This window comes from Vipera ursinii, assembly GCF_947247035.1.
Source record: "Vipera ursinii genome assembly, chromosome: 1".
NCBI classification, from domain to species: Eukaryota; Metazoa; Chordata; class Lepidosauria; order Squamata; family Viperidae; genus Vipera; species Vipera ursinii.
The window spans coordinates 343031573-343153468 of record NC_139512.1 but is presented as its reverse complement, the minus strand read 5'-3'; the positions used below and the strand labels follow the sequence as shown (position 1 = coordinate 343153468).

The following is a 121896-nucleotide window of genomic DNA, read 5'->3' as shown; positions in this document are numbered from 1 at the left end:
CTATTTTTTCCCAACAGTAATAGCTTAAAGCACTCAATTTGTTCCAGCAACACAAAGGTACACTTCTGAAAAAGGTGATTTTTGCAAAATGTCAGTACTATGATACAGAAATATTACTGTAAAAAAAAAAGCTCAGGGTTGTTTATACCTGCACCAAACAATTATTTCCTTAACTATGCTTGTTGAATTATAATTGGCTGAGATCTCACATCACACAAAGCCATAAACTGTTTGACATATGGTAACAGCTGAGTTTGTATGAGTTAAGCCAATGTAACTGTAAGATATCCAAAGTCAGTTGGGAATAAGTAGCATTAATACTTGTTAAATTAATAATAAAGTTTAAAAAATATTCAATGATTTGATATGGTATATGAACACATGAAACATAAAGGGAGCTTTTAATATTCATTTGGAAGAGGAGTACAATTACCCCAAATATATGTTTCCTCCTTTTATTTCTATAGCTCCTTTCATCTTTTATTGTTGGACATGCCAATGGAATTTCAACATCTAGAAGGCCTTATAGTGCCCATCTAAAATTGAAACCATATTGTCTTAAAATATTCCAATCTTACTGAAGTTGATATTTACAATTATTTTGTTAAATTTACAGTCCACCTTTTCTAATTCCTCTCCATTTTCCCAGTAAGAATTCTGTGATATACAATTAATTTTAATTTCATTATGGGGCGGGAGGGAACTTGTAAGTTTCAGAAGAATCCCACACTATCTGGAAGGCACTAGATTGAGGATGTGCTAAACCAACCAGAGGTAGAACTATCCCATCACTTATTAGCTTTGTATAAGAGAATAGCTAGATGTGTTGGGAGTAGTATCTTAACAATTCACTGTTAAACTATATAATGGCTTTACACTTTGTAACATGGCCTGAATCTGAGTTATAGCTATGACTGGCTGAGAATTTTCTTGGCTCAATTGAAATAGGATTTTAACCACTTGTAAAGCTATTGTTCTAGAGAAAGTAAACTGCATACTGTATAAATCTTTATATTCTGCATAGGCTGAAAAGGCTTTGCAGGTTTTTATAGTTTTTTCCCCAACTTGCGTTCTGTCAAAAAACAGGTATTTTAATATTTGGATCTTTATAGTATTTTATTTATATCATATACAGGCTTTGTATAGTTTTATCTTTTTAATACTGTAAGCCACCCAGAGTTACCCTGTGGTAAAATGGGCAGCGAATAGATTTTAAAATAAATTAAATAATATTTTAATATTACTCATCAGAAAAATTCTAGCGGTAGAAAATGGAAAAAACTGCATTTGTTCAGAGATGCTTTGCTCTTTCGTTTCCAAAAATACTCATTAGGGAAAACGAAGTTGGATTGTTGCAGTTGTCTTGTAATCCTTAAAAATGTAAAATACAACGGTGAAAAAGAAAAATGCCACAAACGCCAAGACAGAGGCTTATATTAATTATGCTGATCTTAATAAAAATCCTCAGAAGCACTCTCGCTAAAGTTCTTAAGTCTTCGTTCTGCTTAAGGAAAAAAAAGATAAAGAAAATTCAGCACGTGCTCAAAAAAAATGATTTTGTCCTGAGAAAAAAATAATCCCGTTTCATTGAGCATGGTGAAGTCCGTGTATGCTTAAATATACTTTGCCTTCGGCTTCTAACAGTTGCAAGATTTAGAAAACGGCGTTAGAGCCATTGAAAAGAAAAGAAAAATAAAAAGGAAACCTAAGAGGAGTAGCAGCCCGCTAAATACACGACGCCTTCTCGGGTCGGCAGACAGTTGACTCTGGCTGCGCCGAACGTTTGACGCCTTCATTCCTTGGCCGCCGCCGCCGGCGCCACTCCGCCCACAAGCTCAGATATCGCGAGAGCTCTGTCCGAGAAACGGCGGAGGCCAACATGGCGGAAGGTAAGCAAGGTGGGGGAAGCGGCAGTAGCTGCAACTTGAGAGGGAGAGTGGCTTTGCCCTGAGGCGATGCTATTACGGGGTGGAGCGATTCCTTCGGGGTCTGGCGAGAAAAGACCGAAAAAGAAGGGGAAGGGCTGAACGCGCCTTATCGACAGGGGTCACCTGTATTTTTGTGTGAACCAGGGGGCGTTACCTGGCAGGGAAAGAGAATCGGGTAACCTTTCCCACCCTGGACTTAAGGCTGGTCGGACTACAACTCCCATCGCTCGTAATTAACGTCATCTTTTGGCTTTCCCGGCGGAGGAAGATGAGAGGTGTGGTATAACGCCGCCAGGCTAGAAAAGCCTGGACTAAAGAGGGACGGTAGTGGAGAAGAGGAAAGGTTGGGAGAGAGGAGGCGTAAAGAAATCAGGGTATCTTTCTGAAATAAGATGTTTTTAACACACCTTGCTTCTCTGTGTGGTGCTGCCAGGTTGGATTCTAGCTCCCCTGCTGCCCAGCCTTATCTGGAAGTGGGCTGTGCCTGCAATTGTACTGAAAGATCTGTCGATTTTTTTTGCAGCCCACTAAGGAACTTAATTTGCTTCATTTAACTCCCGTGATTGATTAGGGATTATTGGCTGGCAGTGATGTGTTGAATTTTAGAATTTCTATCAGAGAGAGGGTGCCTTAGAGTCGGTTTTTGACTTCTAGCTACGGTTTTCTTGGCAAGGTCCAGTAATTTGGCATTGCCCGTTTCTTAGGGCTAAGAATGAGTGACTGGCCCAAGGTCATCAAGTTGGCTTTGTATGTAAGGTGGGACTTGAACTTGGGGTCGTGCAATTTCTAAAGTGATACCTTAACCACTGCACCAAACTGCCTCTGATATTGAGAGAATGCAGAACTAATTTTTTTTGCTAGGGAAGCCCTTACCTAAGAAAACTGTTTAACGGTGATCCAGACTCTTAGTATGTTTAGCTCAGGTTTGCTTGAATTGACTGACACAAATGCCCTTTAGTTTCTCTGGTTTCTTTCCCATTATCTTTTACCTAATTATTAAAAGTGGCACTGCCAGGAATTTTACCTAAACCTAGGACTTCCTCTAAGCCAGGGGTCAGCAACCTAAAACAGTGAAAGAGCCACTCGGAACCGGTTCCCTCACAAAAGGAAAAACTGGGAGCCGCAAAAAATGTGCACATGCGCGTACATGCGTGCATGCGCAGAACAGGGTTTGACTGAAGAGTGGAGCCAAGGCAAGATATGCACCTACCCTGCATATTTGAATTGATTGGTTGAACTTTTTTAGTCCCACTTTTTTTTTGGACTGCACATGGCAGAGGACTGGGAGCCGCAGGAGACGGCTGAAAGAGCCGCATGCGGCTCCGGAGCCACGGGTTGCAGACCTGTGCTCTAAGCTATATGGAGGGAATAGTAGTCAGAGATTAATCCAACAATATCTGGGAACCCATAGATTTCTCATTCCTTATTTTCAGTGGTGGACTATGGGTCACCAGTGTCCCAAACAAGCCATGTTTTTCCTGGTTTTGCCTGAAATTATTGGGGATTAAATATGAACTTTCTGCTTATAAAATGATGACCTTACTGTTTGGCTTACCTTACTGTTAGTTACATGGATTCTCCATAGCTGCAGGCAGAAACCTTTCCCTTGATCTCAACCATTATATCAGTGATCTCACATTTATACATGTTTTAGATTCCACTGTAGTCTATGAAGCAGCAAAGGTTATGAAACTTTCATCTTTTTCTAATGCTTGTTGTATGATTATTGTTTCCTCTTTGAAATCCCTAAAAGGATAGGCTGATGATGGAATTTCAAGATCCAAGGTTTTAAATGGTTATACAGCATTCACAGTAGGCTGAATTCATATATCACATTATATCATGGTTTCTGTGTTATGCTATGTCACAGTTTTAATTAAAATTTGTTGAACAAGTAGTGGCCAGATTCAGCTGCATAAGCCTAAATCACAATTTACAAGCCACATTTTAAGCTAAAATAAAAATAACCAGGTGTGAATCTAGTGAATCTAGTTACCTACGAAAGAAGCAGTAAGGGTTTGTTGGCCTAAAGCAGGGGTAGGCAACCTTGGCTTTTTTATGACTCGTGGACTTCAGCTCCCAGAATTCCTGATCTAGCATGGCTGGATCAGGAATTCTGGGAGTTGAAGTCCACAAGTCATAAAAAAGCCAAGGTTGCCTACCCCTGGCCTAAAGGTTATATGTTATATTATATATTATATTAAATTACATTATATTATATTATTATATTATATTTATTAATTTAATTTCTATACCACCCTTCTCCCGAAGGACTCAGGGCAGTATAGAATTATTATTATTATTATTATTATTATTATTATTATTATTATTATTATTATTATTATTATTATTATTATTATTATTATTATTATTATTATTATTAGATTTCCCTGTCAGTCATGTCTTGGTGCTCAGCTCCATTTCTTGACCGAGGGAGCCAGCCAAGATGCTTAAACCTAAATCCAGGTTAATAAAATAGTTATCAAATTCACATAACATGAATGCCCAGCCCAATAAAATATTTGGCTTAATGTGATTGCTTGATACTTCTTAACCACAATACAGAAATTGCACCTTTATGCTCATTTCCTGTTGGTTAATTTGAGCTGTAAGAAAGTATTTTGGGCAAGATAAGTGAAAAGGTTTCTAAATTTGAATTAATTATCCCACATTGGTTCTTGATTGCCCTAATTCTGAGTAAGATGGGATACTAAAAAGTAATTGGTCTCTTTAGAATGTATATTCTTAATGGATTCTGCCCATTACAAAATTATTGTAATGATCTATTTGAAAATCAGTTATGATGTCATGCTTTAATCCATTCTCAATAAACTTTGACTCATTGCTCATTTTGCCCATCTTACTTTACAGAGTTATAAATGTAACTTCCATGTTGAAAGAACATACAGAAATAAACACACGATAGTTTAGAATAGAATAAATATATTATTTAACTTTTAAAGTGGAGATAAAATTTTATTCTAGTCAATTCTATAAAGGTATGTTTTTATATAGGAAACATTACTAATTTAAAATACGGTACTTATGGTCCATCTTCCTGAAGCAAATGTGAAAACAGTACAGAAGCAGTTGTCAATTGGTTGATGATTTTGCAGATTTTGACTTCCTCCTCTTGCCAGAATCCTGTGTTCTCTGTTTTTCTTTGTAAGAAAGCATTGTTAGAGGAAAGGAAGAATTCTAGAATTTCACTGGAAGACGACCAACTTGTTCAGACTTCTTTTCCTCTTCTGCATTTCTTTGTAGTGCCTTTGTTTCCTGTACTGAAGTTTGGTAGCATAGCACAGCAGAAATGTTACTGTAGGGGAGGTTTTGTAAAATCTTTAATTCTCTGGGGAATGGTTTTACAACAAGTTCTGTTATATTTTCTTAAATTATTTGTTTTTATTTTATCAGATCTAAATAAAATTGCAGTAAATAAACAATTACAAAGTAAAAGTATATGCAGCTTATCTTTAAATAATATGCATGTCATCATCTTAGAAAAGGCATCTCCTATGAATTCAGTTAACGGGAATGCGTCATTAAAAAATAAACTACCGGCAGTTATTGAAAGAAGTTATATGAAAAATAAGGCTTCAGAGTTCAGCCAGTCAATTAAACACATGTTTGATTAACCACTAGAAGGATAATAGTATTTCATTGTGTAGAACTACTTGTGCTTTCCAAACAGCAGCTGTTGAATATTGAATATGTCTGTGTGGCTGTAGAATAATTAAATGCTGTCATTTTTGGCAGATAAATCTAGGCTTGGTAAATTGCAGCTTTCTGGGCATCTAGAAATGTACTGGATTCCTAAATGAAGATTTAAGACAAATACTGTGCGCCGTATAAAACTAATAATTGCCATTATATATATATATGTGTGTGTCTCTGTGTGTGTGTGTGTGTGTGTGTATGTATATGTTGTATGTGTGTGTATATGTATATGTGTGTGTGTGTATATGTGTATATATGTGTATTATTATATTATATTATATTTCAAGCTGGATCTTGTCTTTGGGGTTTCTTAAGATGTTGGCTATTTTTGGTCGGTGCTGAAGGCTGTCTTGATATTGTGTTTGTGGACAATTTTGCTGGTTGATTGATTTTGGTTAGGGAGGCTTCAACTTCGCATATGATGTTTTCAGTGGGGATGTGTTTGGGGGCGACTGCAAAGTTGAATCCTTTGGAAAGGACATTAGTTTCTGCTATGGTGAGGGTCCTGTCTGGTACGTTATGTACCAACATCTTAAGAAACCCCAAAGACAAGATCCAGCTTGAAAACCAAGGAGTCTATGAAATACCATGCAAAATCTGCCCAGCCACATACATTGGACAAACTAATAGGAGAATAAATGCAAGCATCGCAGAACACAAGAACGCAGTCAGAAAAGAAGAAAAAACTTCCTCCCTTTTCAAGCACCTTAAAGCAACAGGACATGAAATTGACTTTGAAGGAACGAAATTAATCTCCAAAACTGAACACTACAACAAGAGAATAATTATGGAAGCCATCAAAATAGAAAAACACCCCCACAACATGAATAAACGTGACAATACCTCCCGCCTACCAGACATCTGGAAACTAGCCCTAGTCAACAAACGAGTCCCAGCCACAAAAACCGACACCGGACCCACAACAACACAGGATGCCATCACCAATCATCCTCACCAGACTCAAACCCAAACCCAAACCCATAGACGAAATGCAACCACCATCCAGAAGCCAAACCATGGCGGCATCTCCAGCTGCTGCACCCCCCCGACCCCCACAGAAAGCAAACTGACACATGCCATGAACACAAATCCAGACCGAAAACTCGAAGCCAAACCAAAGCCCGGGATGTTACACCACAGCCTTCTGCTCAAAACAGTACATGACAGAACTAAGGAGGTTACAATGCTAAAGCTCGGGATGTCACAACACAGCCATTCACCCAGGATGTTGCAGCAGAGAACTCAGGATATCAATACACAAGAGCTCAGGATGTCATCACACAGCCCATTATCCAGGTCGTTACAACACAAAAGACTAATGGGCACACAGCCAACACCTCAGCCACACAGGATGTTACAAAACAGCCGACTAATCCACAAACAATAACCCCATCAACCAATCAACATGTAACTACACAGCCAACCAACCCGCTTACAGCAACAAAGCCATCACCCCCCACCCCCCCACCAATATTTATAGAGATACGGCAGCTCTATAAATAGTTTAATTGGATTTCTATACCGCCCTTCTCCCTAGGGACTCAGGGCGGTTCACAGGGCATATATAAATAAGTATACAAAAATTAAAAAAGAATTAAACTATGCCCAATTAAAATACAGGAATAAAAATAATAAAACCAGTTAAAAAACCCATATTCCCCTTCAGGCCAGACCAGCTAACTCGAACAAGTGGGTCTTCAACCCGCGACGGAAGGATCGGAGGTCCGATGCCATCCGGAGCTCAACCGGCAGTTGGTTCCATAGTGCTGGGGCACCCACAGAGAAGGCCCTCCCCCTGGGGGCCACCAGTCGACATTCCCTGACTGGAGGCACCCTGAGGAGGCCCTCTCTGTGGGCACGCACAGGGCGGAGGGGAGTTGACGCCGGCAGCAGGTGGTCCTCGAGGTATCTCGGACCCATGCCATGTAAGGACTTAAAGATCATAACCAAGACCTTGAACCTCACCCGGAAGACAACTGGTAACCAATGCAGCTTGCGGAGCAAAGGTGTAACATGGGAGTACCGGGAAACTCCCAAGACAACTCTCGCGGCTGCATTCTGTACCAGTTGGAGCCTCTGAGTGGTCTTCAAGGGAAGCCCCATGTAGAGAGCATTACAGTAGTCTAGGCGAGAGGTCACGAGCGCATGAGTGACCGTACACAGGGCATCCCGGTCCAGATAGGGCCGCAACTGGCGCACCAGGCGAACCTGGGCGAAAGCCCCCCTAGTCACGGCTACTATATGGTCTTCCAGGGTAAGTCGTGAATCTAGGAGGACTCCCAAGTTGCGAGCCCTATCCACGGGGGGTAAGAGCTCACCCCCCATAGAAAGAGATGGAACATTTGGAATGTCCCGGGATGCCGGAATGTACAGCCACTCAGTCTTGTCAGGGTTGAGTTGAAGTCTGTTCCTCCCCATCCAGACCCGTAGCGCCTCCAGGCAACGGGACATCACAGCGAGGGCATCACTGGGGTGGTTTGGGGTCGAAATGAAAAGTTGGGTATCATCAGCATATTGATGATACCCAACTCCAAAACCACGAATGATCTCACCCAGCGGTTTCATGTAGATGTTGAACAGGAGAGGCGAGAGAACCGACCCCTGAGGAACTCCACAAACGAGAGACCTAGGGGCCGATCTCTGCCCCCCTGCCAACACCGACTGCGAGCGTCCCAGGAGATAGGAGGAGAACCACTGAAGAACTGTGCCTCCCACTCCCAATCCCCTGAGACGCCGCAGCAAGATACCATGGTCGATGGTATCGAAAGCCGCTGAGAGGTCTAATAGGACTAGGACAGAGGAATATCCCCTATCCCGAGCCCTCCAGAGATCATTTATCATTTATGTAAATGAAGTAATTTATGTAAATGAGTAGTAACTGATAAATTTCTCCTAACCTTTCTCCAATGAATTTAGGTCTTTGTGTGGTATAATGTTTTTCAGCTTGTTAGAAAACTATGTCAGAGGAACAGAAAAATATTGTTTTGTAGGGCTACACCAAGTCTCTGCACTTCCCTACCCCAGGACTCCTGTCTGACCTCATTAGGAAGCCATTCAATTTGTAATTTGAATCAACAACTTTAATTTTAATTGGTCATTATTTAAAAATTGTATTTAGATTACTGTTGCCTTGTGATTTTATTTTGCTCATAAATTTTCTATTGTAAATTGGAAGAGTATTTTTTTGCAAGCCCACTTGAAACTCCTAGAGATAAGCATAGTATAAATCTTAAAGGTAAAGGTTCCCCCGCACATGCTTCCGACTCTAGGGGCTGGCGCTCATCTCCGTTTCAAAGCCGAAGAGCCAGCGCTTGTCCGAGGACGTCTCCGTGGTCATGTGGCCGGCATGACTAGACGCCAAAGACGCACGGAACGTTGTTACCTACCCACCGTAGTGGTCCCTATTTTTCTACTTGCTTTTTTACGTGCTTTCAAATTGCTAGGTTGGCAGAAGCTGGAACGAGTAAATAAGTGTAAAATAGCTCTTTTAGCATTTTTTTCAGGATAGGGTGGGAATTTAGGGGATGCATACTCGATACAATAAATGTGGACTGATTTGGGAGAAAGCCAGGGAGCTTAAAATATGGAATTGCAGTCAGCTGAATTTACTTTATTTGTTCCTTAAAAGCTTGAATAAGCAGGCTTATTCTCCTTTGTAGCTGGATCAAAGAGATTATGCAGATAAAGGTATTAAATGTAAAGCTAATTCATTCAGTAAAAGTTATCTGATCATTACTGGAACCTTTAGTATCTGAAGGAAGGGAACTTAATTTTCTCACAGATTTCCCGGCTGTGTTAGCAGGATGTCAGTTTGAAAATTTTGGCAATTAATAACATTTTGCTTCAGAGGCATAGCTGATTTTTCCACCCCTTTCTGTCACCCAGACAGGAAATCTTGCTCTTGTTGCATTTGTAAGAATGTCAGTATTGTTTAAGTTGAAATGTTTGTAAGAATTCCAGCCTTGCTAGAAGAAAGTGTTTCTGCTTGATCATTGTGATTTTATAGATGTCTAGGAAATGTTTTGATATTTTTATTGTCTGTTGATCAAATCTCATGTTGAGTATTATGTTAAGAAGGATTCAGGCAAACTGGAGCAGATACAAAAAAAGACACAGAAATGATAATCAGGGAACTGAAAACAAGACAATATTGAGACAATTGGGCATATTTAACTTCGAGGAAAACAGAGTTGTTTTCCTCACCATAGGATTCTTCAAGTACCTAAACAAATGTTAGACAGAAAAAGACTAAGTTCTATTGTCTATTATTTTTGAGTGCTGAATATAAGTGATTTAGGCAGATTGTAGTTGAATATTAAGAAAAAAAATCCTAACAGTAAGAGCAGTTATGGCTATTATCAAAAGAGAAGGAAAGCTTTCCTAGACTTGATGTGTTCAGGCAGACGTTAAATTTTGAGGACGCTTTAAACTGAGCATGGAGCTGAACTCAGTGACTTCTCTGGCCTCTTCTTATTCATAAATTACTGTTGAACATATATGCCATTCAGAGATCACTAAGGAAGAAAGCTTTCTAAAATAATGTTTTATTTTTTCATTTGTTTTTTGCCTTTATTATTTTTATAAATAACTCAAAAGGCAGTAAACAATATTCCTTTCTCCTCCTATTTTCCCTACAGCAACAACCCTGTGAGATGAGATGGGCTGAGAGAGAGTAAGTGGCCCAAAGTCATCCAGCTTTGATGCCTAAAACAGGACTAGAAGTTGTCCTGTCCTGGCTTCTAGCCTGGTGCCTTAACCCACTTAATCTTTTCTTCACCCCCTGGGAATACCTTTTGTGGCCACAAACCATAGCTCCGGATCCCCGAGTTGTAAGATTTAAATCATAACATTTCTTCAAGCCTTCGCAGAACTCTCATGACAACATTGTGACACCACCACTACCCCACCACCCCCGGGGTCTATGGACCACAGGTTGAGAACCACTGGATCAAACTGACTTACCTCCTGTTATTTATTTTTATTTATTACATATTTATGCCATCCATCTCCCCTACAAGGTAACTCTGGGCGGCTTACCATTTTTAAGGTAAGGATGTTAGAACTAGGTTAGTTTTCAAACTTTTGTTTTTTTGCTCTCATAAATTCTGCTTACCACTTCAATATTTCACAGAAGCAAAACCAGGAAAGGAAAAATCTACTGCTGACTGGCTTCAAATCACATGCTGAACCTGTGGTTTATTGAATATGTCAATATTAAGCTTTGTTTTGCAATATCTTATAGCAATCTTCTTTAAATATTGCTGACCCCTTATATAAACTGCAGTAGAGGATTTAACCAAAACACAGGACTAAGACTAATTCACATTGTCACTTAGTATGATAGGTACAATCCATTGAAATTGGTATGTTTGGCTATGGTTTGGTTACAACATAAACTGGTATTCCAGTTATTGCTAAATAACTTTATTTAACAACTAATGGTGAACATAGAATGCACTAAGTATGAAATTCTTATTTATTAAGTTTTATTGTAGGGTTGTCTTCTTGGAGCTGGCTCTTTTTATCAAAGGTCCTATTGCATCCTCCCCCCACTTTCCTACTCCAAATTTAATCTCAAAAGTGGGTAACAGTGTGAGGCCACGTATTTCATTCAGATTCCTGACCACATTGGAAACAAGCTGCTGCTACCCCCACTAATCTTTGCAACAAGTTAGTGTATTGGACATTATCCTCATTGTACTGATTGACCTTGATCTTTACCCTACTGAGTAATTTAGAAATAACATTTAAAAATGAAAGAATTGGCCTAGAAAGGTTTTGGAGCTGTTTTTATACAATGTAGATTTTCTAATACTAGAATTTAGAAACTTACTTAATGTGATTCAATTTTTCTTTGCTTATGTAAAAGGATTTTATATATACTGATAGTTTTTATATTACTGATGTAAAAATCATAAAGGAAATCATCTGTGTTTTCCCAATTTTTGGTGCATTGCATCAAAATGCAGTTATTTATTTATTTATTTATTTATTTATTTATTTATTTATTTATTTATTTATTTATTTATTTAATTTATATCCCGCCCTTCTCCGAAGACTCAGGGTGGCTTACAAGCTTAGCAGTAGCCTTCATTCTATGTATATGCCTGCTTGTTAGGGCTTTCACACACACCCCAAGCGGCATTATTACAAAGTCAGCTTATTGCCCCCAACAATCTGGGTCCTCATTATAATATTATAATTAATTAATTAATTAATATATCTGTGATTTTTTAAAAAGAAAATCTTGCTGTGGCTAGGGCTTGATAGAAATGGTTATTGTTGTTGGGTTTTATAAGAGAAAATTGCTAAAGGGTAGAGTGATGTCTCTTTACCACCATAAGATACTGCAAATTGATTCAGTAACTGAGCACCCTGACTAAACTGCCCTCACACATGGTTGGTATGCTGAATAGTTGGCTGAATTTTTATGCAGAACTCTCCCACCATCTATATTATTGGGCCAATACATATAGATCCAGAAGGCCTCTTCCTTTGGAATGATTCTTAAGCTTAATATTTGGGGGGGGGCATTTTGAAAGGTAGCAAGTACATATTTTCCTAGATTTTCTGCAAGTAAGAGCATTACAGAATCGGGCCAAAGACCCATGGAGTCCAACATTCAGTGTCAAAACTGGATTCATTCTGAAAATTCACAGACACGGATGTGAGAAAGATAGCCGCCCATCTCTGTCACTTCACAGAAACTAGTACTTAAGATATGCATTCTAAGAGGTAGTAGATACCCATTCACATTAGTTATTGTTGCTAAAGTGAACCTTGCATGAATTTGCCTTAGTCCCCTTTTACAACTAACTTTATACAACACTGGATAGCTCAAGGTTGAGGGGTTTTTTATATTATGAAGGAAAAATTCCCTTTATTGGTCTAGAATCCCAACATACATAAGTTCGGTGATCCTGAATTTGAACATGAGAGTAGGGAAAAATATAATTCTGCTCATATATTCATTTTCATGGCATGCTGTAGTTTGTAGCATAAAAACTCCACATGGTGTAGTCTTTTCTCATAGGGAAGATGATTGTTTTATTAGGGATACATTTTTTTAAAGTACTGGAAGTACATGTAAAATTTGCTACATTGGAATTGTAAGAATTGCACTGTTAACATATTCAGATAGCCCGAGATTGGGAGAAATTGCAGTAGAAATTCAGTCCTGGTTTTTACTTCTTTAACTAGCAATGTTCTGCCCTGGAGTCTTCTACCAATATAGTACATATGGAACATCCTTAATTTAAATTTTGTCATTGATTTGACAGGAAGCAGGTCTCCGGAATATCAGATATATAGGGTTTCCTGCCTTAACAGGGGGTTGGACTAGATAACCTCCAAGGTCCCTTCCAACTACTACTACTACTACTACTACTACTACTACTACTACTACTAATTATTATTATTATTATTATTATTATTATTATTATTATTATTATTATTATTATTATTTTATTATTAAGATAGGAATCTCCAGAAATCTTGAATTATCCTTACTTGATATATTGGTTTCAAAATTCTTAATTTTGAGGGTTGACAATTTGAAGATTTGCAAATTAATAGCCTTGCATTCATAGAACAGACCTATAGAATTCACTCAATTTTTTTCTGTTTAGGCATTTGATGGTCCTACTTCACCATAAGCTAGGTTCATGCATTTTGCTGATGGAGTAGACCTAATAACCTTTATGTTTTCAGAATTGGCTGAGAATAAGAATAAGAATCAGCCATTTCTTTTTATCACTAATGCTTGGTATATTGTAGGTATAATAAGAGGCCAGTTTGGTGTAGTGGTAAAGGTGCTTGTCAAGGAATTGTACAGCAGCTGTCCAAATGAAGTCAAAGACACTGATACAAACTAGTAATTTTACATAAATAAATATATTTTACATTTATAGCAGACAAGATAGTCAGGAACACAGGAACGTCATGAGTTAAATCAAACAGCATACAGAGCACACAGAAGAAAAAGGCGGGAAAAAGGGAAACTCCCCCTTTACACCCACAGCAACCAATCATGGTGTAGATTGCCTCATGCGTGAGCCCGCACTTTGTAACCTATTAACTACAACTGTGTGCTCTGGCCCGCTGTACAATTTTTTTGTTCTAAATTTAATATCGTAACAATGCTGGTCTAGAAACCAGGAGATTGTGGGTTTTAGGTTTCCTTTTGGCATGAAAACTGACTGGGTGACTTTGGGCCAGTTACAGCCTAACCCAATTCACAGGGTTGTTATTGTGTGGAAAATAGGAGGCAGGAGTATTGGATTTTTGCTGCCATGAGTTATATGTAGAAAGCTGAGAAGTAACAATAATCATTGTTAAAGGGATACAATTCCGGAACATCTGAAGTATCACTTGAGCAATGTTGGAATTGATAAAATCATCCTTAGCTAACGGCAAAAGGCAGTTTTACTTGGAACAGCTTACATCCTGCAATGACATCTTTTAATATTATTAAACACAACATCTGCCTATCCTAGGTCCTTGGAAAGGACTTAATCCAATCTAAACATCTGGCTGAGTACATGATCAACAATGATAATATAACCTGATATTCAGAGTCACTCTGACAGACTGCAGTCTGTACAGACCAGAGACTTCATAGTTGAAACATTTGGTTTAAGGCGGAAACATTTCTTCCTTTTTTCATAACATGTAATCTGAATGTCAAAGGATTGTTGGACTTCCATGATCTTTGGAATCATTTGGGTCAGTCCTAAAAATGGCAGTGCCAGGCAATGAATGTTGACTGTTTTTTCCAATGGATAATCATGACTATCTTAGTTTGCATGTACCTTGCTAGTACTGTCTACCTTTCAATGGTCTTGGTAGAGAAAAATCTAGCTGTTAAACTTGTTCAAGCAAGTCATGTGTTGTACCATTTAATATGGTGTTTTTTTGTTTTTTGTTTGCTTATTTTTGCAGAAGAGGTGGCAAAACTGGAAAAACATTTGATGCTTCTTCGTCAGGAATATGTCAAACTGCAGAAAAAACTGACAGAAACAGAGAGAAAATGTACCCTCCTAGCTGCTCAGTCAAACAAAGAGAATGCCAGTGACTCTTTCATCAGTCGACTGCTTACCATTGTGGCAGAATTGTATGAGCAGGAGCAATATAGGTAAGAGATTCCCTAAAAATGGTAGAAAGACCATAGGTTAGGGGTGTCAAACTTTCAACGTCACGTGTCATGTCACAACGTATCGCAACTTTTTCTCCATTGCCGGCAATGGGGTGGGCACGCTTTTAGCCCAAGATTCAAATTTTGTATCTTATTCACTTGTCCATATATTGTAACACACTAAGAGCCATTTGTTTCTCAGTAGGTGAAGCAATATTGTAATCGTGATTGTAATAAGCTACAGGTAGTTTTCATCTTACAACCATTCATTTAGCAACTCTTTGAAGTTACAGTGGCACTCAAAAAAGCGAGTTACACACAACCAGTCCTCACACTTGTGATCATTGCAGCAGCCCCATAATCAAGTCAGTATTTGGCAACTGGCATGTGTTTAGGGTAGTTGCAGCATCCCAGGGTCCTGTGATCACCATTTCTGACCTTCCCACCTAACTTCCAATAATCAAAGTCAATGGAGAAAGCTGGATTTGCTTAACAATCACATGATTCATATAACAGCTGTGATGATTCACTTAACTGCCGTGATAAAAAAGTCATAAAATCACACATGATTCAATTAACAACTGCCTTGCTTAATAACAGAAATTTTGGTCCCAATTGTGGTTGCAAGTTGAGGACTATAATCTAGTTTGAAGGTCTTTGCTTTTGGATATATCCCTCTGAATCTCATAAGCATATTGGCTGCATTCATATCACATGCTTAATCTTTTTATGAAATTACCCCATTTTTCATGTTCACTCATTAAACTATAACCAAATACACAAAACTTCATCCCTTTAGTTAGGATATCACTAACTAAGCTTTGGATTTTTTGTGAATTTATCTGCCAGGTATTTAATTATATACAAACACAGCCATTGTTCATTATGGTTTATCAGTTGATTAGAAGTTTTGTTAATTGATTCTGAATGTTAATGATCAAATTCATGTGATTAAGCTCCATGGACTAATTTTTAAACTTTACAGTACTGACCATCTCTAGTCCTCATTGACATTTAAATGTCCAGAGTTTCTTAGTTTTAGCTTTTAATTAACATAATTGCCAACTATGGTCTTCTAACTGTCTTTTTCTTTTTACTGGGTGTGGTTAGGGAAAAATAATGAATAATCATTTTTCCTCTCTGTTTATGAGTGTACTCTTCCTTTAGAAGACCATAGAGGAACTAGATTAAATAGAGACCTACTAATAAATGCAACTTGAAGGAGGAGCTGCATAAAAATGTATTATCTGAATAGAATTTCTAAATTAGATACAAATACACAAGAACTAGGTTGCTTTTGTGCATTAGATGTAGTTTCAAGATGTGGAATGAAATTCAAGCTATATTGTCAAAAGACTGAGACTTATCCTTTAGCAAGCTGTTCTGAACATGATTTTGGTGTATTTGCTTGAGGGATGCATTTTTGAAAATGAATTCCACACATGAGAATGAGCAGAATCGAGGATTAATGGCAAGGCCAGCTTGCTGTAATTCTGTTTCATAACTAGTGGGTCGTGTAAAAATAATGGCTGGACAGGAAGTATTTTCAGTCTGTTAGAAACATTTTGTGGGTTAAACTAAACTAAACAGTGGGTGTGACACTTTCTTAATTTTCCTGGAACAGCTTCTCTCTTTCCCCCCCAAGAAACTGCAGGGTAATGACAGATAGCTCTAAACACACCTTTTCCATGAGACATACATTTTGAAGAAAATTTGAGTTTTATGAAATTAGTCTGAGGGCCATAGCTCTGCGGCAGTAAATGCTGTTCTTAAATTACAATTACAATTACAAACTTAATACATGAATGCAGCATATATGGCTATTGTCTTAATGCTGAGCCAGGCAGATGTACTTTGTTTTGCTGGTTAAAATATTTTGAATTAAATATTTGTTGTGATTGACTTAATCCTTTTGGTGTGCAAATCTTTTTTGCTCTTCAAAACTAGAAGCTCCATTTTATATTGGTGTGTTTTTGTTGTGTACGTTTTCAGCATTTTTATGTCATATAAAATATCTGTCCAAATTGGGGGATCTTTTTCATTGATTTTAGTTTTAAATGGTGTGCTAACTAGACAATTAACTGTTGTCACCCTCACTTCTCTTCCATGTTAAATGATAAATTTCTTTATAAATTGCACATCCTTCTTTTCAATATCTTCTTTCTTCCCATCTTTAATTATGAGCTATTTTTTGGAATGTTAATTGAGTACCAACCTGAGCTTAAGACAAGATATTTGACTGACAGCTTCTCTCCAATTACTTCTACCTTCTCCAATGGGAGTGAGAGGAAAAGCATACTCTAGGTCTTGTTGTTTAAGAATGGCATGTAGAAAGTAGACTTTTCCTATTGCAGTGTCTGCCTTTTGAAACACCATATCACCCAGGCCCATTGGTTTTCAAAAAACTCTTAAGATCTGGTTGTTTAACCTAAGCATGGATACTGCTGGGTTAGGTAATTCCATGAGATTTCTTAATTTATGGTTGACTTATCACTGGATGGTCTGTCTGCCATTTTATGCTGTTTATTATTGCTTTTTGTTATTACTATTATATGATTTTACATTGGTGATTTTAAGCTGGATTAGTAACTGCTGTGGAATGGGTGGACATATTAATAAAATGAAATACATATAGTCTTCACTTAGTGATCACAATTGGAACAGAGAAGTCAGACACTAAGTGCCACAGTCGCTAAGCAAAACATCATGTGACCATAACTTACGATATTACTTCCACCTTCTCTGCTAACTCTGCAAGCCAGTTACAAAATGTCCAAAAGGCAGTCATAGGACTATAGGATGCTGCAACAATCATAAATGCAAAGATTGGTCACAATATTTTTTTTCCATCATTGTAAGTTTGAATTATCACTAAATGAAGCAGTTGGTAAGTGAGGACTCCTTGTAATAAATAAAAGACAGAGGCTGATAATTAAAAAAAATTTCCCCACATGAGCATTAGAGCATGTTTAACAATATGATGATAATCCAAGAATGTGCCAGAATTTGTAGCCACTGGAGGGGAAAATTTGGTAGGATTACTATATCTGTATTGCAGAGATTCAGGTGAACAGTGGATGGTAAGGAGCTGTGATGGTGCAGTGGTTAGTATGCAATATTGCATACTAACTCTGCCCACTGCCAGGAGTTTGATCCTGACCAGCTCAGCCTTCCATCCTTTCCAGTAAAATGAGGATCCAGATTGTTAGGGGCAATATGCTGAAACTGTAAACCGCTTAGAGAGGGCTGTAAAGGACTAATGAGGCAGTATATAAGACTAAGTGCTATTGTTAGGGTAGTAAAGTTATTGAAAATGCTTGCCACTTTTGGAGCTGTCACTTTTGGCCAGAAATGTAGAAATATTGTGCCACTGAAAAGCTTAAGACTTGCTGCTGAAATTTGACGGCATACGTGAGAGGTGCTTAGAAAACTGTGTGTGTTTTGTGGGGGGGGGAGAGAATCAAGACTATCTTTGTTTTAAAAGATGTGATGATTTACAGTTATTCTCATTGCTATCATCTTGTTATTTTAAGATTTGCAAACAAATAAAAATAGCCAGAATTAACTGGAGATGCAGCCTTTTAAAAATATTTTTTTTTCTCAATAGAGAAGGGGATTTTACTTGACTTCCCAATGTTTTTCTTATGTGGGGGTGGCTTAGCCCTTATTTTTGTGCTTACAAATAATAAGCAATGAGAAGCATTACCTTAGTTACCATCCCTTTTTCTTTTTCTTTTTTTTTTGCTTGTCTACATTTTTTTGTCAGTCTGAAAGAAGAGGTTGCTTTAAGGTTCTCAGGCATTATAAAGATCTGAAAACTAGGTCAAAGTACATGAAAATCACCCATATTTTACTATGTCCCCACTGTGACTCATCTGATTTCTTCCAAATTGATGTTTTAGTTAGCAGAATACCAGCTCATCTAATCCAAAGTTATGTTTGTTCTGTTCCGTCAGTGACCTGAAGATCAAGGTGGGAGACAGGTACATCAGCGCTCACAAATTTGTATTGGCAGCCCGGAGTGAGGCTTGGAGTCTGGCCAACTTAGTGTCAACAAATGAGCTAGATCTGTCAGGTTAGTTCTGTGTGTGAGTGAGAGATTGGAGGAGTATTCACTGCCTTGGGAAGATTAATAAAAACATAAAATGCCTTTGGGAAAAGAGGTTACATTGTTATCCTTCAAGAGGAGATGCTCAGCTTGCAAAAATGGTACTCAATCTTCTAATTATGAAGCATTTGTCTTTCAAACATGCTAAGTGTTTAGTTACAGTTAAATTGGGAGCTTACACCTCTTTAATTTTAATGACATGAGTGTTAGGTATGGTTGTCTGTTTCATCTTATTAAACAGTCTCTGAAACAGCAAAGAAATCAAGTTGTTGAAGATGATTGATTATTATTACGTTGGTCTTCACAATTGCTTTTTGAAAGCATCAATGTCTATTCTGTAAGGCAACTATTGCAACTCCAGCATTTTTCTCTTTCGAAACTTAAGTTAGGTACTTGGCCACTTCTCTGTTTCGTTTTGTTTTTTTCCTCCCTGATTGAGAAGCTTGTCAAAAATTCATGACTCTTCCCTAAAAGCTAGATTCTGGGATGAGGCTACTGTTCAAGAGAAATGCTCTGAACTGACATTTAAATGAGGTAAATAGAACTGCTGAGATATATGCTATAAAATAAGTAATTTTAAAACACCTTAGGATATGTCAGCCTTCATACTGGATAGTAGCTTAATATTTTCCTAGCCAACATATCGAATTATGCTATCTCTCTCCATTCAGGGCATAAATGTTTCAGACTGTTTTTTTCTCCCTACCTTTTTAATTTCTGTGCTTTTATGTTTATTAATTTTTAGTGTATTGTAATTTTATTTATATATCTAATGATTTGTATATACCACTTGAAAAGGAGTGCATGAGAAGCAGTATAAAAACAAGCAATAAATAAATACATAAATAAATAAAACCATTTATTATAATGTGGAAAATATCTTGGGAGACTGGGCAAAGAGACGCTACCAAGGGAATGGTCAAATAAGAGACAGCGTAGCCTTCAGCTGGATAGTGGTTGGGGCAGGAGGCTCAGAAGAGACTGTTCTGAACCAGCCCTCTTCTAACAAACCCCTTATCAGAAAGAAGAGACTGGAGAGCGTCCAAGGCTAAAAGGCTTCTGCCAAGATTTAATTACGCAGTTAACAAAAACACTAGAGCTTGTCTTCTCAAGCGGAAAAGTTGCTTTCAGCAACCAGCCCCTCCCCAAACACTCCTTTTATAGAGAGCTCAGGGCGTGGTCTCCCTGTGCCTCCTCCCGAGGAGTCCCATAGCCTTTCTTTGTTTGTTCCTGCTCGACTGCCTCCTGCGTCGGGCGTCCTTGAACAGGGCCAGCTGTGGGTCATCATCCTCCGCACTCTCGGGCTCACGCAGCTGAGAAGAGGTCCCCGGCTGAGGACTCTGCAAAGCCTCCAAACCATCATCAGCCGGTTCGTCTCCCTCCTCCCCCTCATCTGAGTCCTCCGATACGTCGGAGCCGGCTGTCGGACCCACAGGCTGGCCCTGAGTCACAACACTATCCCGCACCGCAGGGCCCTTCCCCCGGGTCTGCCGATCCGGATGCGGTCGGGATGGGAACTGTTCGTGAAAAGCAGTCACCAACGCAGGGGCATGAACGGCGGTCGCGTCTTCCCATGTGAAGTCCTCCGGCCCGTACCCTTTCCACTCGATCAGGTACTGGAAGCGACCTTTCAGCCAGCGGGAATCCCTGATGCTGGCGACCTCGTACTCGGGGGTGCTGCCTCCATCACGAGTTCCTGATGGGGGAGGTTCCGCTTGGCGAAGTGGACAGGCCGGTTGTTCGGGGACCAACAAGGACCGATGGAAGACGGGGTGCACGCGCAGGGAACGTGGCAGAGTTAAACGATAGGCGACCGGATTGATGACGGCCTCGACTGGGAACGGTCCAAGGTAACGGTGGTCCAGCTTCCTCGCCGGCCGAGTGGATGGTAGGTTCCTGGTGGACAGCCAGACCCGATCCCCCACCGATAGTGGAGGCGTATCCCTTCTCGACCGATCGGCGAACCTCTTGTAGTCGGCCTTGGCCTTCTCCAGCTGCCGTCGCACCAACCGATGGATCGCCTGTAACTCCGTCATAAATTCGTTCGCTGCCGGCTCCGATGAGTCCACGGGAGAAAGGGGGAAAAACCGGGGGTGATAACCCATGTTGGCCAAGAACGGTGTCATCTGCGTGGAGGTGTGCTGCGAGTTGTTAAAGGCAAACTCGGCTATGGCCAAATAGTCCACCCAATTGTCCTGCTGCAGGTTAACGTAGCAGCGCAGATACTGCTCTAAGATGCCGATGACCTTCTCGGTACCCCCGTCGGTTTGTGGATGATGCGCGGACGAGAGGCAAACCTTAATGTCCAACGCCCGCATCAACTCCTGCCAGAAGCGGGCTGTAAACTGGGCCCCCCTATCGGAGACGACTCTATCGGGAAGGCCGTGCAGCCGGAACACCTGTTGGATGAACATGCGACTAGTGGCGCGAGCTGACGGTAAGCCGCGACAAGGGATGAAGTGCGCCATCTTGGTCAGCATGTCCACCACCACAAACACTGTCGTGAAGCCGGAGGATGGGGGTAGATCCGTCAGAAAGTCCATGGACACAGCCCCCCAGGGTCTCTTGGGTGTTGGCAAGGGCTGCAGTAAACCAGGCGGGGCCCCTGTCGCTGACTTGGCCTGCCTGCAAGGAATGCAGGAGGTGACATAAGACTGGACATCGTGTCGGACTCGGGGCCACCAAAAAGTACGGGAGACCAAGTTCAGAGTCTTGAACAGGCCAAAATGCCCCGCAGCCGGGTTATCATGACACTGGCTGAGGACGAGTCCCCTGAGTGGCCCTCCTGGAACATAGAGCCGGTCACGATAATACAGGAGTCCATCCGCGACCGACCAAGGCGAATCTGGCCCCACCTCTTCCTTCCGCTGAGCCACCCACGCCTCCTGCTGCTGCGCCTCCCGGATCCGAGCCCGTATATCCACCGGCTCCCGCACCGCAGCAAAAGACTCGACGGGGATCACTGTCCTGGGCGGAAGCTTGTCTTCCGCTCGGGTGTATTCGGGCTTTCTGGACAGAGCATCCGCTCTCTGGTTGTGCCCGCTTGGTATGTACCGCACCCGGAAGTCAAACCTCGCAAAGAAGAGGGACCACCGGATCTGGCGTTGATTCAAATTCCGAGCGGTCTGCAGGCTTTCCAGATTCTTGTGGTCCGTCCGGACCTCGATCTGATGCCGCGCCCCCTCCAGATGATGCCTCCAAGCCTCGAACGCCGCCTTGATGGCCAGCAGCTCCTTCTCCCAGATGGTATAGTTGCGCTCCGAGGGGTTCAATTTCCGAGAGTGATACGCGCAAGGGAAAAGGGTACCGCTGGGCGTCGTCGCCTGGAGTAACACGGCCCCAATGGCAATGTCGGAGGCGTCCGCCTCCACGACAAACGGCCATTGCGGGTCGGGATGTTTCAAGATGGGCTCCTTCATGAAGGCGTCCTTCAAAGCCTGGAACGCCTGTTGTTCGGGGGCGTTCCACTGGAACCGAGTCTTCTTCTGCAGGAGCCGGGTGAGGGGGGCTGTCAAGGCAGCAAAGCCAGGGATGAATGTCCGATAGTAGTTGGCAAATCCAAGGAGTCGCTGAACGTCCTTCACGCGACGCGGGGGTTGCCAACTCTGCAACGACTCGACTTTACTCGGCTCCATGGCGATGCCCTCAGGAGAAATGCGGTGACCCAGGAAATCGATGGTCACCTGGTAGAACTGGCACTTCTCCAACTTGGCAAACAGCCGATGTTCCCGGAGGCGCTGCAGGACCTGACGGAGATGCTGATGATGCGCTTCACGCGACGGGGAGTAAATCAGGATGTCGTCCAGGTAAATCACGACAAACTGGTCCAACAGATCCCGAAAGATATCGTTCATAAAATGCTGAAACACAGCGGGGGCGTTGGTCAAGCCAAACGGCATCACCGTGTACTCGAAATGTCCATAGCGAGTACCAAACGCCGTCTTCCACTCATCACCCGGCCGAACCCTGACGAGGTTGTAAGCTCCACGCAGGTCCAGTTTCGTGAAGATCTTAGCCTCCCGGAGTCGGTCCAAGAGCTCGGGGATGAGGGGCAGCGGGTAGCGGTTACGCACCGTGATGGCGTTGAGTTTCCGGTAGTCACAGCAAAGCCGTAACTCGCCCGACTTCTTTTTGACGAAGAGCACGGGCGCAGACACTGGCGATGACGAGGGCTGGATGAAACCACGAGCCAAATTCTTTGTCAGGAATTCCCGCAATGCAGCCAACTCGGGCTCCGACATGGAGTACAAACGCCCCACTGGGAGAGGCGCATCAGGGACTAGGTCAATGGAGCAGTCGTAGGGCCTGTGCGGGGGTAATTGGTCCGCCTCTGACTCGCTGAACACGTCAGCAAAGTCGGACAGTTCGGGAGGCAAGGAAACCCCTGGGGAACCCTCCACCTGGCCGGCACAGATATGGCGGGTGTGGTCCACGCACTGCAAACTTGGGAAGGTGACCAAGTTCTGAGACCAATAGATCTGTGGATCATGCGCCCGGAGCCACGCCAGTCCCAAGACCACGGGGAAGTGCAGATCCGAAGTGACGTAGAACTGAATGGCCTCCACATGGGTACTGATGGCCATACACACGGGTTGCGTGGCGGCCGTAATAGGCCCGGACAGGAGCACTCGACCATCGATGGTCTCCACAAGCATGGGCGGATCCACTGGACACTGGGGAACAGCCCATTTGGCCACAAAGGCCGAATCCATAAAGTTAGTGGTAGCCCCAGAGTCAATTAAGGCATGGACCGGAATCCCCTCTGGCTTGCCAGGAAGGATCAGACGTGCCTCCAGAATCAAATGCCATGGAGGTTCACAGTCACCGTCGGAACGGCGTCGCTCGGCGTGGTCATTGTGGGTCGCCCGATCTTTCACACCGTCTAGATCGGGCTCGGGCCGTTTCCCGACAGCAAAGCAGGGGACTTTCTCGGGGCAGGCTTGATCACTGACGCCCGCTGACGCTTCTTCGGGCAAGAAGCAGCCAAATGTCCAGGGTCCCCACAGTAAAAACACAACCCCCCCGATCGTCGTCTGTCCATTTCCGTCTCCGATAGACGGGACCTGGCGGCACCCAGCTCCATTGGCTCCTCCCTCTGGACTGGGGGCTCACGCACAACAGGAGCGGCAGGGGTCTGTGGGGTGGCACGGCGACTCTTTCGCTGCTGCAGCCGGGCATCGATCCGCAGACAAAGATGGATCAGCCCATTCAGGTCTGAGGGAATGTCCACGCGGGCCAGCTCATCCAACATCTCCTCCGACAAGCCATCCTGGAAGGCATCCACGAGCGCAGCCTCATTCCAGGCGGAATCCTGGCTAAGCAGCCGGAAATCGCTGATGTAGGCCTGTAGGGGGCGCTGACCCTGCCTCAAAGCTTTCAGGCGTCGGGTGGCCGTCTGCGCCTTAATTGGGTCCTCATACATGAGGCGCATATGGTCACAAAACCCCCCAAAGTTATCCAACAAAGGGCTAGGCTGTGCCAGCAGAGGCGTGCCCCAACGAGCTGCATCTCCCGACAGAAGGCTCAACACGAAACCCACCTTATCTCGGTCAGTGGGGAAATCAGCTGCTCTCACGCTGATAAAAAGCTGGCATTGTCCCAGGAAGGCAGGAAACAGTTCTGGATTGCCAGCAAATTTATCCGGCATAGCTATCTGACATTTCCTCCTGGGTGGGGGTGCAGCATGTACCTGGGCTTGTAGTTGCCCCACTTGAGCTGCCAGCAAAGTGAGTTGCTGGGTGAGCTGAGCATTCTCGGCAAGAAGCTGCTCCATCGTAGTTGTAAGGGGTGGGAGGCTGAAAGCAAACTGTTCTGAACCAGCCCTCTTCTAACAAACCCCTTATCAGAAAGAAGAGACTGGAGAGCGTCCAAGGCTAAAAGGCTTCTGCCAAGATTTAATTACGCAGTTAACAAAAACACTAGAGCTTGTCTTCTCAAGCGGAAAAGTTGCTTTCAGCAACCAGCCCCTCCCCAAACACTCCTTTTATAGAGAGCTCAGGGCGTGGTCTCCCTGTGCCTCCTCCCGAGGAGTCCCATAGCCTTTCTTTGTTTGTTCCTGCTCGACTGCCTCCTGCGTCGGGCGTCCTTGAACAGGGCCAGCTGTGGGTCATCATCCTCCGCACTCTCGGGCTCACGCAGCTGAGAAGAGGTCCCCGGCTGAGGACTCTGCAAAGCCTCCAAACCATCATCAGCCGGTTCGTCTCCCTCCTCCCCCTCATCTGAGTCCTCCGATACGTCGGAGCCGGCTGTCGGACCCACAGGCTGGCCCTGAGTCACAACAGAGACACTCCTAGTTTCTCAGGCTGTATAGGAGAAGGGGAGATAATTGTACTTTCAGACTTGCAAGATTTTGTCAATGTAATTTTAATATAAAGTAAAATCAGCTCATCTAGTTGTGATTTCTATCTGGTTTATCTTGTAAGGCTGACATTAATGTACAGGTAGTCCCAGACTTACAACCTTTTATTTAGTGACCATTTAAAGTTACCATGACTTTGAAAAAAATTTATTTATGACCGATTTTCATACTGTTACAGCATCCCCATGGTCATACGATCAGAATTCATGCCCTTAGCAACTGGCATATATTTATGGAAACTGCACTGTCCTGGGATTGTTTGATCACCTGTTGTAACCTTCCCAGCCGGCTTCCAATAAGCAAAGTCAGTGAGGAAAGCTGGCTTTGCTTAATGATTGCATGATTCATTTAACAACTGGAGTGATTTGTTTAGCTGAAGCAAATAGGTTATCAAATGAGACAAACCTCACTTAACAGTTATGGTTGTACGTTGAGGACTATCTGTTTCATTCTTTAACACACTGTGTTAAAAAGAGTTTTGTTGCTTGAAAATAACTGATCTATAATGAGAAACATTCCAGAAGACTTTTTTCCATTTCTTTTTTTTTCTTAGGAATGTAAATCTCTGTATCTTAAAATGCATTGGGTTCCACAACACTAATCTCATAAAGAATGAATACACTACCAATCAGATTGAAGTTATCCTAAGTAATTGGTAGATTCAGGTAGGCAGTTTTATAGGTTTACATGTACATTCCCCAAAATAACACAATCATTAACATCTAGAAGCAAACAAAGTTATAACTAGTAGTCAGCACGGATTTGTTAAAAACAGATCATGCCAAACCAATCTTATTTCATTCTTTGATAAAGTGACTAAATTAATAGACTAGCGAAATGCCGTTGACGTAGTATACTTAGATTTCAGTAAGGTATTTCACAAAGTAGACCCCTCCTACTTCTTGGTAAGCTACAAACAGGCGGAATAGACAACATCACCACCAGATGGATTTGTAGCTGGCTGACAAACTACTCAACGAGTAGTCCTCAATGGCACTACATCCACATGGAGAGAAGTAAGCAGTGTGGTACCACAAGGCTCCGTCTTTGGCCTAGTACTCTTCAATATCTTCATCAATGACTTAGATGAGGGAACAGAAGGGAAACTCATCAAATTTGCAGATGACACTAAACTGTCAGGAATAGCCAACATCTCAGAAGACTAGCTCAGGATCCAAAAAGATCTTGACAAACTTGAATAATGGGCACTATCCAACAAAATGAACTTTAATGTGGAGAAAAGCAAAATTTTACATGTAGGCAGGAAAAATCAAAGGTATAAATACAGATAAGGTGAGACCTGGCTCAAAAACAGTAACTGTGAGAGGGACCTTGGAGTCTTAGTGGATGATCACTTGACTGTGAATCAGCAGTGTGCAGCAGCAGCTAAAAAAACTAATACAATCCTGGGTTGTATAAACAGAGGCATGGAATCAAGATCATACAAAGTATTAGTACCGCTTCATAAAACCCTAGTAAGACCACACCTGGAATACTGCTGCCAATTTTGGTCACCATATCACAAAAAAGGTGTTGAGAGCTTGGAAAGAATTCAGAGAAGAGCAACTGATGATCAAAGGCCTGGAGACTAAAACATATGAAGAACGGCTGCAGGAATTGGGTTTAGCAGCTAGTCTAAAGAAAAGAAGAAATAGGGGTGACATGATAGCAATATTTCAGTATTTGAGGGGCTACCACAAAGAAGAGGGGGTCAAATTATTCTCTAAAGCACCAAAGAGCAGGATAAGAAACTGATTGGAAACTGATTAAAGAGAGAAGCAACCTGGAATTAAAGAGAAACTTCCAACAGTGAGGACAGTTAACCAGTGGAACAGCTTGCCTCCAGAAAACGTGGGCGCTCAATCACTGGAGGTTTTTAAGAGACTAGACAGTCTGAAATGGTATAGGTTCTCCTGCTTGAGCTGGACCTCCATGGTCCTTTCCAGCTCTATTCTATTCTATCTGCTAAAATTAGTAATAGTGGTATATAATTTATATTCCCCCAAATAGCACAACCATTAATGTCTGCTAAAATTAGTAATAATGGCATATAATTTGTGTGTCATAAAATTATTAAAGCCTATGTAAAGGGTATTTGAAATTTTCACTACTCTGATCTTCCATAACTATAAAAAAAGTATATTAAGTTGTTGTGTTGTGAAATGTTCACAGATGCCAAATCAGATTCTAAATTCGAATACTTCTTTCAAAGCAGGGGTCCCCAACCCCCCAGTTCGTGGACCGGCACTCGGCCCCGGCATGCCAGAAACTGGGCCACGCAAACAAGCGAAACCCCATCCAAGGGATGCAGGCACCATGCGAACTCACGTTCCCCCCCCCAGTCCACAGAAGAACTATGGCTGGCTCAGGAATTCTGGGAGTTGGAAGTCCACAAGTCATAAAAGAGCCAAGGTTGCCTACCCCTGCCCTAAAATGTACTCCTGAATAAATAAATATGGGATTTTACTGGATTCCCTGCCCCCAGCATTTTGTAATTTATTTCAGGAAAAGCCCCTGTTGAGGTGCGATGAGGGCTGTTTTAGTATAACCCAGATATTCTAAAAGCTTTATGCTGATTGAGTTACAGTTCTAATGCATGTGACTTGGTCTAGTACAGACCTATGTTTAAATTCCTTTTCAGCTCCATTGTTAACTGAGTAGGCTAGGACAGTGGGGTTCCCCCTTCACAATAAGCCACCCTTGTTCACACAACACATCAAGCTACAATCTACAGTGGCTGGGTTCATATAGGATGGCGAGGCAAACCCAAATCCACATTTGACTCTTTTAAGCAACCATTTGATGCATATGGTGTTTATGTTAGATCAAATGGATAATAATTTGAAGATAGAAGACAGTATAATCTGTCTTTGTTCAAAGTTATTTTTTTTCTTCATTACCATCCAACTTGCTGGTACCTATGACTTCTAAAATGAAGTCATAGCAGTTAGGATCTGACTGATATCCAGCAGGCATTTTGTTGTCTTCCTGATAGCCTGGAAAGCAGTTCTACCACATACCTAACCAAGCTCTGGAATTCAGAGATGATAAGAGCATTAGATGTAATTGCTCCTAAGTGGCCTCTCTTGAGTGTTTATGGCTCTGTCATAATTTTGTGTGGTTTTGTGATTTAACTGTATCCCTTTAAACCTTTCTAATCAGACTAAACACTGTTATAAATACCTATTCTGAGCGGCTACCCAATATGTGTTTTCCTTGAAGCAATTTACTGGTAAAATTAATAATTTTTTCCTCACCCATTTTTTAAATAGATGCACAAAATATATTGGGCTGAGAGCAAGTGATGTCCAAAAGGGGTGCATGTATATAGCCAACTGCAGATTTTAATTAGGCCCTATCCTTTTTTCTGATAGGATCTGCTACCCCAATTTGCTAGTCTAATCCCCATGAAAATAGGAATTTGAAGTATTTTCACATCAATGTCACTTGCTTATAGCCTATTTTCTGGTGTTGAAATAAGATGAATGGAGAGAGTTGAAGAGGACCAGTCAAATAATTTATTTATTTATTTATTTTATTTGATTTGTATACTGCCCTTCTCCCGAAGGACTCAGGGCGGTGAACAGGGACATAATAATATCAGGGATTGTAATGCCTTTGGGGTATTTGAACAAGGACTCCTTATTAAACCTCATAAAAAGGTAGCATGTTTTTATGGCTGTCTTGTCCCATATGCCCCTGGCTGTAAGACCCCTTCTAATATTAGTAATTCAGCCAGACTGCTCTGCTTTTTAGAAGGTGGCCACACAGCCAGCATTCATCTTGCAACAGTTATAAATATCATTAATAGTATTGCTATTATTAGTTTCTGAGGTTCATGGGCTGGCCCCATCTTGTGTTAATTTCTAATAGTTCACAGCAAACAGTGTTATCATATACTGCTTTTCACCCCTGAAAAGTAAATGCCAACAGCTCTTTCAGTTCTTTACATCATTAAGATCTTGGCCTTAAAAGAGTAACTGTGGAGGCATAAGTAATGAGAATCTGTTTATATATTCATTTTGGATATTTCTAAATGTATATTTAGTAAACATATTGTGAGATATGTTTACCTCATAGTTAACAAATCTTGCAGCTTAAAAATCTGACAAAGAAGCATAAAAGCAAGGAATAAAAGGCATTTGTTAATTCACAAGACAGTACTATACTACTCATGCCTTACTACTTTGCAGATGTACACATCATTTTAACATGTTAAACTAAAGCAATATTAAATCAGAATTTTGTCACACATTTTGTTAATGTCTATTATTGGATCTGTAGGCTCTGAGAATTTGTACAACATTGGACAAGGGAATACCATAAAATAAATCAATATTTTAAAAATAGAGCTCTCCTGACAACATTTTTATTTATTAATGCCCCACTCTTCAGTATGAGAAGGTCCAAGATTGTTTATAAATCTATCAAAAGAGGGCAAACTTCACTTCAACTTGACAATTTGAAAAAAAATGATATAACAAAAAAGGGATGGGAAGTAAAAAGAGGCAGATTAGAAACACAAGTTAAGATAGGCAAGAAAAGTGAGCACTTTTCCACCCTAGATGAATTCAAATCACAAGGACCAGATGGATTACACCCCAAGGTTCTGAAGGAACTAGAACCACTGAACTATATCTGTCAAAGATTCTGGATCTACCAGAGGACTGGAAAAGAGCTGATGTAGTTCCTATCTTCAAAAAAGTGGGGAAAATGGATCCAGGAAACTACAGACCTATCAGCTTGACCTCAGTACTTGGGAAGATTCTGGAAAAGATAATCAAGCAATGAATCAGTGAACACCTAGAGGCAAACAAAGTCATTACCAAAAGCCAACATGAGTTTGGCAAAAATACATCATGCCAGACAAAAGTTATTGCATTCTTTGACCAGGTGAAAAATTAGTGGACCAGAGGAATGCTGTGGATATAATTTACTTGGACTTCAGTAAGGCATTTGATAAAGTAGACCACAACCTACTTTTTGAAAAGATAGAAAAATGTGGGTTAGACGGTATCACCACCATATGGATTTGTAGGTGGCTGACTGGCTGTACTCAGTGTGTGGTCCTCAGTGGAACTGCATCTACATGGAAGTGTGAGGTTGGGTGCCCAGGGCTCTGTCCTGGGCCCAGTGCTCTTCAACATCTTAATAATTTGGATGAGGGGATAGATGGGCAACTCATCAAATTTGCAGACAACACCAAGCTAGCAGGAATAGCCAATACTCCAGAAGATAGGCTTAAGATACAGGAGGATCTGGACAGACTTGAACACTGGGCACTATCTAACAAAATGAAATTCAATGGTGAAATAAGTAAGGTTCTACTTTTAGGGAAGAAAAACCAAATGCACAGGTACAGTATAGGTGGTACCTTGCTCAATAGTAGCAATTGTGAGAGGGATCTTGGAGTCCTAGTGGACAATCACTTAAATATGAGCCAGCAGTGTGCTGCAGCTGCCAAAAAAGCCAACAACACAATGCTAGGCTGCATTAACAGAGGGATAGAATCAAGATCACATGAAGTATTAATACCACTTTACAATGCTTTGGTAAGGTCACACTTGGAATACTGCATCCAGTTTTGGTCATCAGGGTGTAAAAAAAAGATTTTGAGACTCTAGAAAGAGTACAGAGAAGAGCAACAAAGATGACGGGGACTGGAGGCTAAAACATAAGGAACTGTTCTGAACCAGCCCTCTTCTGGCCTTGTAAAGGCAAAACCCCTAATTAAGAAGAAGAGACTGGAAAGCTTCCAAGGCTAAAAGGCATCTGCCAAGATTTAATTACGCAGTTAACAAAAACACAAGAGCTTGTCTTCTCAAGCGGAAAAGTTGCTTTCAGCAACCAGCCCCTCCCCAAACACTCCTTTTATAGAGAGCTCAGGGCGTGGTCTCCCTGTGCCTCCTCCCGAGGAGTCTCACAGCCTTTCTTTGTTTGTTCCTGCTCGACTGCCTCCTGCGTCGGGCGTCCTTGAACAGGGCCAGCTGTGGGTCATCTTCCTCCGCACTCTCGGGCTCACGCAGCTGAGAAGAGGTCCCCGGCTGAGGACTCTGCAAAGCCTCCAAATCATCATCAGCCGGTTCGTTTCCCTCCTCCCCCACATCTGAGTCATCCGATACATCGCAGCCGGCTGTCGGACCCACAGGCTGGCCCTGAGTCACAACAGGAACGGTTGCTGGAATTGGGTATTTATTTATTTATTTACTTAAATTTATATGCTGCCCTTCTCCCTAAGGACTCAGGGCGGCTCACAACAATAAAAATTAAAAAAGAAAAAACATGAAATGAAAAGTTTAAAAAGAATTAAACTAGTAAATACAAAGATAAAATGACAGTTTAAGATCCAGTAAAATCTAATTAAAATACATTGTCAGTCCAGATCCGCTTGTTGAAACAACCAAGTCTTCAGGTCACGGCGGAAGGACCGAAGGTCAGGGGCCATCCGCAGCTCCGGAGGTAGTTCATTCCAGAGGGTCGGCGCACCCACAGAGAAAGCTCTCCCCCTGGAGGTTGCCAGCCGGCATTGCCTGGCAGACGGCACCCTGAGGAGGCTGATTCTGTGGGAGCGAACCAGGCGATTGGAGGTTGACAATGGCAGCAGGTGGTCTTGCAAGTACCCCGGGCCTGTCCCGGGCCCAACAGAGGTCATCAACCAGTGCGACCAATGTTGTTTCTGTGCTGTAGCTGGGCCTGAAACCGGACTGGTACGGGTCCAGATAGTCCGCTTCCTCCAGGAATTGCGGGAACTGACGCGCCACCACACTCTCAACAACCTTCGCTACAAAGCGAAGGTTGGAGACAGGACGGTAGTTATTCAACGAGGCCGTGTCCAGGGCAGGCTTCTTGAGGAGGGGCCTTACCACCGCCTCTTTCAAGGTGGAGGGGAAGATACCCTCTATCAAAGAAGCGTTGACAACTGCCTGGAGCCAGCCCCCTGTCACCTCCCAGGTGGCCGAAACCAACCAGGAGGGACATGGGTTGAGTAAACAAGTGGTAGCGCTCAGTTTACCCATGATCCTGTCCACATTATCCAGAGTCACAGGGTCAAACTCACCCCAAATGGAATCCTCAAGACCTGCCCCCTCCACTTTGCCGAATTCCGCCCAGTCGGAGTCCAGGCCTGTCCGGATCTGAGTGATTTTGTCCTACAGATACTGTACAAATTCCTCAGCCCTACCTTGCAAGGGGTCATCCCTCAGTCCCTGGTTAAACAGGGAGCGGGTCACTCTGAACAATGCAGCTGGGCGGTTATCTGTGGACGCAATGAGAGCGGAAAAGTAAACATGCTTTGCCGCTTCCATCACCACTAGGTAAGACTTCAGATAAGTTCTTAGCTGTGTTTGATCAGATTCAGACCCACTGGATCTCCAACAGCTCTCTAGGCGTCTTTTCCGGTGCTTCATCTCCCGGAGCTCCTTGGTAAACCAGGGGGCCAACCGGGATCTGCACTGGGTCTGTCTAGTTTAATGAAGAGAAGGACGAGGGGTGACATGATAGCAGTGTTCCAATATCTCAGGGGTTGCCACAAAGAACAGGGAGTCAAGCTATTCTCCAAAGCATCTGAAGGCAGGACAAGAAGCAACGGATGGAAACTAATCAAAGAGCAAAAGCAACCTAGAACTAAGGAGAAATTTCCTGACAGTTAGAACAATTAATTAGTGGAACAACCTGCCTCCAGAGGCAGTGAATGCTCCAACACTGTAAATTTTTAAGAAGAGACTGGACAATCATTTGTCTGAAATGGTTTACAGGGTTTCCTGCCTGAATGGGGTTGGACTAGGAAATCTCCAAGGTCCCTTCCAACATCATCATCATCATCATCATCATCATCATCATCATCATCATGTTATTATTATCATGATGTATCATGTATCATTATGTATTTTTAAATTTTTCATAGCAATATGTGTAATATTCTAGCCAAAGGTTATACTTTTTTCCTTAGCTATAAAAGGATTAATCAAATAATAGTGTCATCGGTAAAAGAGATTGCTGAACAGACTATGGAATTAGATTATTGTTTAGGTTTTTTTATTTATTTATTTTATTTATTTTATTACATTTATATACCGCCCTTTCCCTGAGGACTCAGGGCGGTTTACAGGGAATTAAAAAACCAGCACTACAAAAGTTAAAACCAATTTTTTTAGTTGCATCCTGATAAGAATAGAGCATCCTTATTTTTATTTATCAATAAACCTTTTTCTGTGGCTGAATTCCAACAACATAATAGACTACAAATAATCCTTGACTTACAACTGGTTGCTTAGCAACTGTTCAAAGTTACAACAAACCTCTTTCCCTAAAGGTATGTACAACCCAGTTTCAGAGTTACGGCCACTTGAGTACCCCTGCCATTTTCCACTCTTAGGATTGACTACAGGGACCCTGCATTGCCCCCCCACCTATCCCACTGAGTCCCACAAGCCTCAGCCTGCTTCGAAGCTGCCCACTCAGCCATGTAAAGTAGTTTAAAGAATGTAGTTACAGTCTGTATGCTGAGGCCTACTTCCCATCCAGCCCCCTGATGGCCTGCCAAGGTTTCCCTGCCTGCTGATTCTTTCTTTAGGCTCCCTTGCATGGTTGAGTGGCCTGCTTCAAAGCAGGCCAAGGCCCAGGGAAATCCTGAGGGTCAGGGAATGGAGCATCGGGTACCTCCGGGGTGGAACTGATTATCATATTTTATATAAAACTCTGCACACAGGTAGTCCTCGAGTTACGATCACAATTGAGTTCAAAATTTATATTGCGAAGTGAAACATTTAAGTGAGTTTTGCCCCGTTTTACAACTTTTCTTGCCACAGTTGTTAAGTGAATCATTGCATTTGTTAAGTTAGTAACATGGTTGTTAAGCGAATCTGGCTTCCCCATTGATTTGCTTGTCAGAAGGTCACAAAAGGGAATCATGTGACCCCAGGGCACTGCAACAGTCATAAATATGAACCAGTTGCCAACCATATGAATTTTGATCGTGTGACCCATGGGGGTTGTACAATGGTCATAAGTGTGAAAAACTGTCATAAGTCACATTTTTTCCCCAGTACTGTTGTAACTTTATAAACAGTCACTAAATGAACTGTTGTAAGTTGAGGACTATCTGTAATTCGATCACTTCTTGAGATTCATTATCTGCAATAATAGAGACCTAGCTGATCTTCTTCTTAAAACTCTCATCTTTACAAATCACCTGTTGATAAGTCTATTTGTGTTGACATTGGTTGGGTTCACCTGTGTTAAGCCAACAACTTTTTTTAACGTGGTTTTCTCAGTAAGCTACAATTGCTTGGAATCATAGAGCTGCCAAAGCCAAAAATAGCATATTCGGTTACAGTCTGATCTGTGTCTGTGCCAGTGTTTCCTCCTTGGGTTGGTTGAGTGAAGACTTGTGCTGATTGGCACTGATCAGAAGTCTGAATTTTACCTATTGTTTCCTTATTGATGGGTGTTAAAGCTACTCTTTTGCAAAGCAAAACAGTGTTTCTCCCCATAGGAATAAAATAATTGATGCTCTTCCACCAGACGCTGATCCTGAGGTGGCCCTGGCAATGCTGCGTTGGATTTACACAGATGAGTTGGAGCTGCGAGAAGACGATGTATTCCTGACAGAGCTGATGAAAGTAGCAAACAGGTTTCAGCTGCAACTCCTCAGGGAAAGGCAAGCTTCTGAATGAGTTGTGGTGCCTCTATTTTAATTAGCATGGCATGGCTATTTTGTCCAATGTCAATTATTGTTATTTTGCCAGCTGCTCTGGGATTTGACAGCAGACTAGAACTTCGGTCTCCCCATCCTTAGTTCATCATAGCATACTGGTCTATTTTTACTAACGGGTCAGGCACCAGGGAGTCAGAGCAAGCAAACAGGAATTTTCCAAAGAGGCTATTAAGTTGTGGAGCTGATGTATTGATCATTTGGCTGATTGTATGAGGCCAAATTTTGTGGATGAGGTTGTGTTGAGAGGATAGTTCACTCCTCTCTTGAAGCTGTTAGCAGAATGAGAACTGTTGGATTAGAAGGAAAGGAAAGGATATTCAAGCTGAATATTAGAAGGAATTTCTTGATGAAAATAGGTATTAAGCAATGGAACTATCTATTTGGAACAGTAGTGGATTCCTTTTTTAATAAAAAGTTTTATTTTAAAAAAATTACAGTCTATAGTGCTTAGTAAACAACATGTCTGGGTTCAAATATTTAACATTAACTTCTTCAATATAAATTTTTCAATACTACACAATCCAGTATTTTTTCCCTGATCCTCCTTTCTTCTCCATATTTTTTCCATTTCCCCTTCATTACACCATTATAATTTTGGGTACTGTTAATGTATACTAAGTTAGATATAAGCATCTTCATCACATTTTACTAATATCATACAAATAACAATATCAATTCGTAAATCAATAATGTCTTCATTAATCAATATCCTGTTTTTTGTGCTGTTGTTAAGGTTTGATTTCCCATCAGTATTTGAAATATCTTTATTAGTTATGATTTTCTCAATATTAATTACATTTATATAGCTAAAGGTTTATTCAAATCAATCCTCTTATTTTCATATTTCCCATATCAAAAATTTGGGACAGTATTTTTATGGTTTTCCTCAGATGTGGTTTGGTTTGTAAAATTATCTTAAGGGATAATTTGGAGGGGTGTGTGTTAAATGTTCCTCAATCTTAAAAAGAGTCTGGACAGTGCATAGAGAGCAACAGCAATAACACAATAAATAATAAAGAAATCTATTATTCCATTAAAAATTAACAATTACACATCTAATGTTCCACATCTGGTGCCAATAATTCTCACCAGTTGGGACCCAAAGTCCTTTCACAATAACCAAAGAAATTCTTAGCTCACTACGCTTTATAATCTAGATTGTTTGGTCTACTGAGCACTTTTAGTCTATATTTGTTTTATATTGTTTGTCATAGGCAGTTTTAAGAGATGCTACTATATGTCTATGTAACACCTCTGTTTTGGGAGCTGAACTGGTGGCCTGATGGCTTCCGAGTGCATTTTAAGGTGCTGGTTGCCATCTGTAAAATCACTTGATTATTTGAGGGACCAGCTATCTCCTATAATTTCTTCCTGTCTAATAAAATTTGACAGAATACCGATACCATTTTTTCAGTTAAAAAATGCCATCTAGTGGGGTTTTGGGAATGTGCCTAATATGTTGCTGTGCTGGCGTCTGGCATTCCCAGAGATTCATAAGAGTCTCAACAAGATGACATTCTAGAAGGCATTAAAGATATATCTATTTTCCCAAACCTTGCAGAATGGTGATTGCTGAGCTCTTTTAAATGTTTTTGTTCTATTTGTATGTTTTTACTTTTTCTGGACACACATTCCTTGTGGGGTTTTTTGCTGCTGTTCTGGTCTTGTTAGAATGTAAAATATCCAGAATTGTTGGGACTTGGATGTCCTTAGCTTAGTGTTAAATCTTAATGTTAAAAGTGTTTCACTTTTGCGTAGGTAATCCATATAACTTTACCATTAACTTGATTAACTTGTCATTCTGTGTCTTAAGTTCTTATTCCTCTTGAAATATGTAACTAAACACATAGGTATAAACATGAAATATATAATGTATAATAATTTCATAAAATAGAATAAAGCTACAAAACAGATAAAGTTTGTAATATAAATATTATGTATCCTGCGAGTCCCTTGGACTGCAAGGCGATCAAACCGGTCAGTCCTAGAGGAGATCAACCCTGACTGCTCTTTAGAAGGCCAGATCCTGAAGCTAAAACTCAAATACTTTGGCCACCTAATGAGAAGGAAGGACTCACTGGAGAAGAGCCTAATGCTGGGAAAGATCGAGGGCAATAGAAGAAGGGGACGACAGAGAATGAGGTGGCTGGATGGAGTCACTGAAGCAGTAGGCGTGAGCTTAAATGGACTCCAGAAGATGGTAGAGGACAGGAAAGCCTGGAGGAACATTGTCCATAGGGTCGCGATGGGTCGGACACGACTTCGCAACTAACAACAACAACAATCCTGTTTATGGTACCTGTAAATTTCTTATGTCTTTACAGTTAGTCTTCAACTTATGACCATAATTGAGTCCAGAATTACAGTTGTAAGTTGTGTTCATCATTAGACAAGTCACCAGGTGACTGTGCCCTATTTTATGATCTTTTTTTGCTGCAGTCATAAAACAAACACCACAGTCATTAAGTGAATGCATTGTCCGCAGTGGATATTTTTTTCTGGTAACCAGAAGGAAACACCAGTTTCTGGCAAAAAAAAAAATATTGTAAATCATGGTCCTGTGACTGGATACTGTAAAAGACTATAAATGCCAACAGGGTTGACTAAGTGCCTAAAATACCTCAAAGTAACTGTTTGGGGGGTGGGGAATGGGACTTTTAACCACACAATGGAGTGAAAGGTTGCTGAAATCATGTACATTTTTAAAAAATCAGATCATGTTTGAAGATCTCAACAAATACAAGGGTTTTTAACATATTACATTTGTTAATTGAAAAGGTGTTTTAAATCTATCTCAAATATAACCTGCATCTGGATAACTATCCTGATGTCCCCTCACTTTTACCTCACAAATCCTATATTGGTCTAGGCATTTTATGCATCTGTTGAAATAAGCTATGGTTCACAAAAACTTATACGTATCTTTTAATAAAATTTGTTAGTCAAAAAAGTTGCTCCCAGACTCTTTTTGACCCTTTTCCTTCTTGGTGTGCTACAATTTAAAAATTTCTGACTTAATTAACTGCTATTATTTTCTTGTGTTCAAAACAAATTGGAAAACATTGCTTGGAATTGGTTTTGGGCTCTGATTTATTTTGAATCTGGCTTCCATAATGCCCTGGAAAAATAATAACTGATCTAGGCCAAGAAGGAATTTGGATTCAATTCTAATAATGCAATATGAAATTGTTCTTCCTGCTGGTTTCATACCATGATGTCTTTTCTGTTTACTTTTTTTTCTGGGACTAGTTCTTGCTGATCCTCTTGTATTTGCTGTCTTGATAGGTGTGAAAAAGGAGTCATGTCACTTGTAAATGTAAGGAATTGTATCCGCTTCTATCAAACAGCAGAAGAGCTGAATGCCAGCACTTTAATGAACTACTGTGCTGAGATAATTGCTAATCATTGGGTAAGCATTAAGAGATCTCTTCAAAAAGATATTTGAGGATTTGCATCCTTATTTTTTACTTCTAATTATTAGTGTAGCTGTTATCCATGTTCTATGCAAGTTCTGTGTAAACTGAAATTATGCTAAGGTATTGGTATGTTTAATTGTTGTCACACAGCTTATTTTTTTTTGTGAACCTTGCTTTGTGCCAGTAGTCTATTCTGTATCCCAAAACAAAGATCTTACTGTGAATGCTCTTGTGGATAAAAACAAAAAGAGAGAACATCCTTGTATGGAACAAGCCAGCATGTTAGAGAGTACGCTTCCACACAGAGGGCCTCCTCAGGGTGCCACCGGTCAAAGAATGCCGACTGGTGGCCCCCAGGGGGAGGGCGTTCTCTGTGGGCGCGCCGGATTTATGGAACCATCTTCCGGTCGAGCTCCGGATGATGCCTGACCTCTGCTCCTTCCGGCGCAATCTCAAAACCTACCTTTTTGAACAAGCTGGCCTGGCCTGATGGGATGGGGTTGGGTTTTATAAATCGGTTTTAACTTTTAATGTGTACTAATTTATTTACGGGCATTGCTGTTTAATTACTTTTTAACTTTTGTATCTTGTTTTTTATTATGTATTGCCCTGTTCACCGCCCTGAGTCCTTCGGGAGAAGGGCGGTATACAAATTAAACAAACAAACAAACAAACAAACAAACAAACAAACAAACAAATTTCTTCTATCATGTCCTACCTTTTCATGTCCTGAGAAGTTTTATTTTTACACGAAGGACCAGCAGTTTCTTCCCTCATACCAGTGGTGACTGGCTACTTAAAATAGGAGTCATAGCATTAGCAACAAACGTGCTGTTTGCATTGAAAACATGAAGTTCTGGCCTGTCATTACTGAATTGCAGCTTAGTTCAAAACTGTTTTCTTCTGTGAAAACTTTTTGTGGCGTGGGAGAAGATGCCTCATTTAAAGAACATCAGCCTGCACGCTGTCTTCAGATAAATATGCTAGCAGTTTGGGATGATGAAATATGGGCAGATGTTCTTAGAACTGTGATCCAAGCCCTAGGGAAACTTGTGTACAAAACTACAACACTGGTTTTCTTTAGGAAAGAAGTTTTAGTGACTCAAGGGAGGGGTTTTCTTCCTTTCAAAGCAAGAAATTTTACACATTCTTCCCCCCCCCCCGCAAGCTCTGGTTCTAATGTGGAGAAATTAAAGTACAGTACTTTTATAGCTAGTCTTCAAGATTTCTAATTGAAAATGGTTACTATGTAAGACAGTCTTTGTAGTCTTCTTACACCACAGCACATATTGTGACTCAGGAGTTCCTTAATTAGTGCTGTTACTTTGTCATGTTCGGTATGTCGACTGGCGGCTCCCAGGGGGAGAGCATTCCCTGTGGGCGTGCCTGCCCTCTGGAATCAGCTTCCAGTTGAGCTCCGGACAGTTTCCGACCTTCGCTCGTTTCGCTGCGACCTGATGACTTGTCTATTTGAACTTGCCGGCCTGGACTGAGGGATTGGGATTTTAGAGTTTAAATTTTAAAAATTTTTAAATTTTAGAATGTATTTATTGTTTAGGGCTATTTGATTTAATCTTATTTTAATTTTTATACATTGTGTGTTGTTTATAGCGTTTTAATTTCCCTGTACACCGCCCCGAGTCCCTTCGGAGAGGGGCGGTATATAAATGCAAATAAATAAAATAAAATATTTTGTCTTTTTTTTGTATAAAGTTGTATTAGTTTATAGTATACGATACAATGAAAATACAAAAGTAAATAGCAGAAGAGATGGGGAAGGGGAAAGGGAATAGAGAAGTGAGGTAGGGAAGAGAAAAGAAAAAATAAGGCATTCCGACTTGCTTTGGTGAAGCAAAGTAAAGTATCAGCGTCAAACCTCAACTTTTTACTTTTGCAAAATAATATAAGCTAGCCATTTCAATAACATCAAGTCTATCTAATTGGTAAAACCCTAAATCAAAATTTCATTTTTTCCCCACCTCAAGCATAAAGTCTAGAAGCTGTTCCCACATGGCAATAAAAGTGTTTATATTCTTTTCTTTAATCAGTACAGTTAGTTTAGCCATCTCTGCTAGCTCCATCAGCTTTTGTAACCATTCTTCTGTTGTGGGAATCAATGTAGTCCTCCATTTCTGAACATAGAGTAATCTTGCTGCTTTCAACATATATAACATCAAAGTTCCATGTTTTTCCCCCAGGTCTTTGTCCATTAGCCCCAAGATAAAAGTATCTGGTTTTGTTTTATATTCACTTTAAGAATTTTCTGCATTAACATTTGAATCCTACTCCGATATTTTCTTGCTTTGTCACACATCCACCATAAATGGTAAAAAGTCCCTTTACATTTCCAACATTCATTTGAAATGCCTTTGTACATTTTTGATGACTTGTCCGGTGGTAAATATCAATGGTACATCATCTTGTAACAATTTTCTTTCAAATTATAATTTAATGTAAATTTTAATCCTTTATTCCACATATTTTCCCATTGTTCAAGCATTATATTGTACCCAAAATTCCTTGCCCGCTGAATCACAATGTTTTACTGGTTCATTTTCCAGATTTAAAACCAATAACATTTTATAAATTTTAGCAATAATATGTTCATCAGTACTGCATAGTAGGTTTTCCAGTTCATTTTTAACAAAATTAAACCCATGATTCTTTTTATCCAACTTAAATCTTTCTTTCAATTGCATATATGTAAACCAAGGGATGCCGTGGCTCAGTGGGTTAGGACGCTGAGCTTGTCGATCAGAAGGTCGGCAGTTTGGCGGGTCGAATCCCGAGTGCCGCATAACAGAGTGAGCGCCTGTTACTCGTCCCAGCTTCTGCCAACCTAGCAGTTCGAAAGCACGTAAAAATGCAAGTAGAAAAATAGGGACCACTCCAGTGGGAAGGTAACAGCGTTGGCTCAGGAATTCTGGGAGTTGAAGTCCACGAGTCATAAAAGAGCCAAGGTTGCCTTCCCCTGATCTAACTTGATGTTGTTTGTAAAATTGAGAAAACTGGATATCCTCATCCATCTGCTTCCAGGTTGAGACATGTTTCTTAAAAGGATAGATATTTCCATTTTCTGAGATGAACAGATGCTTAGAATTGTTTCTTGCCTTTTTAGTAATTCTCACTAAACTATTAATCAGATCACTGCTGTAAAAAAAATCTTGTGCCTTCCAAATGCATTGGCAGTTCAATTCTGAATTCACGGTCAAAATTGTTCAGTGGCCATTCTCATTTATAGGATGATTTGGAAGACTAGGATAATGTTTTATTTTAATCGAGATAAAATTGTATCTTTTTTTTCCTAATGCTTTGCAGGATGATTTGAGGAAAGAAGACTTCAGTAGCATGAGTGCTCAGCTCTTGTATAAAATGATCAAATCTAAAACGGATTTCCCTTTGCACAAAGCTATTAAAGTGGAGAGAGAAGATGTTGTTTTCCTATACCTTATTGAAATGGATTCACAGGTAGGATTCATTTATTATTTAATTTATATGCTGCCCATCTTGCCTAGAGGTGACTCTGGGTGGCTTACAACTAAATAAAAGCAACATGGTAAAACATTAAAACAATAAATATTAACATTAAAATTGGCTTAACAAAGATGGCAAGGAAGGGAGCAAGATGCACACAGGAAGGAGGTTGGGTCTTGGTGAATTAACCACCTGCAATATGTCATGTTCCCATTGGGGCCCCAGGTTAATTGGCAGAGTCAGGTTTTCAAGGCCTTTCAGAAGGCCAAAAGGGTGGTTGTGGATCTTTCCACTAGTGGCATGATGTTCCAAATGGCATTAGCCATGAGAAAAGAGGTTCTTCTGGATCCCATCAGCCAGACTTCCTTGACTGATGGGATCTGCAGCATGCCTCTTTTGCGGTGGATGACTGGGATGAGATGGTTCCTCAGATAGCCTAGATGAGGATGAGATGCTCTTGCCTCCACAATCTATAAGACATGAAACTTTTGATTATTTCTAGCGCACATGCACTCTGTATTTTTTAAAAAGGGAACAGTTGTTAGCAACTGACACTAATAAAAGAATGAAGAAACTAAAGGATAAAAATTTTTGCTTTGTTTATTTGTAATGAATCAAATTCAATGTTTCCTTAAGATGTGCAGAATTCAATGCTGACTGGGTATTCTGAGAGTTGAAGCCCACACATCTTAAACACTGATCAAATTGAACTTTTAGCAATAGCAATAGCACTTAGACTTGTATACTACATCACAGTGCTTCACAGCCCTCTCTAAGCAGTTTATAGAGTCAACATATTGCCCCCAACAATCTGGGGCCTGATTTTATCGACCTTGGACAGATGGAAGGCTAAGACAACCTTGAGCTGGTCAGACTTCAACTGCCAGCAGCTGGCAGTTAGCAGAACTAGACTGCAATACTGCATTCTAACCACTGTGCCACCATGGTTCTATATAAAGCTGTTCTCTATATTGAGGCCATTGATCTATGCAGCCAGTTTCTCCTTCCTTCTGATTGTCAGTGATTCTGAACTCTAGCTGAATCGTAGATCTTCTGCCAAATGGAATATGTTTCTTTGTTAAGCTGTGGCTTCTCCCATCTAAAAATGTATTCTGCCCTTTTGGTTTCTCTTCATTTGTTGATTTCCCTTTATTTGTTCCTTTGGAAACAAATATTTGAATCCTGGTTTAAAATACTGGTAACTGCTTCTGTTCCTGATATTATTACACTGGTTGATAGCTGTCCACTGTTTTTGTTCCTGCAGCTGCCTGGAAAGTTAAATGAACTGGATTGTAATGGAGACCTTGCTTTAGACTTAGCACTTTGTCGAAGGCTGGAAAGCATTGCAACTACCTTGGTGAATCACAAAGCAGATGTGGATATGGTGGACAAGAAAGGCTGGAGTTTGTTGCACAAAGCAATTCATAGGGGTAAAGATGCTTATACAGATCAGGATGGGTTGAATTTAATAGTTGCAGGCCTTTGAATTTCTCAACAGACAAATCACTAGGAATTCAGAGTAACTATTGCTGTGTTCAATAATGTGATAAGACATTTTGCTTAACTATGGTTTATTGCACAAGGTTTCATATATCATGCAAGGTTAAAAGTGATGTTAAGTTCATATGATTGCATTTTGGCTTAATATAATCTCACTTCTTTTAAGACCGAATTGGGTTTTGGTATAGATAGTCCTTGACTTTCAACCACACGTGAGACCAAGCTTTATGGTGCTAAATGAGACAGTTATTGAGTTTTGCCCCATTTTATGACCTTTCTTGACAGGTGAATCACTGCAGTTAAGTTAATAACACAGTTGTAAAATCAACCGGGCTTCCCCATTGACTTTGCTTGTCAGAAGGTCAGAAAAATGATCACATGACTCCAGGACACTGCAACCGTCATAAATATGAACCAGTTGCCAAGTATCCAAATTCTGATCATGTGACCACGGGGATGCTGCAACAGTCATAAGTGTGAAAATCTGTCCTAATCACTTTTTTCAGTGCTGTTGTAACTTTGAACAGTCATTAAACAAATAGTTGTAAGTCAAGGACTACTTGTACCATATACAGATTCCTTTCTTCTGGTCTACATAGGTAATAGGGTGAGCAATTTTAAAGCAGAAGCAGTGGGTGATCCTGGAAGACTCCACCCCTATGAGGGATTACACTCATCTGATATTAACTCATTTCCTTCCTTGACATTAGAAATATTTAATTTAATTTAATTTATTAATATTTCTATGCCGCCCTTCTCCCGAAGGACTCAGGGTGGTGTACAGGGCAAGAATAAAACACAGAGATTTACAAAAGATAAAAGATAATTAAATACATGCCCAATTAAAAATACAGTAATACATAGTAAAAAAAAAACCCAATAAAAATAGTAAAAAACCCCACCAATCCCCCCTCAGGCCAGGCCGGCTTGCTCGAACAAGTATGTTTTCAGATCGCGGCGAAAGGAGCGAAGATCGGGCGCCGTCCGGAGCTCAACCGGTAACTGGTTCCATAGCTCCGGGGCGCCCACAGAGAAGGATCTCCCCCTGGGGGCCACCAGTCGACATTCTCTGACCAGTGGCACCCTGAGGAGGCCCTCTCTGTGGGAACGCACAGGGCGGAGGGAAGTAGACGCCGGCAGCAGGTGTTCCCTAAGGTACTCCGGACCCCTGCCATGTAGGGCTTTAAACACCATTACTAGCACCTTGAATCTCACCCGGAAGACAACTGGTAACCAAAGCAGCTCATTGGATAACTTCTGTATGGCTTGGGGGATATATGCATGTGTGTCCAGGTCCTCAGAATGTAAATACATCTAATATAAAGTAGCCCTTCATGATTTTGAACCTGGAGTTTGGGCAATGCTTAGGAACCTTTGTAAACACAACACAGTATCATCTGTCTTGGGCTTGGATGTGAATCAAGCTTGAACTTGAATTGATCCAACTACCCTTACAAATATACGAGGGATCTAGCTAACCTAGGATGGAGTATAGAAGGTTATGTTTTAGAGTTGGGGGCAATGTCTCTCTTCTGGTGGGGTACAGTGAAGAATGAGGGAGTTTTCATGAATGCCCACATTCTATCAAAGTCACCAAAGACTTTCCACCTTACCAAACCTGAGGTTCATTTGTAGGGAAAATGGCCAACATAGCACTCCTCTCTTCCTGTTCCTTTCCCTCTTATTCCTGCTGTGTCTGTTCTCCAGTGGACCTTCGTCCTCCATTGTTTTGCATACAGAATTGGATGCATTTGCTGACAGTGAAGCTCAACCCCGGAAGGCTCTCCATAGCAGTGCCCATTGCATAGCTGGGAAAGCTTCTCTAATTTAAGGTCTCTTGTTATGACCATGAGAAGTCCCTGGGCTAATGCCTGATGTTATATTGCACTTTATTTTAAGATGGTGTTTCGTAAACCGAAAAAACCCCACCTCCCCAGAGCTTTGCACAATGTGTGGTGTTTGTATATCCTAAGTTTTTAGTGTGCAAGAGGAAAACTGTCTTGAGAACTAGTATGGTCAGATAGGAATTGGTTGCCATGACACTGAGAGCAAAAGAACAGAGCAGGAACATCTTGAATTACATCGTTTTCTGACAGTGGGGAAGCATCCTCTGTTCTGCCCCTGAGCTAAATGCCTATAGAAAATGAAAAGCATCTGAATCGTAGTGTGTGCCCACTATGAACATACGGTACTGTCAAGCATCAGCAGCAAAGTATCTATTGTCGGCAGTCTTGTTTTTACTATTTTTATTCTTTTTCTGGTTGTTCAGGACACTTTAGAAGAGATATATTAGACTGCCAGTGGAATCAATTTGGTTCAGATCCGCAACCTCAAAGGCTGAAAAATGTTATGGTATCTCTTCTATTGATATAATTGTGCCATTGTCATACCACCCCCATCCTGCCTTTAGTAGCAAAAAATAAAATAAAATAAAGCATGCTCCCTTTGGATGTAAAAAAGGAAAATTGCTGGATCCAATCTTAGTCTCACCGGGAACAAAGATTTATTCTTTCAAGCTTTCAGGCTCATGCTGGAGCCCATCATTAGGGTACATCTATCTCTCCAGAATGTGTACTAGACTGTTCTAGGAGTTGTATTTATATGGTTGCTGGTGGTGTGTAGCTTTTAGTTGTTAATTAGAGTTTTGATGGCTCATGAGTGAATGGTTAGACAAGGAGACCCAAACTCATTGCTAGCCTCACATTGCAATGCATAAGGACATGCATTCAGTTTTGCAGCTACTATGATTGTTGGCCAAGCAGGAATAAAAACAGCCAGAGAAATGAGTGAAGCCTGGGAAATGGGCCCCTTATCAGTTAATAGGAGGGCTGATTTACCACTAGTGTATCAGGTGCTTAGGAGCTGAGGGCGCAGCAGCACAAGGAAACAACAACCAATGACTTAATAGCCAGCCCTCCATACCAAAAGCTTGGAAGAATAAACCTTTGTTCCTGTGACTGACTCAGATTAGATCCTGCAACGTTTTCCCGGAACACTTATATTTACCTTCTTTTGAAAGGAAATTACACTTCTCTATTTTGATGTATAGTACAAAATGCTTGTATGTAAGGAGCATGCATAGATATTATCAAATGTAGTCCTCATTAAGTGCTCTTTCATTTTGGCTTAGCGGTTCACCAGAGTTTGTGCTCCTCATCAGAGGGTTAGGAGTTTGACTGTGATAGCAGTGCTGGAGTTTGAAATTGTGGCGCTTGGGGCATCTTGTTCTTCCCTCCACTGATTGCGGGGATTAGCTTTTTTTCTTACTATACTAAGGTTGCAGAAACAGCTTCCCATTGTCACTTTGTGGCTCTATAGTATCAGTGGGCAGCCATTTTGGTCAGGGTTCACACTGAAAGGGGCTGGGATGCAGAGGCAAGCCTAGAGTGGGTTTTTGTATATAATTTGTTTTTCAGTTCGTGGACGCTGTCAGTGGAGGGAAAACCAGAGGGATCTTGTTCCCAGTTTATTTTTCACAGTGATAAACCTATTAGTGCAACTGTTCAACTTGCTGCTTAAATGAAGGGGAACCACACTGTCCGTTTCCAGTTATGGGCAGGACCACAAGAGAAAGAGTGAGGGTTTGCTTGGGAACTCGGCACTTCTCACGTCCTGATTGTCTACGTGCAGTTGAAGTTCCCTTGCTCTATTTTTCCCAGTCTTTTCTTGGCCAGGCCAAGGACTGTGGCTGTTTGAATAACTTGCACAAACCGTACCTGATTCATGGCAGAAATATGCCCTCCGCCCTCCCTAAATGTCTTCTTCTGGACTGGGATGCACAGGCATTTCTAGTGTTGCTTTACATACTACTTGTTCATTAAGCTGTGGATGAGTGAAAACTGAAAACATGCAGAGATACTTTCCTCTTTTTTTTCCTGTTAAAACATTCTTTTGCTTCTGTTCCTGGCTCCCAGCTGTCTCCATCTAAGAGACTCTGGTCCAGATTTTCCTAGTCTGACTTCATTAAAATCTTTAGGAAAGCCTGTTTTGAGAGTTTGCCCATGTTTTACACATCCCTCTGGTGTTCTGCCAGTTTGAAAGATTCTCCCTTTGGCAGGCTCAGAAAGCTATAAGGGACAGAAGAAACAGTATATACACAAACACAGGGAAATTGTCTTTGTTGGTTGCTTTGTGCCCTCTACTGCCAGTGTTACCTTGCGTAATGCTGATGTTTTGTCCCTTTTGTCCCATTGCCTGTGTCCAGGAAAATTGAATTGCCAAGGGAAGAAGGTTCATAATGGATTCAGAGATATATTTGGCACTTCCTCCTTCCCTGCATGTGTGATTTCTGTCTCTTTCAACTTTTGCCATACACAGAGCTGGCATCATGATCATAAAGCTGTAATCAGGCTCTTGCTGAGTTAATCTGCCTTTACTGCAAAGTTAACGCATAGCTGGGCTATGGCTAAACTATAAGATAGTTCATTGTCTTTGGTTCAGTGTGTTGTGAGATCCCAGTTGTAGAACAGTCAATAAATCATGGTTGAAAAAACTATGGCTTACTGTAGGGGTAAGTCTTCAAATCTTTTCAACCACTCTCATATTTTAATGACATTGATCGCTGAAAGTTGGCAGTATTTTCAGAAACATGCAGTGTAATCCTTAAATAAGTTTAGCATAGATTTAACACATACAAACCGTGATACTGAGGGCAGCTTCTGATCACTGAAACGTGGATAGTCCTACTGTGGGCGTAATGTGGGACCCAGGACATAGTTCCAAGAAGCCTAAAATATAATCTTAAGTAATCTAAAGTATAGTCTCCCTTTCTATCTAAATGGTCTGCTTCAAGGGCCTTTCAGTAGTCAAGATTATTTACTCTTTTTTTATAACTCCTTTTATCTTTCACTGGGATATGTTTGTATACGGGAATATATATTTTTATTATGAGTCTTAATGGAAGAGCTTTTGTTTATCAGGAAACTAGTCTATATGTACCTAGCTAATTCCTTAGTTTGCAGAAAATGATTTTCAGTGCTTGGTTTTGAATGTGAGGGAAAGGTGGGGAGGGACAATGACTTTTACTCCACATGTTGAGATATTTGTCATCGTTTTTTCCCTACTCAAAAGGAGATAAGTTTGCTGCTAATTTCCTGATTAAAAATGGTGCCCGGGTGAATGCTGCAACACTGAGAGATCAAGAAACTCCCCTGCATCTTGTGGCATCCTATAACTCCAAGAAGCACAAACCGGAAGTAATATCGGAGATTGCGCAGATTGCCGAGTCCCTGCTAAGGGCAGGAGCCAATCCCAACATGCAAGATAGTCGAGGAAGGTGACTATTGGGTAGCCTGCTGTCTTTGTACTTGTGACTGTTACTCATGAGGTTGATTTGAACATTTGAAGCTTTTCCCAGCCTGAACATCCTCCAGAAGTATCTGCTAAATCCCAGCATTCTCAGCATTACAGAGAAATTATGGGAATTGGAATCCACACATTTGTAGCATTTTCTTCATTCGGACTGCTCAAGGTTGTTTTAGAATATCAGTTAATAAGTCCATGTAGCTCACTGTTTCACAGTTCTCATTCAGACAGGATCCCAGTTTCTTTGGACACAGCGATCCTTACATTATTTAAGTTGGGAGGTGCTGGGGATTGAATTTAGCACCTTCCGTTAGCAAAGCCATTTGCTCTATGTTGAACTGAATCGCAGTAATACAAAGGCTTGATTTTCATTACCTTGGATCAAAGCCTTAATTCTAATATGGTGGCTCCAGAAAGCTTTTCAGCATAAGATGCTATCCTTCCCAGACTTTATCTGGAATTGAAGGAAACCCAAATAATAATAATAATAATAATAATAATAATAATAATAATAATAATAATAATAATAATAATAGTAATAGTAATAATAATAATAATAATAATAATAATAATAATAATAATAATAATAATAATAATAATAATAATAATAATTTTATTTGTATACCGCCCTTCTCCTGAAGGACTCAGGGCGGTGAACAGGGCAAACATATAAAAATACAAGAATACAAACATTAAAAGAGATTAAACAGGTGCCCAAAAGCTAAGAACAATGAATTAAAATACATTAACACAATATTAAAATCTAAACCCGTCACCCATCAGGCCAGGCCGGCTTGTTCGAACAAGTAGGTCTTCAGATCGTGTCGGAGGGAGCGAAGGTCGGGCGCCATCCGGAGCTCAGCCAGCAAACGGTTCCACAGTTAGCATGCTAACGGTTCCACAGTTAGCATGCTTTATCAATATTTACTATAGGTTTATATTTGCTATTTAAAAGTCCACTGAGATTTTGGGGAGGGATCCCAAAAAGAGATTAGATACAATTTCTTAAAGATAGTTTAGGTCATTGTAGGGGCTGTACCTACAATTATACATTGTTCATAAAGTTCCTAATGACTTTACATAATAACTAATTCAGTATTGCTTAAAGATTGCACAATATAGGTAGCCCTCAACTTACCAACGTTTGCCTAGTAACTGCTTGAAGTTACAGTGGACTCCTCAAAGCTGTCTACGACCCGGTTCTGAATTTCTGGTGGCCATACAGTTACATAACCACATATTGGGTGCTATTGGCTGCATTTACAGTATCTTGGGGCCATGTGACTGCACTCTGCAACATTTTTGCTGAAAGGTTTGCCAATTTTTGGCAAAAGCAGCCCATAGCAAACAATGGGTTTGCTTTACAATTGCCAGAGTTGCTTAATGGCCACCACAAAAAAGATCGTAAAATGGGTCTGACAATGTAGTGACCAGTGTTATGATAGTCACAACTTAGAACCGTAATGGACAGGCTCCATTACAGTCATAAGTGGAGGACCACTTATACATGATTTGACTCTCATCCCTGGATAATGGGAAGTTACTTGAGAGTCAGTATCATGGCTAAGAATGAAATCTATCAGAAGGAGGCTGCATGAGTTAAAATGGGAGTACAGTTAATCTGTTAATTATTTTTTTTAAAAAAAATTTTTTACTTTCTATATTGTGTTTCTGTTTCTTGTAAGCTGCCTAGAGTCATTGTGAGCAAATAGGTGGCCATACAAGTTTCCTAAATAAATGAATAAATAAAAAAATAACATGGATGGCATGTCAAACATTGAATGGCAAGAAGGATCTTGTTGAAACATAAATCTAAAATAAATTGCTTGTCTTCTGAACAATATTTATAGATAGTGTATTTTTAAGTAGTCAGGATATAAATAAAACTGAAGCCATTAGAGCTAAATGAAGGAGGAGTCCCTAGTTCTCTCTACAGATGAGTTGGGGCTTTTACATTATGGCAGGTTGCTTTTATGACCTTGCATTTGAAATAACTTTTCCTTCCTTCCTTCCTTAGAACTCCTTTGCACTCATCTATTGTTGTGAGAAATGACCAAGTATTCAGTCAGCTGCTGCAGTGCAAACAGTAAGTTTGTGGAAGCCAACAAAATATGGACAAGTTGAGGAAGGTTTATCTGTTGGACTGTTATTTTAAATAATGTTGTTAAGAGCTATTTGTTACAATTAGGTTACAGCCTAGAAGAATTACTTGCATTTATCAGAAACTCTAATAACAATTAATCTTATAAGTCAGTAATTTTGTCTGATAATCTTTGGTTACTTTCTCTGGAAGGCAGAAAATGCAAAATGTAGCCAATGAAAGCCCAGTAAATAGGTGAGATTCAGGGACAAACACCCTCCTAATAGTAGAAGGTCCTGATTTTCACTGTGTTGGAACAAAGACCATCTCTCCAGCACAATGGAAAATAAAGACTCCGTGGTTCTTCTTAGACTTGATCTGGAACTGAAGGACCACGAAGGAAATACCGCCCTATGGCTTGCGGTTCAATATATTACCATGTCTTCTGACCCATCTGTCAACCCTTTTGAGGATGTCCTGGTGGAGAACGGCAGTTCCTTTGATGAGAACAGCTTTGCCGCCAAACTCATCCAACGAGGGAGCGATACTGATGCTCCAGATACAGTGACAGGTAAGAGAGGGCAAGAATGGCAAGAAATTTAAAAGTGAAGCTTAGCGGGGAGGGCTGGCTGAATTCGTACTCGCTGCTCTAATTTTCTCTGCTTGTTGGCGGTTGCTTTTAGGAAGCTGCTTGCTACAGAGAGCTGCGGGGGCCGAAAATGAAGCTGCAGCACTCTTCCTAGCCACCCATGGGGCCACAGTTGATCACAGGAATAAATGGGTAGGTCTGGAGAAAGGAATATTGCATGCAAATGAGTGTGAATGGTTTGTCCTAAAGTAATTTTCAATGCAGTTCCTTTTGTACCATGTCATGGGATATGGATCAATAAGATGGAAGCTCTTACTGCAAAATGCAATGGTAAAAATAAAGGTAGTCCTCAACTTACAACAGTTTATTTAGTGACTGTTTGAACTTACAACGATTCTGAAAAAAGTGACGTGTCTGTTTTTCATACCTGTGACCACTGCGGCATTCCCATGGTCACCTGATCAAAATCCAGATGCTTGGCAACTGACTCATTTACGACAGTTGCTGTGTCCTGGAGTCATGCGATCCCCTTTTGCGACCTGACCATCAAAATCAATAAGGAAGCCAGATTCACTTAAAAACAATGTTATTATCTTAACAACTGCAGTCATTCATTTAACAACTGTGGCAAGGAAGGTTGTAAAATCGGGCAAAAGCCACTTAACAACTGTCTCATTTAGCAACAGAAATTTTGGGCTCAATTGTTCAAAGGTTCGCCTGGTGTGCCAGTTACTGCCCTATCTGGACCGAGATGCCCTACGCACAGTCACCCGTGCGCTCGTGACCTCCCGGCTAGACTACTGCAATGCTCTCTACATGGGGCTGCCCCTGAGGACCACTCGGAGCCTTCAGCTGGTGCAGAATGCAGCCGCGCGAGTTGTGATGGGAGTCTCCCGATACTCCCATGTAACACCTCTTCTCCACAAGCTGCATTGGCTTCCAGTTGCCCTCCGGGTGAGATTCAAGGTGCTGGTGATGACCTATAAAGCCCTAAATGGCATGGGCCCGGATTATCTAAGGGAGCACCTGCTGCCAGCGTCAATTTCCCATTGTCCTGTGCGCTCCCACAGGGAGGGCCTCCTCAGGGTACCACCGGTCAAGGATTGCCGACGAGCGATCCCCAGGGGGAGGGCGTTCTCTGTGGGCGCGCCTGCCCTATAGAATCAACTGCCAACGGAACTCCGGACTGCCCCCGACCTTCGTTCATTTCGCCAGGACCTAAAAACCTGGCTCTTTGAGCTATCTGGTCTGGACTGAGGGGTTTAATGTTTTTAAATTGTGATTTTAATTTTTTTGCGGCTAGACTTAATTTAATTTAATTTTAATTTTATATTGTGTTGTTTTTAAATTTTGCCTTGTAAACCGCCCTGAGTCCTTTGGGAGTAGGGCGGTATATAAACCGAATAAATAAATAAATAAATAAATAAATTGTGATCGTAACTTGAGGATTACTTGTATTGTTGTTAGAGAATAGATAATATGCCTTAATTTTATCCTCAGTCACATCTTGTAATCAACAATCAAAAGACCCAAGCATTTAATTCTTTTAACTATGAAGTGATAAAGCTTCTGAAACTTCTTATCTTGCCATCTTTATAAGGGATCTCCTGAGCGACCCGGATCCTATGTGAGACCATCCAGGGCAATTAAATTTATTTCCTTAGCAATATGTCTGCCTGTATAATTTGCATTGTTCATCCTTCAGCAAGATTCCTTGAATGGCATTCTGATCTGAATAATAAAAAAGTGTGTGTATTTATACATTAAGTGTATAATGTATAAATGTTTATACATTAACAGATACAGTGAACAAGAAAAAGGGAGAGGAGGAAGAAAATAGTTTAGGTAGAAATCCATAAATTACTGAGTTTTTTAATTATGACCAGGTGGGATGAAAACAATTCAAGTAACCTCGCTTGTTTCCTTTCAATTTCTTGTGCATTACAAGTAGCCTTTGAATTATGACCAGTCGCTTAGTGACTGTTCAGAGTTACGACAGCCCCCCCCAAAAGGTACCCATATCTGGCTTCGAAATTTCAATGATGGCTGTCTCCGCTGCAGTTTCATGTTTGCATTTTGGGTGCTTGACAACCATTTAGTACTATTTGCAGTGGTCTGCAATCAGATGACCACAATTTATGACGTTTTTTTGCCAGGAATTGGTGTTTTATTTCTTCTTTCCAACAAAAAAGTGCCCATTGCAGAAAATGGGTTTACTTTACAACTGTGATGTTTGTTTTACAGTTGCCGTGGTTGCTTAAGGACTGCGACCAAAAAAGTCGTAAAGTTGAGTTGGTCATGTGACGACCCACCTTACACAAGTGGCACAATTTATGACCATACTTTCAGATTCAATTATGGTTGTAAGTTGAGGACTATCTGTATGATAAGACTGACTGCCTTTAACTGGCCATGGAGAATCCAAGGCTGCCGCTAAGAATATCATTGTTTCTCTGGTGTGAAGCCCAGTATGGTAGGGGGTTTTTTTTGAAGGGGATTAGGGGAGGGTGGTATAGAAGGCCATACAATCAGATGAACTCATGCCTGCCTTCAGAAACAATTCATCCCAGACTCAGATTGGATTGATGATAGCTTACTGTTGACACGATCATCATGTGATACTTGAGGTCTGGGCTGCTTAGCTCTGAAAAGTCAGGAGTTTTTCTCTCCCATTCTCCCAGCCGATGCCTTTCATTTCTCCAACTCTTCTTCTGTTCAAGGGTGAAACACCGCTGCACACAGCCTGCCAGCATGGTCTAGCCAATCTCACAGCTGAGTTGCTGCAACAAGGAGCGAACCCTAATATCCAGACAGAGAAAGCTGCCCCTGCCCCAAAGGGGACTGTCATGCCTGGCACTGCGGATAGTGTTAGTTTGCAAACTCCTCTTCACATGGCAATAGCCCATAACCACCCAGATGTGGTATCGATCATCCTGGAGCAAAAAGGTAGGATGTTCAGTCAACTTTAGGTAAGGAGTTACTCACTGGAAAGCATCAGAGTTAGAATGAATAAGACCAAGGAGTAGGAAAAGGGTCACCTGGAAGAGGTTCTCTTGAGAGTTAAAGAAAAGAACCAAGAGGAGAAATCTGAGAAGGTGATGAAAATAACAGAATAACAGAGTTGAAAGGGACCTTGGAGATCTTCTAGTCTGATTTCCTGCTCAAGCAGGAAACCCTATACCAGGGGTAGGCAACCTCGGCTCTTTTATGACTCATGGACTCCAACTCCCAGAATTCCTGAGTCAGCCATGCTGACTCAGGAATTCTGGGAGTTGACGTCCATGAATCATAAAAGAGCTGAGGTTGCCTACCCCTGCCCTATACTATTTCAGACAAATCAAATTGGAAACTGGGAATTTATACTTGTTGTCTCTGTAAATGAGAGAATTTGGGGCCCCTAACAGGAGATCTCTAACAACTTGATCTAGAGCAGAGGTGAACAACCTTTATGGTTGAAGGAGTGCCCTCAATACTTTTTTGTGGAGAGAAAAGATCGCAAAAGTAGAACCACGTGTAGGTAGTATTCAGCTTACGACTATAATTGGGACCAGAATTCCTGTTGCAAAGGAAGACAGTTGTTAAATTAGTCATACCCAGTTTTATGACACAACTAAGCAAATCACTACAATTGTTAAATGTGAGAGGGATCTCGGAGTCCTAGTGGACAATCACTTCAATATGAGCCAGCAGTGTGCTGCAGCTGCCAAAAAAGCCAACACAGTGCTAGGCTGCATTAACAGAGGGATAGAATTAAGATCACGTGAAGTATTAATGCCACTTTACAATGCCTTGGTAAGGCCACACTTGGAATACTGCATCCAGTTTTGGTCACCACATTGTAAAAAAGATGTTGAGACTCTAGAAAGAGTACAGAGAAGAGCAACAAAGATGATTAGAGGTCTGCAGGCTAAAACATATAAGGAATGGCTGCTGGAATTGCGTATGTCTAGTTTAATGAAGAGAAGGACTAGGGGTGACATGATAGCAGTGTTCCAATATCTCAGGGGCTGCCACAAATTAGAGGGAGTCAATCTATTGTCCAAAGCGCCTGAAGACAGTACAAGAAGCAACGGATGGAAACTAACCAGAGAGAGAAGCAACCTAGAACTAAGGAGAAACTTCCTGACAGTTAGAACAATTAACCAGTGGAACAACCTGCCTCCAGAAGCTGTGAACACTGGAAGTTTTTAAGAAGAGACTGGACAGCCATTTGTCTGAAATAGTATAGGGTTTCCTGCCTGAGCAGGGGATTGGACTAGATGACCTCCAAGGTACCTTCCAACTTTACTATTATGATTATGAATCATATGGTTCAACTCATCACCATCTTGCTTAGCAATGGAAATTCTGGTTCCAGTTGTGTTTGTAAGTCAAGGACTACTTATAAGTTCTAGAATTCCCAGCTGTAAAAGTAAAATGAAAGCTAGTGTTCAAAAAGCAGTCTGATCTGATCATTTAAAGCAACAGGATCTTATGTAGCCTTTCTCAGACTGGCTCCATCCAGGTAGATTGGGACTGCAAAACCCAGAATTCTCAACCAGGATGACCTTTATGGTGGTTGAATCACAGATTATGAAAATTAAAGACTAATCTGGAGGATTCCAGGTTGAGCAATGATGCTATGGATTTTGGCTAAGGGTTTTGGAAATTGTAATTACAACATATTTTAGAAAGTTATATCAGCATGTTCGAAGAAACCTGATTTTTACTTTTTGTTTTTAAAGCTAACGCTCTCCATGCGACCAACAACTTGCAGATCATTCCAGACTTCAGTCTCAAGGACTCTAGAGATCAAACTGTGCTGGGATTAGCATTGTGGACAGGTAAGGTTTCAAACAAGCATGATACAATAGGTTGAGGAAGCTTTATTTTGCAAAATAAAAGAAAGCGTTTTTTTAGAAATTAAAGATATAATCCAGGCAAATTTAATTCTTTTGAAAATACTTTCAAACAATTCACCAAGAAAGATTCCACTTCTTTGCTCTCTCAGTTGAAATTAAAGGGAGTTTACAGCACTATCCAACGTGGTATTTTTAAATTCTGTTTTCAAATACACAGGAGGTTTACTTATTTCATATGATCACCCACCCTTTATTCTTTACAAGTAGTGGCTCAGTACGTGTTTACTAGTGTGTTCTTTGAAACTCTTAATTTTTGCAAGCCAAGGCACTTGGGGGCAAGAATACATCCTAAAAAGCTGATGAGATCAGGGCCAAAAAAGGAGGAGGCTACCAGGATAGAAACAAAAATTGTTTTCATTTAAATTTCATTAAAATTTCAATTAAATACAGTTCATGATTTTACACACACACAAAAGTTTCCTCTTAAAAATTAAAATTCAGTGGCAGCTTTTGGGAGCATCTAGAGCAGGGGTCCTCAACTTTTTCAGTTCTGTAGACTGACAGCAGCGGCAGCTTCAGTGGCAGCAGGTGGAATGTTTTTGGGTATGCAACCTAAATACTGTGCATGTGCAAATGAAGCTTCACACACTCTCCCCCTCACTACGGCAGCTCGGTAGCGGTCCACAGTCCAGGGGTTGGGGAGCCGTGATCTAGAGGCATCTAGAGAGCTAACAGGATCTATATGTGAATTTAGGTCTTAGGTGCAAAATAATCTGCTAATTCTGTACTTTTTAGGTAAGCTGAGCTTGAGCATGCAAAATCTAGCTATCATGTATCCCTAAACATCTGGAGGGTTCTGGGCTGTTGCTGAATTTAAAATAATAAAAATAGCTAGCAAGTAAAGTACATCTTAGAACATTCTTGAAAACCTGGACTGGGAAGCTATCTTAGAAAAAAGGAACAAGATTAAAAATATCATAAATGCATATATACATTGCCCCTTTTCTCATTAGGTATGCACACGATCGCAGCTCAGCTCCTGGGCTCTGGGGCCTCCATCAATGACACGATGTCAGACGGACAGACTCTGCTACACATGGCGATACAGAGACAGGATAGCAAGAGTGCCCTGTTCCTCCTGGAGCATCAAGCCAATATCAGCGCCAGGTAATAAGAAGCAGTTATTACTTCTGTATTTGCAAGAAACTCCTGGCAGGTTTTCAGAATTCAGTTTTTGGGCTCCAAGTATCTGAGGGGAACCAGCCCAAGAACTCATTTTGTTAAATTAATTGCCTGCTGGTTAAATATCAAAGCATTTTTCATAACTCAGGGGTCCCCAACCTATGGTCTGTGGCCCAGTACCAGGCCACGGCCTATTGGCCACCAGGCCCTGGGAATAGCTGGCGAGCCCCGCTCTGCTCACAGTAGCACTGCCGTGCGGGCACTAGCAACCCCATTTGTGCATGCGTGGGGGCGCTAGCACTGTTACCAGTGTCACACGGGCGCCAGCAGTCCATTTGTGCAGGCGCCAGCGCGTGTGCCATGGATGTGTGCAGCCCACTTGCACATGGGTGCACATGTTAGCACTGCCATTGTGCACATTTTTCTGTTGGTCCCTTTCCTTCTGGGCTGCCAAGCCAGAAAGGTTGGGGAACTGTCATAGCTGACTTGAAACTTTTGGCTCTCTTCATGCCCTGGACATTAAGTCATTCTGGGAGGGGCTCATTTTTTTAAAAAAATTTTAATTCCATTTATATCCCGCCCTTCTCCGAAGACTCAGGGCGGCTTACAAGCTTAGCAGTAGCCTTCATTCTATGTATATGCCTGCTTATTAGGGCTTTCACACACACCCCAAGCGGCATTATTACAAAGTCAGCTTTTAGCCCCTAACAATCTGGGTCCTCAGTTTACCTACCTCGGAAGGATGGAAGGCTGAGTCAACCTTGAGACTGGTGGGATGCGAACCTGCACTAATTGCAGGCAGCTGGTGTTACTTAAGGAGGCATTAGCCCACTGCTCCACCAAGGCTCCTTAAAAGTGCTTTTAAAATGGTGTTATTTTTTGTAGCTGTGAATGCATATTTTTTGTTTTCATCGAGAGATTCAGTAACTGAGACAATAATATTACACAAGCCAGAATTTTCCAGAAGCGGCTTTTTGCCAGAAAGTTGTTTTGTTTTTGTTTTTTAAAAATATGCTTAGGTTATTAAGGTAGTCCAATGGATATACTATTTCTTTTGTTCCCCATTGAAAATTTGTAGGGATGTATGCATTATTGAGTTAGTTCTTACATGCCAAGAGACAAAACACTACAGGCCAGGACTAGGAATCTAGGTCTCCTGCTCAGGCAAGAGATACAAAGAATTTTTAACTAGAATTTCAATATAAAATACAGAATTAACTAAAGATTAGGGTTAGCACTTGTTTTAATTGAAGAAGGCTCCACGTTTAATCTCTGGCACTGTCTGTTGCAAAGGCCTTGGGTAATTCGTGGTGGACAGGCAGGAATGTGTATGAAATCTGGGAGCACAACTCATTCTTTATAGAGCAGTTAGTGTGGGCAGATGGACCTTTCATTTTCAAGAACAGCAAATATACAATAGTTCTCCATGCATGTTCTCCAAACTACCTAGTCCAGGGGTAGGCAACCTCGGCTCTTTTATGACTCGTGGACTTCAACTCCCAGAATTCCTGAGCTGGCTCAAGAATTCTGGGAGTTGAAGTCCACGAGTCATAAAAGAGCCGAGGTTGCCTACCCCTGACCTAGTCAAAATGATAATTATAAAAAACATGGAGAATTTAATGTTTAACTTTTTTTTACTGCTTTTTAGACAATGAGGAGAACTCATTACACATTCTTTGATGGGGTCTGCCACTGTTTTGAGAGCAAAATATTTACCAGGCTTTTGAAAGGTTTTGAAAGTCATCTCCCAATAAAAGGATAAGGTCTAATTAAAGAGTTATTTAATGTGATTACTCCTTGCTCCTAACCCGTACAATAATTTCCCCCCTTCTGCATCACTACAAAAGTGCAGTTCTGCACTTTTTAATAAACTCTTGTTTTAATAAACTCTTGTTTGTGATCCCAGAGGGAAAGCCAATTAAGGGGTGGAACGGTGATTATATTAACCAAGCGTTGAGTAGTAAAGATTTCCTGCCAGATGTAAAGATCTAAGAAATAGATTTTATATTGCCTTTATTGCAGGACTCAAGATGGTGAGACAGCCCTTCAATTAGCTATCAAAAACCAGTTGCCCTTGGTAGTTGATGCAATCTGCACTAGAGGAGCAGACATGTCTGTGCCGGATGAGAAGGGGAACCCTCCCCTCTGGCTTGCTCTTGAAAATAATCTGGAAGATATTGCTTCAACCCTGGTAAGAGGGAATTGAACCGATCAAATTAAGAATACGTGTTACAATCTTAAATATTTTGAAAAACCTCCAGCAATGGAGCACTAACACCTCCAGGAGGCAAGTTGTTCCACTGATTATTCTCATTGTCAGAAAATCCTTCCTTCTAGGTTGCATCTCTCTTTAACATGCTTCCACCCATTAGTTCTGGTCTTGCCTTCTGATGCTTTGGAGGATAAGTCAATCCCCTCTTCTATGTGACAGCCTCTCACGTACCGGAAGACTATTATCGTATTCACTCTAATCCTTCTCTTTGATAGGCTAGACCAGTGATGGCGAACCTTTTAGAGACTGAGTGCCCAAATGGCAACCCAAAACCCACTTATGTATCATCGGGTGGGCATTGCCCATTGGGTGGATGTGGCCCATTGGGTGGGCGTGGCCTATTGGGTGGGTGTGGCTGCGGTGGTAACGGAAGACTGGGTGGGACAAAAAAGTTCAATCAATCAATTCCAACTTTGCGAGATCTTTTTTTTTCCCATGAGAAGTTGAAATTGATTGATTGATTGAACCTTTTTTTTGCACACGGTGGTGGAGGCCTAAAGCAAAAAGGAGTTATAAAACCCAGCTGAAGGCCTAGGACTGGGGTGATGGCACGCGTGCCCACAGAGAGGGCTCTGCGTGCCACCTGTGGCGCACGTGCCATAGGTTTGCCACCACGGGACTAGACATTCCTAGCTCCCTCAACTCTTCACCATATGATTTAGACTCCAGACCCCCCCCATCATCTTTGTTGCTTTTCTTTGCTTGCTATATAGGGTCTCAGAATCTTTACTGTATCATGATGACCAGAATTGTAAACAGTATTCTAAGTGTAGCCTCACTAGTGAGGTATAAAGTGGTACTATTATTTCTCATGATCTTGATGCTATCCTCTGTTGATGCAGCCTAGGACTGCATTGGCTTTTTTGGCAGCTGAAGCATACTACTGGCTCATGCTTAATGGTGGTTCATTAGAACACCTAAATCTGTCTCACAGTTACTACTGTTGAGCCAGGTATCGCCTATTCTATACCTGTGCATTTGATTTTTTTCTGCCTAAGTTCAGGAAAGCATTTTAATAGAGAGCAAATAAATAAATGCAATTTTCCAGGTTGAACAGCCCTCATACTCTCTGTCTATGTATACATATAAGAAAGGCAGATGATGGTATAAAGATGTCTGCTTTTCATTCCAGAAGTCACTTCTCCAGATTAAAAAAAAAAGTCTGATTTTCATACATTGAGTGAATTTCTTTACCTCTTGCTTGCAGGTAAGGCATGGCTGTGATGCAACTTGCTGGGGCCCAGGACCAAGTGGTTGTTTACAGACGCTGCTGCACCGGGCCATTGATGAGAACAGCGAACAGATTGCTTGCTTCTTGATCCGCAGGTCAGGAAAAAAAACAAACCCTATAAGTACAAAAATTTGCAGATTTTTATGGGTGTGATTTTATACGACTATTATATAAATCCAACCGTTCTTGGTTTGCTATGGGCTGGTTTTGCTGAAAACCAAAGTAAACGCCGGTTTTCAGCAAAACTGTCATAGAACACAATTGTGTGACCATGGGAGACTGAACTGCTATAAATGGACTGCCAAGCACCTTACCTGCAGTCACATGACAGGGTGGCTGTTGGAACTTCAGAACTGGTTGGTAAGTATTCCCAGATAAGTCCGTCGCAACATTGAACAGTCACAAGTTGCAGACTACCTCTTTTAGAGTGATATGGGCACTGTTTTGCAGGGCCATTTTGCTTTGGTGGTAGAAGAGTCCAGTGCTTTCAAACAGCTCTCTCCCTGCTGTCTCCCAGGCTGTTGAGTAGATCCCCAGCTTGGAAACTTGGATCAGCCTGAACAGCAGCTAACTAGTAGTGCTGCAGGAGAGTAAGTTACTCAGTGTATTAAGAGAGAGAAAGCACAGCTCTCTCAATGCCCATCAGCTGCTACTCAGGCTATTTTTCAGGCCATGGCTTTAGTAAGTAAAGGTAAAGGTTCTCCCGCACATGCGTGCTAGTCGTTTCTGACTCTAGGGGCCGGTGCTCATCTCCGTTTCAAAGCCGAAGAAGAGCCAGCGCTTGTCCAAGGACGTCTCCGTGGCCATGTGGCCGGCATGACTAGACACCAAAGGCGCACGGAACGCTGTTACCTTCCCACCGTAGTGGTCCCTATTTTTCTACTTGCATTTTTACGTGCTTTCGAACTGCTAGGTTGGCAGAAGCTGGGACGAGTAACAGGCACTCACTCTGCTACGCGGCACTCGGGATTCGACCCGCCAAACTGCCGACCTTCTGATCGACAAGCTCAGCGTCCTAACCCACTGAGCCACCGCTTTAGTGCTTTTCAGTAATAGCATTAAACTCACGTTCAAAAGGAACAGAATGATCTGTTGATCAATTGTTTTTTGGGAAGGAGGTTTAACACTGTTTCAGAATAATGCTAAACACAAGCCAAAAAAAAAGCGTATCACCTAGTTAAGGAGAGTTATTGCTGGAGGTTCTCCTGGTAGCTGGTGAAGCTTGGTTGGAAGCCATCTCTCTATCTTTAAAGACGCCTGTACTTTCTAAATAAAAAAGGTAAAGGTTCCCCCGCACATGTGTGCTAGTCGTTTCCGACATTATAATTGGTTGATGTGATGCAATAATAGGATAGAGGTCACTAATGGGAGCATGACATTTTATGCAGGTAACAGTTCTCTTCCCATTTGAGGACTGGTGGATATCATTTTAACTTTCCTCCATAAGGAGCAGGTTCCATTTTTTTTACAGTCTGGAGTTTTGGATGGTTCAGGCTGACCTTTCAATACTACTTTCTTCCCAGTGGCTGTGATGTGAACAGCCCAAGGCAGCCAGGTGCCAATGGAGAAGGTGATGAGGAGGCTCATGATAGGCAGACGCCATTGCACTTGGCAGCTTGCTGGGGACTTGAAGAAACAGTACAATGCCTTTTGGAGTTTGGTGCCAATGTAAATGCACAGGTATGTGAGAAAAGTTATCACAGTTCAGCTTCTGCTGGCAGCCCTTATGTTTCACTTCTGGTATGCTAATTTCTTTGCATCCGCTCTTTGAATCTTTCCTTGTGGACAGTTGCTATGAAAACATTCTGGTTCGACATTGTGCTCCGGTTTATCATTTCCTATAAATCCATCCTTGCTTGCTTATCAGGTCTGGAAACTAGTTAAATCCTTTCCATCCTTTAAATTAGGTGAGGCTACAGGTTAAATTGACTCATTTGTCTCACTCTCCTGTGGCTCTTTGTGCTATTTTTGGATATGTGATTCCAACCCCCCTCCCCCCCGATGTATAATAGTAGAATAAATAACCACATTTACAGGCTACAATTTCTGTTACTTCATAGATACATGCTTGTTTGTTTCAAGTTACATAAGAAATATACAGTTGGGTTTGATTACGGATAAGAGGCTGAATTGGGTGGAAACAATAAACACGATGGTGGTGGTGCATATACAAAAAACCCCCTAGGATTTCCTAGTTCTTTGGACTTTAGAAGAAAATGCTGTTTTGTTTGTTTTAGCACTTTGAAAATGATGTTAAGTCTCTTTTAGAATTTACATGGCAGTTTTGATGTGTTTCCCGCCTCAAAATGGGAGGAGCCTTGTGAAGTTTTGAAAGGGCTTTGGGGAGTGGAGTCCGAATGGGTTTAGTACCTCAAGTTGCCCATCTGTCTGTTCATATTCAGAGCCTCTGCCTCTCTTACCCATTGTCGGTATTCCTAGCGAATCTAGCCAATCTGCCCATAAGGCAGACCCTGTGGACACTGGCTATTTATTTTGCACCACTGACTAAAACTTGTATTTGCAGGATGCGGAAGGAAAAACCCCAATCCACGTTGCCATTATCAACCAGCACAACACCATTATCCAGATGATGATCTCGCACTCTGCCATCCAGCTCAGCTTGAGGGACCGACAAGGGTTGACCCCCTTTGCCTGCGCTATGACATACAAGAACAACAAGGCAGCAGAAGCAATCCTCAGGCGAGAGCCTGGAGCTGCTGAGCAGGTAGAAGAGAGCCGGGTGTTCTCTATACCAGGGCTTTTTAACCAGTGGTACGGGTACCACCTGTGGTACATTGGCACCTGGCAGGTGGTATGCAAGCATCCTAGAAAAGTGGAAGCGGGGGAGGGGAACGAGCTGAACTGGTAGTAGCACCGCACAAACTTGAGCGAGAGACGGCTGGAGCTGCAGGGCTGTCAGGGCTCAGCAGAAGAGCCAGGATCAGCGCCAGGTTCCAGCTGGAGCTCGGCACTGATCCTGGTGCTTCTGAGCCCAGAAGAAGCTCCAGTCAGCTGGAATGTTGCAGCATCTCCAGGGTCTTGTGATTTACATTCAGATGCTTGGCAAACGATTCATATTTACGACGATCACAGTGTCCCAGGGATATGTGAAGTGACCAAAACCTGCTGCAACCACCCAGCAGATGCGGGAGGGGAATAAAAGCCAAACACCCCCACCCCACCCCACCCCACCCCCGCTGCCAATCCTCAACAGAAATGCTCACAACAAGGAAAACCTCGGACAGGAGGAAGAGCGCCGCTAAGGTGGGCAGGCAGGTATCTTGCTTGGCTGTGGCTTGGGGGTAGGGGCACTTTTTTCAATGCCACTGTAACTTCAAACAGTCACTAAGCGAACTGTTGTAAGTCGAGAACTACCTGTACTTCATCACTTTTTTCCTTTTTTTTTTTTTTTTGGTCATCAAGTTTTTGACACCTTGCTAGGCGACTGTTGGTACTTGGATGTTGCCATATTCTAAAAGTGGTACAATGGGTGAAAAGGTTGAAAAGCCCTGCTCTATGAAACACTTTTATGCACTCTGCTCATTGCAGAGTTTCTATCACTATGCCAGTGTTAGTTTCACAGCTTGGTAGTATTCAGTATGTAAGCAAGTGACTCATTTAGGAGAAACACCCCCCCCCCCCGGAAACTATCCAGAAGTGCTTTTTCAAAAGGCAACTGGACTTTGTTTTTTTCCTTGAAGACGTTACGCTTCTCAACCAAGAAGCTTCTTCAGCTCTGACCAAAAAACTTCTTGGGTGAGAAGCAAAATGTCTTCAAGGGAAAAAAAAAGCAAAGTCCAGTTGCTTTTTGAAAGAGCACTTGAATGACTGAAAATCTCTGCAGACACCGAGTGAAAAACTATTTTGTTTTCTTTGACCGTAAGACACTCAGTTGTCGCTTAGGTTGTGAAATCAGCTTTACAAGAAACAGAAATCCCATCCTTTATTCAAGTAGCAATTTTCTGGGTTTGCTAAGAGATATGGCTTATCTGTGGGGGTGCCAAAAGCAAGCTGAAACACAGGTTACCCATCAAATGTTTCAGAAATCTCAGGCTTTTTTCCCCCTAGAAGTGCTTAATTAACTCTTGTTCAGTAAAAGAGCTATCTTCAAAAACAACTTAAGTTTCTGAGATGTTCTGATGATATATTACAAAAAAAAAACACCAGAAGCAAAAACCAAAAGAATAATAGAAGTAGATGGCACACTCCTCCTTTTGCATCCCACTTCTTCATGTTCTTTTTTTTTTCCTCATCCCCTTTTAACTTTTTTGCACTTAAGAAAGCAGTCAATTGGCTTCATAGTGCCAGAATTTTTCTGGCAGTTTGAATATTTGTGAATATGCTAGCAGGCTGAGTGTTACATTGAAAACACAGGGAATGGATTCTAAAGCATTAACCTTCACCGCTTGGGTAAATCATGTCTGAAGAAGGATTAAATTATTTCGGTTGACTTAAAATGGTATTTTGTTTGGCTAGGTGGACAATAAAGGCCGGAATTTCCTCCATCTGGCCGTTCAGAATTCAGACATTGAAAGCGTACTCTTCTTGATCAGTGTCCAAGCAGATGTGAATTCCAGAGTCCAGGACACTTCCAAGCTGACACCATTACACCTTGCTGTTCAGGCCGGCTCTGAAATTATTGTGCGCAATCTGGTATGTAGTGCAAATTTTCAAATTTTGATGAGGGGAAAGAGAGCCTTTTTTTTTGTCTTTGAGACAATTTTTGAAGGAAGAAGATAAATAGTAAACAAAGTAACTCTTTTCTCAAGGTAAACAACTACTGCAGATTAGATAGAAGAGCAGAAACATTTCTGCAGTGACCTAGGATAATCTAATGCTTGTTGACCTGCTCCCTCTATGTAGCTTCAATTGAGCAAAGGACGTTTGCAGGACTTGAGTGGCTAACTTTGTCTTGCAAATATCTTTTCAGTCTTAAGAGTTCCATTCTTAACCTTGGTACTGATAAATTGGGATTATTTCATTGAATAAGTACTTAAAATCACTGACATTATTAATTATAAAAAGCACTAAATATTATCAAAACAGAAAAGCAAGCACAATCACAGAAGAAAGGGGTGTTAATAATAATGGAGCCACTTGACAGGTTCATTTGTCCCATGGGCTCCCTGGACTTGTTGACATAACCAGATCTTAAAGGATCATCTGAAGCTCAGAAGTGGTAAGGTTGCTTCACCTCAGGGGGGGAGAAGATTCCACAGGAATAGCTGGCCCAACTGGGTAAGGCAGAGCCTTTTTTTACGGCAGAGTTGGTACCTGGTGGCAATGTTTATTCCCCCATTTAACTTTTGTACTCCGTAAGATTTGCCAGATGCACTTCAGAAATCTATAACCGAGCAGCTAACCAACATTAGCATCTCATTAGTACTTGGATTTGAGAGCACCAAGCAAACACTGAACCATAGCACCTCCCAGAGGCAAAAAAAGGCAAACCATTTCCATGCTGTTGATAAGGAAGCTCACTTATCAACATCTTCATGAGGTCATATAGCTTGCAAATTATAAATGCTAGAAAAGGACCCTCTCCAACCTTCCCCCCCCCCCGTTAGACAGAAGCATCTGCTTAAGATGTGGCTGCTGTGAAACGGAAACAATGTTTTACTTCAAAGTTACCTGTGCAGCCTTTAATTTTACAGCACCTAGTTGACCTTTCCTGCAGCCGGAAATGAACTGGGTCAGGCTTGACTAGTATTTGGGTGGGAGAGCAAAGAAAATCCCAAAGCTGTAGAAAATTGAAATGCATCTTGGGTGAATGGAATAATAAACCACTTCCCTCTATTGTCAAGAAAACTGCTTTGACGTATACTTGAAATCATGCACAGTCAAACTTGACTGGAAAGAGGATTTTGTTAAAAAAAAGTCAAAATCGTATAAAATCAAGTGACATTCTACCAAATTGCTTCAATTTGTCATGATTTCAGAACGGTTCATACTGTTGACTGCCGTGTGAGCTTTTGATTGCTTTAGTGCACTGTAGCCTGCCTTGGTATCACATTAATAGTAAATAAGATATTGAATTATTAATAATGGAGTAGATGGATTTTCTTCCAGATGGTCTGCTACCTACATTTTATTGCTCCTGGAACAATCACCCCCCCCTTTTTTTTCCCTCATGTGTTCCCTTCCTCATAGCTGCTGGCAGGTGCCAGAGTCAACGAGTTGAACAAGCACCGCCAAACTGCCCTCCATCTTGCAGCCCAGCAAGACTTGCCCACAATTTGCTCAGTCCTTCTGGAGAATGGCATTGACTTTGCTGCTGTGGATGAAAATAAAAACAATGGTATGTCTTTTGAACTCCAGTGTTCATTCTTCACTATCCAAGCTCACTTCCCTCTCATCTTAAACAGAGCACTTCTTTGGCTTGAGAAGCCACTTCCATTCTCTTGTGGCATGGTTCTCCTTTTGGGCTCAGGGATACACTTCTGGGTCCCTTTCAGCGGTCTTGGAACCAGTTTGGTTTGGTGGTTAAGGCATCAGGAAACTGAGTTGTAATCTCGCCTTAGGCCTGGAAGGAGGCTGGATAACTTTGGAAAAAATAGGAGAAGGGAGTATTATATATGTCTGCCGCTTCTCTCAGTTGGAGTGGGCGAGTCTTAGTGCAGATAGTCCAAAGTAGTAAAAAAGAGATTGCTTGACTTGGCTGCCTTTTCCTAATTAGGCTTTCCCAATGTGGTATACTCGAGACACATTTTGAGTACAGGTTGCCCTTGAACTATGACTACAGTTGAGATTACAATTTCTATTGATAAGCAAGGCGGTTAAATGAGTTGAGACTGATTTTAGAACTTTTTTTGCCGTGGTTGTTAAGTGAATCATACAGTTGTTAAGTGAATCCCGCTTCCCCATTAACTTTGCTTGTTGGAAACCAGCTGGGAAGGTCTGAAATGGGGATCACATCACCTCAGGGTGCTCCCTTTGTAAATACATGCTGGTTACCAAGTGCCCAAATTTTGATCACATGGCCATGAGGACTGGTTGCAAGTCATTATAACTTTGAACAGTTGCCAAATGAATGGTTGTAATATGAGAAGTACCTGTACACCTTATAGGATCCCAAGACAGTACGGCAACTGCAATAAAACTTGTCATCTTAACACTTTAAGTCTGGCATTGCTTCTTAAAGCAATGAACAGGAATTATTTGTAGTGTATAGTTTGCAGTTCCTGGGCCAGTTTTTGAAGCCATAGAGGAGCTCTGCAATCTGGTAACTAAAAAAGCTAATTTTTGCCAGCATTGTTTTATATATTCCCACACAAACAACAATAAAGGAAGATTTTGATACCAGGCAGAGCAGAGACACGCCAACATTACCACTGAAAGCAGCTCCCCAGGGAAAAAGATTTCCTATCTTTATTTTGGTTTGATATAAGAAAGATGGCCATATAAGCTTGCACATTAAATAAATACGTCAAGTATAATAATACCGAATAAATAAATAATACCAAATACAAACTTTGCTTTTAAGTGCCAGTGAAAATCATGTACAGATCTTCTTTAGGTTCTGTTTCAATCCTGCCTTCTTTTTCTTGTCAACATTTAGCTCTCCACTTGGCGGTCATGCATGGTCGTCTGTCAAATATTCGTGTCCTTTTGACAGAGTGTAATATAGATGCAGAAGCCATTAATGCCAGGTAAGAAGAACAGCCTTTTTATCTTTGCATTAGCTTGAGGAGGGAGGGGGAAGGGGGGGGTTAGCACTGAAAACTATCTAGAAGTGGGTTGCTTTTCTCCTTGCTTCAAAATCAAGGCTAAACAAATCTCTTGATGGGTGGTACTTTTTCCTTACCCACTAAAGTTGCTTCAAATTTAGGAAGGTTTCCAAACTTATGCTCTTAATAGATCTGTGCGTATGTGTTTCACTTGCACATGATTGCCACATTTTCATTCCTATCAATTTATCTGACCTTGGATTTTCAGACTGTTTCAGAGTTTTCCCAATTCCACTGGGAAAAGTAACCCATGTGTAACAAGGCTTTCTTAGTAAGGCTTCTCTGGAGGAAAAGTAGAAAGAATTGCTTCAGGGTGATGAAATAACCTTTTTTGAGTATGAGCACTTAGCATGCAATCGTCATTGAAAAATAATTGTGTATAACATCTAACCAAACTGCCTTTAAAGATGTATGTGTGTGTGAAAAAGTGACCTCCGACTTGAAAAGGAGAAAGCTTCTTGTATTGCCATTGGAATTTGCTCTGGACGTAACATGATCAACATCTCATTACTAGAGGCCAGTCCCCAATGCACATCCTGGGGCAATATGGGAAAGAGAATGCAGCAACGATCTTTGATTTTTTCCGGGAATGTATGCCAGAATATCCACTTGACAAGCCAGATGCTGATGGAAACACGGGTAAGTACTTTTATTCCAGTGTTTTTGAAACTTGTCAACTTTTGAGATGTCTGGACTTCAACTCCCAGAATTCCACAGTCAACATGCTGCCTAGGGAATTCAGGGAGTTATGTCCACACATCTTAAAAGACCAAGTTTTAAAAACACTTGTTTTAGGCTGTTGCCCAACAGCGCAGAGTGCCACCATTTCCTTGATTCAGCCTCTTGTGTTTTAATTGCTGCCTAAGGATCCCTTTCGTAAAAGATGGCAAATTGTGCTCTGGGGTACAACAGGAATTGAATTTGGTTTGGGGAAATTGGCCCATTCATAAGATTTGCTGAAAGCAAAATTTGCTCTTCCCTGCACATGTTAAAACTATGGCTCCCACAATTTTTCTCCAGGACGGAGAACGTGTTTTAGCTTCTTCCCAGCCCAACAGAGTAACTTGCCATCTTGGCAAAAGGGATGAGATTATGTCAGTGAGATGATAGAAACATTTTTGCTTCTTGCTTTCTCATAGAAGATCAGGGAGCTACCAGAATGTTTTCCCCTTAAACATTTTACCTCTGGATTGTGCACCTCTGCAGTTTCCACCCCAGTGTTGTGATTTGCTTCTGGTTCTAACTTTGTGTAAAGATTGGCCATATTTTAATTCAGATTCTTGCACTGGAGATTTCATATCCTCTTCCATCTCTCTAACTGTATGTACTGTAGACCAGTGATGGCGAACCTTTTAGAAACCGAGTGCCCAAACTGCAACCCCAAACCCAGTTATGTATCGTCGGGTGCCGGGTGGGCATGGCCCACTGGGTGGATGTGGCCAATTGGGTGGGCGTAGCTACAGTGGTAACAGCAGACTGGGTGCGACCAAAAAGTTCAATCAATTCCAACTTTGCGAGATCTTTTTTTCCCCACGAGAAGTTGACATTGATTGAACCTTTTTTTTTTGCACACAGCGGGATTGGGGCGACTGTGCGTGCCCACAGAGAGGGCTCTGTGTGCCACCTGTTGCACGCGTGCCATAGTTTGCCACCATGGCTGTAGATCATTATGAACATTCAAATTGAAGTATGCTATGGAAATATCTTAATAAAACTTTGTCAGTGTAGCCCAGGGGTGTCAAACTGCCAACCCATGGGCTGGTTTCATCATACCAAAGCCACGCCCACCCCATTGCCAGCAGTGCAAAAAGAGTTGTGATACATCGCGGCACGTCACGTGATGTGGCGAGTTTGACGCCCGGGGTGTAGCCTAATCTCTCACAGAATTCCTGTGGCTACAGAAGATACATTCTTTAGAAAGAGAGGACAAAAGACAGCTTATGGTATCTGTATCCTTCAGTTGGGGAAAAACAGTTGTCACCTTCTTTACTAACATAATCAAAGCAATTTATTACATTTCTTAAGAGTGGAATGGTCTCCCTGAATTTACCAGATTCCCACTTGTATTTAGCGTATGTAGCAGCTGTTATTTGGGGCAGGTGTAAATTAGCACAACAGTGTGCAACGTGCAGGTGTGTTAAACTCTCTGGTGGCTCATGTCAAAGATCTTTTTGCAGGCTAGAAAAAGTAGGCACTGATATCAACTAAGTGCCCTAATCACTTCCAGTAATACCTGCCAGTGTTCTTTTCCCCCCCTCTTCAATTAAGAAAAAGTGTTTGCTGCTGTGTGACTCACTGGGGAAACCTTTCTAGAGTTAGTGAAGTACTGACAATGGTGATTTCATTTGAACTGGGTATGAGGGGATCCAAATACTTCATTTTTCTTTTCTTTTCAAGTGCTCCTTTTGGCCTACACGAAGGGAAATGCCAATCTGTGTCGGGCTATAGTGAGAGCTGGTGCTCGCTTGGGCATCAACAACAATCAAGGGATCAACATTTTCAACTATCAAGTAGCAACTAAACAGCTTCTCTTCCGGCTTCTGGGTAAGGATCTTGCAAAGTTGCATGTCCAAAACATTTTCACAGATTTCTCTGTCACTAAGTGAAGCAGGCTGTGGGCTGTTTTAACCCAAAATCATCTCTTTGGAAAAGGTAGAAATAGCCACTACTTGCCCATCAAATTTCTTTGAAATGTTTTTTTTTAATTGAGGGAATGGGGAAAAAAGTATAGATCTCTTGAGTCTTTCCTCTATATCTTGTGGTTCAAATTTTATATTTCTTGAAAGAAAACACAGGTAAAGAAGATTGTCAAGCAAGTTGAAGAATGGCAGACAGACAGATGTTATGAAAAGGTTCCCCTTTCAATAAAACTTGTTATGCAGGAAAAGTGCCACCAGCCACCTCCTGATTTTTGTGTAGCCAGCATGGCTCTCCTCCCACAATGTCTTCTCAGGCTTAGTATGTGGTTTAATAGCTGGAGAAAGTGGACTTATAACTGAGACTATATTTGACTTCTATCATACAGGTAGCCACTTTCCCATAGTTCTCTCTACTTGTTGGTCATCTGCTAATGGGATGGCCCCTGATAATCTCCTTTATGAGCAGACCTTTAAGAGGGTAAAGCAAGAAAGATCTTTGAGTAGCTACTTCTACAACTTCTACTCTGTGCGGTTTTTAGCCCAGCTAAAGATTATGAAGAAGTTGGATGGATCCCATTAACTACAAGGGTGTCAAACTGCCGGCCCACGGGCCAGACGCGTCATGACAAAACCGCGCCCACCTCATTGCCGGCAATGGGGAAAAAGCTCCGATATGTTGTGCGATGTCCCGAGTTTGACATATCTGCCTTTAAGAGCTTAAGTCTTGCTTAAAAGTGGGTTTAGAGAAACAAAACACAGGCTTACCTAAATAAAGTGGGTTAGAAGACATGGATAGTGCTTGTAGGTTCCCATTGTTGCCCTTTCTTTTGCAGACATGCTGTTCAAGGAACCTCCCTGGTGTGACGGCTCCAATTGTTACGAATGCGGTGTCAAGTTTGGGGTCACTTTGAGAAAGCATCACTGGTGATCTATTTTGAGTGTTGATATTTTAAGAACATCAAGGGATGAATTGTTGCATAAATGAATGTGGTTTTATTTCTATTTTATTATTTTTTTTAAAAAAAATAAGGAACATAGCCAAGGACTTGTAACCTGACATACTTAATCTTTCTGTCCTACCTTGGTTTTTTGAGATGGACAGTGCAGCTGCCAATAGAGTTCATTGTGCCTTTTTGAAATCTGGCCCTTTCACGGTCCAGAAAGCAGCTGCTTCTGCTGTTTCATTCATTTAGTCCAAATCGTAGGATCAGGAATGAGGTCTCTCTCCTCTTGTCCGTGTTTTAGAGGTGGTAACTGAAGAAAGAGGGCCTTTTCTCCAGAAGCCCTACTGATGGGTTTACAAATCTGTTTGGGAATTCAGGTTAAAAACATACAATAAATACAAAATAAAGGTAGCAACCTCATCCATGAAAAATAGAGATCAGGCATAAAATATGTTGTGCAAAAAAAAAAAAGCTGTAAGTAATGCTTCCAGTTTCTTTTCAAATTCATCTTTTTTGGCTTCTGAAAGCAAGGACTGATTTCAATTGAAGACGAATACAAAGACCCAGATAAAACCTCCCTCTGTGTGATAAGGGGGTATAGGAATTCAGTAGGCAGGCAGGCACACAATGTGCCATGAAATCGGTGTTAACGCTTAGCAGCTACGTAGATTTTCTCCAATTTCACCCACACTTTTATTTTTTTTTATCCTCCCATTTTCTTCCAGCCTGTGCTTTTACAGAGTCAACCACTCTGATTTGAAAAGAAACCACGTTACTTATTACATATTATTTATTAAATTTACATGGACACCTAGCTCTAATGATTGGCCATATAAATTCCAACAGCTTTCAGTGTTGTGGAAAACTCTTTAATAATTTTCGTAACCTTCTCTTCCTTAAACCGATCCTTCGTTATTTATAGTAAACAGGTCACAGGGATGAATTAAACACATCTTTTTCCTTCCTTGTTCCTTGCAGCCGGCACTGTGGGCGTCTGCTCTGCCATAAGTGTTCCACCAAGGAGATTCCTATCATCAAATTTGAATTGAACAAGCCTGTCCGTGTTTGCAACACCTGCTTTGACGTCTTGACTGTTGGGGGTGTTTCCTAGTTGGCTGTGAGGAGGGAAATAACTCCCAAGGAGTGAGTGCTTCCCCTGCCACCTGTAACAGGCCTATCCCAAGTCATGTCTCATGGAGAAGGGGAAGCCCATACTTTGCCTTCCTGTTACAGTAGACTCTGACCAACTTAAGGGACCATGCAAATGCTATATTCCAGTATATATGAATTTTTTTTTGGGGGGGGGTGTACTAATGTTAACAATGGATAATGTTAGAAACTGCATTGGGAACAAACTGGGACTGCTACAGAGATTCTGTGGGAAAAACACCATGATTTGGTTGAGCTGCTCTGTTTCCAGTTCAGAGCCATTGCAAACCAAGATTTTTGTACTTGCTGATCATGCAACAAAAAAGGCCTTCCTTGGTGATAAAACTGTGACTTGGCTGTTCTAAAGTCTTATCACATTTTTTAAAAGAAAAGAAATGATATTGTTAGCACTTACATTTCTGGGTAAGTATGTGCTGATTTGCCCCATTTGTTACTTCTTGGTGAGAACATTCTGGTGCGTTCTCTAACTTTTTTGTTTGTTTTTTTACAAAGGGCAGCTGTGCCAGGCATAGTGACTGCTTTTGCCCAAAAAGAGATTGACCGCAAGTCAAGTTTTTGTTTTAACGCATTGCTGAAAATGATGTGTGGCCTTATAATGAAAGCTTTACCACTTCTCCTGTTGAAAAGGAGGCTGATTAAAGCTCCTGGATTTTCAGAACCCTTGTTTGCTCTCCTGTGTCAAAATCAGGGAGTGATGAGGCCAACTTTGTTACCAAATTCCATGGGGTTTTCTTAAGAAATAATAATAATCCAAGCTGTCTTTCAGTAATGTAACAAAAACTTTGCAAATAGTCCTATGTTTACAGTCAAATTTGAAGGAAGGTCTAATGCTGTGGGACTAACCCAGCATGCAGTGGTGATGCTACTAGGGAGCGTGTGAAGATGGCTAAATGCCAACATGATGAGACAGGGGTCATCAAGAGAGGTAGAATAGTGCCAGTAGAGCAATCCAACAAGTCAGTGACCCTTGGAGCTGGTCTCTGTCCATAAATCTTGGGACAGACCAAGGTGATTTCTTACAAAATCCTTAGGCATTAAGATGATAGTTGCAGCTCCATATCAAATCCATGCTTATGGAGATGCCTGTCTTGAACCAGATAAAATAGAATTGGCTTGCCGGCTTGTCTCCTGTGAGTCTCTTTCCTTGGCCAAGGACATTTTATTGTTGTCAGGTGCCCCAGCAGGTCCCTTCTAAAATCTTGGAATATATACAATGGACTATTTGTCACATGTTTAACACAGCAAAAAAAAGGGGGTCTCTTGGGTTCAAACCACCATGTACTTCAATGTAGAAGATTGGGGTGGGTAAGTGCAATCTTAATATAAACTGAACCAAACCCTGGAAGATAAGCAAGCTTTCCATTGCTTCATGAATGGGTTAATTGAAATGTCTGTCACTCTTACCTTCAGTAACCACTACTTTTCAGTGTCTATATGTATGTAAGGGAAGAGAAAAATAATAACTTAACTAAAAATTGCATTTTCTCTTTGTAGAATACTAATGTATCCTGTAATGTTACCACATGGGTGAGTGTATACACATACACAAACAAGAGTGCTACTTTTTAAAATATATTTCTGTGATTTGAGGGACATAACAGTTTTATAATGTATAAGCAAAATCTCGGGTGAATGGAGTAGAAAAAAACTTAAGGGAAAGAAGTCAATGCTACATTTCAAATTGGATCCCAGTTTGCTGCTTAGCCCTTCTGATCTGTTGGGTGAAAAACTGGAACTCTGCCTTCAATGATTAGGGGATCCTTGGTAATTATCCGTCCTTTTCTAGGATTCCTACTTGTATCTGATTGCTTCTAAAGGATGAACCTCTTGTCATTTAACCTGTAATCAGTGCAATCTCTACCCCCTCAAGGAAATAAGCTACTTTGTGAGGCTGTAGGCAGGCAGCTTGTTTGGGATAAATAGATGGGAAATCCAGTAATTCAGCTGGTAATAACTCATCACACTTCCATCTGGCCAAATGTAGGTGGAAGATGAACAAATTGCTAGTTTTTCACTTTACCTTGGTGATTCTGGCATTTTAAGAATTATTTTTTCATAGATACATCACCATATTTCAGCACCGGCATTATGGAAATTATGTAACCACTTCCGGGTTGTAAATTGTATATATGATAGATCATTAACATGCCAAAATTAAGCAGGCCTCCCTCAGTATCAATTGAGCAATGGAATTTCTCTGTTATTCTCCTTGGGCATTGTGCTTGAATTTGAAATGGACTTGGTGGATTGCACAAAAGAAATAATTGTAAAGCACTTTTAATAAAAACACTTGTATCTGAGCCTATTGTACTGACTGGCCACAAATTAGTGTTTTGTTTTATTTTAAAGAAAAATGTTCTTGCTAGTCATTGTATAAGTGTAACACTTGAGGACCTGACAGCTTCCCTTGTGCAATATTGTATCATGATAGACTATAAATTGGCTGAGATATTATTTGTTCTAATGATCTGAACTTGTGGTCTCAAACTCTTGGGAGTAAAAATGATGGTTCTGTTGATTGTCTTGAGGTCCAGCAAGTAACATCAGCCTCTGGCTTGTACTTAAACCTAAACAATGGCAATTGCCGTTGAATGAAAGGGGAGTTAGGAAGGACACTGCCTGCATTTTCTTAATTTGTCACTTAATTCAATGCGGACCTCTAAGTGGTGGCTTGACCACTCATTATCAATGCTGAAGTATTTCCTTCTTGGTATAGTTTTATCTGCAAATTACATGATAAAAAAGTGGCTAAATGTTTTGAAAGAATATGAGAATTTGGACCATAGTGTAACACTATTTCTAAAGATGGTTACAAAACTGTAAATCAACTGACAGAGGTACTTTTATCTGTGTTGGCTTTGGCCATGGAATCAAATATTTGGTATTTGAAACTCTCCAGGGATCTTGCTTTCTTTGTTTCAGAGCACATGGGAGGGAGAGGTGCTTGATTTGTCTTCAAGGAACAATACAAAAGTGCAACTTTTTAGAAATTTGGAAGCAACAATGATTATTGTTAATTTTCATGTTGTCACACATGCTTGGTTTTTCATCTTCAAAGTGATCTGATTCTTCATGGTCTTAGGTTTAAGATGCTTAAACCTCAGCAGTAAATTAACTTTTCCAATTATAAAGAGAGAAGTGCCCAAATTTAGATCCCATTTTTCCATCCCTCCCTTTTGCGCAACTTCAGTCATTGGTCAGTTTCCCCATATTGCTTATTCTGCATTTCAAGCTTGGGATAGAATATGACTTCAGCTTGTGAACCAAGTTAACATAAGCCCTTCCCTTTTCATCATTACATTGTGAGATTGATGGTAACAAACGTTTTATGCTCCAGTCTTATAATTTGTGAAAGTACTTACTGTATAATCCAGCATGTGAGCATGGAAATAATTTATAAGTTCTAGAAAGATGGCCTCATCTGTGAATACTTTTAGACCCCAAATCTACTGTTGTTTCGTAGACATTGTTCAGTATTACTCTGTAGCCAGTTCATCCTGTCTCAGACCACTGTAAACTATAACCTGCTCTCCATTTCCCTCCCCCTCCTGCCTTTTCTGAATGGTTACCATGTGCCATAAAAAGGTAGCTCTTGCTAGAAAACATGTCAGCTCAACTTGATATAATTTAAATCTGTGGAAGGTAGGCATAGTCTGATAATTATATTTTTGTCACATGAGTTTGCCTTTTCAGTGTTCTGAGAGCACTGACCAGTTTCTTGATTAGTTCTGAGCCTAAAATCCTAAACATTGATGTTTCTTTGTTCATTTCTTAGCATGTTAAAAAAAAAGTTGTATGAACAAATCTATAGAGGTAATAGGCCAGGGGCTCTCGATATAAATTTAATAAGAGGCCCCTGGTTAATTTTTTAGTCAAATTTTTTAGGGGGTTGGGGAGGGGGGTGGGGGGTAGTGGTTGTCTGCCTGTGGAGGGTAGCCAAACAACTGTGTTGGAGGCCAGGCCTGGGTCTGACGGCGTTCGGGGAGAGCGGGGTGTGGTTACATCTGGGGCTCCGGAGCGGGTCGTGGGATTGCCGATTCCCACGACATTGGGGTATGGCAGCAGGCGTATGGACAGAGGGCCGTATCGTTACCGGGAAGGCCGTCTCCGCTGTTTACAAGCGGTGAGGCGCTCCGACCCTCTGCTTCTTCCCCGAGGTGCCGGGAGCGAGGATGTGCAGCCTCCTGAGCTCCGGCTGGTGTACCTGAATGCTAGGTCCGTGGTTAATAAAGCTCCCCTCGTTAGGGATTTAGTTGAGGGTGAGCATGCGGACCTGGCCTGCATCACGGAGACTTGGTTGGGCCCAGAGGGTGGGGTCCCTTTGGTTGACCTCTGCCCACCAGGCTTCCGGGTGCTACACCGGCCACGAGCTCATGGCAGGGGTGGGGGAGTGGCGGTTACCATTAGGGAGACCTTATGTCCGCGGGAGACCACCGTTTCTCAGATAGTCGGGTGTGAGTCTCTCTTTATGAGATTTGGTCCTGGGGCGCAGTTGGGCTTGCTGCTGGTGTACATTTTGCCTAGTCGCACAGCGGCAGCCCTGCCCGAGCTGCTCGATATCCTCTCGGGTTTGGTGGTTGAGTTTCCCAAACTTATAGTTTTGGGAGACTTCAATCTACCATCCCTGGGAGGTTCATCTGAGCTAGCTCGGGAGTTCATGGCGGCCATGGACCTGACGCAAGTAATTTCAGAGCCAACTCATGAGGGAGGCCACACCCTTGACCTGATTTTTTTATCTAGACGGTGGTTGGATGATCTAGGTGGGGGCTCTCCATTTATTATGCCCCTGTCATGGACCGATCATCATCTCCTGCGGCTGGTCTTCCGTTTTGCCACCCCCCGCCGTGGGGGTACGGAGCCAATTAGATGGTACCGCCCCAGACGCTTAATGGATCCTGATAGATTCCAAGCGGCGCTGGGGTCCCCACCTGCCTCCACTGCTCACAGCTCGGCGGATGCCTTAGTGGAAGCCTGGGAAAGGGCAGCCACTGAGGCACTTGACCGGGTTGTACCCTTGCGGCCCCTGACCCGGCGCAGATCCCAGTGAGCTCCATGGTTTTCCGCGGAGCTCCGGGAGATGAAGCGTCGGAAACGGGGCCTAGAGAGCTGCTGGAGGTCTAGCCGATCCGAACCCGACCGGTTGCGGTTAAGAACCTATATTAGGTCTTATCTCGCAGCGATGAGGGTGGTGAGGTGCAATTACTTCTCCACCCTCATCGCGTCCGCAGATAATCGCCCGGCCGCCTTGTTTAGGGTGACTCGCTCACTTCTTAATCAGGAGGTGAGGGAGGATCCCTTGCAGGGTCGTGCCGAGGAATTTAGTCAACATCTGTCGGATAAAATCGCTCGGATTCGGACCGGTTTGGACTCCAGCTGGGCAGAGTCAGGCGATCAGGACACGGGCGGTCTTGTCAATGTTACCTGGGAAGAGTTTGATTCTGTGACCCCTGATGAAGTGGACAGGATTATGGGGAGGCTGAGCTCCTCCACATGTTTGTTGGACCCGTGCCCTTCCTGGCTGGTTTATGCAGCTAGGGAGAGGACACGAGGCTGGCTCCAGGCGGTTATATCTGCTTCTTTGAGTGAGGATTATTTCCCCACCGTCTTGAAGGAGGCGGTGGTGAGACCTCTCCTCAAGAAGCCTGCCTTGGACCCAGCTGTTTTGAACAACTTTCGTCCAGTCTCCAACCTTCGCTTTCTTGCGAAGGTTGTCGAGAGTGTGGTGGCGCATCAGCTCCCTCTGGTCCTGGATGAAGCGGATTATCTGGACCCCTACCAATCGGGTTTCAGGCCCGGGTACAGCACGGAGACGGCATTGGTCGCTCTGGTGAATGATCTCTGGAGGGCTCGGGATCTTGCTGCGGCGTCTCAGGGGATTGGGAGTGGGAGGCACAGTTCTTCAGTGGTTCTCCTCCTATCTCCTGGGACGCACGCAGTCGGTGTTGGCAGGGGGACAGAGATCGGCCCCTAGGTCTCTCGTTTGTGGAGTTCCTCAGGGGTCAGTTCTCTCGCCTCTCTTGTTCAACATCTATATGAAACCGCTGGGTGAGATCATTCATGGTTTTGGAGTTGGGTATCATCAGTATGCCGATGATACCCAACTTTTCTTTTCGACCCCAAACCACCCCAGTGATGCCCTCGCTGTGATGTCCCGTTGCCTGGAGGCGGTTCGGGTCTGGATGGGGAGGAACAGACTTCAACTCAACCCTGACAAGACTGAGTGGCTGTACATTCCGGCATCCCGGGACATTCAAAATGTTCCATCTCTTTCTATGGGGGGTGAGCTCTTACCCCCCGTGGATAGGGCTCGCAACTTGGGAGTCCTCCTAGATTCACGGCTTACCCTGGAAGATCATATAGTGGCCGTGACTAGGGGGGCTTTCGCCCAGGTTCGCCTGGTGCGCCAGTTGCGGCCCTATCTGAACCGGGAAGCCCTGTGTGCGGTCACTCATGCGCTCGTGACCTCTCACCTTGACTACTGTAATGCTCTCTACATGGGGCTTCCCTTGAAGACCACTCGGAGGCTCCAACTGGTACAGAATGCGGCCGCGAGAGTTGTCTTGGGAGTTTCCCGGTACTCCCATGTTACACCTTTGCTCCGCGAGCTGCATTGGTTACCAGTTGTCTTTTGGGTGAGGTTCAAGGTTTTGGTAACGATCTTTAAGTCCTTACATGGCATGGGTCCGGGATACCTCAGGGACCACCTGCTGCCGGCGTCAACTCCCCTCCACCCTGTGCGTTCCCACAGAGAGGGCCTCCTCAGGGTGCCGCCAGTCAGGGAATGCCGACTGGTGGCCCCCAGGGGGAGGGCCTTCTCTGTGGGCGCTCCGGCATTATGGAACCAACTGCCGGTGGAGCTCCGGATGGCACCAGACCTCCGAACTTTCCGTCGTGACCTGAAGACCCACCTATTTGAAATAGCTGGTCTGGCCTGACGGGGATGGGTTTTAATAGTTGTTTTAGATTTGTTCACTGTTTTTAACTGGGCATGGGTTTAATCTTTTTTTTTAATTTTTGTATTGTCTTTTTTATATATGCCCTGTGAACCGCCCTGAGTCCCCACCAAGGAGAAGGGCGGTATATAAATTAAATAAAACTGAAACTGAAACTAATTCATAATCACTCTAGGAGTTTGTGCTTGTTTGTAATTTAAAACCGAACTTCATTACAGCATGGCTTAAACTCAGCCTTCTCTGACCCTGCCTAGCCATGAGTTTTATAGTAGCATTAAGCTGTTCTCAGTGCAGATTACTAAAAGGACTAATTTGTGTTTGGGAAAGGATAAATGCTTGGCTTATGAAGGAATAGTGTAAAGTCTTGTATTCAATTCAGAGGGACATTAATGGAAGAGGAAACTTTTCCAGCCTTGGTTCTCCCACACAGCAACTCAGGTACTAAATCTAAATGTCACAACATCAGGTGACAGAATTAAGCTCATAATGTCTAATATACAGTAGTTATTTCCAAACATGCTACCTTGTTTTAAAGTTAGTGTGTGTGTATTGTATTAAATAAGTTTTGCTTATACTTTTTTTTAAAAAGGCATAGCTGTCCTTATGGATCGACAATACAAAACTATAGTCTTGTCCCTACCAGACGGGTTACTGCAGTCAACACACCACTAATACCACTTTCATAGCTGGAAACTAAACATCTGCAAGTAATATGGCCTGTTTTTAGCTGCTGTTTTTAGTTTGAGAAACAAAGTCTTAATCGTTTTTTAAACTATTACTTTACAATCTTTCCTTCTAAAGCCCTGTAAAGCAATGTATTTTTCTAATATTTATATGCCAACTTGTAATTTCTTGTAATAAAGCAATTGAATTGAATTGGACACCAGTAAGTTCATGGTTACAGAAGTCAAGCAGAAGAACTGTATATTGCTGCAAACTGAATACTGATACTAGTGATCCCCAATTTTTATCCAGAAATTTTTTTAAAAAAAATTTCACTTCACCAAACTGATGTCTTCCAGATGTGTTGATATTACAATTTGCTCAAGATCGTAAAAGGTACGTTTGATGGTTAATACAGACCATAACTTGAAGTAGTAAATTAAGCCAGATTGGAAACAATACAACACATCAAATGGGAGCTGAATAGACATGTTTACTGAAGAGCAGCAAGAATATTAAACACTTTAGGTTATCTAACAAACCATAATTTAGCAGGGTTAATCTAAAGATAAAGTTTCCTCTGTCCAGTTGTCTCTGACTCTAGAGGGCGGTACTGATGTATGTTTCTTAGCCAAGGGAGCCAGTGCATGACTATATTGTATGCTGAGGCGCACAGAATGCTGTTGCCTCCCCACCGAAGTAGTAGCTTGTTTATCTACTCACATTTGCGTGCTTTCGAACTGTTAGGTAGGCAAGAGCTGTGGCAAGTAATGGGAGCTCACTCTTTTACATAGCACAGTTCTTGAACTCGGGCTGCCAACTTTCTGGCTAACAAGCTCAACACCTTTAACCGCTGAGTGAATCCAGTTATTAAATTTGTACTGTATGCAAAAACATGGTTTATAAAATGATCAGATTGTGCAGATCCAATATTTTAGTCTTGCATGTTATATCAAAGTAAGGGACATGATGGCTCAGCTGTTAAAGACCGCGAGCTTGTCAGCTGGAAAGCTAAAGGCCGGGTTTGAGACTTGAACGCCACGTAATGGGATGAGCTCCCGTTACTTGCCTCAGCTCCTGCCAAACTAGCAGCTTGAATTAGCATGCAACTGCAAGTAGATAAAGAGGTGCCACTTTGATGGGAAGGTAACAGAGTTCCATGCCCCTCAGCATATAGTCATGCTGGCCACATGACCACAGAAGCATCTTCATACAAAGCTGGCTCCCTTGGCTAAGAAACGGAGATGAGGACCAACCCTAGAATTGGACACGACTTAGATGGTCAAAAGTTTATTTTTACCTTTTAGTTGTATCAGTACAGCCATTTTATATGAGTTAGAAAATCAGTTACAGGTATTCTTCAACTTACAACTGTAATAGAGCCTACCCATTACAGTCATGAGTCATGACAGTCATAAAATGGTTTGGTGTCAGACTGACCTGATTTTATATCCTTTTTTGCTGCGATCATTAAGTAAACCAATGGTTCACTATGGGTGCATTTTGTTTGGAAGTAAATGCCAGTTTGGGGCAAAACAGTTGTAGAATGTGGTCAGGTTACCACAAGACAATACAAATGGCCATAAATATTGCCCAACTGCTGAGTGCCTAAATTTCAGTTGTGACTCCGGGGACAGACCGTAGTCCTAAAGTAGGTCTGTTGTAACTCTTAAGTGACCAGTTGCAAATCATGGTCTACCCGTATGCTTCCAGTTCAAATGCTGGTATTGATGACCTATGAAGCAGGCATTAGGAGCCCCTTTTACACCTCCATTTTTCAGGGCCAATGTTCTCTCTCTCTTCCTCCCTTACTAGAATCCTGTTTAGAGAATCGTGGCATCAACTGACATGTTTTTAAATGCACAATGCTTAGAGCTCTCTCTCTCTGTTCCTATTTTTTTTACCTTATGTTTTACAAACTCTTATTTTTAAAGAGCGATTTTTAATTGCAAATTCAGGTTTTGCAAACAATAATTTTAGATTAGGACAGTGTGTCAAAATACATAGTTAAGTTTCCTTAAAAGTGGCTCCCTTTAATACCTGGATTGTGTAGAAGTGTTTCTCCAGTGAGGTACAGTTGACTCATTCTGTTAAAGCACACCATTCAGAAAGTGGGTGACACCCTTCGTATTCCTGGAGTTTAAGATTGTTCAACTTTCCTTGGTTGCTTAGCTGGATAGATTTCTCTTGCCCAGGAAACAGATCTTCTTTCTTTATGCAAACACAATGGCTGTGACCGGATCCTGGTTCATATAGCTTCCTAGGTACACCAGACCATTCTCGGCTGATACCCCCACTGAAAACCGTAAAAAGAAGAAATGAATGAAATGGGAAGAATTGACATGTTCAATAGTGGTGTTTTAAAGTGTGTGAACGCAGCAGCTTCTGCAATTCTTAAAAGCAATTATGTCTTATTCTAAGATCAGATGCTAAGAAATCTTGGGAAGCTAAGTAATCTTGGGAAAAATGCAGCTGTTTTAAAAAGCTATTGATAGTGCTTCTGCGTCCTCCACCATTTCTGGGCTGCAATGCAAACATGTTTTAACTCAACATTAGTGGTATTATAAATATAGCCTGTGGCCAGAACTCAGACTATCAATACATAGATATTGTTGTGCTATAGATACTGATCCAAATAGGGGGGAAAATATTTAATCTTTCCCATTCTGACTCAGGATAAGCTACAAATTGAGCCACTCAACTCTCTAAACCAGTGTTTCTCAATCTTGGCAGCTTTAAGACCTGTGGTGGACTTCAATTCCCAGAATTCCTCAGTCAGCTGAGGAATTCCCAGGAATTCTGGGAGTTGGAAGTTCATAGGTCTTAAAGTTGCCATGGTTGAGAAACAGTGCTCTAAACCAGGGCTTTTCAACTGGTGGCATGTGTACCACTGGTGGTACTTTGGCAACTGGCCAGTGGTAGGCGACCATCCTAAACAAGTGTAGTGGGGGAGGGGAATGAGCTGAAGCAGCTGCAGCACTGCACAAGCCTGAGGGAGAGACAGCTGGAGCTGCAGGGCTATGGGGGCTGGGCAAAGCCCAGGATTGCCACACGCTTCTACAGGGTTGCAGGGGCAAGACAGAAGCCCCAGGATCGGCACTTCCAGCACACATGGAAGAGAAACTGGGGAGGGGGGAGGGAGGAGAGGCTATAAAATGAAGGTTTTGGCGGTAGAGGGAGGGAAAAAAAACAAAGGGAGAAAGAAGGGGACTTCAAAAGAGAGGGAGAAGCGCAGCCTTGAGAGGAATCAGCTGGAGGTGCACAGAAGAGAAGGGGGAGGGGAAGAGAGGAGAGGCTATAAAAGAAGGGAAGAGAAGAGAGGCTATAAAAGAAGGAAAGGGGATATAAAAGGGGAGAGGAGGATATAAAAGAAGGGAGAGAAGAGGGGATATAAAAGGAGTGAATCTAGTGTCTCCATTGACTTTGTCAGAAGGTTGCAAAAGGGGTATCACATGATCCTGGGACACCATGACCATCATAAATATGAATTAGTTGCCAAGCATCCAAATGTAGATTGACCCTGGGGATGCTGCTGCAACGGTCATAAGTGTGAGAAATGGACATGTCACTTTTTTCAGTGTTGTAACTTTGAACAGTCACTTTGCGAACTGTTTTAAGTTGAGGACTACATATCACTTTTTCCCCTTTTTTTGGTCAAGGTTTTGACACCTTGCTAGGCGACTGGTGGTACTCAAATATTGCCATATCCTAAAAGTGGTACAATCTGTGAAAAGCTTGAAAAGCCCTGCTCTAAACCAGAGTTTATAACAAGTATGGATAATCTATTGCCACAGGCACTCTCGTTAGGTAAGAACTATACAAATGGTCCTCAGTTAATGACCACATGTTCAGTAACTCAAACTTGTGAGGGCACTGAAGGAATGATATTTATGGTTGGTCTTCCAAGTTCCAGCCACTGCAGCATCCCCTCAATCTTATCATCGTAATATAGTGCAGATTTATGACCATTGTTGCATCTTGCAGTCACGTGATTGCAATTTGCAACCTTCCCTGCTGGCTTCCCACAATCAAAGCCAATGGGAAAGCTGGAAGTTACAAACACATGAGGTCCTTGCTTAACAGTAACTGGGGACTGCCAGAACTGCTGTTACTAATCAACAGTCACATGATGTTGCACTTTACAACCAATCCCAATTAACTGCTTTTAAGCGAGACCTACAGGTAGTAAAAGGTAGTAAAGGTCCAGTGGTGTCTGACTCTAGGGCGCAGTACTCATCTCTATTTCTTGGCCAAGGGAGCTAGGGTTGTCCTAACACATATTCTATGGTCATGTGGCCAGTATGGCTATATGCCAAATGCGCATGGAATGCTGTTGCCTCCCACAATGTTAGTATCTATTAATCTACTTGCATCTGCTTATTTTTGAACTGCTAGGTGGGGTTGCATGGTGCCCAGGTCTCAAACCAGGGCTGCCAGATTTCCATCCCACAAGCTCAGCATCTTTAACCACTAAGCCATCATACCCCCACTGCAGCATTAAAAGAGCACTGCGTTTATTTATTTATTTTTTAAAAAAGCTACTATCACAAGCAGCAAGACAAATAGAAAACCTTTCTCCCTGCTACCAATAGACTACCCACCTTCAGCATGACATAACAAAGAGTTACCAATGAATCTCAAGCTATGACTGATGCATGGATCCAATACCTGCATCATACAATTATACTTGGTGGGTTCACTATCATCATGTCCTCCTTAGAGGTTGTAACTGCAAATCCTACCTCTGCTTGGAACACCAGACCCTGCTTCTTCCAGCTGAGCTCCATTCAGAGTTGCAAGGTGGAAACTGGTTCTTTCGCTCGACTTCCTGGGCCTGCAGCTTCTTCCCTTCTTCAATAAGATCTTGGGCCTCCTCCAAAACCTTGGTAGGTTCCCCATTTTCTTGGTAAAATAGTCCAGCTACTTTACCTTTGAAAAATGAGGGAGTTGAGAGAGAATACACGTCACGGTACACTCATCCCTGAGACACACATAGCCCATACGTACTTACATTTTTCCATGCCTGGCTTAGCTTAATCATGGTTTTGCTCACTTGTAACTTTTTGTTATACACTGAACAATAAAGTTTCAATGGGAAAATTGGTCAGGCTAATAATATGAGTTTTGTGCTCTCCAGCCTTTCTGATTTTTTCCCCCTTTTAAATGTACACAACTTTGGTGCACTTGTCAAGTTTACTTACTACAATTTCACATCAGAGCCTGTTTCTTTGCTGAATTGTGAAAGCAACTTGACATGAAAGCAAAGATAAAAGGTTCTGGACTACAAGCTCCTTCCAGATTGATAAAATAATAAGTAATAGGTTAAGGCAAATTCCATTGAGTGTCCTAAATTATTTAAACTCTCTACATTCTCTTAATAAACCTGAGATTCTTACATCTCCAAATAGGAACAATGCATTTTGACTGTTCATAGGAAGATGGGCAAGAGATTATTTATTTATATATTTATTTATTTATTTTAATTTATCGGCCACCTATCTTACCTTGAAGTAACTTATCAGCTGAATTAAAAACACACATTAAAATGTGGCTGAAAAGTTGTTGCAAACAAGATTGATTGGTGTCTGTGGTTTCAAGGCATCTACATACCGATATGCACATAATTCTTATGGTAGAAGGAAAGCCAATTCTGGATGGCCAGCATTTGTGGTGGTGATAATCCTGAAACATCATCCACCAGGCCAGCTGGGGTGAAGTCACCTGTGGCAAAAGCTCTGGAGGCATCTTTCCCTGGACAAATAAGAAGAAAACACCGGCTTTGTCACCAAATTAACCAAATTTCTGAACTTGCATGATATTTCTATATCAGCTAACAAAACAGTTTAGCTCTGCACACATCTAAGCCATAAAAATAACCAAAATTAAACTTTGACTCACTAGGGGCAAATGAAACCATTTCATTTTTTTAGGCAATCAGATGAAGCATTTTGTGTGAATCCAGCTACTTAGCAGCCACAGGATCAAAAAGACAAGGGTTGATCCCACCTACACAGACCCAATGGGAGGGGCAGCAGATTTAATCAAGGCAGTCCCCTCAAATAACCATTTACCTGGTGGTTCTGTCTGGGCTTGGGGACAGGACATTTTTGTTTTGTTTTTGTACTTTGCTTTTCTAGTGTATTGTATTTTATTTTTAATAAGTTAGTTTTTAATCGTAAGTTGTCCAGAGTAATTTGGGAACTTAGCAGTCCATAAATTACATACATTTGCAAAATCTCTGCAGGCTCTTGACACCAATGTTATCATTCAGTTTTAGATTTATTATTTATTAAATGCGTCTAATAGCCCATCTCACACTTGTGACTCTGGGCGGTGCACACAATAACAAATAACAAAACAAGACCATTAAAAATACAGTTAAAATGTTTAAAAATAGTAACATAAATTAAGTTAAACGAATTCTCTTCACAGAGCAACCACGAAGGCCTTGGAAAAGATATTCGAATGTCATGATGTGTGGGTATCCCTACAAAGATCAGAATCATGCAAACCATGGTATGGAAGCAAAGGTTTGACTGTAGAGTAGAAACATTATTGACACCTTTTTTTTTTTTTTTATTGAAAAGTTTTATAAAATACAATTTTCCTTTAAAAAAAACCCACCTTCCCCCTCCCTCCTCCCCTCCCTACCTCCCCCCTATCTCCCCCCCTCCCCCTCCCCCTCCTCCCTCCCCTACCTCCCCCCCTCCACTTCCCCTCCTCCCCCCTCCCCCCCCCCCGACTTCCCAGAGCAAAATACAAGGTATATATCTAAAAGGCAATCATAAACAATCATATACTAACAATTATAAACTCTAAAATCCATCACTCTCTAGCTTGTATATAGTAAACCAATCCTTAATAATACTAAATATATATAAAAAACTAAAATAAAAGAAAACTAGCATCATTCCCATCTATATTCTTCCACAATTCACTATTACCTTAACATATTCTCATTTGCACATTAATAAATGGTTCTTACACAAATTAACCCACATTAACCCACAAAACTTTCTTCCTCTTCCTCTGTAGTAAGTTGTCCATTAATTCCAAATTAAAAAAAAAAATCTATTACCATACATAGCATCCCAAAACTTTTTTTTTTTTTTTTTAAAAAAAACACAACTACCACTTAACTATAAATATTTTGTGGAAGTTCCATAGATTTCTACTGATCTTATTTTTTTTCCTTTTTTGAGCGTTTTAAGGCAGCACGCGTCACCCTCTGTTCTCTAAGATCATCCAAAAGAGTTGCAGCTTGAACTCCTCCTGTACCCTTCTCGTCTATCTGTGCATCTTCATCCTCTTGATGTTCTCCTTCTCCAGATCCCTCTGCAGCTTCCAGAAGTGTTGATGGGGTTACTTTCAAGACATTATTATAAAAATCATGCGCTTGCTTCACATTACTCAAACAGTACCTTTTGCCATCATACATGAAGCTCAACCCAGCTGGGATCTCCCATCTGAACCTTATATCTCTTTGCTTGAGCTCTTGCACAAGAAATATAAAATCCTTCCTTCTCTTTAAAATCTTTGGAGGAATTTCTTTTAGAACCAAAACTTGTTGACCAGCAATCACAACTTTGGTATCGTAGGCAGCTTGTATAACTTCATCTCTAATTTCCCTTTTTACAAAATAAACCACCACATCTCTAGGCAACTTTCTCTGTTTAGCAATCCACGAATTCACACGAAACACTTTGTCCATACCTTGTTTTAATTCAGATGCTGGATGGTTCAATACTCCCTCAAAAGCCTCAGAAACCAGCTGCTTTAAATCTTCCTTAATATTCTCTTTTAGGCCTCTAATTCTCACAGCAAACTGCATCTGGTAAAATTGAGCCAAGCTCTGTTCACTGTCGATTTTGTCTTTTAAATCTTCAATTTCCAATACTTTTGCTTCTAATAAAGCATTCTTTTGAATCAAATCTTGCACTTGATCATCCAGCACCTCCACACATTTAGCAACTTTTTGCACTGAGGACAAAATGTCTACCTTCATTTCTCTAAGTTTCTGTTCCATCCTTTCTTCCATTCTCTGCTCCAATTTCTCCAATTTCTCCTCCATCTGTAGAAATTTAACACCCATTGACTCCAAAATTAACTGGGTATGTTTTTCAAGATCCTTCGATGTCAATACATCAGGAGAATGCAACGCCTGCAGCAATGATTGTTGTTGCACCGGAGAATTTCCAGCACTCCGAAAAGTTCTAGGGGGAGGTTTAGCCGCCATCTTTTACTTACAATTGTGACGCACTTTCACTTTAAGTTCTTCATCTTTCCCTCTTGTACTGCTCTGCCTGCTCTTTCCCTTTCATAGTCTCTCCTTCAAGCAGGGATGGTCGCAGACGCCTGGCTCTGCTCCATGAAGTCCGGAGCAGAGACGCTAGCCAGCTGGGAGCAGCCCAGGCTACGGGGGAGTTCAATCCTTCAGCCGCCCAAGCTCCAAGCTCAGGCGGCCCCGGAGAACTCAACCCCCACCTGGGGGCTCACCTCCTCCTCTTCTCCCGAGGAGGGGGCTTCAGATTCGCCCGAACAGCTGATCGGCGCTGTTTCGGGCGAAAAAACACCAGCTGAGCCGCGGGCAGCCCGGGAAGGCTCCCTCCGTCGCCGCGGAGCCACCGGAAGTGCCGAAACATTATTGACACCTTTGAACGTTGATGTTGGAGAAGGCTACTGAAAATACCATGAATGGCAAGAAAGCAATCCTTTGGATCATCAACCACATCAATCCATAGTACTCACTCTAGGGACAAATGAGCAGGCTCGAATTATCCTACTTCATAAATGTTATGCATTTTCCACATAATTAACCAAGCTGTATGTAGCCATCTCTGGAAAAGATGGAAGAAAAGAGGATGACAAACAGCAATATGGATGGGTTCAGTTGCAATGGTGATGAGTCCAACATGGAAGACTTGAAGAAATAGAGTAGGGATGGGGCGGGGGGGGAATCTATTTGGTTGCTAAAAGTCAAAACTGACCCAATGGCAGCTAATCAATCAATGGTCAAAACTTCGTGCTTTATATTCTGAAACATAAATGGGACGCGGTGGTCCTCTGGAAGGATATAAAAGGGGAGTGCTCATTGAGAATACCTAGAGTCAGGAGTCTCAAAGATGCTTTTTCACGAGGCAACTGGACTTTATTGTGCAAGAAAGCTGCCTGGTGAAAAAGCATCTTTGGGACAACTATGGCCTGGATGACCGAGAATCTCCATAGACATCTAGAGTCAGAAGCTGTCGAGATGGGTGATGGGGCTTGGAATCTAGATCCAGACATTTCAGTTTTGAATCGGCCCCCTTGGAAAGAAGGAAGATAGGACTCGCCTCCCAATGAATGTATGTACGTAGGTGCCCCAGTTGCGGCCCTATCTAGACCGGGATGCCCTGCGTACGGTCACTCATGCGCTCGTGACCTCTCGTTTAGACTACTGCAACGCTCTCTACATGGGGCTGCCCTTGAGGACCACTCGGAGGCTCCAACTGGTACAGAATGCAGCCGCGAGAGTTGTGTTGGGAGTTTCCCGATACTCCCATGTTACACCTCTTCTCCGTGAGCTGCATTGGCTCCCAGTTGTCTTCCGAGTGAGATTCAAGGTTCTGGTAATGGTTTTCAAGGCCCTACATGGCATGGGTCCGGAGTACCTTAGGGATCACCTGCTGCTGGCGTCAACTTCCCTCCGCCCTGTGCGTTCCCACAGAGAGGGCTTCCTCAGGGTGCCACCGGTCAGAGAATGTCGACTGGTGGCCCCCAGGGGGAGGGCCTTCTCTGTGGGCGCCCCGGAGCTATGGAATCGGTTACCGGTTGAGCTCCGGACGGCGCCCGACCTTTGCTCCTTCCGACGCGATCTGAAGACTTATTTGTTCGAACAAGCCGGCCTGGCCTGATGGGGGGATGGGTTGGGATTTTATTGTTGTTTTAAATATATTTACTTATTGTTTTAGCTTGGGCATTTCGTTTTAATTCTTTTTTAACTTTTGTATCTTTGTACTTTTATATGTTTGCCCTGTTCACCGCCCTGAGTCCTCTGGGAGAAAGGCGGTATACAAATAAAATTATTATTATTATTATTATTATTATTATTATTATTATTATTATTATTATTATTATTATTATTATTATTATTATTATTATTATTATTATTTATTATTATTATTATTATTATTATTTGCACGCCCTGCCCCGCACACGAGCGCGGGGAGAAAGGCTCACCCTTTGCACGGGCCCTCTTTCCAAGAGGGATGGGGAGGCGGGTACCTGAGAAGAAGCTGTAAGCGCCTCCAGGGCCGTAATGCCTGCGCCCCTGCTGCACGTCGAACACCTGCCCCAACACGGCCAGGTAAAGTCCCGGGCTTCCCTCGGTGCCCGTGTAGCGGCTTAGCTCGGCGGCAGTTAGGACCGCCTCCCCGCTCCAATTCTGCCCCAGCCACCGCCAGGGAGCGAAGCCGCGAACCGCCAGCCAAGCGGCCGCCCAGCCCAGAGCCAGAGCCGCCAGCGCCAGCCGCAGCATGAGGCTGGCACTGAGCGGCTGGGAAGGGCAGGAGCCAGCACTCAAAATGGCTCCTGGAGAGCAACGGGGCGGGGCACGCGTCACGATTCCCTGAAAGCTCATTGGCCGTCGGTTTTAGATGTCGCTGATTGGCTTTTCTGCGCCGGTATGTTCTAACAGGGGTAGGCAACCTTGGCTCTTTTATGACTCGTGGACTTCAACTCCCAGAATTCCTGAGCCAGCATGGCTGGCTCAGGAATTCTGGGAGTTGAAGTCCACGAGTCATAAAAGAGCCAAGGTTGCCTGCCTGCCCCTGGTCTAAGAAGTGCTCCTGTGCCTCTGAACAGAAAAACGTTTAGAGAGGCACGAATTCCGAGCTTCAGGATTTCTATGGTTTTTCCGACTCGGTCAGAAAACATAAGCCGCGGGAAACAAGCAAAGAGGCTATGAAACCAGTAAGGATTTAGTCTTTAGAGTTTCCATATTTGCGAGCGCGTGTGATATCGACAGCTGAAAGTGCTTGTGCCAATTGAGAAACTACGCAGGACGAGCGGACCGGATTAGTATTTGAATAGGTAGGAGACCAACAGGAAATTACAGAGCTACTCTATTGGATAGACTGGAAAGTTGGGGGGGGGAAACATCCTGGAGCTTGGAAATGCTGCTTGATCCCTTTTTGGTCCTAGAGGGAAATGGTTTCTGTGACATGAAACACTTTCTTCCAGCTCCATTGCTTGCCAGCGTCAACCTCCTCCCCATCCCTCATCCTCCCTCTCCCTCACTCTGATAATGACCTGCCTGGATGAAGTCATAAAGGCATAATTCCCCCTTCCCTGTTTCTGCCCACCTTCCCTCCTCTTCCTGTCGTTTGCCCTTTCCCTCCCAGGCCCACTCCGCTTTCCCCTTTTCATTCTTCATCCCCCTCCCGTCCCTTATTTCCCCTCTCCCTCCTCCCCTACACATCTCACTCCACCTATTTATCCCCCTCCCCTTCCCCATCTTCCTTTCCCCCTTCCCTTCTCCCCTTTTTACCTTCTCTTCCTCCCATTCCCCATACCCCTTCCCCTCCATGTCTTCCTTCCTTTGAATTTGATTCTGATCCTCTCAACTTCGCCCTCCCGCTTAGCTTGTCCGTCAACCTCAGCCTTTCACCCTCACCCTCACCTAAACCTAACCCAAACTCTCACCCTCACTTACCCCTCTAATCTTCTCCAGTGTCCAGGAGTCCCACTGAAGAGCAGCTTACCTCTGGGAAGGCATCTTCATTCTGATAACTGATAACTGACAGTAACTGACACTTTTGCCTGCAGGGATGAAGTCATAAAGCCACTAGAACCCCCAAGGAGATGACCAGCCTCCTTTATCCTCCTATCAATGGTCACCTGCTCCTCCACCTTTTTGACCTACATCCATGCCACAGAATGGTTTCTAGGAAGCTACCAAACCAATCACTATAGCTTGTCACAAAAATTGTCAATTTTTTTGCACGAAAGCCATAGTTCTTTGGATGTGGATTCCCTTTTCTTATAGAAGAGGTGTGTCAAACTACTGGCCCGCACGCCGGATGCATCACGTGGCAGCTGCGCTCATCCCAGCTCCAGCAAGGGGGAAAAGGTCATCCAAAATTTCACAATGTTGTTTGGTTAACATGAAAAGTGGAAGATGTTATGGTGTTATGTTTACCTTACATGCAGCTCTATCATCTCTATTGTATTTTTTTCTTGTATCACATTGCTACTCTATGATTCATCTTTATTGTTCCTGTGATACATTTTGCTGTTCCTGTTGTATTCTCTAAGAAGATGGCTCCTGCACAGTGATGGCTTGTATTGTATTTACTTACTCCACATGAAACACACTTCAGCACTGCTGGGCAGCCTAATAGTCTGTTGTTTGCTTTCTAAAGGCAGGGGTTGGAAGCAGACTTGACTGTGTTTAGGATAGACTTTGAAATAGTTTTGTCCCCTTGAAATCGGGAGGACTGAATCTAACACAGACATGTCAAACACAAGGCCCGGGGGCCGGATCCGGCCCGCAAAGTGGTTTCATGTGGCCCGCGAAGCCATCCTGGAAACAGTGAGGGAACGGCCCCCACTGCCTTGGCCCTGGCCCAGAGACCCTCCTTCTGCCAGAGACCCTCAGATCTGTCCCACTCCTGCCCAGGCCCCCATAGGCATCCTTGATGCGAACGATGTAGAGCTGGCCACGCCCACCCAGTAGGACATACGCACTCTGGCCACGCCCACCCAGTAGGCCACGCCCACCCTGGCCATACCCACCTGGCCCCGAGGGCAACCGCAATGCTGATGTGGCCCTCAATGAAATTGAGTTTGACACCCCTAATCTAACAGATCTCATGGTTTAAGTGGCACAACTTTTGAATCCAGCCCATTGAATCCAGCCCATTCAGACTGTCACATTTAGACCCACTATATATACTCTGCATTGTTTTTTGTTTGAGAAAGGTGACAGAGTTTGTGTAGAACATCTCCTGAGCCAACAAGGAGAATGCACAGAAGTACTGAGAGTAGCCAGGTTTTGCACAGCAACCACACTGATACACTGAGGCGTGTAAAAGGAAAAAACTTTACTTTTAGGAGTAGCACAAGTCAAGAATAAACAGTCCAGGTCATACATGGGTACAGAGAAGATATCAACAGTTCAAGAGTTATCCAATACAAAGTCATCTTACCAGTCCAAAAGTAAAAAAAAACCAGTTCTTCGGGTTTAGCAAACAGTAGCAAAACCACAATCAACAATAATCAACAAATGTAACATAGCTCCCTCTTATGGCCGTTGAAAGAACACAGTGTTGGCCAATCATTACACATTTAAAGGGATACATTACAAATCATGGCTTATATGTTGCCAACCCAACCAGTTAGGCTATAATCATATGACTAACAAAAGGGAAAAAAGTGTTTTAAATTTATTACTTTTCCTACTGAAGTCTCTGTCTTCCACGTCTCTGTAGCCTTGCCTTATTTAGTCAGTGAAGCTTCTTCTGTTTCCCCCATCAAAGAGGCAGATCGCTATAAACAGTTGGTGACAGTGGAATGGGATATGGAGAGCAAACTAAACTGCATGCAAATCTATCCTAGGGGATCAATCTGCTCGTGTGTGTCAATGACAAGAGGATCTCCTGCTTCAGCAGGGAGTTGGACTAGAACAGGGGTAGGCAACCTTGGCTCTTTTATGACTCGTGGACTTCAACTCCCAGAATTCCAGAAGACTTCACAGCATCTCCGACCTGCCTGGCCTGGCAATGCATAACTGAACTTAATAAGAATATGGGTGATTCCTTCCTCCAAACCAACTGATGACAATTACCAGGATTTTCATATAGATGCGAAGTATTATGGGGGAAGAGAGATGCAAGCCTGGGGGAGGAGTGTGTGTAACTGTTACAGACTTGAGTGTTCTTCCCCTATGAGCAATGACTCCTATCCTTTGCAGGTTGTTCAGAAAGACACCATGACTGATAGTAACAAGATGCTGGATTAAATGAAGCAAGAGTGCTCTTTTTATATAATTCGATAAATTAAGCCTAGTTTGACATCACATTAAGCTACTCCTTAGGAATAACAATTAGCTAGAGTCATACATCATACTCAGTCCACAATAGCTGGATTCATATAGCAATATACTAGCAAATTTTGGTTTAATTAGTAATTGAAATCTAGTAATAATTAGCTCAAGGTTACCCAGTGAGTGTTATGGGTAGAAATTTGAATAGCAAATAAAATCCAATGTTCCTTTCACTCCACCTTCTGCTCTTTCATTTTTTTTTTAATTGTTACTCCTGGTTACTTAATTTTACATTTGCTTTCTGCTTCTCTCAGAAATAAACAGGATGTTGCTTTTATTGGAAAGTTCTTCAAAAGTAGTAATTATTGAACTGAAGCTTGGCACTGAAATGGCTTGGGGTTTTTTTCCTGCTGGGACACCTCTAAGAGGCCAAAATTACTTTTTACAGCTCTTGCTACCCAGAATGCAAACTTGTCGAGTCCAAATCTCCATCATGGTTTCACGTGAAGAAACTCCCATTGTCTCCAGAATCCTACAAAGGGGAAATTTTAAAAAATTAGACACAAAGTCCAGTGCAATATACAATCTATAAGAATAATTATATCAGAATGAACCTGATTGGTAAGTATGCCAGTCAATAGCTAATTAAACAGCTGGGGAACATCATTTGTCTATTTTGGGGTATCTATTCCCCAATAAGGAATTATTTTTGCCAGTATAGGATATCTCAACAATTTTTGACTAAAAATTAGAAAATTATAATGTCAGTGTAATGGCACGTGGGAAAGACTGGACCAAGAGACACTGCCTAGAGAACAGTCAGATAAGAGGCAGCATAGCCTGCAGCTGGACAGTGGGCAGGGCAAGAAGCTCGTAAAGGACCCTCCCTAATTTCTTGGGCTGTGAAGGAGACGGCGAGAGAATTGTACTTTCAGACTTGCAAGAGTTTGTCAATGTAGCTTTACAATAAAGTAGAATTAGTTCATCTGGCTGTAATTCCTAGCTCAGGGGTCGGCAACCTAAAAAAGAAAAAGAGCCACTGGGAACCGGTTCCATCACAAATTAAAAAAAGAGGGAGCCGCGTGCGTGTGTCCATGCACGCGCATGCGCAAAAAGGTTTTTTGCGCATGCGCGGACGCACGCGGCTGCCATTTTTTAAAAAATGAGATGGAACCGGTTCCCGGTTGCCCGATGGCGACGGCCCGTCTGCAAAGCTGCCGCTTTCGGCAGCTTTGCAGACGGGCCGTGGCAGCTTCCGCAAAGAGCGGCGCCCCTGCCCATTCCGAGAGGTGCGCGCGCACCTCTCCGAACGACCGGAGGTGCGCGCGTACCTCCGCGCGAATGGGCAGCGGTGCCGCTCTTTCAGGAAGCCCGCCGCGGCCCGTCTGTGAAGCTGCCGAAAGCGGCAGCTTAGCAAACGGGCTGCGGCAGCTTCCGCAAAGAGCGGCGCCCCTGCCCATTCCGAGAGGTGCGCGCGCACCTCTCCGAACGACCGGAGTTGCACGCGCACCTCCGTGCGAAGGGGCAGCGGCGCCGCTCTTTCAGGAAGCTGCCGAAAGCGAAGGGGCAGCGGCGCCGCTCTTTCAGGAAGCTGCCGAAAGCGGCAGCTTCCTGAAAGAGCGGCCCGCTGCCCGTTCGCGCGGAGGTACGCGCGCACCTCCCCAAAGGTTTGGGGAGGTGCGCGCGCACCTCCGGTCGTTCGGAGAGGTGCGCACGCACCTCTCGGAATGGGCAGGGGCGCCGCTCTTTGCGGAAGCTGCCGCGGGCCCGTCTGCTAAGCTGCCGCTTTCGGCAGCTTCACAGACGGGCCGCGGCGGGCTTCCTGAAAGAGCGGCACCGCTGCCCGTTCGCGCGGAGGTACGCGCGCACCTCCCCAAAGGTTTGGGGAGGTGCACGCGCACCTCCGGTCGTTCGGAGAGGTGCGCACGCACCTCTCGGAATGGGCAGGGGCGCCGCTCTTTGCGGAAGCTGCCGCGGCCCGTCTGCTAAGCTGCCGCTTTCGGCAGCTTCACAGACGGGCCACGGCGGGCTTCCTGAAAGAGCGGCACCGCTGCCCATTCGCGCGGAGGTACGTGCGCACCTCTCCAAAGGTTTGGGGAGGTGCGTGCGCACCTCCGCCCATTCGGGGAGGTGCGCGTGCACCTCTCCAAATGGGCGGTGCCACTCTCCATTTGGAGAGGTGCGCGCGCACCACTGCCCGTTGGAAGAGGTGCGCGCGCACCGGGCGGCTGGGAGCCGCAAGAGACAGCTCAAAGAGCCGCATGCGGCCCCGGAGCCGCAGGTTGCCGACCTGTGTCCTAGCTAGTTAACCCAGTGAAGCTGGCAGTCAGGTTTGAACACGGATCTTCCTAACTGTCATGCCTCTGTTGGAGCCTGAACCTATGGAGGAAAATGAGCTGGAATGGGGGACCCTATGGAGGTCGAGGGAGAGGTGTCTGTGGTTTCAGGGGAATGTGGGGAAGAGCAGGCCGAGGCAGGCCAGGGCCCTTCAGGATTGGGACAGGATGAACAGAAGGGACAGAGTTCAGGCGATGAGCAAGGGCCACCCCCACCTGATCCTAGAGCACGGAGCGTGGAGAGAAGGAGGGAACAATGCAGGCAGGCTCAACTACTCGGGAGGAGAGCATCCCACCCCTCTCCACAAGGCACACCTGGAGGCTGAGATTTAAGGAGAAGCTGTGGGGAGAGGCATTTGTCAAGAACAAACGCTGATTCCTTGAAGTTTTGTGTGTTGTTGCTGATCTCTTGTTCTGTGACTCTGCTTGGAAACCTGGAAACTCTGACCATTGGACCGACTGACAACATTGCTTGGATGTTCAAAGACCTCGGACTGTATTTTGGTTTCTCTTCTGAAACTTCTCAGGCAAGCTTGTATTCACACAGACCCGTTAGGTTTATGATGTATGTGTCACTCCTTGTTATCTCCGTGGCGTTGAGTAAATTCATCTCCTAATCAGACTGTATGTGAAACTACTTGCAGCCAGAGGCGGCTGAAGGTGTCTATGTCTCCCTTTGTTTGGAGGCTTGACAGAAATGTGGGAGCATTTGGGGAAAATTTGGAGCAATTAAAGGGCGGTTTGAATTGTCAGCTGACTGCATTGCCTCTGGTGCTGTGCCCTGGGTCATCACACTAACATTCTGCATCGAGAGAATAATTTAAGCATATTATTATTAAATGTGCTTGCTGCCCATCTCACCACAAAGTGACTTAATTCCACCTTGCAGCCCCTAGAACTCCCTTTTGTAGAAAACCTGTACAGCTATTTCCCTGTTAATATTTGGATGTCTGATGGAGATGTCTTTGGTTTTCTCTAACGTACCCTTCTAAATATGTTAGGGCTGCTTTGTTGCTGGGAATTTTGACAGTTGCAGATGCAACACATCTGGATGGAGAAAGGTCGGAAGAAATTGAACCACTGTTCAGGCCAGGGCCAGGATTGATCGCGGAGGGGAGGAGCAGGGGTCGGTCGCCCCCGGGGCTCCAGGGCAAGTCGTGGGAATGCCTATTCCCACGACATTAGGGAATGGCAGCAGGTGCAGAAACAGAGGGCCGTATCGATCTCAGGGAAGGCCTCTCCGCTACTTGCAAGCGGTGAGGCGTTCCGACCCTCTTGTTCTGCCCCGAGGTCCCGGGAGTGAGGATGTGCAGCCTCCTGAGCTCCGGCTGGTGTACTTGAATGCCAGGTCTGTCGTTAATAAAGCTCCTCTCGTCCGTGACTTGGTCGAGGGTGAGCAGGCGGACCTGGCTTGCATCACGGAGACTTGGTTGGGCCCAGAGGGCGGTATTCCTCTGGCTGATCTTTGCCCACCAGGTTTCCGGGTGCTACACCGGCCTCGGGCTCAGGGTAGGGGTGGGGGAGTGGCTGTTGTTATGAGGGAGACCTTAGCTCCGCGGGAGGCCACCGTTCCGCAGATAGTCGGGTGTGAGTCTCTCTTCTTGAGATGCGGCCCTGGTGCGCAGTTGGGCTTGCTGCTGGTGTACCTTTCGCCTAGTCACGCAGCAGCAGCCCTGCCTGAGCTTATCGATGTCCTCTCTGGGTTGGTGGTTGAGTTCCCGAAACTTATAGTTTTGGGGGACTTCAATCTACCATCTCTGGGAGGATCATCTGAGTTGGCTCGGGAGTTCATGGCTTCCATGACGGCCATGGACCTGACGCAAGTAATTTCAGGACCGACTCATGAGGGAGGCCACACCCTTGACCTAGTTTTCTTATCTGGTCGGTGGTTAGATGATCTTGGTGGGGGCTCCCCAATTATTATGCCCCTGTCATGGACCGATCATCATCTCCTGCGGCTGGTCTTCCGTTTTGCCACCCCCCGCCGTGGGTGTGTGGAACCAGTTAGATGGTACCGCCCCAGACGCTTAATGGATTCCGCGAGATTCCAGGCAGCGCTGGGGTCCCCACCTGCCTCCCCCACTCACAGCTCGGCAGATGCCTTAGTGGAAGCTTGGGAAAGGGCAGCCACTGAGGCTCTTGACCGAGTTGTACCCTTGCGGCCCCTGACCCGATGCAGATCCCGTCGAGCTCCATGGTTCTCCGCAGAGCTCCGGGAGATGAAGCGTCGGAGACGGGGCCTAGAGAGCGGTTGGAGGTCCAGCCGATCCGAATCCGACCGATTGCGACTAAGAACCCATATTAGGTCTTATCTCGCTGCGATAAAAGTGGCGAGGTCTAATCACTTCGCTACCCTTATCGCATCCGCAGATAATCGCCCGGCCGCTCTGTTTAGGGTGACTCGCTCCCTCCTTAATCAGGAGGTGAGGGAGGAACCCTTGCAGGGTCGTGCCGAGGAGTTTAACAATTATCTGTCGGACAAAATCACTCGGATTCGGACCGGTCTGGACTCTGACTGGGCAGAGTCTGGCGATCAGGACGCGGGTGGTCTTGTCGATATCACTTGGGAGGAGTTTGATTCTGTGACCCCGGAGGAAGTGGACAGGATTATGGAGAGACTGAGCTCCACCACATGTTTATTGGACCCGTGCCCTTCCTGGCTGGTTTATGCAGCCCGGGAGAGGACACGCAGCTGGTTCCAGGCAGTTATATCAGCTTCTTTGAGTGAGGGTAGCTTCCCTGCCGTCTTGAAAGAGGCGGTGGTGAGGCCCCTCCTCAAGAAGCCTGCCTTGGACCCAGCTGTATTGAACAACTTTCGTCCGGTCTCCAACCTTCGCTTTCTTGCGAAGGTTGTTGAGAGTGTGGTGGCGCATCAGCTCCCTTTGGCCCTGGATGAAGCGGATTATCTAGACCCGTACCAATCGGGTTTCAGGCCCGGGCACAGCACGGAGACGGCATTGGTCGCGCTGGTGAATGATCTCTGGAGGGCTCGGGACAGGGGTCATTCCTCTGTTCTAGTCCTATTAGACCTCTCAGCGGCTTTCGATACCATCGACCATGGTATCTTGCTGCGGCGTCTCAGGGGATTGGGAGTGGGAGGCACAGTTCTTCAGTGGTTCTCCTCCTATCTCCTGGGACGCTCGCAGTCGGTGTTGGCAGGGGGGCAGAGGTCGACCGCGAGGTCTCTCGTTTGTGGAGTTCCTCAGGGGTCGGTCCTCTCGCCTCTCCTGTTCACCATCTATATGAAACCGCTGGGTGAGATCATTCGTGGCTTTGGAGTTGGGTATCATCAGTACGCTGATGATACCCAGCTTTTTCTTTCTACCCCAAACCACCCCAGTGATGCCCTCGACGTGATGTCCCGTTGCCTGGAGGCGGTTCGGGTCTGGATGGGGAGGAACAGACTTCAACTCAACCCCAACAAGACCGAGTGGCTTTGCATACCTTCATCCCGGGTCTATTCGGATATTCCATCTCTTTCTATGGGGGGTGAATTATTACCCCCCGTAGATAGGGCTCGCAACTTGGGAGTCCTCCTAGATTCGCGGCTCACCTTGGAAGATCACATGGTGGCTGTGACTAGGGGGGCTTTCGCCCAGGTTCGCCTGGTGCGCCAGTTGCGGCCCTATCTAAGCCGGGATGATTTATGCACGGTCACTCACGCGCTCGTGACCTCTCGTCTAGACTACTGCAACGCTCTCTACATGGGGCTTCCCTTGAGGACCACCCGGAGGCTCCAACTGGTACAGAATGCAGCCGCGAGAGTTGTGTTGGGAGTCTCCCGATACTCCCATGTGACACCTCTGCTCCGTGAGCTGCATTGGTTGCCAGTTGTCTTCCGGGTGAGATTCAAGGTGCTAGTAATGGTGTCCAAAGCCCTCCATGGCATGGGGCCGGAGTACCTCAGGGAACATCTGCCGGCATCAAGCTCCCTGCGCCCTGTGCGTTCCCACAGAGAGGGCCTCCTCAGGGTGACACCGGTCAGAGAATGCCGACTGGTGGCCCCCAGGGGGAGATCCTTCTCTGTGGGCGCCCCGGAGCTATGGAACCAGTTACCGGTTGAGCTCCGGACGGCGCCCGATCTGCGCTCCTTTCGCCGCGATCTGAAAACATACTTGTTCGAGCAAGCCGGCCTGGCCTGAGGGGGGATTGGTGGGGTTTTTTATTATTTTTATTGGGGTTTTTACTATGTATCTATTGTATTTTAATCGGGCATGCATTTAATTATCTTTTAGTTTTTGTAAATTTCTGTGTTTTATTCTTGCCCTGTACACTGCCCTGAGTCCTCCGGGAGAAGGGCGGTATAGAAATATTAATAAATTAAATTAAATTAAATTAAATTTACTCATTCTGAGTGCACTGCTCAATTTATCGGCTTTTAACTTGTGACTATATTTTTTTGCTGATTATTTTGAATATTGCCGTTTTAGTGTAAGCCAATAATATTCGAAGAATCCCTTTTTTGATCTTATCTAATTAGACTTTTTGTATTGAATTATTTGTCATCATATTACCTTTGTTCAGTGTTCTGGATGAGAGATTTGGCTGCCTCAGGCTGGGCTTTGTGAAATGTCTGGTACATAGAAAAGGACTGGAGATATCCCAGTAATTCAGAGACAGTTTTGGGAACTTTATCGACAATATCTGTGATTCTGTAAAAAAGCAAAATCTTTTAGGGTGGAACCATAAACTTTATCCCCTGGGTTTCTGCAGCCTAGATTAATGAAATGATCCTAAGCTTCTGGGGTGTGCAAAGGTAGGGCAGCTGTAGCTCGTGCTTGGGAAAAAATGTATTTTGCCTATTTAAAACAATGTCCCATTGAATAGAAATGGCTTCACTTTTCAGCAATAGCATTGCCTGTTGTAACCAACTGCAGAATAAGATGTAAATACAAGTAGTCCTCATGACCACATGACCGTAGTACTAAGAGTAGCTAGCCGTAAGTCACTTTTTTAGTGTCATTCTTTTACTTTCAATGGCCTCTTGGACTCTTTATCAGGGAATGCAAGGAGAACCCAATTCAGACAATTATTTCAGAGGGGATTTCTCTTCCTATTGGGTAAATATAATAGTTTTCTCTAGCTTGGTGTTTCTCAACCTCAGCAGCTTTAAAAGGTGAGGACTTCAACTCCTGGAATTCCCCAGCCAGTTGGCATATTGGCTGGGGAATTCTGGATGTTGAAGTCCACACCTTTTAAAGTTAGAGTTTTAAAGAAACAGCTGAATTTATCTGCTGCTGGTTTATGAACACAGCCAGCCTGGGCCTGGGAGCAATCAAGGACTTCTTCTTCCCTCCTTCAGTGCCTTCACTGGCCGATTGCCTTGCTTCACACACTGCAATGATCAATGATTAGCTTTGAACAAGCCACAGTTTACCTGAATTCATACTGCATACTAACCGAAAACATAATTATATCTGAATATAATATAGCACACCATTATACATGCATGTGTATTTGCTGTTTGGCTGGCATGTCATTTTATAATAATAATAATAATAATAATAATAATAATAATAATAATAATAATAATAATAATAATAATAATAATAATAATAACAATAACAACAACAACAACAACAACAACTGTTGATGAGAAAGACAAAAATGTCTGGATAGTGGATGTTGCAATATCCAGAGACAGCAGAAGTGAAGAGAAACAACTGGAGAAAATCACAAAATACAAAGGCCCGCAAATAGGAATAGAATGACTTTGGCAAAAGGAAACAGTGATAGTACCAGTAATAATAGGCATGATTGGTGCAGTTCCAAAACATCTAGAGTACTACTTGAACACTGTCGGCATTGACAAACATCACCATCAGTCAATTGCAAAAAGACAGCTTTCCTTGGAATAGCTTACATCCTGTGATGATACCTTTAATATCATCAATAAACAAAATCTTCCCAAGGTCAAATTCCTTTTGGATGAATTTGGGAAGGACTCCATAGGTAGATAAAAATATCAAATCCAGTCTAGATATCTGGCTGAATATGCAACCAATTATAATCATTTATTAAACATCTCTGCTGCGCAGCTCCCACTGACTCTGGGTGGTTTGTTAATTTTTTTAAAAAGATTAAAAACTTAAAAATGCATGGTCTGTCTGAGCATTGTTGAGGCTTTGCTTCTGGACCCACCATCAAATTCTAATATCCCTGTAAACCACCAGGTGCATATATATGGGATTACAACTTTGACACACAAGATTTGTGCTTGTAATTTTATGCATGGGCTGAAGTTCACAATTTGCTAGCTTCAGTCTTAGAAACACACACTTTTACCACTCACTTTTCCTTATCTTGAAAGGGCAGAGCATCAAATATTGCTTTGTAGTCATCCAAAACAAATTTGATCTTTTCATGTGTATAAGGAAGAAGTTGGGTGCGAATCTGCAAAAAAGAAAAAGGAAATGATTCCATATAAGACATTGGTGAGCTTTGCTCACACTCTTTTCATAGTGGCATTTAGCCTATAATAAATCAGAGCACTGTCAACAAAAGTGCGTATAGTCAAGGCTATGGTCTTCCCAGTTGCAATGTATGGCAGTGAAAGTTGGACCATAAGAAAGGCTGAGCGCCAAAGAATTGAGGCCTTTGAACTATGGTGCTAGAGAAGACTCCTGCGAGTCCCTTGGACTGCAAGGCGATCAAACCGGTCAGTCCTAGAGGAGATCAATCCCGACTGCTCTTTAGAAGGCCAGATCCTGAAGCTAAAACTCAAATACTTTGGCCACCTAATGAGAAGGAAGGACTCACTGGAGAAGAGCCTAATGCTGGGAAAGATTGAGGGCAAGAGAAGAAGGGGACGACAGAGAATGAGGTGGCTGGATGGAGTCACTGAAGCAGTAGGCGTGAGCTTGAATGGACTCCAGAAGATGGTAGAGGACAGGAAGGCCTGGAGGAATGTTGTCCATAGGGTCGCGATGGGTCGGACACAACTTCGCAGCTAACAACAACAACAAAATCAGAGCAATAGCATCAAGGCAGGCCCCTTTATCCACGAATGTTCCCCATATGCATTTCTCTTCTTAATTCCAAAATTCAATATTGCTGAATGAAATTGGGGGATGGCGAACAGACAAAAGGAAAGATGCCTTGCTAATTCTGAATGTAGGGGACAACCATATTTTGGTTGCAAAATACAGACCACCATTAGGTGGCAGCAAAGACTCTGACCTGTATGTTACCTCTCTGTTGCCATCTTAAGATTCCTGCAGATTTTGCAGAGGTCATTTAATTATAGGGTTAAGAGGATTCAACCATTAATGAATAATGGAATAGTTCTTGACTTATGATCACAACTGAGCCCAAAATTTATGTTGCTAAACAAGGTAGTTGTTAAGTGAGTTTTCTGTTTTACTATCTTTCTTGCTACAGTTGTCAAGTGAATCAGTTAAGTTAATAACACGGTTGTTAAGTGAATCTGGTTTCCTTATTGACTTTGCTCGTTAGAAGCTGGTTGGGAAGATTGCAAATGGCAATCACACTACCCTGGGATGCTGCAACTGTTGTAAGTGCAAGGACTGGTTGTAAGTCACTGTCTTCATTGTAGCTGTAATTTTGAATGGTTGCAAAATGAATGATTGTAAGTTAAGGACTACATGTGTACATGTAGCAAGAGCAATATCACCCATCTGGGTGCTTGCAGAGGGCTTACCTCATGGAAGATCTCTGTCAGCTTCTCTGATTTATCTGCATAGTGCCACTGCATATCAAGGGTGTTGGAAGACAAGATAAAACAGCCAGATGGTTTGAGAATCCGGTCCATTTCTTTTATGAAACTGGGGATATCAAACCAGTGCACAGCGCTGAAGGCTGTGATGAGATCCACAGAGTTATCCTCAAATGGCAACTCCTCTGCAGGACATGCACTATGGGAGAGAACAGCAAAGGGATCATTATTTAGTACTCATTCTCTGCCAGCAAACAGTTAATTGCATCTGCCTTCTATAGCAATAGCAATAGCACTTAGATTTACAACCCTCTCTAAGCAGCTTACAGAGTCAGCATCTTGCCCCCAACGATGTGGAGTCTCATTTTACCCGCCTCGGAAGGATGGAAGGCTGAGTCAGCCTTGAGCCAGTGAGAATTGAACTGCCAAACTGCAGGCAGCCAGCAGTCAGCAGAAGGAGCCTGCAGTACTGCATTCTAACCACTGCGCCCCCACGGCTATACCATCTCCTGGTGAAACTTTGACTGCACTTTTCCCCCCAAAGTTTTGCTCTCTGCTTCAACTTGCTTACCAATCTAAGGAGCCAACCACCTTGGCTTGACCATGCAAAACCTGTACTTAAAGGGCAATATTTGATCTATGTATCCTGAGCTTTGAAGGGGGTGGATTTGAAAATTTGGAGGTTCAAATTCTTCTTAGTCGCTCCACCATTTCCCAATGAAAGTACAAGACTGGAGCAAAAAATCCCACCATCATTCAGAGGGCAAGGGATAACACCTGACACATTCTGGAGAGAGAAAGTACCTGAGGATGGGCTCCAGTAGGAGTCTGAAACCTTAGAAGAATAAAGCTCTGGTCCAGGTGACCGACTCAGATTGGATCCTGTAACATTATCCTCGGACACCTATATTTGCCTTCATTCGATAATCTTAATATTTTAATCTGTTTTAGTTTTACAGTTTTAATGTACCTTTATATGTTGTTTTAACTTTTGATTAGGAACTGCCCAGAGTTGGGTAGAATATGGGTGGCTATATAAATGTTTTAAACAAATAGGGATTTCTCTGGGTATAAAAAAAGGCCAAAGAACAATCAAACATTTGGACAATTTTGACTGATCCAAGTCTGATTATTTGCCACAAAAATCTTTGCTCATCATTAGTGAGCTTATTTTAAGGAAGAGGCTTAGGGCTCTGAGTGTTTACTTACATATATGAGACATTGGGAGGATGTTGCGCTCGCTTTGCTTCCTCAATCTGAGCTTCACTTACGTCTGTTCCAACCACCTTCTCAAAATACTTGGCCAGCAGGAGAGTATTTTGACCTGAACCACATCCCACGTCCACTCCCAGCTGGAAGCAATTCACCTTTGGAGGAAAAAGAACAATGAATGTCAAAGTCACAGAATGATTTATAGCAGGGGTCCCCAACCCTCAGGCAGCAGCCCACTACAGGGCCGTGGAACTGAGCTGCACTAGCAGCGGGCAAGAGCACAGGCACAGGCACAGCTCCGCTTGCACAAGCAGCAGGTGCTCACGCAGGAAGCTCCATTAGTGCAAGCGGCCGGCAACGGAGCTGTGAGTGCTCACACAAAATCATCCCCAGTCGCCAGGCCACCAAGCCGGAAAGGTAGGTGACCACTGATTTATAGCGCTATCTTCTCCAATATTTCAGAAAAGAAGGGTTCTTTTCAACAACAGGTTCTAAACTAATTGTTACTACCTAATTTACATATGTCTTCTTGCCATTTGCAAACTACCTTTGATGTCACAGAAATGCAAAACTTGCCTGGGTTCCCTGTCTTGATGATTTGTAGCACCTCCGAAAGATAAAAGATTTATCTCTGGTGCCTTTTTGTTTCTAAAAACACCTTTGTGGTATCGTGATCTCAAGAGATTTTTTTCAGGAAATAAAAATGTTAGGCAGTCACTCATCTGTACACATGGAACTGACTAAAAAGCAGAAATTTTGCAAGTGGCTGAGAGATACAGGTGGGAGGTTATCAAGCGCTTATGGTCATGCGTTATCCAATCTTGGACTAAATTTGAGAAAAGAATCCATAGCGTATTAAGACAAATTAAACAAAAATACATAGAAACATGGACCCTATTCTCCATCCAGCCCCCCCCCAAAAAAAACATTTTGTACCATAAATGCCCACTTGTGTTTTTATTCTCAGGTCGCTGGTTCTACCTCCCTCTAGGCCGGTCTTTCTTAACCTCAGCAACTTTAAGATGGTGACTCCAACTCCCAGAATTCTCCATGATAGCCTGTGGAATTCTGGGGGTTGGAATCCGTACATCTTAAAGCTGCTAAGGTTGAAAAACGCTTATGAAATAAACAATAACACCACCAGATGGATTCAACGTGTGATTCTCAACGGAACCACATCTACATGGAAGGAAGCGTGCAGTGAGATACATCAAGGTTCCGTTTTGGGCTTAAGGGCTCTTCAGTCACTTCACAAATGGCCCAGATGAGAGCATCGATGGGGCACTCATCAAATTTTCAGGTAACCAAGTTGGGGGCAAATTGCTACCTTTTGAAAGAGAGATTCAAAATTCAGACTTGAGCATTGGGTCCTATCCAACAAGAAGCCATTCAGTGATGAAAAATATTAAGACCCTGACTTAGGCAGGAAAAAAACAAACAAATGCATAAGTAGAGGATAAACAGCACCTGGCTCAATCGAAATGCCTGTGAGAGAGAGTTGGCTCACCACTTAAGTATGTGTGTTGCAGCTGCCAAAAAAAGCCAACAGAATCCTAGGCAGCATCAACAGAGGGATAGCATCACGATAAGCGGAAATGATAGCACCCCTCTATACTGGCTAATGGGGCCATATCTGGCATCCAGTTCTGGTTACCGCAGTACAAAAAAAGATGCTCAGACCTTGGAAAGAGTGCAGAGAAGAGCAACAAACGATGATAAGAGGTCAGGAGGCTAAATCATATTTTTAAATCTTACATGTTCAATTGTTCGGGGGCACAGAAAGCTGCCAGACGTTTGAAAGCGGGTCCCACTTTTTTGTGCAAAAACTGAGAATACAGACTGTATAAATGAAATATAAGTATAGCCACGGCTTTTTTTTGTCATAGAACGCTCAGAACGGAGTTCCGGCACCTTTTTTGGATGGAACCTTGTAGGGTAGGCAAGGCAGGTTGTATGACATGTGTGAGTTCCAGCACCTTTTTCTTTTACAAAAAAAGCACTGAGTATAGCAATTATTCTGCCTCAGAGTCCTAGCCTTTCACTAGCAAAACTGCTTTGTTCCAAATCAAACATTGGTCCGATTATCACTTCAGAACGTCAACTCTTTTGAGTGAGGCATGTAAAGAGCAACTACTGTATATCTCTTCTCTGAAATACAAAGATTCTAGTCCTCATGTTTCTAAATGCTAAATGTTCTTCTTTTAATTGGGGGTTCTCCACCCTGACAGACAGGAGCTGTTCATAGTGGAGAAGGGATTTTCCCTGCTGCAGTTGGATTCAGTGGACCATTTTCACCTGCGACTGCATCTCAAAGTTCCCACGCAATCCGCTCTCCCATCCTTTACCTTTTTCTCTAGGAACGCGAGGACCACCGCTTGCAAATTCTCCTGAAGCGAGAACCTGTATTTCTGATAGAAAGCAGCATGATCTTTACCCTCAAACAGGCGAGAGGCCATTTCCTAGCGATGGAGGAACTTTCAACTTTGACAAAGATATACAGGAGGGAGGCTGACGTCGCCTCTGCCCACCTCCGCCCTTTCCATACACACGCACACGGCTAGGTGGAAAAAACGGGACGGAATTTGCAGAACGGCTCCTTTGCGCATAAACCGAGGCGCCGCTTTAGGGAATATTTTAGCATCGTATTCCCAAACGTGATTGGTTCTCCGCAAGGGGGACAAGAACCAATGGGTGGAAGCTTTTCAGAAAGAGATCCAAGTTTGAAAAAAAATCGTTCTTATAATCGGGAAATTATTCCTTAAAACTGAATTTCTCAACCTCAGAAATTTTCAGCTGTGTGAACTACAACTCCCAGAATTCTGGTGTTATAACTGCTCCATCATTGGAGGTTAATACTAATTCTGATTAATTCTTATGCGTTAATAAATATCCTGTGAAAGCTCTAAAGACTGCTTTTGTCCTAGCACAATCTAGTTCTGGAAGATCTTTGTTAAAACTCCTGCTTCAGGTTAATACAAATGAATGTTAGCTAACATTCATTTGTATTAACCTGAAGCAGGCTTTTTAACAAAGATCTTCCAGAATTAGATTGTGCCAGGACAAAAGCAATCTTTTAGATTCCTGTCCTCTGCAGGGATTGGACTAGTTGGACTTTCAAGAAAGTACTGAACAGCTATTTATCCAGAATGCTAGGCTCTCCTGCAATTGGTGTAGGGTTGGATAGAAGACTTCCAAGGTCCCTTCAGCTCTCTTATTCCATCTTCCAGATCAGAGGTGGGAAACTATGGCTCTTTTATGACTTGTGGACTTCAAATCCCAGAATTCCTGAGGCACAAGTCATAAAAGGAGCATAGTTCTCCATCCTTGTTCTAGAATCTAGACGATCTCCAAGTTTTCTTGCCACCTATGTTTCTATAATAAGGGCAATGATGACAAAAATGAAATAACCTCTATAGCACATCCCTTTGTGATCCTGGATGTGGTGGCCTTTGACAAAGAAAATCACACACTCTCCTTCGAGAGAAAGATCACTCTCGCTAGATGGAAAGGTTTGTTTAAAAAAAGGAAAACAAAAGATAAGTTTAAATGGGCAGACGCAAAATAGCGACAAATGGTTTAAAATATAGAAGTGTTCAGTCATTCTAAGCTACATTAAGGGATTATAGAATGGAATTTTATTAATAAATTGGTGGCTTCTTCCTCCAGTAATGTTGATTTATATTTTTTATATACATTGAACATGTCTTAGTCTTGATTGTTCGTTGTTTTGCGTGCATTGACAATTGTTTGCACCTAATGCTTGGATATTACTTGTTCTGTAATACATACATTGTGAAAGTCCTAAAAGATTTTTTTTGTCCTACAGTAGCACTATCTAGTTCTGGAAGATCTTTCTTTGTTAAACATCCTGCTTCAGGTTAATACATTCCTTGTTGTAGAAACTCCTTGCTAGTGCTCAATATGTGAAACAGTTATCAAAAGCGTTATTGTCTTGAGCAAACAAGGCCTGGATGGATTTCAAATGCTGAGTCATTGTGCCATGTCAGTTTTGCATCTGATGAAATGGAGACAGATTTTATAACAAATAGGCTACTTCTGTCCTTACTATTAGTTTGTAACTCCAGAATAAGATCTACTGAACTCAGTAGGGCTCTCATTTTAAAACACAAATCTGCAAGATTGCACTCTGGTCTTTTAAAAATGGTTTTTGCTTGCTTGTTTTCCTGCTTTCATCCTCTCCTTTTTTAGACTGAGCTGAACTGTAATTATTTCTGCTTTCCATGGAAACCAGCTTTTCTAAGTATTGATTAGATAACCTATAGTATTACGGTACTCAGTGCAGGTTGAGATAATTAACTGTTGCTGGAATCACAATATAGCTGGTTACTCTGCGGTCCAGTGTCTGCCTCCCTTACAGAAAAAACGCTCAGTCCTTGATCTGGGAGGAAGCAGAAATTATAACTTTGGAGGCAGCAAAAGATGAGAATCACATTACTGCACAAAGAAACAACTTATTGGTTCCTTTTGCTGTTAGGTTTGAAGAAAGTGAAAAGCTGTAAACCTATTTAAAAACTTAGGATTGATGCAGTTGCCTTGTGGTCAAAAAGTGTGGCTACCAATTGTGTTTTTTTTTCTAATTCAGAACACATAGCCTGTGAAGATGTAAAATTTTTACGTGAAATGAAATTTTCACATGAAAATTGTACTTTTAAAATAGATGAATAGGCAAGCTTATAGCAGCTGTGCATTTTGATGTTGGAAAATGGGACTGGAGAGTTGACCCAATCCCACGGGAATGATGGGGATATTATATCTTGCATATTTATGTTCCTTTTTCTTCCGGAGGGCATCTGTTATGCAGACAACCCAAAACGTCCCAGGAAGCATGAGTGCCTGATGAACCACACCAGATAGGTAGAAAGGAAGAAAACATTTATTTTCAAATAAAAGGTTGCCCAAAATGGACACACCTCTGCTTGGAATGGACCCCTTTTTCAAAAGTGTACATTGCCATGAATTACTCATGGGAGCATACATCCCTGTAAACGAATATTAAAAAGCAATATCATGTATATATTTATATTTATTAAATTTTTATACCGTCCTTCTCCCGAAGGACTCAGGGCGGTGTACAGGGCAATAAACATTAAAAAACAAAGTACAAAAGTTAAAAACAATTAAATGATTTATGCCCAATATATACAATAGTTAAAACCATATTAAAACCGAACCCCAAACCCATCAGACCAGGCCAGCTTGCTCAAATACGGTAAATAGGTTTTTAGATCCCGCCGGAAGAAGCGAAGTTCGGGGGCAATCTGGAGCTCAACCGGCAAGCGGTTCCACAGGTCTGGCGCGCCCACAGAAAACGCCCTCCCCCTGGGGGCCACCAGTCGACATTCTCTGATCGGAGGCACCCTGAGGAGGCCCTCTCTGTGGGAGCGCACTGGACGGAGGGAAGTTGACGACGGCCGCAGGTGCTGCCGTAGGTAATCCGGACCCATGCCATGTAGGGCTTTGTAGGTCATTACCAGCACCTTGAATCTCACCCGGAGGGCAACCGGCAGCCAATGCAGCTCGCGGAGTAAAGGTGTAACATGGGAGTATCGGGAGACTCCCAACACAACTCGCGCGGCTGCATTCTGCACCAGTTGAAGCCTCCGAGTGGTCTTCAAGGGCAGCCCCATTACAGTAGTCCAAACGAGAGGTCACGAGCGCATGAGTGACTGTATGCAAGGCATCCCGGTTCATCCCGGTATATACTTCAGTGGTCATATTAACATATTTCAACCAAAGGTTACAAACTATGCAAATACCTTTACTTGATTAATAACATTCCCACACTCAAAAGCATTCCAACTCTCAGAATTCCAGTCCGTACAACTTAACCTTGCCAAATACACTGGTCCACCATATTGTGCAGACTACATGATTAGTTCTGTGTAAAACAGTGTTTCTTATTTTTTTTGCTGTTAGGACACCTTTCACTTTTAATAACATTTTGTTTGTGTGGCTTGTATTTATCAATATTTATTGTATTAAAATTCGTAGAATAATATTGAATCGTGTAAAAATAACATCGATCCCATTAGATAATAACATAAAGATGTGTAATAGTACATGGGGATGTCCTTGGAAGACTGGGCCCAGAGATGCTACCAAGGGACCAATCGATAAGAGACTGCATAGTCTGCAGCTGAATAGCAAGAAGCTCAGAAGGCACTTTCCCTAGTCCAGGGGTAGGCAACCTTGGCTCTTTTATGACTCGTGGACTTCAACTCTCAGAATTCCTGAGCCAGTGAGAACCTGTATTTCTGATAGAAAGCAGCATGATCTTTATCCTCAGACAGGCGAGAGGCCATTTCCTAGCTATGGGGGAACTTTTAAACTTTGGCATACAGTGAGGGAGGCTGACCTTGCCTCTGCCCACACCTCTGCCCACCTCCGCTCTTTCCATACACACGCACAGGCAAGGTGGAAAAAACGGGACGGAATTTCCGGAACGGCTCCTTTGCACATAGCATAGCTGGCTCAGGAATTCTGGGAGTTGAAGTCCACGAGTCACAAAAGAGCCAAAGTTGCCTACTCCTGCCCTAGTTTCACAGGCTGTAGAGGAGACAGCAAGAGAATTGTACTTTCAGACTTGGAAGGTTCTATTAATATAGCTTCACACCGAGGCGTGTCAAAAGGAAAAAAAACTTTACTTTTAGGAGTAGCACAAGTCAAGAATAAACATTCCAGGTCATACATGGGTACAGAGAAGTATTATGGGGGAAGAGAGATGCAAGCCTGGGGGAGGAGTGTGTGTAACTGTTACAGACTTGAGTGTTCTTCCCCTGTGAGCAATGACTCCCATCCTTCGCAGGTTGTTCAGAAAGACACCATGAATGATGGTAACAAGATGCTCTGCAAGCTCTCTGGCCCAGGCTGAGGATTAATCTTATTTTAACTGGGGTTTTATTTATACAGGGACAAATATAATTTTTTTTTTAAATTTGCTTTTAACTTTTGTATTTTGGTTTTTTAATTACCCTGTAAACCGCCCTGAGTCCTTCGGGAAAGGGCGGTATATAAATGTAATAAAATAAATAAATAAATAAATAAATAAATAAATAAATAAATAAGATGCTGGATTAAATGAAGCAAGAGTGCTCTTTTTGTATAATTCGATAAATTAAGCCTAGTTTGACATCACATTAAGCTACTCCTTAGGAATCACAATTAGCTACTCAGTCCACAATAGCTGGATTCATATAGCAATATACTAGCAAATTTTGGTTTAATTAGTAATTGAAATCTAGTAATAATTAGCTCAAGGTTACCCAGTGAGTGTTATGGGTAGAAATTTGAATAGCAAATAAAATCCAATGTTCCTTTCACTCCACCTTCTGCTCTTTCATTTTTTTTTAATTGTTACTCCTGGTTACTTAATTTTACATTTGCTTTCTGCTTCTCTCAGAAATAAACAGGATGTTGCTTTTATTGGAAAGTTCTTCAAAAGTAGTAATTATTGAACTGAAGCTTGGCACTGAAATGGCTTGGGGTTTTTTTCCTGCTGGGACACCTCTAAGAGGCCAAAATTACTTTTTACAGCTCTTGCTACCCAGAATGCAAACTTGTCGAATCCAAATCTCCATCATGGTTTCACGTGAAGAAACTCCCATTGTCTCCAGAATCCTACAAAGGAGAAATTTTAAAAAATTAGACACAAAGTCCAGTGCAATATACAATCTATAAGAATAATTATATCAGAATGAACCTGATTGGCAAGTATGCCAGTCAATAGCTAATTAAACAGCTGGGGAACATCATTTGTCTATTTTGGGGTATCTATTCCCCAATAAGGAATTATTTTTGCCAGTATAGGATATCTCAACAATTTTTGACTAAAAATTAGAAAATTATAACGTCAGTGTAATGGCATGTGGGAAAGACTGGACCAAGAGACACTGCCTAGAGAACAGTCAGATAAGAGGCAGCATAGCCTGCAGCTGGACAGTGGGCAGGGCAAGAAGCTCGTAAAGGACCCTCCCTAATTTCTTGGGCTGTGAAGGAGACGGCGAGAGAATTGTACTTTCAGACTTGCAAGAGTCTGTCAATGTAGCTTTACAATAAAGTAGAATTAGTTCATCTGGCTGTAATTCCTAGCTAGTTAACCCAGTGAAGCTGGCAGTCAGGTTTCAACACAGATCTTCCTAACTGTCATGCCTCTGTTGCAGCCTGAATCTATGGAGGAAAATGAGCTGGAATGGGGGACCCTATGGAGGTCGAGGGAGTGGTGTCTGTGGCTTCAGGGGAATGTGGGGAAGAGCAGGCTGAGGCAGGCCAGGGCCCTTCCGGATTGGGACAGGATGAACAGGAGGGACAGAGTTCAGGCGATGAGGAAGGGCCACCCCCACCTGATCCTAGAGCATGGAGAGTGGAGAGAAGGAGGGAACAATGCAGGTAGGCTCAACTACTCGGGAGGAGAGCATCCCACCCCTCTCCACAAGGCACACCTAGAGACTGAGATTTAAGGAGAAGCTGTGGGGAGAGGCATTTGTCGAGAACAAACGCTGATTCCTTGAAGTTTTGTGTGTTGTTGCTGATCTCTTGTTCTGTGACTCTGCTTGGAAACCTGGAAACTCTGACCATTGGACTGACTGACAACGTTGCTTGGATGTTCAATGACCTCGGACTGTATTTTGGTTTCTCTTCTGAAACTTCTCAGGCAAGCTTGTATTCACACAGACCCGTTAGGTTTATGATGTATGTGTCACTCCTTGTTATCTCTGTGGCCTTGAGTAAATTCATCTCCTAATCAGACTGTATGTGAAACTACTTGCAGCCAGAGGCGGCTGAAGGTGTGTATGTCTTCCTTTGTTTGGGGGCTTGCCAGAAACGTGGGAGCATTTGGGGAAAATTTGGAGCAATTAAAGGGCGGTTTGAATTGCCAGCTGACTGCATTGCCTCTGGTGCTGTGCCCTGGGTCATCACACTAACATTCCGCATCGAGAGAATAATTTAAGCATATTAATTTTGTTATTATTATTAAATGTGCTTGTTGCCCATCTCACCACAAAGTGACTTAATTCCACCTTGCAGCCCCTAGAACTCCCTTTTGTAGAAAACCTGTACAGCTATTTCCCTGTTAATATTTGGATGTCTGATGGAGATGTCTTTGGTTTTCTCTAACGTACCCTTCTAAATATGTTAAGGCTGCTTTGTTGCTGGGAATTTTGACAGTTGCAGATGCAACACATCTGGATGGAGGAAGGTCGGAAGAAACTGAATTTACTAATTCTGAGTGCACTGCTCAATTTATCGGCTTTTAAGTTGTGACTATATTTTTTTGCTGATTATTTTGAATATTGCCGTTTTAGTGTAAGCCAATAATATTCGAAGAATCCCTTTTTTGATCTTATCTAATTAGACTTTTTGTATTGAATTATTTGTCATCATATTACCTTTGTTCAGTGTTCTGGATGAGAGATTTGGCTGCCTCAGGCTGGGCTTTGTGAAATGTCTGGTACCTAGAAAAGGTCTGGAGATATCCCAGTAATTCAGAGACAGTTTTGGGAACTTTATCGACAATATCTGTGATTCTGTAAAAAAGTAAAATCTTTTAGGATAGAACCATAAACTTTATCCCCTGGGTTTCTGCAGCCTAGGTTAATGAAATGATCCTAAGCTTCTGGGGTGTGCAAAGGAAGGGCAGCTGTAGCTAGTGCTTGGGAAAAAATGCATTTTGCCTATTTAAAACAAGGTCCCATTGAATAGAAATGGCTTCACTTTTCAGCAATAGCATTGCCTGTTGTAACCAACTGCAGAATGAGATGTAAATACAAGTAGTCCTCATGACCACATGACTGTAGTACTAAGAGTAGCTAGCCGTAAGTCACTTTTTCAGTGCCATTCTTTTACTTTCAATGGCCTCTTGGACTCTTATCAGGGAATGCAAGGAGAACCCAATTCAGACAATTATTTCAGAGGGGATTTCTCTTCCTATTTGGTAAATATAATAGTTTTTCTCTAGCTTGCTGTTTCTCAACCTCAGCAGCTTTAAAAGGTGAGGACTTCAACTCCTGGAATTCCCCAGCCAGTTGGCATACTGGCTGGGGAATTCTGGATGTTGAAGTCCACACCTTTTAAAGGTAGAGTTTTAAAGAAACAGCTGAATTTTATCTGCTGCTGGTTTATGAACACAGCCAGCCTGGGCCTGGGAGCAATCAAGGACTTCTTCTTCCCTCCTTCAGTGCCTTCACTGGCCGATTGCCTTGCTTCACACACTGCAGTGATCAATGATTAGCTTTGAACGGCATTTGAACAAGCCACAATTTGCCTGAATTCATACTGCATACTAACCGAAAACATAATTATATCTGAATATAATATAGCACACCATTATACAGTTTGAAATGGCATGCACGTGCATTTGCTGTTTGGCTGGCATGTCATTTTCTAATAATAATTACAACAACAACAATAATAATAATAATAAAATAAAAATAAAAGACAACTGTTGATGAGAAAGACAAAAATGTCTGGATAGTGGATGTTACAGTATCCAGAGACAGCAGAAGTGAAGAGAAACAACTGGAGAAAATCACAAAATACAAAGGCCCACAAATAGGAATAGAATGACTTTGGCAAAAGAAAACAGTGATAGTACCAGTAATAATAGGCATGATGGGTGCAGTTCCAAAACATCTAGAGTACTACTTGAACACTGTCGGCATTGACAAACATCACCATCAGTCAATTGCAAAAAGACAGCTTTCCTTGGAATAGCTTACATCCTGTGATGATACCTTTAATATCATCAATAAACAAAATCTTCCCAAGGTCAAATTCCTTTTGGATGAATTTGGGAAGGACTCCATAGGTAGATAAAAATATCAAATCCAGTCTAGATATCTGGCTGAATATGCAACCAATTATAATCATTTATTAAACGTCTCTGCTGCCCAGCTCCCACTGACTCTGGGTGGTTTATTAATTTTTTAAAAAGATTAAAGATTAATCTTTAGATTAAAGATTAATCTTTAAAAAGATTAACTTTTTAAAATGCATGGTCTGTCTGAGCATTGTTGAGGCTTTGCTTCTGGACCCACCATCAAATTCTAATATCCCTGTAAACCACCAGGTGCATATATATGGGATTACAACTTTGACACACAAGATTTTTGCTTGTAATTTTATGCATGGGCTGAAGTTCACAATTTGCTAGCTTCAGTCGTAGAAACACACACTTTTACCACTCACTTTTTCTTATCTTGAAAGGGCAGAGCATCAAATATTGCTTTGTAGTCATCCAAAACAAATTTGATCTTTTCATGTGTATAAGGAAGAAGTTGGGTGCAAATCTGCAAAAAAGAAAAAGGAGAAAGATGTAGAAGTGATTCCATATAAGACATTGGTGAGCTTTGCTCACACTCTTTTCATAGTGGCATTTAGCCTATAATAATTTAATTTAATTTAATTTAATTTATTAATATTTCTATACCGCCCTTCTCCCGAAGGACTCAGGGCGGTGTACAGGGCAAGAATAAAACACAAAGCTACAAAAATTAAAAAGTAATTAAATACATGCCCATAAAAAACAAAGTACATTAATAAAACCCCAATAAAATGATAGTAAAAACCCCACCAATCCCCCCTCAGGCCAGGCCGGCTTGTTCGAACAGGTATGTTTTCAGATCGCGGCGAAAGGAGCGAAGATCGGGCGCCGTCCGGAGCTCAACCGGTAACTGGTTCCATAGCTCCGGGGCGCCCACAGAGAAAGATCTCCCCCTGGGGGCCACCAATCTACATTCTCTGACCGGTGGCACCCTGAGAGCAATCAGAGCAATAGCATCAAGGCAGGCCCCTTTATCCACGAATGTTCCCCATATGCATTTCTCTTCTTAATTCCAAAATTCAATATTGCTGAATGAAATTGGGGGATGGCGAACAGACAAAAGGAAAGATGCCTTACTAATTCTGAATGTAGGGGACAACCATATTTTGGTTGCAAAATACAGACCACCATTAGGTGGCAGCAAAGACTCTGACCTGTCTATCTTTCTTGCTACACTTGTCAAGTGAATCAGTGCAGTTAAGTTAATAACACGGTTGTTAAGTGAATCTGGTTTCCCTATTGACTTTGCTCATTAGAAGCTGGTTGGGAAGATTGCAAATGGCAATCACACTACCCTGGGATGCTGCAACTGTTGTAAGTGCAAGGACTGGTTGTAAGTCACTTTCTTCATTGTAGCTGTAATTTTGAATGGTTGCAAAATGAATGATTGTAAGTTAAGGACTACATGTGTACATGTAGCAAGAGCAATATCACCCATCTAGGTGCTTGCAGAGGGCTTACCTCATGAAAGATCTCCGTCAGCTTCTCTGATTGATCTGCATAGTGCCACTGCATATCAAGAGTGTTGGAACACAAGATAAAACAGCCAGATGGTTTGAGAATCCGGTCCATTTCTTTTATGAAACTGGGGATATCAAACCAGTGCACAGCGCTGAAGGCTGTGATGAGATCCACAGAGTTATCCTCAAATGGCAACTCCTCTGCAGGACATGCACTATGGGAGAGAACAGCAAAGGGATCACTATTTAGTACTCATTCTCTGCCAGCAAACAGTTAATTGCATCTGCCTTCTATAGCAATAGCAATAGCACTTAGATTTACAACCCTCTCTAAGCAGCTTACAGAGTCAGCATCTTGCCCCCAACGATGTGGAGTCTCATTTTACCCGCCTCGGAAGGATGGAAGGCTGAGTCAACCTTGAGCCAGTGAGAATTGAACTGCCAAACTGCAGGCAGCCAGCAGTCAGCAGAAGGAGCCTGCAGTACTGCATTCTAACCACTGCGCCCCCACGGCTATACCATCTCCTGGTGAAACTTTGACTGCACTTTTCCCCCCAAAGTTTTGCTCTCTGCTTCAACTTGCTTACCAATCTAAGGAGCCAACCACCTTGGCTTGACCATGCAAAACCTGTACTTAAAGGGCAATATTTGATCTATGTATCCTGAGCTTTGAAGGGGGTGGATTTGAAAATTTGGAGGTTCAAATTCTTCTTCTTAGTTGCTCCACCATTTTCCAATGAAAGTTCAAGACTGGAGCAAAAAATCCCACCATCATTCAGAGGGCAAGGGATAACACCTGACACATTCTGGAGAGAGAGAGAGAGAAAGTCCCTGAGGATGGGCTCCAGCAGGAGTCTGAAAGCTTGGAAGAATAGCGCTCTGGTCCAGGTGACCGGCTCAGATTGGATCCTGTAACATTATCCTCGGACACCTATATTTGCCTTCATTCGATAATCTTAATATTTTAATCTGTTTTAGTTTTACAGTTTTAATGTACCTTTATATGTTGTTTTAACTTTTGATTAGGAACTGCTCAGAGTTGGCTACAATATGGGTGGCTATATAAATGTTTTAAACAAATAGGGATTTCTCTGGGTATAAAAAAACGGCCAAAGAACAATCAAACATATTTGGACAATTTTGACTGATCCATGTCTGATTATTTGCCACAAAAATCTTTGCTCATCATTAGTGAGCTTATTTTAAGGAAGAGGCTTAGGGCTCTGAGTGTTTACTTACATATATGAGACATTGGGAGGATGTTGCGCTCGCTTTGCTTCCTCAATCTGAGCTTCACTTACGTCTGTTCCAACCACCTTCTCAAAATACTTGGCCAGCAGGAGAGTATTTTGACCTGAACCACATCCCACGTCCACTCCCAGCTGGAAGCAATTCACCTTTGGAGGAAAAAGAACAATGAATGTCAAAGTCACAGAATGATTTATAGCAGGGGTCCCCAACCCTCAGGCAGCAGCCCACTACAGGGCCGTGGAACTGAGCTGCACTAGCAGCGGGCAAGAGCACAGGCACATGCACAGCTCCGCTTGCACAAGCAGCGGGTGCTCACACATGAAGCTCCATTAGTGCAAGCGGCCGGCAACGGAGCTGTGAGTGCTCACACAAAATCATCCCCAGTCGCCAGGCCACCAAGCCGGAAAGGTAGGTGACCACTGATTTATAGCGCTATCTTCTCCAATATTTCAGAAAAGAAGGGTTCTTTTCAACTATAGGTTCTAAACTAATTGTTACCACCTAATTTACATATGTCTTCTTGCCATTTGCAAACTACCTTTGATGTCACGGAAATGCAAAACTTGCCTGGGTTCCCTGTCTTGATGATTTGTAGCACCTCCGAAAGATAAAAGATTTATCTCTGGTGCCTTTTTGTTTCTAAAAACACCTTTGTGGTATCGTGATCTCAAGAGATTTTTTTTCAGGAAATAAAAATGTTAGGCAGTCACTCATCTGTACACATGGAACTGACTAAAAAGCAGAAATTTTGCAAGTGGCTGAGAGATACAGGTGGGAGGTTATCAAGCGCTTATGGTCATGCATTATCCAATCTTGGACTAAATTTGAGAAAAGAATCCATAGCGTATTAAGACAAATTAAACAAAAATACATAGAAACATGGACCCTATTCTTCATCCAGCCCCCCGCCCCAAAAAAAAACATTTTGTACCATAAATGCCCACTTGTGTTTTTATTCTCAGGTCGCTGATTCCACCTCCCTCTAGGCCGGTCTTTCTTAACCTCAGCAACTTTAAGATGGTGACTCCAACTCCCAGAATTCTCCATGATAGCCTGTGGAATTCTGGGGGTTGGAATCCGTACATCTTAAAGCTGCTAAGGTTGAAAAACGCTTATGAAATAAACAATAACACCACCAGATGGATTCAACGTGTGATTCTCAACGGAACCACATCTACACGGAAGGAAGCGTGCAGTGAGATACATCAAGGTTCCGTTTTGGGCTTAAGGGCTCTTCAGTCACTTCACAAATGGCCCAGATGAGAGCATCGATGGGGCACTCATCAAATTTTCAGGTAACCAAGTTGGGGGGAAATTGCTAACCTTTTGAAAGAGAGATTCAAAATTCAGACTTGAGCATTGGGTCCTATCCAACAAGAAGCCATTCAGTGATGAAAAATATTAAGACCCTGACTTAGGCAGGAAAAAAACAAACAAATGCATAAGTAGAGGATAAACAGCACCTGGCTCAATCGAAATGCCTGTGAGAGAGAGTTGGCTCACCACTTAAGTATGTGTGTTGCAGCTGCCAAAAAAAGCCAACAAAATCCTAGGCAGCATCAACAGAGGGATAGCATCACGATAAGCGGAAATGATAGCACCCCTCTATACTGGCTAATGGGGCCATATCTGGCATCCAGTTCTGGTTACCGCAGTACAAAAAAAGATGCTCAGACCTTGGAAAGAGTGCAGAGAAGAGCAACAAAAGATGATAAGAGGTCAGGAGGCTAAATCATATTTTTAAATCTTACATGTTCAATTGTTCGGGGGCACAGAAAGCTGCCAGACGTTTGAAAGCGGGTCCCACTTTTTTGTGCAAAAACTGAGAATACAGACTGTATAAATGAAATATAAGTATAGCCACGGCTTTTTTTTGTCATAGAACGCTCAGAACGGAGTTCCGGCACCTTTTTTGGATGGAACCTTGTAGGGTAGGCAAGGCAGGTTGTATGACATGTTTGAGTTCCAGCACCTTTTTCTTTTACAAAAAAAGCACTGAGTATAGCAATTATTCTGCCTCAGAGTCCTAGCCTTTCACTAGCAAAACTGCTTTGTTCCAAATCAAACATTGGTCCGATTATCACTTCAGAACGTCAACTCTTTTGAGTGAGGCATGTAAAGAGCAACTACTGTATATCTCTTCTCTGAAATACAA

General features: G+C 42.5%; 4 protein-coding genes across 6 annotated transcripts in view; 1 reads left to right on the top strand and 3 right to left on the bottom strand.

Moving 5' to 3' along the window:
* Nucleotides 1–1822: 1822 nt before the first annotated feature.
* ANKFY1 (ankyrin repeat and FYVE domain containing 1) lies at nt 1823–77140 on the top strand. 3 transcript variants are annotated; one of them, XM_083379505.1, is made up of 25 exons: nt 1823–1889; nt 14586–14778; nt 18735–18853; nt 34767–34902; nt 38245–38368; nt 41694–41843; nt 43114–43279; nt 48420–48624; nt 50671–50739; nt 51105–51304; nt 51417–51514; nt 54043–54268; nt 56047–56145; nt 57177–57330; nt 59368–59536; nt 60825–60943; nt 62372–62528; nt 63373–63573; nt 65325–65501; nt 66999–67146; nt 68407–68497; nt 69090–69214; nt 70973–71119; nt 72048–72138; nt 73137–77140. In XM_083379505.1, exons 1-25 carry the CDS (start codon nt 1880–1882, stop codon nt 73267–73269), a joined length of 3507 nt encoding a protein of 1168 aa, XP_083235631.1. In that variant the 5' UTR covers nt 1823–1879; the 3' UTR covers nt 73270–77140. The 3 variants fall into 3 exon arrangements, with proteins under 3 accessions (XP_083235631.1, XP_083235632.1, XP_083235630.1); XM_083379506.1 differs by lacking the exon at nt 1823–1889 and adding an exon at nt 2005–2203; XM_083379504.1 differs by lacking the exon at nt 1823–1889 and having other exon boundaries at nt 14111–14778.
* On the bottom strand, nt 72138–91475 carry CYB5D2 (cytochrome b5 domain containing 2). The gene is made up of 5 exons (XM_083379516.1): nt 91208–91475; nt 86555–86695; nt 85687–85873; nt 82985–83240; nt 72138–72519 (listed from the first exon to the last, which is right to left on the bottom strand). Exons 1-4 carry the CDS (start codon nt 91458–91460, stop codon nt 83027–83029), a joined length of 795 nt encoding a protein of 264 aa, XP_083235642.1. The 5' UTR covers nt 91461–91475; the 3' UTR covers nt 72138–72519; nt 82985–83026.
* A 2534-nt stretch (nt 91476–94009) lies between these two features.
* On the bottom strand, nt 94010–108682 carry LOC310632218 (putative methyltransferase). Its single transcript, XM_083349272.1, has 6 exons — nt 108536–108682; nt 106188–106345; nt 104964–105177; nt 103596–103696; nt 101818–101955; nt 94010–95499 (listed from the first exon to the last, which is right to left on the bottom strand). The coding sequence occupies exons 1-6, from the start codon at nt 108644–108646 to the stop codon at nt 95403–95405; spliced, it is 819 nt and encodes a 272-aa protein (XP_083205398.1). The 5' UTR covers nt 108647–108682; the 3' UTR covers nt 94010–95402.
* A 4213-nt stretch (nt 108683–112895) lies between these two features.
* LOC310632217 (putative methyltransferase) overlaps nt 112896–121896 on the bottom strand; it is a 9336-nt gene continuing 335 nt past the window's right edge. Inside the window, exons 2-6 of the mRNA XM_083349271.1 lie at nt 119730–119887; nt 118492–118705; nt 117396–117496; nt 115598–115735; nt 112896–113828 (exon numbers count right to left, since the gene is read on the bottom strand). Coding sequence (XP_083205397.1) covers nt 113732–113828; nt 115598–115735; nt 117396–117496; nt 118492–118705; nt 119730–119887 — 708 coding nt within the window. The 3' untranslated portion in view covers nt 112896–113731. The remainder of the gene's footprint in view (nt 113829–115597; nt 115736–117395; nt 117497–118491; nt 118706–119729; nt 119888–121896) is intronic.

Coding starts and splice junctions, on each gene's coding strand:
- ANKFY1 (XM_083379504.1), top strand. CDS start 14,399: ATGAATGTTGACTGTTTTTTCCAATGGATAATCATGACTATCTTAGTT. Junction 14,779..18,734: donor TATGAGCAGGAGCAATATAG/GTAAGAGATTCC, acceptor CTGTTCCGTCAG/TGACCTGAAGATCAAGGTGG. Junction 43,280..48,419: donor GCACAAAGCAATTCATAGGG/GTAAAGATGCTT, acceptor CCTACTCAAAAG/GAGATAAGTTTGCTGCTAAT.
- CYB5D2 (XM_083379516.1), bottom strand. CDS start 91,460: ATGCTGCGGCTGGCGCTGGCGGCTCTGGCTCTGGGCTGGGCGGCCGCT. Junction 86,696..91,207: donor CGCTTACAGCTTCTTCTCAG/GTACCCGCCTCC, acceptor TTATTTGTCCAG/GGAAAGATGCCTCCAGAGCT. Junction 85,874..86,554: donor TAAGAATTATGTGCATATCG/GTATGTAGATGC, acceptor CATTTTTCAAAG/GTAAAGTAGCTGGACTATTT.
- LOC310632218 (XM_083349272.1), bottom strand. CDS start 108,646: ATGGCCTCTCGCCTGTTTGAGGGTAAAGATCATGCTGCTTTCTATCAG. Junction 103,697..104,963: donor TGACAGAGATCTTCCATGAG/GTAAGCCCTCTG, acceptor TCTTTTTTGCAG/ATTCGCACCCAACTTCTTCC. Junction 95,500..101,817: donor ATCCAGAACACTGAACAAAG/GTAATATGATGA, acceptor TCCCCTTTGTAG/GATTCTGGAGACAATGGGAG.